This window comes from Protomyctophum bolini (assembly GCF_963924005.1).
Source record: "Protomyctophum bolini genome assembly, chromosome: 2".
NCBI classification, from domain to species: Eukaryota; Metazoa; Chordata; class Actinopteri; order Myctophiformes; family Myctophidae; genus Protomyctophum; species Protomyctophum bolini.
This window is the reverse complement of record NC_137863.1, coordinates 18,312,344-18,456,522: the sequence shown is the minus strand read 5'-3', so window position 1 is coordinate 18,456,522 and position 144,179 is coordinate 18,312,344. Positions and strand designations below refer to the sequence as shown.

General features: G+C 43.9%; 1 protein-coding gene across 2 annotated transcripts; it reads right to left on the bottom strand.

Annotated features, from left to right (window-relative positions):
- Positions 1-40,187: 40,187 nt before the first annotated feature.
- adamts9 (ADAM metallopeptidase with thrombospondin type 1 motif, 9) lies at positions 40,188-121,670 on the bottom strand. 2 transcript variants are annotated; one of them, XM_080782404.1, is made up of 39 exons: positions 121,154-121,670; positions 120,336-120,790; positions 117,391-117,559; positions 112,760-113,115; positions 111,419-111,502; positions 110,904-111,028; positions 110,284-110,324; positions 109,838-109,943; positions 107,479-107,625; positions 105,814-105,955; positions 104,373-104,477; positions 101,492-101,637; positions 100,611-100,792; positions 99,314-99,450; positions 97,830-97,947; positions 97,133-97,228; positions 93,655-93,821; positions 92,828-92,957; positions 91,203-91,329; positions 89,925-90,138; positions 88,846-89,001; positions 86,574-86,735; positions 82,412-82,531; positions 77,826-77,933; positions 77,250-77,417; positions 74,272-74,547; positions 72,399-72,560; positions 71,787-71,963; positions 60,173-60,346; positions 55,657-55,857; positions 49,735-49,905; positions 48,966-49,160; positions 48,145-48,283; positions 46,911-47,005; positions 46,013-46,107; positions 45,588-45,721; positions 43,857-43,948; positions 42,452-42,556; positions 40,188-40,292 (listed from the first exon to the last, which is right to left on the bottom strand). In XM_080782404.1, exons 1-39 carry the CDS (start codon positions 121,251-121,253, stop codon positions 40,194-40,196), a joined length of 5,976 nt encoding a protein of 1,991 aa, XP_080638530.1. In that variant the 5' UTR covers positions 121,254-121,670; the 3' UTR covers positions 40,188-40,193. The 2 variants fall into 2 exon arrangements, with proteins under 2 accessions (XP_080638530.1, XP_080638531.1); XM_080782405.1 differs by lacking the exons at positions 40,188-40,292; positions 42,452-42,556; positions 43,857-43,948; ... (6 more) ...; positions 55,657-55,857; positions 60,173-60,346 and having other exon boundaries at positions 69,424-71,963.
- Positions 121,671-144,179: the final 22,509 nt, after the last annotated feature.

The window sequence follows — 144,179 nt, the reverse complement described above, 5'->3', positions numbered from 1 at the left end:
ACCGTTTTTGACATAATTTATGAGGTTTCCGCACGACAGAGATGGCATGTCATTGCGCCACTACTCCGCAAACATGTTGAAGGAGTTTGCAACGAGAAAGGGGGGGGGGGGGGGGGGGGGAGAGAAATAGTGATAAATAAATAAAAGGGCAGATGGGGAATGCTCTAGTCAAGAATCAAACGAGAAACAAATTACACCCCAAGACCACTGATAAATCTAGGGGCCTTTCATCTCTGCGATAAATGAGAGTGAGTCTTGGTCTGCAGGGAAAAGGATGCGTGTGTGCGTGTATGTGCGAGTGTGTGTGTGTGTGCGTGCGTGCATGCGTGTATCTCTGCGTGCGTGCGTGTATCTCTGCATGTGTCCGTAATGTGAAGTGCATATGCCACAGGCCCATGTTTTTAATGGTGAGGGTTGAACTGAGGCGAAGCTAAGCTCTCTCCCTCTCTCTCACCATTAAAGAATGCACGGTGCAGAAACACTGGCCTCCTCCTGAATAAGCACACCAGTGCAAGCTCCACCGGCTCGGAGCTCCTCCAAGCGCACAAAAACCTTTAATGGGGGCAGGTGTGGCGGGCAGGCCTTTTGGACAGACTCCGTCAACAATGCACAGCGTAAACACCATTACTGTAACTATACTCGCGTGCGTGCATCAACAAACAGAGTCAAAGCAGAGAGACGGACGATGTAACTATTCAATAATTCTACCGCATACTGCTTTCAAAATGGGATAAAAAAAAACAAAAAAAACTCATGAACAATGAACAGTTCTGTGTTTTTTATAATGTTGAAGCTCATAAGTCAGAGAGAGGGCCGGGCTGCGGAGGGGGATAATGGTGTGTCATCAAGTCTGTCTTTTAAGCATTGGTAGGTTTGGTAGGAGATGTGTCTTGTGGTGTGGGAAACCGCTGACAGAAGGATTAGGAAGGGAGGAAAGGGGGATTTGGCTGGTTAAAAGTTGACCTCCGACACAGATACAAACAGCCTTTTCGATTGGGCGGATGAGCTTTGTCGTGTCTTTCCTCTGGATTAAGAGCGTCTGCTAAATGCCTAAATTGTAAATTTCCTCAGCATTGGGCTCAGCTGTCACTTAAATGACGCAAATTTTCGCTGAAACGGATGAACGGGATGAACCTGGATTGCGAGACGAGAGGTTGGTCCGACGACAGGGAGAGGCCAAAAGCAGAACAGCTGTCGGTCCGGAGCGGGTGACTCTGCTGAAAGCACGCAACGCATGCAGTGAGTGAGTTTAGTGACATCACGTAGGGCAGAATGTGAATGGTGAATGAATGATCGCCCTCAATGATGTTCCAAATCAGGAAATGGTGGAAAATAACCTGTGATCCAATGGAATTATATTGTCACACAGTCTTGTTAATACTAATTGGCTAAATATTTATATAACGCACACACACAAAGGCGCACGCACGTCTTTATCTAACACGTTCCACACCCCCACAGAGAGTGCAGTGCCCGGTGTCGAGTCAGTCGGACACATGGTTGTCCAGAACCACCACAAAAGGCCTCTGCCCGGGCTCTGGACAATGCCCCTGGACAATGCTTAGTACGATACGATATGTAACGATACAACTTTATTGTCAGCTTTCACTGAAATTTGTTTTGCGTCCATGACGTCACCGTTCAAGATACAGACAAGACTTACACAATACATTACAAAAGATACACTACAGGACACAAATCACAGAAGCAGACAGGAACAAGAACAATAGAACATATCCTCTTGGTTTACCGATTTTGGTTTAAAAGCAGAACAGGCTGGTGTACAAAAGAGTTCTTTAGCCTGTTTAGTGTCCATATATGGAGCTGGCCTGTTCTGACATCATTCTGACGTCTGCATAGACTCCATATGTGGGCATGCCTGACAAAGAACTCTATATATGGGCATAAAAGGGACACACACATACTGTAATATCTGGGTGGGGCATGCATTTCCAACTTGCATCATTCGTAGTAGGCCAGTGCCCAACGGGCACCGCTGTAGAGGCTCCAACGGGCACCACTCTATGGTAAAAATAAAAATCACACCTGTGTGAACTGAGTGTTGCAATCCCCCCCCCCCCCCCCCCCCCTCTCTCTCTCTCTCTCTCTCTCTCATTAGCAGGCACAGCAATACCCCTCTCTATGTTTCTGGTGCCCCCTACTGGTATAAATAAGTCACATACTCGTGCTCACTTACACAGGTACACAGGTACCTACACAGGTACACAGGTAAACAGGTACATGGACATTGCTGCTTGTAGGAGTGGTTGCACCACTCAATAAAATAGTAGGACAGCTCCCTACAGTTTGATGAAGTCTAATGAAGTGTGTAACCCGAAATATCAAGGATGTTTCTGGAGTGCAATAAAAGCACTTTATCATTGGAGCACTAACAGTGTACGAGCGTTTTACTATTATTTTCATAACAATTCTTCCATTTTCCTGCACTGACCATCGATCAGCACCTGGCACAAATTCGGGGTTTGGGATGTGTGCATGTCTGTCTGTCCTCTAATCCCTACAGTTTGTCTGGGTAGCTCAGCTGGAAGAGCTCTCTCCATTGGACCACAAGGTCGTGGGTTCGATACCGCCAACTCTGCAGTGAATGAGGTGCTTGGGTGCGGCCATGCAGCGAGTCGTGCGGTAAGTACTGGGAGCTGATGGTAGGTGTGGCGCTCCACCTCAGCAGTAGATCTCCTAGGGTTCTAGCCCGCTGTAACAGGGTCTCAGGTTTACACAGACAATAAGCTTCTTGGGAGTGGACGTACTTCATTTTGTCACTGATGAAACACCCATTTCAATTTGGTGTGACTTTTTTAATTATCAAGAGCTCCCAGACTCTGCTACTGTGTCGCTTAGCTGTCATTACAAGGGTATCGTATTGATAAATAAATGACACAGTGGCTTTTAAAAGGAAAGAGAACCTTGCATGTTGAGTTTACTGTGCTATTTGGTTTCACAAGACGCAGGTTCTCAAGCCTTTACCAATCAAAGACATACACCTCTGCACTGCACCAGCACTCTGTCTGCACACTGCAGCTGAGGGGAGGATAGTGAAGCGAAGCAAGGGGAAGAAAGAATCTAGGTCATTTATTTACATAAAACCTCAAAGAATAAGACTCCCCAAATGTCTGGTTTTGATTCTGCGTATGTGTCTGTTTTATGTTTCATAGGAGGGTACGTTTCATGCCGTATTCTTCCACTGATTCAGCGTCAATCTGGGTTAAGACAAAAATAAATACATAACATTTCAAATTATGGTTAAAAAAAAGAAGGAAAAAAATGTGCAAACTATTCCAGATTTGGAATTTGTGCACTTTTTAGGGCCGTCTCCTTCTAGCATCCCATTCCCTTAACAAATGTGGATCACTGGCTTCTCTCAAACAGGCCTGAAAAACCATCTATCAGGACCACAAGGTGTTAGCATAGACGAGGGGTGTCATTTTCCTTTTATTCCTTTGTACATAGAGTTTTGTATTTGTTGATGATATGCAGAATAATTTGTAGATATTTTTTAAACAAGTTCACAGGACTGTTTTGAGTTATTCTTTTAGCCTTAATAATGTCTGACTGTATCACGTGCTGTTTACATTTAACTAATAATAAACTAATAACTAATAAAGTATTCAATCAATCAATCAAAATCAATTCTGGGACTAACATTGAGAGAAGATAGCAGATCTATAAGTTCACAATGCATCTCAACGTGAGACACGGCCAACTATAGTGTACTGTAGGGTATACCTAGCAACTGCCAAATGACGTTATGATGACGTCCTCCGGTGACATTCAGGACGTTCAGGACTAGGCCAGATCACAGCCCATATGGGGATGAATACAGGACTAGGCCAGATCACAGCCCATATGGGGATGAATACAGGACTAGGCCAGATCACAGCCCATATGGGGATGAATACAGGACTAGGCCAGATCACAGCCCATATGGGGATGAATACAGGACTAGGCCAGATCACAGCCCATATGGGGATGAATACAGGACTAGGCCAGATCACAGCCCATATGGGGATGAATACAGGACTAGGCCAGATCACAGCCCATATGGGGATGAATACAGGACTAGGCCAGATCACAGCCCATATGGGGATGAATACAGGACTAGGCCAGATCACAGCCCATATGGTGATGATCAGAACTGACTAGTAAAGATATGACTTAAGTTGATCTGGCCTCGATCAGTCAGTCTCTGGATGTCCGTTTTATTGGGCAGAATTTATGTTGGTTGAAATCAGGTGATTCTGGGCCAGATCTGAGTAGTGTTGGTTTGACTTGATCTGGCCCCAATTGAGATTGGTCCAGGTCCTGACCGTGCTTGCTGGGTAGGGTCAGATCAGTGTTTCAGTATTTAAATATGGCAAAATGACTAAATTAGGGAGAAAAGGGGAATATCTCAACCTCACCAACACAGAAAAGGCTGGTCTCTGCATGACTGCATGCAGCAAAAACTATTTACACATCTGTTGATTGAATCAAATTCCTATTACTAGTAATAAACTAAATAATAATGTCTTTATTTTGAGATGGCGATTGGCGGCCAAATACGGTCCTTGACATGATAAGGTTATGATATATATTCTGATATAGAAACATACGTTTTTCTGAAGAAAAAAACCGTATTAGAATTTGTAGCTGGACCGTCAATGTAACATAACACTCCATGTTGTCAAAAGACAAAGTCAACCAGCCCCCCCTCATCCCCCCCCCCCCCCCCCCCCCCGGCCTGTCCCGTGTTGTCTCGCTGTTCTGTTGATCCGTCCCAATTGTTCCCAAGTCTATTGTCACCCTGGTAATAGTTGTGTCAACCTGGCCCGTTGTCACGGCAGCGGCACACACCAACAAGCATTACCCATCGCTCTGGCAACCGCTCAAAACAACTGCTCAAGTACACACACTTGGGAGGATGGGAGGGAGAGAGAGAGAGAGAGGTGGAAGGAGGGGGGGGAGGGGAGGAGAGGGGAGAGGAGGGAAAAAGAGACATATAGAGAGAGTTAGAGAGAGAGGGGGGGAGGGAGAGTCAGAGGAGGGGGAGGGAGGGAAGGAGAGAGAGAGAGAGAGTGACACCATGAGAATGGGTGCTGTATTAAAATATGCAGACCTCTAAGTAGTTAAGCCAGAGAAATATTGCCACAGAAAGAAATCCTCAATTAATTTAACGCAAAGAAGAGAGCACACAAATGGAACCAAATGAGACGCCCATAAGGGTCCATATATGCTCACTCGCTTGAGTTGAAATAACACTGAGGATTTTTACAGTGCACTATTCTGTGCAATAAGTCTTCTGGCAGACCGGAGGAAGAGGGGTGGGGGGGGGCTTTATGGTGGGATGAGAGCTTGAACGTGACACCGGTTGGTTGGCCTGCATGTATGAAGACAGGCCTCGTCTGTTGTCTGTCTGTCTGTCTGTCTGTCTGTCTGTCTGTCTGGACTGCAATGTGTGACCGTCTGTCTGTTGTCTGTCTGTCTGGACTGCAATGTGTGACCGTCTGTCTGTTGTCTGTCTGTCTGGACTGCAATGTGTGACCGTCTGTCTGTTGTCTGTCTGTCTGTCTGTCTGGACTGCAATGTGTGATCGTCTGTCTGTTGTTTGTCTGTCTGGACTGCAATGTATGTCTGTCTGTCTGGACTGCAATGTATGTCTGTCTGTCTGTCTGGACTGCAATGTATGTCTGTCTGACTGCAAGGTCTGTCTGTCTGTCTGTCTGTCTGTCTGTTTGGACTGCAGTGTGTGACTGTCTCCAACACCCAAAACTCTCACTCAGTGATGGAACAAGTACTGTGTTTTACTTAAGTAAAAGTATCAATGCTGCAATTGTAGATTTACGCAAGTAAATGTCCTGTATCACAAATGCACTTGAGCCACAACAAGTACAAAAGTGTTTGACATTGAGTACTCACTCAGAAATGTCCCATTTCAAGTTTTAGGCTAAAGTGGTTAATGTATGTTTTGAAATATTAATATATAAATAACTAGTAACTAAAGTTGTCGTTTAATTGTAGTGGAGTAAAAGGTACTCTGAGGTGTAGTGGAGTAGAACTATTGAACATTGAAAATTCTCAAGTAAAGTACACCAAATACCTCAACATTTTACTTAAGTACAGTACTTCAGTACTATAGTAAATGTACTTTATACAAATACACCACTGCTCTCGCACTCACTCAGATTGTCTTTGGCAGCCGCGCAACGCCGGTGGAAAAGTAAAACTTTGAAACTTGAATTTAAAGAGCATACAATGAAACCATAGCCAGGGTGTTAGACCCCACATTTGTGTAAAAAAATAAAATAAACCCTTTATGGTCTTTTAGATGAGAGCATTTTAACAGTCCTCGGCGCTACCATATAAGCATTAGGCTTGTGTTTTTATGTTTCCTCTGGGTGTGTGTGTGCGTGCCTGCCTGCCGTGTGTGTTGCTGGGCTCAGCTCAGCTGCCATGCAGAGGGATGCTAGGGTTCACACACACACACACACACACACACACACACACACACACACACACACACATCTCTGGTCACAGGAAGCATGGCCGTGCCTCGGCACCTTTATTAGCTCTCCCACTTCCTGTACCCAACCCATCCCCCCCAACCACCACCATTCTCTATGCGTCCAGATTAGATGATAGATGCAGTGTGTGTGTGTGTGTGTGTGTGTGTGTGTGTGTGTGTGTGTGAGGGGGGGGGGGGGTTTGGGGATGAGCCCGCCTACTCCCTCATCTGTGAAATACGGTAACTCTCTCTTAAGAGTCGTCCGGCTACAGTATGTTTATCACATGCATTAGATGGACGCCAGTGGACCGATCTGAATTTTAAACTAAGCATTATCCTTATCCAGAACCATAAGACGGAAGCCAGCCAAAAAGAAAAAAACAAGAAAAAAAAAAACAAGATAGCGTCTCTCTCTCTCTCTCTCTCTCTCTCTCTCGCCCACTCCTCCTCAGATGACGATAAAACACAGCAGGGGGAGGGGGGGGATGCAGTCTGCTTACATCAGCAAGCCCGCTGAACAAAGGCCTGGAGCTGAGTCACATAAACACATTTGTGTTGTTTTTTTCTGCAGTGTATTTCTATCAACAGGTCTGTATTGCTTCATTTATGCCAGCTGTTTCACAGCCGGTATCGTTCAAGGCCTTCCAATCAAGTGAAGTCATCGGATTGTCCAAATCAATACAGTAATTGAAGCCTGGTGATTTAACCGATTTTGGGCGGGAACCCCTTTTGGTGTTATTGAAAAACAGCAGATCTACAAGCTCATAGCGCGCCACCGAGTGGCGCGCTACGAGCTTGTAGGTCTGCTATTTTTGAAAAATCGAAGAACGACTGACATAGAAACATAGCTTTTTCAGAAAACTGTCAGGATGTAGAAGACATTTTTAGAATCTGATCTCAGGTCAAAATGTGTTATACTAGAGATCTACCGACCGATACCATTTCTGTCCTTCCCAGTACACGCAATAACTTGTTTATCAGAGGGGTGGTGTCCACCAGGGACCCTCAGGGTTCCTTCAGGGGGTTCTAAATGGACCCTTACAGGTCTATAACTCTTAGAGTGTACAAATGGAACCAAATAGACACGTAAGGATCCATTTGGTTGGCATTTGTATACACTCTTATTAGTCCTTGAAATTAAAATGTTTGAGAATCACTGCTCTAGGAATAAAAATAAATTTCCTCATTCCAAATTAATAATTATACAGTAAGAGTATCAAGCAGAACAGTAGTGCTGCATCAACTGAAGCATTCAAATCATGTGACAAATGACGTGGTAGCACAATGGCATGGACTGGCACGGTCGCCGATACCAATACCAATATTCTAATCAGTTATCGGCAGCTTTTCCCGATACCGGCATCCGTATGGGAACAACGGAGGTCATCTGATCAACGTACAGCGACCTGCTCAATATGTTACAAAAGCAAACCAACAATCGGTCGACTAGCTGGAATCAATAAGCCAATTCAAAACCCTTTAACACAATACGGAAAGCTTCCCGTTTTGCAGCTCGGACAAAAATGGGGCCATTTCTCTGCTGGGAGTTCAGTTCGGGTCCATAAAAAGGACAAAAAAGAAAAGAAAAAAGCGCTGTCAGTGTAATGGAAGAGTCAAAGAGACACTGTCAACAGTTTTCTATAGGGGATACATTACCGGCGAGGCTGCTTTAATAAAGAATGATGAATGCTTGCTGACCACGGTCCAAGTTCATTTTACGAGCGCGGCCACTGCAAGTTTCATTTGATTATGAACTTTATTAAGACGGCATCTGTTCATTCTTCTGCCCCACAGCTACAGCTGCCTGCACAGTGCACAGTACACAACACACAAGGACTGGGTGAGTGGCATTGACAAGCTGATTGTAGTTTGGACAATAATGAATCATGAATTGCAAGTAGTGTGCCCTCTTCTTTGTCTTTCAGACATCCGCGTTTTGAATATATGCACTTTGTCCTGGGTACCGGTCACCAGCCTTTTGTCCTGGGTACCGGTCACCAGCCTTTTGAGGTGTGCATCCTGGGTACCGGTCACCAGCCTTTTGAGGTGTGCATCCTGGGTACCGGTCACCAGCCTTTTGTCCTGGGTACCGGTCACCAGCCTTTTGAGGTGTGCATCCTGGGTACCGGTCACCAGCCTTTTGAGGTGTGCATCGTCGGCCTTTTCGAAAAAAGGCAATCATAGAAAATAATAATCTATTTCTAAAGAGACACACAGCTAAAAGCACTGAGGCTGTGTAACAAGACAGGGCTGTGCAATACTGACCTCTACTGGCTACTTTCAATAGTAGCATGAAATATGATCAAAGTGTGTGTGTGTGTGTGTACTGTGTGTGTGTGTGTGTGTGTGTGTGTGTGTGTGTGTGTGTGTGTGTGTGTGTGTGTGTGTGTGTGTGTGTGTGTGTGTGTGTGTGTGTGTGTGTGTGTGTGTCTGTGTGTGTGTGTCTGTGTGTGTGTTCCTACGAAACTTCATAGCAGGACACAATGTTTCATTTTCTTCACAATCAAACAACAACCAACCAAAGGCACTCTTCAGAACACACTGCATCCGTCTACGCAAGTTATTTTTTCTCTCTCTTGGATAGGAACAGGTGGCCGGACACTGAGAAGGCAGGGGATTAAAAAAAAAGGAGAAATTGAAAGAGTCCTTTGATGCTGTGCATCAAATCAGTCTTGGACGGATCATTAAATAGATTGGATGGATGAACAAATTCTATTTCATCTTTTAAAATAAACTAAATGTATTTGTCTAATTAACCACTTAAGCCCCATTTATACTTTTTGTATATGTGTAGACTTCTTCTGTAGCCTATTTTTCAAATAATTGATTAAATTGATTAGTTAACTACATTGAAGCCATGTACAGTACACAACTATGATATAATTCTCAAAAAGAATTGTACATTGTTGGTACGAATAATGTACAGATGAAGGAGATTCCTGGTGTTATTCCGGGTTAAACTGTGTTCGTTTATGAGGATTAGGTGGGCTTACTCTCTCACTTCAAGCAGAGCTCTATGTTAATATGATGTAAAGCCTCAATGTTGATCTAATCCAAGACTGCAATGTTTGCGTTGGCAAAGGAACCTCGTTTCGATCTAAAAAAGACTTGGTTGTAGGTCTCAGTTGCCACAGGTTTCATTTTACACTACTGAATAATACCATGTTGTCCTCTATGCATTCCCCCCCTACACGGCACTCAGTTTACACGCACACACACGCACGCGCACGCACACACACTCAGTGAGTGTCAGGCACCAGTTGTAGCCTATAGGGATCATTAGCAGTGTGATCAGCATATGGCTCTGATCTCTCTCTACCTTCTCAAACACTTGAGTGGATTAGATTTGTTTTGAAATCAATATAAAACCTAGCTCTTTGCCGTCAAGCTGTGGTTTCCTCCCGAGCAATAGACTGGTAAGACTGGTGTTTAGCCCTGACAATGGAGATGCTGATGTACGTACAGTACTTATTGCTCAGTGCAGTGCTTCTGGAACCACAGAATTAACATGTTATGTATTTGGCTGGACCGCCATCTGAAAATATTCTGTGCCAGGGACCCGCATACAAGATTTGCGTTGTTAAAACTTCCTACATTTCTTTTTGAAAATAGCAGATCTACAAGCTTGCTTGAGCTTGTAGGTTGGCCATTATTGAGTAGCCGAATCATAACATAGGGTTAAAGTGGTTAAAAGTTGATGAGTATAAGTTGTCAAGTTGGAGCCAAGCCTTCATCAGGTTTGTGATGTTTGCGCTACTCTATGCCGAATTGAAGTGGACTCAGACCCAGACTTTTTTTTCCTCCCTGGAAATAAAAACGTCTGGGTTTCCGAGGCTAGGTTTGTGATGACGCTTCATCAGTGGCTTGACGCCAACTTGACGATTTATACTTATAAATAAAAGTTCCCTAAAGCAGGGGTTCTCAAATGCCCCCCTCCCCACCACCAATACAAATTGACCGCTACAATAACCCTTTTTTTTCTTTAATAATTTGGGGAGCCCCCAGAGGGGTCGCGACCCCCAGGTTGAGAACCCCTGCCCTAAAGGACCACTCTGTGAGTGCTGGTATTGTCTCTGATACAGAGATTTATTGTAATGTGATAATAAGTGCCTATGTACTGTACATTGTACAATCTGAACATACTATGAAGAACATCATGGGTAGTGAAAATGGAACCTGTTGCAAATTGCAATGGAACTGAGAGTCCTTTTTAGATTGAAACGAGGTTCCTTTGCCAACGCAAACATTGCAGTCTTGGATTAGATCAACATTGAGGCTTTACATCATACATAGAGCTCTGCTTGAAGTGAGAGAGTAAGCCCACCAAATCCTCATAAACAAACACAATTTAACCCAGAATAACACCAGGAATCTGCACATCATTCAGACCAACCGTATCCAAACGTTTTTGAGAATTATAACATAGTCGTGTATAGATGGTCAATAGTCTCGGTACGTAAGCTTCAATGTAGTTAAATGAACTAATAAATATAATCGATTATTTAAAAAATAATCACATTTAAAAAATACATTTGAAATATACGAATGTAATCATTCATATGTATGTATAATTAAAATATATATATATTTTCCAAAAATGCTCGTTCTCAACTATTTGATTCATCGAAAAAGAGAACAGATTCTTCCGTCGCTAAGAATATAATCAACAGCTGCAGCCCTACTACTGCAGTGTTCGATTCACTTGAACAGCTGCGCTGCTGACTACCGCTTTAAGCAGAGCTAAGAGAGTTCATGTCATCTGTCAGGGTGTGTATTAAATCCAGCTTTAATCTGAGCCACACATCTATTTAACCTGCTCCTCTTATCAAGGTCATCATCCTCGTCCATAATAACAGGTGCCCACGCAGACGCAGACTGACTGACTGACTGGCTGGCTGCAGGACTGTGGCAGATAGGCATCAGAAAAGACCTCTTTGTCCTTAAGAGAGAGACAGAGAGAGCAAAGTTCTGTAGATTTAGTCGACTAAAACTGTGACTAAAACTAAATCGAATCAGACAGAATATCCTCGCTGTCGGGTGGAAACCTCATCGTGTCCAAAACTGTTACTTTCCAGGATTCAAATTAAAAAATAGCAGATCTACAAGGTCAAGCTCGGATCTGCTACCTCCGATGCTTTTGCGTGATGGTGGACAAGGTGGTCAGCTGAAGGTTTCCCCTCTGCTTAGATTTTAAACTGTGGAGTGGCTAAAGATGGACGAATGAGCTTTAACCTGATGGGGGACAAAGTTCAGCTGGAGTTGAAAGTAAAGGAGGAAGCGAATAAGCGATGCAATGTAACAGAGAGTGATCCCTCCGGAGGGGAAAGTGAATCCCATTGTGGGTAGAAATAAGCCTCCCATGCAGGCTCTCCACTGGGAAAAAGCTAAACATTAACCCCATTTTACTTTTAGCATAACCTCTGACCGCACTACCTGTACTGCTAATAAGCTTGTGAATTAAAGGAGTAGTTCACCCAAAATAATAATAATACAAAAATTACAAAAAATGATCCATCAATTACACACCCCATAAAGCTTTGAATTCATGGAGAGATTCCTGAGCCAATAACTTGATGACCGGGAAATCGGTCAGTAGTACGACAATCTTTGAGACTCTGACAAGGCGGTCATCATAATTATTGGCTTAGAAATGCGACAAAAACAATTAAATATCCCTGAATTCAAGGCTGAATTCAAGGCTTCAAGATCAAAATGTGATGCAAAGCGGCAATTTTTTTCTTCCCTCATAAACTGCCATTAATTCAAAAGAAAGGTTACAACACACTTATGTAAACTGGAGCAACAACCTGGTTTAGAGGCTGGTTTTTTCACACTTGGCAAGGCGAGCAAAGCGATGATAATTCAGGCTGAGTTGTAACGCCAGCGATGCTAATTCACCCCGATTTCTGTCCTGGTGTTGATCCACGGCCATAATGAAGGCTTAGCGGGCTAAGCTGCCTTTGAACTGTCATCGGGAATAAAAGGAGGGCAGGCTCACTGCCGTCACCCCGCACAATAAGTTAACGTTTACTTTGTCCCACGTAAGGCCTTCAATTCCCACCCACCCACACAACACGGTATAATCCCGTCTCCCTGGGCTTTCATGTTGGTTTATGATGTGTGACGGAATTTGAGGGAAACAATAACTTACTGCTTTGTGTAAATTAACACCAGAATCAAAGTAGGATTGCATTTTGTGACTTTTTTTTGTGTGACTTGAGCTATTTCAAACATAACCTAATATCCCTAATTGTAGTCACTCCTAAGCTGTCAACTATATGAACTCGGTAGTCTGACATCATTCTTTTAAATAACACAGTCAAATTAGACCTCTCTCATGCTGCAGCCTGCATGCAACACCTTGAAGTCCTCCATTGACTAATAGTGTACTGTAAACCCATGGTTATAAGCTAGCTTTTGGTTCACACTTCGCAACATATTTTTGGTTAAAATTGTGGATGAATCTTGACGCTAATCGCTAGTGGCAACCACGTTATAATGACAAAATGTACTTTTCAGTTGAATTCAAGGGGGCTATGAAACTATGATGGACGATAAGTGGAAAAAAGCCTCACTTATAGCATAGCCAGCAGGGTGACGGTAGAGCGACATATGGGTCAGCAGAGTAAACCATGGCATCTCCATCGGCCCACTTCTCGCCCCTAGCGACTCCTCTGTGACCTTTGCTGTGGAAGTATTAGGCAAATTAAATTACATTACAGATACATCCATCTCAGTGAGGTGTAGCGTATGCCTCCTGGTGGTAAACGTGGAGCTCTGCACCACCAGGACAAAAGCAGCACACAGAAATGTCAGTATTACCTCCAGTCTCATAGGGTTTTTTTATTCCACTATGACTTTGTTTAAGCTCAAAGTACCTTATCAAAACGATTGTGCTATATCTTGCGCCACCCCTTACCTCTTTCTATTTTTAAAAACATTTTATGATGTAGAAGCCTAGTTGAACAATTTTTTTATGTTTTTCAACAATATGGCAAAGAAGTTTAGGGATAAAGGGTAAGGTCCACCCCAGGATAGGGCCGTAATTATGTCTCTTAACAACTTGTTAGTATCTAGTATCACCTATTCTGGGGGGGAAAGTATGAGAAGCACTGGTCTAAATGAGCAGAGTAATAATGTCACCCTCCCGGAGTGACCTACAGTATCTAGGGTTCTTGGTTCAGCATATGATGATGCAGTGAAAAGCGCTGAGGGTGCAGCAGGCAACATGTTAGCTCATGGAGGAACATGAAAGGCTCGTCATGTTGGCAGGTGAGCTGACCTCATGACCTCGTCTCTCTCTCTCTCCATCCACACAGCTGTGTTGTGTTTATCAACCAGACAGAACATGGCCCATGGGGGGCATGTTGTATCTGCTGTACGTACACCTGTTTCTCAGATAAATACAAAAACACACCCGTGTGAAAGTGAGGGGCACTTTACCAACCCTTATCATCTTACATCATCGCATATGCCTCTTTGCTCAGTTACAGACAAAACAAACATCAAACTCTGTTCATTGTTAATGGCAATTAATGTTTGTGTTAGTGACAAAACTCTGTCCATTGTCAATGGCGTTTTTAATGTTTGTCTAGACAAGACAAACATTAAACCCACGATGATGTCACTGGAAGACAGGTTTCTGAACTGCCCACAGCCCTCTTATGAGAACACAGACCGAGTAGGAAAATAATTGTGGTATTTTATCATGAACATTAGTGAGGACCAATTATAGAAAAGTGGTCCTTGAAGACATTTAGACCAGCATGGTGTTGGGGTAGGAGGACACCTACTGATTGACCAAAGGTACTGCCTCAAGCTCACAAGCACAAGATCCCAGGGGGTCCTAGGGGTCCCCGGACCACACTTTGAGATCCACTGGTTCATTACCAGGGGGTCCTAGGGGTCCCCGGACCAAACTTTGAGAACCACTGGTTCATTACCAGGGGGTCTTAGGGGTCCCCGGACCACACTTTGAGAACCACTGGTTCATTACCAGCTAAAGAGATAACACTCGAGATTTCGTCGACTAAAACTCTGACGAAAAATGTTTGTCGACTACCTTTTTTCACTGACGAAAACTAAATGAAAAGAGTAAATATATTGACAATTTCCTCAACAAAATGACTAAAATGTTAAACAGGGACTAGTGGACAAGAGATCCAGTATAAGTCATTTTACACTTCGTTGCATGCTGAAAATAGCAGATCTACAAGCTCACAACGCGTCGCAGCGCGACGCGTTGTGAGCTGTCATTACGATTGTGAAATCAGTCATTACGAAAGCATCAAGCCCCGCCAAAACACATTTTAGTCGACTAAATCAACCGTAGATTTAGTCGACTAAAATCTTATGATGTTTAGTCGACTAAAACTAGACTAACACTAAGACATTCCAGGTGACTAAAATGTGACTAAAACCAAATGAAAACTATTCAAAAGACTTCTATGACTAAAACTAAAAACAACACTGACTGCAGCACTAAATGTGAAAGCTACTGTACAACACAGCACAACAACAAAGTTCTACTAAGCAATTACAAGCACACAATGGAGCAACGTGACACCTGGCCTGGGTGTCCTGTAACGTTGCACACATGGACTCCATCCCAGCTGACAGACACATGAGATGGCACAGCCTGCATGAGGCTATTGTGTCTCAGTCATAGTTTACTGTGCACAATCCTAAGTCTGTCTGTCTGTCTCTGTCCCAGAAGATGCACCACAGCTTGTTTGGTAAATGTGCATCTATATAAATGACAATGTCAGGCATGTGCTCGCACACCACAGCCAACACACACAGGCTGTGTCTGTGGCTATTTTCTTTTTTTATATTTTTGTTTATTTCCGTTCTGTTTTTTCTTTTTGATCAAATACTTTGTGTAGCTTCTGTGTGGGAAGTGAACGGGTCTTAACGACAAGACACGAAAATAAAGATTCATTCATTCACAGCCACATTATTATTTTATTTTTGTCATAATCCTCATAGTCGTTTCTATGTTGAAAAATGTTCAAACATAAAAAAGCTGAAAGCTTGCGCGTTGGAAAATGTATTTGTAACATGGTACAATGCACAATTAAATTGATAATCGCAATTATTAGTGTGATAATTATTCAGCTACTTTTGAAAAAAAAAAAAAAAAGTTAAACATTTAACTTGTGACCCATAAAAATGGTTCCGTGACCCAATGACATGGGTCCCGACTCCCGACCCAAACACTTGGCGTAGACTACCAGTAACTATAGAGTATCTGCTCTGAAGGTTGATGCACCAACATAACTACAACCTGCATCTAATCCAGGTGAGAGGGATCGTTTCCTGCCTGCTGATAGGCCCTTACACGGTGCACTACCAGCCAATGAAACATCTTACATTACAACAAACACAAGGCGGCCGTATCAAAACCACATCCAATGGAAGAGGCTTTCCACAGCGAATATGCAATAAAAGACAACCCCTTATCAAGGCTGTCGTAAAAATCGTATTACATTCCAATATATCCAATTCAAAACAATACCCACGAGTGATCATGACATATAAGGCTATACATTTCTGAACAGACTATTCTTTTAGTTTTCTTCTTTTTTTTTAACTGGGTTTATTCAAAAACGTAGAGATGTGCTTGCTTACATTTCCCCACTCTAGGAAAATGAAGAATGCCATTGGTATTCAACCCCATGCAATGCATGCATGGTCCGCTCTGTATCTCTCTTTGTGTGCATGCGTGCGTGCGCGTGTGTGCGCGCGCAGTGCGCACGTGTGTGTGCGCACGTGTGTGTGCGTGTGTGGTCCAGGCTCTTGACTTTTAATGCGGTTCTTTCATTGGAATTCACCGGCGGTCCGCTCGGCCCCTTGGAGGCAGCCTGGCCTGGTGTATTTGCATGCATGTATGAGTCTCACCGCTCCGTTTCCGTGACCACCATGACTAATCTCCCCTCTTCACCTCATCAGCCAATCAGAGAGGCCATCTAAGGCCTTCAGCATCAATGTCAACACACGGCACTATGCATGCATCGAAACCACCTTCAACCGGTCATCCCTGCTTTGGGCATTTTACCCGTGTGAAGTGAGGGGCACTCTTATCATCATACATCATCTGTCAATATTTTTAAGAGTTTGTTGAAAACGTTTTTATTTCGGAAACATTTTCCTGATGTTACTTGACCTTGATTATGTTGTTCTTATTTGCTTGTTGTACTGTCCTGTTTTAGTTTTTGATTGTTTTTAGTATGTTCATTGTACAGCACTTGTTAAGAAAGGTGCTTTATAAATAAAATTTACTTACTACTTACTTACATCATCTCATGAACAACTGAATATATGTAATTGGTTGGTTAAATTTACGTCATATTTGGCGGACATTTGACCTAATTTCTCCTTTCATTGTCATATTGAGACGTGTGGGGACAAAAGCTATAGGAGGGGCCCCTCAAAAATACACTTCAAAGCATTTTTCGTGAAAAGTAAAAAGAAATAATTTAATCGTGTTTACTGTTGAAATATTGTTTTGGTAGGGGGGTGTTTTAGGGGAACTGTATTTAGGTGAAAACACATAAATACAGCAACAGGGCTGCAGTGTGTTTCTGCAGGTAAACTAAACACCACCACACGAATACTCCACTGGCTGATAAGTATAACTGCTGGTATAGAGGGAAATGATGGGGAACAACTATGATTTCTGTGAAAGTTATGCCTTTGAGAGAAGGGAGGGGAAAGGAAGGAGTGTGAGAGACAGAGACAGAGTGATCAAGGCAGAATAATTATGCTGGGAGATGGGGACAGGGACAGGTCCAGCGAAGAGCTGTCACGCCAAGTCCAAAAGGTCACAATATGATTTATATCAGCACTATACCAGAGCTCTGTGGGCCTGCATCATCGCTCAGCATGGGCCATCGATCACACCACCCCGAAGTCCTGTCCAAACGTCACTTTTTTTAACAGGCAAAAAAAATCCATATCCCTTGAAATGACCGACACAACAACATGCGTCCCGTTTACACGATAAAGATGGAGCCGGCCTCCTAACAGCACATTTGCCTCCTGAGCCATAAGCGCTACCATGGAGGGGGATTTGTAGATCAGTGGTTCCCAACATTGTCTGGATCATGCAGGGTCTGCACTTGAAATTATCTAAAACATTCACAGCCTAACCATCTGTCCACTTTACACACTTTATTTTTGTATATACTAGTCCTTACCCGTTCTAAATATATGAACAGCAAATGATGTTCAGTGTGGGTAATCTATCTAATAATTTAGCGATTGCTCGCCCGCTGTCTATTGCGAGCAAAATAGGAATCAACTCAAGTTACGCAGAAAAGTGTAGTATTAATCTGTGCCCGTCCCAACCATAGACTGTCCCAACATGCATTTCACTGGTGACCCGGAAGCCGTCCCAACATGCATTCTAAGGAAGTACTCGGACAGACTGACTGACTGACTGACTGACTGACTGACTGACTGACTGTCAGAAGATGACTGACTGAAAGTCAGAAGATGCCAGTCATCTATATCGATGGAGTTCTACATTGGCATGATGTCAGCACGAAATGTCCCTGTGTCTACTCTCCATATATGGAGCGCTAGGTTTGTGATGTCAAACTTCTTGGATAATATGTTAGTAAGATATATCTCCATATTACCAATATTCAGTGGGGTAACTCTGGTGGCCTATCGAATACCAATATGACATGAAGGTGAGTGAAAACCTTCATTACAGACACCCCCAGATTTCCTGTGGAAATCTGTACAATATCAAGAAGGCTTATTTTTTGCCAGCCTAGTCTATGGACTATGATTGTTTTGACGTAAATGACAAAGAGAGAGAGAGACACAGACAGACAGAACACTTTGGTGTTTACTGGCAAATCTCTACTATCTCTAGCGAACACTAGTGTTCCAGTGAAGGCTCTCATCTCCATGCCAATACACAGATCTCTCACACACACGCACACACACTTCTTTTATCGGGCTATTCATATTCCCAGGCGCCCAGGGACAGTTTTATTTGCCTGGTGATCTTGTTAACACAGTGAATAGCAGCACAGCCCTCTCTGTGTTATGCAGATCAGAATCAGGTTACCGAGGGGACAGACGTCAGTGTGTGTGTGTGTGTGTGTGTGTGTGTGTGTGTGTGTGTGTGTGTGTGTGTGTGTGTGTGTGTGTGTGTGTGTGTGTGTGTGTGTGTGTGTGTGGAACTTCTTCCATCTGGCTAGAAATAAACAAGGAACTTACCACAACCGAAAAAAATGTCTACCTGTGTGCCACCTACATCCCCCCAATTGAATCCCCTTACTTTACGGAGGACTTTTTCCCCACATTAGAAGAGGATATCAGCCGTTTCCAGGCACAAGGTCACATTGTAGTTTGTGGAGACCTAAATGCGGAAAAGAGGACATGGGCCTGACACCCTCAATACACAGGGAAACAAACACTGGAGGGGGAAACAGCTCCCCAACATGTCCCCTGAGATTCAACCACGACAAAACAACAAACAAATATGAGTCACAACTGCTACAGCTCTGCCGCTCACTGGGTCTGTACATCGTTAACTATTAGACAAATCCATTAGGAAAATCCATTCTCCGTACCCAGCGAAAAACACCAAACAATGCATGCAGGGCAGAATTAGGACGATACGCACTCATAATCAAAATAAAAAAGAGAGCACTTAAGTTCCACAACCACCTAAAAGAAAGTGACCTAGATGCACTCCATAACAAGGCACTCACACACAGTGAAACTCTAGAGAGATGCCCCCTCAGCCATCTGGCCCTGGAACTCCGGGCACAAACACAAACAGAGCCACGAGATAGAAAACCCATTGGACTAAACCAAATTATAAAACAGCAAAAGGAAAACTATCTGACACATTGGAAAGAAGCAACACAAAAGCAGAGTAAACTAGAATGCTATCTGGCCCTAAACAGAGAATACACAGTGGCAGAATAAATGAGCACCGTGACCGACCCAAAACAAAGAAAAATCTTAACTAGGTACAGACTCAGTGAGCACAGTCTCGCGATCGAGAAAGGCCGTCATAGGCAGACCTGTATCCCGAGAGAAGACAGACTATGCACCCACTGCACACAAAATTAAGTGGAAACCGAGCTACACTTCCTGTAGTACACTTCTGTCCATTGTACCAAGACATCAGACACATACTTCCCACAGATTACAACCACACACGGAGATTTTGAAAACATGACCAATGACAAAAAACTCCCATATCTGCTGGGCGAAGTACAACAATGTGCAAACACAGCAGCAAGATTTGTGAGCTGATGTGATAGGAGAAGGATATCAAATGGAACACAACCACCCTAAAGACTAATCATTGTGTATATTCCTGCACTATACCTGCATCGAGTGACCTTGGTACATAGAATCTATTGAAGATTCTGACCTTCAAATGTACATAATTTTTGTTTTGATTGAATTGCTGTATTGTTCTTTCTGCTTTGGCAATGTAAACGTATGTTTTCTCATGCCAATAAAGCCCTTTGAATTGAATTGAATTGTGTGTGTCTGGGGGGGGGGATTTGGGGCGGGGTCCCAGGTGACAGTGAAGTGACAATTTAAGGCTTTTAAAACCTTTTCCATACCCAATAGATACCTAATAGAAATGAGATGAATGAAAAAGTATCAGCAAGATAGGCGATCTACTGTACTCACAAGATACACACGATACTCACAACGCCTCGCATTGCAATATACTGTATTTATCTGTGGTGCCAATTAAGTCCAACGAAATGTATTACCTCAACTCAAATGGTTGGCAAGGGGGGGGGGGGAGTTGCAGCCGCAAAAAGGTTGAGAATCACAGCTCTAACTCATAGACCTCCATAGACGTCCAGTCGTCCTAAACTATGGCCCCCCCTTCTCTCTGCCACTGTTGCCAGATTTTGTGGGGGAAACAAGTAGACGTGTTCTATGAAGACAAGCCCAAAACAATCCATGAAAGGTTGCATGATGACATACACAGTGGGGGGTCCCCAGCAAAATTGAAAAAAATTAAATAAAGGAAGCATCACTTATTTTGTCGCCATAGTATGATCAAGTAGGGGCATTAATTTATGAAAAATATAAACACGAAATGTTAGAATATGGAGATAAGAGGTTTATGCCCAACAATGCTATAATAAGCAGACATGGCAACACTGTTCTCTGCTGCTCTTAGCCAGCTAGGGTTTCAATAGAAAGCCAGACAAGGCCAGGCTTTGTCCATCACCACACACACACACACACACACACACACACACACACACACACACAAACACACACACACACACACACACACACACACACACACACACACACACAAAGACACAGACACAGACAGACAGACAGACAGACACACACACACTTTATAATTGTGCTACAACGTACAGTATGAGGAGTAAATCAAGGAATTGCAAAAAAGGTATAAATCAGCTATTTAACAGCGGTGGAAGATGGACTTTGAGTAAAAGAAAAAAAGTCTTGGAATCAAAAATACCAAAGTACCTCAGTACCTTCGTACACAGATTTAATACAATCTTTTATTTCAAATAAGGCTGAAGTGGTTAATGCATGTTTTTTTGATTGCAAGGTAGTAGGCCTACTTCGAAAATAATGTAACAGTTACAGACCTAATGTAACTTGTAAATATACTTCAAGTTACGAGTAAATGTACTTAAGCTCCACCATCATTGTTAACAATCCAATTCATCATCTCCAGTCCAGACGGACCTGAGGCTGCTAAAGAGTTGAGTATAATGTGTGACCTTTTTAAAGGGCCTACATTAGCATTGACAACACACAGCGGTGCTGCCAACGTAGCCTCGACAGCAACCCGCCGTAGCCACGGCAGCTCCAGCGAGGCGGCGGCGTGAGAAGAAGTGGGTCATGCGATCGGGCTGATCAGATAGCAGCAGCGTTCAGTTGAACACGAGCGCTCCATGTTAATAAGCCTGGTAATGAGTCTCATTAGCACAGGGGAGAATCAATCAAGCCAAGGGCAAGCATTAATAATTCAGCGATGGGAGGCGTGTTGTGGAAGTCGAAGTGACTCGAACCTGCCGCGAGCTGCCAACTCAGCTTATTGCTGCCGAGCTAACGCAGTGCTGTCACACTGACTCGCATCGCTCGGCTCTGTCGGGTGGAAACCTTGTATGTCACAAAAATGTTTAAAAACATCTTAAAACACATTGTGAGCTTGTAGACCTCTTTTATGATGAAGTAGAGCGGAAAAATGAATATGGAGATACGAGGTTTCTGCCCAACGACGACGACTCATGCAGGGAGGAGGTAACAGGAGCCATGGCTGCGGTTTTACAACGTAAAGGTGAATTTTCACTATACTTCTAAGAGGAAGGGAAAGTGTTTTATTTATTGATTGATTCTCCTTGTGCTAAAGGTATACAGGAGAAGATGCAGTATGTGGAGGGGGATGAGAAGTAACAACAAAAATCAATTTCCAATTTAAGAGTCTGAAAATAGACTAATTGCTCGGAAATAACAGTTGAGCGCTTCCCAACAGCACAATATGGACACATGCTTACTGTGCATTCTCATATCGTCTCTGTCGGGTGGAAAACCTCATATGTCCAAAACTGTTACTTTTCAGAATTAAAATTAACAGGTTTCTGAAAAATGTATTTGCTCAAATTCATTCCATTTTCAATTCAACAGAGGCTAAAATACTTTGAAAATAGAATCTGAGGTTAATTCTAGTGGGTGAAGGTTTTTCATAGATTTGGGGGCTTTTAGAACACGCTCGACCTGGTCTGTTGTCTGCTGAATAATAATCTGCCTCCACACAAACATACAGTCAAAGCCCCCAAGGGGGACGCCAGCATAGCGTTGCTGTTTGGGTGCGAAGTCCGAAAACATTCGTTTTTTAAATATTATTTAGAAAAACAAATTGTGCCGCACTAGTGTAGCGGTTAGAGCCAACGCTTTTCTTGCGGATGGTCATGGGTTCGAACCTTGCCTGGGGTCGATGCAGCAATGGCTTCAGATCTGACCCCTGTCCTGAACGGGAGTCTCCAGACGTAAAATGATGATGATTTAGAAATAATATTTAAAATAGCCGATGTACAAGCTTGTAGATTGACTACTTTCACGCACTTTTGGTGCAACACTTTGTATGATGAAGTATGGTGTTAATTTACGAAAAGAAATAAATGTGGAGATACATGGTCTCTGCCCGACAGCGACAGTAGCTTTGTAGAAAGATCTTTTAGCGGCTGCATGGAAGAGGAGAGCGGAAGAAAAAGACAAAAGCCCCGGCAGTGCCTTCCTTGTACCATATAGCGTATACCTATTCTCCATCTCCTGAATATTCACAAAGTCATCAATATTTCAGTGGTTTCCAAGACAGTCAACACACGTTAAGTGTGTAGAACGGTAGGAGGCATTCTTTCATTCATTCCCTCCTACTCGTTTTCAATGGTGTGACCCTTGTACTTTAACTCAAGTAAAATCTTGAATGAATAGGGTTCACGTTTTCAGATTGCTATGCTATATTTCCTCATTTTACTGGGGATCCCTTGGAGGAACCCCCTCAAGGACCCCTGGGGGATCCCCGGACCCCACTTTGGGAACCACTGCTGTAGTGTAACTTCTGCTGTAGAAAAGAAACATCAAACGGAATTTCAGACATGAGAAAATAATGCTCATCAATTATCTTATACTCTAATGTGTAATGTTAATGCCAAGTGTTGGACAAAATCAGTGCCCCCTGTTTTGACTTTTCAAGACTTGTTTTGTCACAGCAGGTTAGTGGTCTAAACAACAGCCATCTGGTACTGTATGGTATGTGGCCAAAAGGAGATACAGTCAGCGAGTACAGCCATACCACAGCAAAACCCACCTCGTTAATTCAACTGAGGCGAGAGCTTAAAGAAAAAGCTTTCATACTCTTAGGGTTAAGCGTGGTGAGAGCTTAAAAAAGGAGCGGTTTTCAATTTTCATCATACTGTACTGTATGAACTGAAATGAACATTTACATAATATAGGCTACCTGGCTGCCCTTCCTACCCCCCATCCCACTATCTGTTAACACTGAGGTCAGCTAAAGTCCATCACATTCCACATTAAACACACCATTACAGGCTCACAGGAGTCACAGCCCTATCGGTGTCACTGACCGTGAACACCTTGTTTGTGCTCCAGGCAGAGTCAAACACGGCAAGTCGGCAACACAGCGCCTCTCGTAAACTGGTCCACAGCTTTGCTCTGAAGAACACAAAGACGTTTGCCACCTATAAAGCAAAGGGGTTTTCCGCCTGCAGTGCTCAAAGTTGGACTACTACAGCTTCCCAAGACCTAGGGTGTTAGAAAACAACCCCCCCCCCCCCCCCCCCCCTTGATGGGAAAGGAACAGTTTACGTTTTACTGTGGCATTGGAAGAGAGAGAGAGAGAGAGAGAGAGAGAGAGAGAGAGAGGGGCAATTAAGGCCACATTCCTGTCCTGCATTGTTGCCCTGGTTTACTGGTTGGTGGTTTAAACCAATGGTTTACTTTATAGCAAAAGAACGTAGGTTGGATGATTCTTAACATTTCATGCTGGATGACAAATTGAAAAAAAAAAAGAATTTTCTAGGCTTCTACAGCAGTGGTTATCAAACTTTTACATTTAAAGGACCCCCAGAGTGTAACAAATGGACCCCATTTGTTCCACTCTCAGAGTTAAAGACACATTGAGACTGCTCTGCAGTATGTTAACTTTTAATACTGGCCAGCTCAGACAGCTCTAGTCTGCACCATTAGATGTTTCATGAGTTACGTTTTTCTTTTTTTAGACGATAGCACGTGAAGAGTGCTTCAATGGTGCAAAGCAGTGGTTGTCAACTGACAGCAATCATCTTCTTGATAGTGAGAGATAAATGGAAGTCACTGTTATGATTCATGCCATGTACAGCTAAGTAAGTCTGTGTACTGAACTTGAGATACAGTGTACTTCATATGTGACAGTGCAGCTTGCATTACGATATGTTTCTCTGTCTGCATTGTACTTTCTAGATATGTGAGGCATCCTGTTAGGTGGCACCCATAAGGTCCCCCTGGCATGCGAGACAGTAAGGCTAGCCTTGTACATCGTGAGGTCAACCTTGCACATCATCATGCCACGTTCCTATGACGCGCACCTTCATATCTTGCTGTCTCGTTTCTATGATCCAGCACTATAAATATTCCCTGTCTGTCTAATAAACTTTGTGAACCAATAGTGTGATACTGCCTACTCCCGGGCCCGTCGCCGTACCAACAGAAGTACTTCAACTGGATCGTCACACACCACCCAGCCTACACACACTGCCAGCCTGTCAGAGCCAGACCGAGGGTCCATTTAGAGATCACAACAGTCACTTTCAAACAAAACTAGCGCTTACGATGTGTAATACATTCAGCCATTCACACACCCAACGGCAGACGACACCATGCAAGGAACCAACAACCTGCTCGTCGGGAGCGTTTAGGGGTTCAGCGTCTTGCTCAAGGACACTTTGACACCGACACACAGGGAGGTTCGATTCCCGAACAGCCGCTCTACCTCCTGAGCCACTGCCCCCCTATGGAGCAATCTATGACGCTGGTACAGTATGACCAGGATGCTCTGTTTGAAATCCGGCGGCCTCGGAACGATCACCACCAGGTATTCCTAAACGTAACCTCAGTAAAATTAATAAACTATGCCTAGTAAAGATAACCTTATTCCACTACTTAACTTCAGTAAAACTATGCCTAACTCTAAACTTAATCCTAACCTTGTAATCTCAGTAAATCGAATACAAAAACTAGAACCACTGGGGGGTGAGCGCTCCGTGAAAAATAAATGGGGCCAGTGTGTTTTCGGGGCGAGCATTCCGGTTACCCTCTGTTCACACCCAAGTTTGTCTCAAGGAAGCGAGCCACCATCTGTCCAACAACACCACCACCACTATGCTACTGTAGAAATGACAGAAACTCAGGCCTAAATTGTAATGGAGACTCAGACAGTTGTTGCTGGACAAAAATGATGGCTTTTCAATGTCTCAATTGAACAGGCGTGGTTTGTGAAGAAGTGACAGTAGTGTGACGTACCTCCATTTATGCAGGTTGAAGCCAGGACACTGGTCTCCACACACGTTGCAGGGCTGTCCTCTATCAGGCTCGTCCAGTGCTCTCAGCTGGGCACAAACATCAACAAGAACCAGAGGTTACAACTTACTTACTGAAGCTATACAGTTTACCACTGCTTCTCAAACCATTTCATTTCAACGAACCCCAAATTGATACTGTATGTATTTGGCGGCTGCGGACCCACACACCAGAACCAGACGAGGGGCCAATACTTAGAACAGAGTTTCATAACACCAGGGACCCGCAGAACAGAAGATGTGTGTCAGTAGTTCTCACACTTTGAAGATTTTTAGAAAATATTCAAAAATAGCAGATGTGCACGCTCGCTGTGAGCGTGTATCATTTTGCTGGAGGGTCACCAGACCCCACTTTGAGAACCATTGGTGTGCAGCATACAGAAGGGTGAAATTAGTCCGACTCCTCAACGCCTTCTGTCAGAAATATGAGGAGGGGATCACTTCATATAGTCACTGACCTTGGCCATGATAGGATAGATGAGAGACTGATAACATAATGGTGCAGGTCTTTAGTTTTAAGGATATACCACCACACACGTGGAAAAGTGGTAAATAGTAGTAAAGTGCTGTTTTAACAAGATAAATTAAGTTTATCTATTCTACATCTACACTATGCTTTGGTGTGCAATTAAGAGGTTTTTTCTTTTCTTTTTACATTCAATAATCACTCTAATTCCGCAAGGCATATTTCTGATACAGCAAAAATAAAAAATATAAAATGTATGTAGCCTATATGTTCGGCCTCTGAGATCAATAAAGCTAGCCTAATTATATTAATTAGAGCAATAGTAGCCTACTGACACACGCACGTTGCACAAATAAAAACAAACCCAGCTGGAAGTTCAGCAAAAGGCCACTGGGTGAAAAAACAGAGATAGAATAGTTAAGTTCAATATCTTTTGTCTTTCATCACCTGCAGCCAAGTGAGCTCTAATGAGGCTTGTGCAATGTGCCCTTATCTTCACTTTACACATGTTCACTTTCTGCAAAAACGTCAGGGACACTTATAAAGACAGATGCACAATAGCCGGCTATACGTATCATTCAGTAGTAGGCTTATTAGTACGGAATACATACAAAAAACGAATATTTTGCACCATGGCTAGTATGATGTCACAGTGGTTGTCAACGTCCAGGGAGTCGGGAGACTCGAGTCTGGACCCTCTGGATTCTTTGAGGCGGTTCCAAATGGAAGGACTTTAGCAGGTCTGTAACTCTGAGAATGTATCGTACACAGATGTAACCAAATGGACCCTTACTGGGTCTGTAACTCTGAGAGTGTACAAATGTAACCAAATGGACCCTGTACACTCTCAGAGTCATGGGGTCCCTTGAAATTAAAACGTTTTCGAACCGTGCGCTATGAAAACATGCCCAACATAATAAAAACTTGTCTTCTTTTAAGTTGTACAACATACCGATGCCAATCTGCTGGAATCTCTCTTCTTGGAGCTGCTGCGGCTGAACATGACAGACTGCGTTCCCACCGGGACAGTAAACTTACTATTAAACCGAGACCAACTGCGCAAAGAAGAAAGCGGTCACTTAATGGAGAGCTCCTCCGGCGGACATTGGTAAATTATCCCGACAACCAACGTCTCCACTTCCCAAACAAACCAAACAAAACAGACCTGCCCCTGCAGACCTATCCCATTACCCGCTGCATTAGGATGAATGAAAGCTGCATGCGTGCTCTACCGCACGGCACAACTCCACCTACTCTGTCACACACAGCCAATGGAATCACAGACACAGTGACATAAGAATATAGACAGAGTAATACAATAGAATACAGTAGTTCAACCCAATCCTAGCATGAAGTCATAATTCAAATAAATAAATATGAGATATAGCCTGCTATTTCTTTTTTATTTATTTATTTATAATTCTTTCTACTTATGATCATTTGAATTGTGTTGATATTTTCATACCATGATTATGAATTGAGTACACAGGACCTGAATGGTAAATGGTGCATTTATATAGCGCCTTTATCAATAATGCTTTACATAGAGCATTACATTCGCCCATTCACACACACATTCATACACAGATGGCAGAAGAAACCATGCAAGGCACCAACCAGAACAGGAGCAATTCGGGGTTCAATGTCTTGCTCAAGGACACTTCGACACTAACTCTGGGGGAGCCCGGGTTCGAACTGGCCACCATCCGGCCACTGAGCCACTGCCGCGTCCTGCCACTGCTGCCCCCCATGAATGGAAACATGCAAGACCGCAAGTACTTTTTTTGGTGATCCCTTTGGACGTCATGTGTTTGACCGTACTCTGTAGGCCTACTGTTTACATTTCTGCCAATAGAAGTATTCAATCAATCAATCAATCCATGAATTGCACCCCTAAATCCTTTTCTAAATGTTCTATTCTATTGAAAGTGGATAGGGGTTATCTTTCCCATCAAAATGATGTCATCTGATCTGGGTAGTTGCTGCAGATCTGTAGATCTGTGTAATTTCCCCCTCCAGAAAAGTGATTGCTGTCTTTGATGCACAAACAAGCACAGAACGCATTTGACACAGTCACACACCCACTTTGACGTGATGTGGCGCGACAGCTTGGCTAACAACACTGCAGATGTTAGATAGGAAATTGTGGAGGGAAGCGATCCAGGAATCCCTAGTTGGTGTTGGCTAGACCTCACTCTCGCAATAGCCTCGGAAACCCAGACGTTTTTACTCTCGCAGTAACTAACTAACTAACTAACGAAGAGCTCCTGGGAAGTGCAAGAACTAAAGACCTGCAGTGATGGTAGTGACCAGCAGGGAAATTACCCAGTAAGGCTTAAAAAAAACATATCTTTTTTCCACAGGGAACCACGGATGGATCCACAGGGAACCACTGATCTAACCCTATTCATCTCTGAAAATGCCTGATCTCTCTCTCTCTCTCTCTCTCTCGGCATTATGTTATTACACTGTCTGTTGACTCTCTCTAGCAAGTGGCCACTATGTATTTGTCCCTGGAGAAAAGGCTCTTTGAGCCATTACAGGGACAGTCTCCATGTGTGGCTTATAGTGCTCTCCATCCAAGTAACGGTGTCGTTACTTTCACTCAAAAGGACTGTCTGCCATGTTCCATTGAGTCGTGTTTAGCTTGCTGCTACTTCAGGACACACGCTTTGCTCAAGGCTCTATTCATCATTCATTTTCACACAGCATTGTACATTGAGTGTCCTGTTAAAGCTTGTATAATGTTGCTGTTGGGCATAAACCTCTTATCTACATATTCTATTCGCCCTACTTGATCATACTAGAGTATCACACAAAAGCATAAACATTAGCACATGTAGGCCTACAAGCTTTTGTGACCACAATGTTTTGTGCTTGTAGTTCTGTTACTTTAGCTTTTTTTTATTTGAATCCTGAAACCCAACACCGACGATGAAACATATTGTCCCGATAAACTTATTTTCCATACACCACGGTTAAAAATCTATAAGGTGCCAAGGTGTTACTATTTTTCCTTCTAACCTTATCTATGCATGCAGAGTTTGAGACCTTGATCTTGACCTTCTTCTGTCTGTAGTTATTTGCTGTTGGCCAAAAAGACCATTTTACCTCAAAAAGGCCTCAACAAGTTAATATTCCATTCTGTTAACCTCGCTCAATGATTTCCTCATGCGATCTCAATCCAACATAATTCCCAAATGTGGGGAAATTGAGGTCTGTCACTGGGAGCATATAGTGCAGTGCTTCCCAAACATTTTCATGTCAAGCACCCATATCTACTTGGCTGCGGATAAGTCGATCTCCTGTTTCTGTAGCGTGAGGCAGCTTGATGTACAAGTACGCCCCCTGGACATGACGCTAGTATGTCGCAAGGACTTACCCCCTATCCAACCCTTGATGCTGAGTGTCAAGCAGGGAGGCACTGGGTCCCATTTTGGTCCCATAGTCTTTGGTATGACCCGGCCGGGGATCGAACCCCGACCTCCCAGTCTCAAAGCGGACACTAACCACAAGCCCACTGAGCTGGTAAAAAACTGATCTAGTGCCACAGTCAAAACAACCAGGGAAACTGTTGTCAGGCAGAAACCCCTTATCTACATATTTTAACTCTTTGTGTTTCTTTCGTAAATTAACGCCCTTCTTGTTCACACTACACAGCATCACACCAAAAGCATAAAAAATAGCAGACCTGTGAGCTTGTAGAGCTACCTTTGATGCTTTTAATCCCGAAAAGTAGTCTTGGACATGAGGTTTCCTGTTTCCACCCGGCAGAGAAGATAGACAAGTGAACTCCTCTGGGATACAATGCCAACAGGAGGGTATAGGCTAGCTATAAGAGTGTGCTTGAGATAAGTGTAGTGCAGTGTAGCTAGCGTGCATGTGTACGTGCGTGCGTGTATGTATGTTTACAGTATTCATCACATACACACAAAGAAACACACTTGCACCCACACACAAACACAACATGCACTTTTAAGCAAAGTACTTTGACATTGTGCCAGTTCTACATTAAAGGTGCTGTGATGAACATGGTCTGCTGCAGTATGCTGCTGTGCTACAGTATATAGGTGTATAGCATCCTTTCTCATGCTGCATAATTCAAACGCACCAAATCCAGAAAGAGGAGGAATATCAATATTTAATTTATACCTCTTATCAATAGGATTCTTTTGCAGCTATACTGTACAAGTGGTTTTGAATTCAAGTGAACATAGTCAATAGCCAGAGGCTGTGGTCCATGTTGTTGTACCAGCTTGATGACCTGAATTCCTAATATCTCCGCCTGGTCAATAGGGGAACTCCCCCTTAGGCTAGTGGTTAAGATGTTGGTATACTGGGCGCCCGCTGGCCAAGTGGTCTGGGCACATGCCACGTATATGTAGGCTCTGGTCTGACAGCGTGTCGCGTGTTCAAGTCCCGTTGCTGCATGTCTCTTTCCTATCCATCCTCACTTGATACTATCAATAAAGGCAGAAAAGCCAAAAAGAAAAATCTTTAAAAAAAAAGATGTTGGTTTACCGTACGGGACACCCAGGTTAGAATCCTGGAAAGTAACTTTGGTTATAGAACTGTTTCTGTTGGATTCTTGGAACCTTGGTGCTTTCACAGAGCCGGCCACGAACACAAAATATTAGGCAGGTAAAAAAGAACAGAACCGTTTCAGCCCGGCGGAAGAAGTGATACTCAGCACTGTCTCAGCCTGCATCGTTCCTGGCTGTGAAACAGCTTTATGAATTCTTTATAACGTTGCACTGACCTGATACCAGAATGCATTTATGGACTATGGTGAAGAACAAAATGCACAATAAAATGCAAACCAGTTGATTCCAAATGCATCATCACAATCTGTTCAACACCCACATCAAAAACAACACAGAGCACATAACACCAAGACAATACAAAAAACAAAAACAAAACATGAGGTCCCCACTGTGTACAGAACCATCCTAACGGCGGGGCAGTTCGTTTAATGCCGCGATGGCTGAGGGGACAAAACTCCTACTAAAACGGACCTTTTTCCATGGCAAGGTTCTGTATCTTTGTCCAGATGGCATGAGGTTAAAGAAGCGATACAGAGGATGGTCAGTGTCAGTGATATCGAGAGTGCTAGTCGTGTGATGGCCTTATTGTTCATATCAGAAAGTGTGGGTGTAGGAAGTCCGATGATTTTGGAAGCAATACGGGTGATACTGAAAAGTTTGTTCCTATTAGGCATGGACAGTATGGTGTAGAAACATTTAGACCTGGAATAGATACGTTGTTACAGCTTTCAAGCCGGGAACATCTTTCTGTGTAGTTGTTAATTTACAGTATAACAGTTGACATTATCCCTGACCCCGGCACATCCCCCAAAGTCTACATCACTATCTCCATTATAAATTAGATTGGTCAGATTAGTTGTGAGAGACTTCTACCATAGTATATCAACATTGTTGACACCTTTACTTAAATACTTTTTCCACAACTGGTGTCATCCCATCTAAGATAGAGTTCAGCGGGATTAGCATGCAAGGTGGATGCGGGCATCAGGATGGATGACATTGTGACGTCTATCTGGGGTGATACACTCTGATACACTTTCCCCTAACATCTGGGCTTCGGGAGCACAGATGTTAACCAGTGGTTCCCTTCCAGGCAGATGAGACGTGCTGTCAGCACTAGGTATGGTTTGACCTTGTGACACTAGAGACCTACCAGCATCCAGCACAGCTTGGAGGAATTCATCATAACCATTGACCATGACCGATGTAATGACACTCGCCAAAAATGGTCATGTGTGCGACAGTGCGTGCACGTGTGTCTGTGTGTTCCCGGAGCTAATGTTGCAAACTGCTAGACCTATCAGTGCCCAGGCAACATCATATGCGCATAGGCCAAAGACGTAAAAGTAGCAGTTTTTTCCTGTGTTATACTTTTTGAAACATCAAACATTGATGATTATATATTGGAATTTGATATTGGAATACAACTGTGAATTCATGTTGCCCAAGTTTGGAGTCACTCATTACCGTACGCCATAGACATGATATGGCATAGATGAATCTGATTGATTGTAATCACAGTTTACGTGAAGTCTGAGATCTGCAAAGATCTGAGAGAGAGAGAGAGAGAGAGAGAGAGAGAGAGAGCAAGAGAGAGAGAGATGCCAGTGGGCCAGTGGGATGTTTGCATCACACTCTTGAGTCTCTAGACAAACCTCCTGGAGCTGTTGAAACCACACCCTTGCTTCCTCGCCTTCCCCGTCTCTCCTCAGCACTGCACCTCAAGGTTGAAAAGAAGCTCGTTGACAGGCACACTTGAGTCAGTCCCGAAATGACATGCATGTTCTCCATGCTACAACTCACCTGCTGAGAGATTGCCAAAACAACATGAAATATAGATCACAAGAACTTGTAGAACTCTGTGGCAAACCCCAGACAGCCCTGTGTACCCTGCTCACGATGCGTGAATGCATATTCATGGCATCCCGCAGTCATAACATTGGTGTTGACTACCTCTTTCCCTTTAACAGAACGACTAAATTGGGAACTGGCAGACACATATTATAGACTAACACGGCTCTAAACTATTTAACAGTCCATACATCCAAACAGGAAAGTCCTATCTGATTGCATTAAATGACGTTAAACTTACTTTGCCACTCGATTTGCCACTCACTTTATGTGATATGTGCATACTGTAGGGCAGGCTATACCCTCTATAGCCTCCGGAGAAGATTAAACAAAGTACCGGCAACTCATATATACAGATACAATATCTGATTCAAGTTTGCTTTTTTCTGTGGGCAACTTTTACTTGAGTATTTCAGTCTATATACTGTACTGTACTATACTGTCCTACTCCACGACAATGATTTGAAAACTTTAGTTACTACTAGTGACTTTGTACATTAATTATTAAAAAACATACATTAACCACTTCAGCCCTATTTAAACTTTGGCCATTCTAAAATACCAGATCTACTTTGTGTTGTGTGCTACGGTGCTTGTAGATCTGGTATTTTCAAAAAGAAATCCTTTTAGACATAATAATAACTTGTGAAACGGGACATTCTGCGTAATGAGTAGCTACAATTAATTTAAGTATATTCCCATGCCAATACTTTTTCACTTTTAATTTTGAGTATTACAGGACTTGTTCTTGTAACAGTGTGCGCTTCTACATTGCAGTATTGATACGTTTGCTTAACCTATTCTGTACGGGAATCCCTTTTGGTGTAACTTTTAAGCATTATGTTATACTTTATTTATTGAAAAATAGCAGATCTACAAGCTCATAGCGCGGCACCGAGTGCCACGCCACGAGCTTGTAGATCTGCCATTTTTGTAAAATCGTGAAAAGGTGGCGCAAATCTTTGAATATATATCTTTATATAAAACTTTGCTCCTGGGGGGGGTCCCTGGTACAAAATATTTCCAGATGGGGGTCCGCGGCCAAATACACATAATTCTGGGGGTCCTTGACAGGAAAACGGTTACTGACACAGAAACATATAGGCTTTTCAGAAAACTTTTAGGATTTAGAACTTTTTTTTTTAGAATCGGCCAGAAGTATAAAGTTTGAGTATACTTTTTCCACACTGCTGTGAATAAAGGGTTCATTCACTGACTGGTAGGCTACTGTACTGTCACGGTGGCTCAGGGAGCGCCATGGTGATTTCATGTGCCAAAAATAGCTGATCTACAGAGGCCGTGCTGTGAGATGCACAAGCTCACAACATGTCGCGACGCAATGTGACACGGCCGTGTGACAAATAATGAATCAGGTTATGTTATATAGCCTCCACCACCTGGCAGACAAGCAGGTGATCTGCCATTAGTAAACATACGGGACAGCACGTGCACGCCATAAACAGCACAGAGCCAGTGTTGCCATGTCTACTTATTATAAGGAACTTTGGGCTTGTTTTTCTGTAAAGTCGCTTGTGACTGTTGGTATAGTTGCGGGTTGTTTCTAAAGTGTCGTTGCTTTTTGGGTTTGTTTCAAACGTCTCAAACATTTTCATGTTAAGGACCCCCAAATGAATATGTATTTTTCACGGAACCCAATCATCTGCAAATATTTTGTGCCAGGGACCCACCGTACCACATTATTATTATTTTTTAAATATGCAATATATGTACATTTTTCTCTCACCATCACAATCTGGCAACATTGCACACAGAGCACAAACAATCTGCCATATCTGCCATACATCATGTCATAGCTTTGCTGCCGGTCAGAAACCTCTTATCTATTTTACCGGCGAGACATGGCCAAAGCATTTCCGGGGGTCCCCAACCAAAAAACTTTGGGATCCCCTGCCCTACTTGATCATACTACATCGTAACACATACGGCATCAAAAGTAGCAGATCTCGAAAGCGGGTGCAGATCTGTTACTTTTGAATTTTAAAACTGAAAAATAAGTTGTAACAATAAGACATACAGTATGAGGTTTCCACCCGACAGAGGCGATATTATTATGACCATCTTCGCGTAGCGAAATGTGAAAACGCGCATTTGCACGCATATCGCATTCATCCAACACATCTGCCACAGGTATGTAGGTAGCAGCACCTTGCCTTTTATGGGCGGATGAAAACGGTGTAATAATAATTAAATGGAAGTGATAAAACAGTTTATGACCGACACACAAATCATCATAGGAGGATATTGTCCGTTTAGTATAAGGCTTGAGTCGTTAGTGTCAAGGGCCAGCTGAAGCATGCCATGTGATTTATTAGTATTGGAAAAGAGCCCACAGGCATGGATGGCAAGCGTTTATTTTATTTCTCTCTCATTATTCCCTTATCTCAACTCATACATTAAACATAGCCTACATGCTGTTGTATTAGAGCATGAAATAGCATTTTGGCTAATCAATGCAGGAATGACAGTGTATGAATAAACCAATGGGAAAAAGGTGTTGCTGTCGTAGGCGGGAAACCTTGTATAGTGGTGGAAAGTATAACTAAAGTAACAATGTAGGCTACTCAAGTAGGCTACTGTACTTTAAGTACACATTTCAGTGCTTTTACTTCTACTCTCTAATGTACTTTTTACTCCACTGCAATTATATGAACATTTTAGATACTAGTTACAATGTAGGTTCTGATTATTATTACAAAACATTATCCTATACCCACTACAGCAGAAAATAGGTGATCTACAATTTCACACTGTTAGTACTTTAAGTACATTTTGATATCAATAGTTTTGTACTTTTACTCAAGTACATTTTGAATTCTGACCTTTTACTGCAGTATTGATACTTTTACTTAAAACAAAACTAAATAAAAAAATAGTACTTTTTCCACCACTGCCAAAATTATGGTTACTTTTCAGGAAATGTAGAAAAACAATAGTTTCAAAAATAGCAGATCTACAAGCTCACAATGCACCGTGATGCGACTCATTGTGGTCTTGTAGATCGTCAATGTTTTTGCCACTTTTGGTATGACAAAGTAGGAAATTAAATTAAAGTTGAAATATGGAGATAAGGCTTCTGCACGACAGCAACGAACGTTAGACCTGGGTTGGTTTTATATGCCACGCATATGTACATTAGAAAATACAGCAAAAATAAATACTTGCATTATAAAACAAAGCATTATATTGTGATTAATTCACGTCATTAACCTTAATACTCATAATACTCCATGATTTAAATGTGCGATAGATATTACACTAAAAGCTAAATAAATATTAATATTAAATATACTAATGATCCCTTCATTTATGACACCTGAGAAATTCTTTGAACTAAATTTTGACGTTCACATCGATTAGATTATTGTTCAGCTGTGATTATCAGGGCGACTTAATTTTATTTCATAAACAAATCACAAATTTTCCTATTTCTATATATACTGGCATCGTCATCATCACTGTTGCATTCCCTTTGGCTGTCGAATAAAGACAGATGCACTGGACATCATCTCATAAGGCACTGGACGAAAATAGCACCACTTACAGGCTTACAGTGGTAAACACAGAGCTCCATCAACATTAAGTAAAACATACATAGTTAAACATAGGCATCCTATTTTACACATAATCATGGCTTTGAAAGCATAGCGATTACGCTCTTGTTTCAATTTCTGAATTATAATCACTCATTATTATAAAACTTCTTATCTCACAAAAGGTACATCACTGGCTAAGAGAAAAATGTGTAGTACGCACGCAAACCAAAAAACAGTACCCTGATATTGTCACAAAGGTCATAATAACACTATAAACATAAACATATCTGTACACGGTTTTGACAAGTTCACTAAGACAAAAATAAAAATGTGAGGTACAGAAAATGAAAAACAAAATGCTGTGAGGTACAGAAAGCAACGTTGTACAGGTATTAGCGGCATGTATTTCTCCTGTATATCCACTGCACTGAGGTGAAGTCATAGACTGTAAAATATATGAACAAATCGAGCCCTATTGTTTTGTAGTGAAAATCCTCCCTACTATAGAGTGTGCTGACCATATAAGTTCCTCCCTGTCCCCAGTTAACCCCTGGGGGTCAAAAAACCATAGGTTTCGTTTTTGTCTAGGTGGCCCAGCCTTCATCCAATCACGATAAAGAGGGGCCTTCCACCAATCATGATCGAGCGGGGTTGGGCCTTGGTGTGTGTGCTGTTGGCCTGTCGCGTGTTCACCAACTGTAGTGTGTTCATGTGCACTTCAAAATAGCGATTGAAATCATAAAGTGTTGAAAATGTTTACTAATATAATAAAATCAAGTGCAAAGTCCGTCCAAAACCTTGTTCACTTGTATTTAGAGTAATTTGTTCTGCAGACTGTACTGGCCTGCAGGATGTGAAATAGAGACATCTGATATCTCTCTCTATCTCTCTCGCTCTGTGTGTGTGTGTGTGTGTGTGTGTGTGTGTGTGTGTGTGTGTGTGTGTGTGTGTGTGTGTGTGTGTGTGTGTGTGTGTGTGTGTGTGTAGTCTGACAATTTAGTTAGGCCTGACTACTAATAGCCTAGAGTTTATTTATTTATTCATCACGTTCTTGAGCTGGAGATGCAAGGTTTCTGCCCGACAATAACGATATCAGCATTCAGAGAGTGTTCAACTCTCACTTAATCACAGCACCACTATGGGATTTATTTTCCCCCCCTCTCTCTCTGATTTGACGTAATAAAGGAAACATCTGGCCACTTGTGTCAACAGCTGCCTGTGTCATGGTCTTTCCCCATCCTCTCCATTCAGATGTCTACCTGGCCGCTGCTCCCCAGATGACGTTGTGCTGCAGAAGAATGGACTACACTTCACTACCCTGGCCTGTGATCTGATTCTGGACCATCTGGCTGGTGGATGGGCCTGCACATGGCCCTGTTACAGAGCACAGTGGCTGGGAATGGGTCAGCGCATGGCCCTGTTACACTGCACAGTGGCTGGGAATGGGCCTGCAGCTGGCCCTGTTACATTGCACAGTGGCTAGGAATGGGAGTGAACCTGGCCCCACACACAAATCATGATGACAAAAACTATGATGAATATACCGATAATTTTGTCAACTAATAAAAACTGGACTAAAATGTTAGTGGAGAAGAGATCCGGTAGAACTAAGAATAGTTATTTTATGCTCAGTTGTGCACGGGTGTACAGTATAGTGCTCCAAATCGGCATGCTGTTTTAAGCGGCCCTTAACTAAAACAACTGTACCGTAGATTTAGTTGACTAAAATTGAATTTTATTCAAGAGATTGTAGAAGAATTTGCTGTCAAAATGAACACTGGTCGCAATGTGAGACTGTAGATTGGCTATTTTAGACATTGGTGTAGACTAGAAGGGGGAAAAGAGTGGGACTGCGGTCATATAAGTAGTTTAAAGGGTTTGAACGGTTCAATAAGAGTGTAATATTATGATACCAAGCCAATGGAAGAACAAAGTTCACAACATTGAAAGAAATGGACACACTAACTATGCCTGGACATTCCTGGGAGTGGCTGCTGGACAAGTGCTCATTGTAAGTGAAGTAAGTGCATTTGAGCAAGGCACAATGAGGCTGCTCAAGGGTTGAAGGTTGCAGACCATAATTATGGCACGAACTGGAAGAAGAATTTGTCAGTTATGATCGTGTGCAACTGTGAATGCGATATGAGTTCATTCCTGAAAAAGGGCAATATGTACTTTTGAGTAAAAGAAACACCTCCCTGCATTTAAAAAATAAAACCTGATTATGGCTTCCCAGCCCATCATCCCACCAATGCATTATTTCAGTCATTCTTAACCTTTTCAAGCCAGCCCACTACCCCCCAAAATTACATCCGACGACCTCCCACCGTGCAAGCACTTTGAATTGTAGGAGTTGAGGCGTTACATGTACTTAGTTCCACAGATAAATATTGTGAAAATAGACTATCTACAAGCTCAGGAGAGCTTGTAGATCAGTTATTTTCTAAATGTTTGCTTCTTTCTTAGATTATTTGACAATTTGGCCAATGTTTGACTAGTTTTGATTACTTTTGATGCAGAAATGCATCAAAAGTAATACCTATGTATTACTAAAAGGTCACTTTACTGTCATCTCCCCCCAAAATCATGTGGGGTCCCGACCAAAAGGTTGAGAACCACTGCATTATTGGACTAAGCACAGCCAACTGGGCAGTTGTAAAAAATAAAAAATCACACCCGTGTGAACTGAGTGGTGCAACTCCCCTCTCCCCCTGCCTCTCTCTCTCTCTGTGTAATTAGTAGGCAACGGTGCAACACTATCTCTCTCTGTTTCTAGCACAACAGCGCCACTTTTGCCCCTACTGCTACTCATAGTCACATAGGTGAGGAGTGAGGACATTATACTCTGAGTCTAAGGGACGGACGGACATTGCTGTGGTTGCACCACTAAAAAAAAAAAAAAAAACATAATGTGATAATCTCAACAAGTGCATTATGGATTCACGACAGTACTACAGTACCTACCAACTTGTGACAATTGTCCAAAAATGAAGGCACATTTTGGCAGGTAATGCATACATTACAACAAAAAGTCACTGTGTGTGGTATTTGCTTTTGAAAACAGAAACCTTAAATTATCTTACAATAAAAAAATAAATGTGGAGTATAATAAATAATTCATTATTATTAGTTTTTGTTACCACAAATATGTACAGTACTTACAAAAAAAAGATGAATTTACATTTTATACACGTTGGAGGGAGAGTCAGGTGTAGTAGGCGGAGCCCCATCAGCTGTAGCACCAATGACAAGGAGGCAAGGGGAAGGGGGCGGGACATCCTGACATGACGAGCACCTGAAGAGAACTTCCAAAGAGATGGACACAGATTACTATGGACAAAATGCAGACCGTGGCCATCTTACCATACAGTAAGTTAATGGAAAGGTGCTAACAAGGTACAACTTCCCATAGACAGCCCATTCATCCAAACAGAAAAGTCCTATCTGATTGTATTACACAACATCAAACTCACCAACATTGCAGCTGTACGAAAACCTTGAATTATTCTCTTTCTATCCTCAAAGTGTTTGTTTCATAAAAATCCACTGTAGACATGTTATGAGTTACTTTCTATTTGAAAATAGCCAAGCTCACAATTATTTTGATTTAATACCAGACTTTTACTTTTACTATTTCTACATTGCAATATTGATACTTTCACTTAAGTAAAATAAATAAACAAATAAACAAAACGTTTTTCCACCAAGAGTAAGAGATACGTTGGAATGAATAAGACCGCTCAGCACCTTCTTAAAATAATGGCCTAGTACTTTGAGGAAAACTATATTTTTTCCTGAATCAGCTCTTCGAGACACTGGCCACCTGTGGTAAAATCATCTGTATCCTAATTGAAAAGATCATGTTTTTCCCCATAGTTATTTCAAGAGTTATATAATATGTTACTTTTCATTTTCTTTTTCGCCTACAGTAAGTCACGTTAATTGTCAAGTTGTGAAAAAGTTTTAAAAAAAATAGCCTGTCTGGAGAAAGTCAGTTATTCCACAAACATTCAGGTTTATAATTGCCCAAGTCAAAACACAAATTGGCCTATTAAAGTAATGTAATCCTCTTGCATTACTGTCATATATTGTTATAAACCTTTTAAGAAGGTGACGCGCACTACAACACGTCACATAGTCACGTACCTGTGAGATGGCTTAAATTTGGTCTGCTACTTTCACTGGCAAGCTGGAGCCAGAGGACGGAGTGCATTTGCCACAATAGCCTCCACACATTCCTGTTACTCTGCTGCCATCCTGTGGGCACAAGAAGAATCGCATAGTAATTAACAATTTGATTCTATTGCAGGAAAGGGTGAAAATAATAATTTAAAAAACCTATATATTTGATCACTTCCAGACTCAGACAAATTAAAAAATAAAAATATGGAGGAAATTAGAATGATATAGATGCTGAGACAATCTTTTTTCTTCTTCTAATTCCAAGTGTCATCAATGTATAACGGACAAATGTATTCATGGCAAAGACTTGGTCTTGTCCGTGGACATTTTTAGATTTTCTTTTTTAAACAGCATTATAATGTAATTATTTGGATCCCAATTATATAACTGAATGCCAAGTCTCCAGGTTCGGGTTCAGAACACAGTGTCAGTATGGAACTTATTTACTACGACACTATGGCATATTATGAGTCCATCTGGTACTAGTGGTTCTCAAATGTTTAATTTGCAAGGACCCCCTTAAATCTGAGTGGACCCTTAAGGCTCATACATAGTCTGGATTTTCGGTGGTGAGGTGACCACCGAACTACAACATGACGTCACGAGCCGCGGTGAAGAGCAAACCACCGCCACCGCCCCAGCTCTGTTTTTACTCACCACCGCTCAATGTTATTTCAGCTCCGGTGGACAGCTCACCACCGGAGCGCTGGTCACCTCACCACCGAAAATCCAGACTATGAATGAGCCTTTACGGGTCCTTTTGTTTCCATGTGTACACTAGCAGAGTTACAGACTCTTTCAGGGCTAGCTCTTTTGTTTCTGGTAATATCATTGTCCACTCATTTTGTATGTCCATGGCAAAAATGGAATTTTAATAAAAAATGTCCACCACAAGCCAGCTGGTTTTTGGGGGCTTTTTATGCCTTTATTGATAGGGAACAGTAGTCCGGCTGGTTTGGCAGCCTAGGTGCCAGACGGTTGAACTAACTGTCCGGGGCTCCGGGCCTGGTGTTGACATTTTTAACAAAATACAAATGTCATGGCACCACCCCTGGCTAATTCCCCTCGGGGGTCGCCACTCACCACAGCGGATCATCTGTTTCCATATGATTTTATTGTTCTGTGATTTTCCTCTGGCACTCCATGCAGCCACCTGTCCTGCATGTCCTCTCTCTCTCTCTCTCTCTCTCTCTCCTGTTCTTTTCATGTCATAAAATGTTCAGATTAATTGAATATGTAGTGCTTTCTTGGGTTGTAAATCCTCTTAGCAGACTTTTGCCTTTTTCTGTAAACTGTCAATGAAGTATTCAATCAATCAATCAATCAATCGCATCCATAAACCTCTTCCTGGCATCTCCATCTTCTCCCAGCGTACCTCTCATCCCTCCTTTGCACGTCAAATCATTTCTGATCTTGTCGCTCCTTGTCAGACCATAGAGCTTATGTATTTATCACAGTTTGGCCGGAGGAAAATCCTCTCATTGCAATGTTTTTGTCCTGCCTTTGTTATCTCAACAACTGTTCTCTTTGCATTGCATAAAATTCAAATAGGCTTCCGCCAGCCAGGTATAGGGAACGCAACTCTCTGAATACCAACAAGGGAGATGTCTAATCTCTTACACTATTCACACACGCATTCAAATGAAGTTGAAGAAACAAAAGAAAAGCACTATCCAATCCCACAACATGAAGAGCAACCTAGCACTCAAAGCAGTTAGTCTCCTCTCATATGGAGGGCTCTCCCTGTTCCACTGACTTTGACCTGCAGGTCTTTTAAGCACGGCTCTCTGACTATGAATTTCAAGACTGTGGACACTTTCTGCTAACCCCCCACCCTCCCTCCCTCCACCCACTCTTTTATTTGCCATGCCAAAAAAGCACTCGCTCAGTTTGATCTCCATTTCAAAAGCAGGAGGGAGCGCTTGAGAGAGCAGCTGTCCAATAAGGACTCCTCTCTCAGCAGGTACTTGAGGAGCCAGAGGGACTTTGGGTCCGTGCCCAGACAGCCCACTGGAACCAAGAGGACAGGCCAGTGTGTGTGTGTGTGTGTGTGTGTGTGTGTGTGTGTGTATGTATGTGTGAGTGCATGCATGCGTGCGCTAGAACAGTGACTCCCAGCCAGTGGGCCAGGGCTGGTGGGTCACGAAGACGTCAACCCATTAAGACCTTGAGGGACGATTCTACACATGCCTTAGAAATCAGTTTTTGCTATTATTAGGGTACCGTTGCAGTACCTGTGACGTGAGGACGTCAGCCACCGCATAGTTTCCGTGGGAGATCCACTGGGTCTCCTCAGCCACCTGGAAGCCCGTTCCTGAGAGGTTGATCCTAAAACGCCCCTGAGAGAGACACACAGACACAGAGAAAGAGAGATAGAGATAGAGAGAGAGAGAGAAAACTTCAGTTACTATACCTGAGTCTAGACTATATATATACTATACTCATTTTGATTATTATTATTACGGATTAACCACTTCAGCCATTACACAGTGGTGTACTGGTATACTTTGACCATTTGAAACTTTCAAAAGATACTGTATACATTTTAATAACATGGGACATTCTGCATAATGATTACTTTTACTTTTGGTATTTTAACCCATTCTGAACGGGAACCCATTTTGGTGTTAGCATCATGTTATGCTTCAGCTATTGAAAAATAGCAGATCTACAAGCTCATAGCGCGCCACCGAGTGGCGCGCTACGAGCTTGTAGGTCTGCTATTTTTGAAAAATCGAAGAACGACTGACATTTTTTAGAATCTGATCTCAGGTCAGAATGGGTTAATCAGACCAGTGTGCGTCCAGTGGAAACCTCGTATGAATCTGATCTCAGGTCAGAATGGGTTAAGTATATTTTGATGCCAATACTTTTGTGCGTTTACTTACTTAAGTAATTGTCACGACCAGACGTTTACTTACTACTAATAGTATTTCTGCGTTGAAATATCGATTATTTTTACTTAACAAATGTGAGTACTTCTTCCATCACTGAGGCTAATGAATTGAAGGCACATTTTGATGGTAAGCAGCGTCGTTGGGTTTCAGCCAGCTCTCCTCCTCGAGTGCTTTGGAAGCAACGCGGTGAGACAGTGTGTGACAAAAAAAGTGAGGGTAAAAAAAAAGTAGGCGAAAGGATGTCTGGAGACCTCCTTCTCATTCCCTCACGGTTTACTGACTTTCCCTGCCTGCATGTCAACACTTAGGAGACGCAGGTCATCTGCGCCACAGATTGGGAACGTTCAGGGAATGGAAACGAGGAGGAGTGGTGTGTGGGAGGAGTGTGGGAACCGCTGGCTCAAATAAGGAGGCACATGAGGACAGCCAGGCATGCATGCATGCAGCACGACCACAGTGCACTTGACCTAGAATTCATTCCAGACCAGTAGGTTCTCATCAAACCTTTTCATGTCAAGGAAACCCCCCACATGAATATGGATTTGACCGCAGACTCTCCATCTGAAAATGTTTTGTGCCGCAGGGACCCAATACGACTTGTATTGTGTTGATAGAATGTTTTGAAATTACATTCTCAAATGTTCACATTTTGTTATAAATGTAAATAACGGATCTACAGAGTTTGTAGTAGATTCCGCAGGCTCTGTGAGAATGAGTATGAGAAGGTTCCTGCAGTCCTCACCTGTGGACAGCGGGCGGCGCTGTAGCAGTCTCCAGCCGTGGCATAGGGGACCCTGTGGCCTTCTCGTGTAAATGCAAACTGCCAGTCTGTAGCTAAAACGTGGAGGGAGACAAGATCAAAAGTGACATACTGTACAGTGCATGACAACCGCTCTAATGCTGCGTCGGTCACACTGGCCGCTACAAAACACACAAAGATATAAAACATTGATGTTTGGAATTGTGTTTTTTGTGCTCCAGAAGAGAAGATGTGTGTTGAAAAAATCAAAATGATTTAAACACTGTCAAGATTGTTCAAATAGCAGATGTACAAACTCGCAATGAAGCAAGAAGTGACACTGACTGTGACATTGTATATCTGCTATTATTGAAATATCTTGTGTTTGAAAGATTTTGCTGGGGGGACCCCCTGAACCCCCTCAGGAACCCCACTTTGAGAACCACTGACACAAAGAGATGCCGTGCATCTGTTGATCAACACGCTCGCTGAGCATCAAGCGTGCATCTGCCGAGTAAGAAAAATATAGAGGAAAATAATATAAAGCCTGATATGAAAAAGCCCTCATTACAAGCAGGAACTGTGTGAAGAGGGAAGAAGAGTGTAAATGGTGAAACAACACTTGTTTGATACTTTGGACACGTGTTGGATTTAGTATGTCGCGTCTCTGCCAGACTGCCAGTGTGAACACTGGTGTGAACGCAGCGTAAGAAGAAACATGGCGCTTGCGAGGTCAAGAATGGACAAATAAACGTGTGTAATAACCATAGAGCTGTAGGTAATGACAGCTTGCGTCGTCCGTAATGATGACAGCAGTGCCGCACTGTGGTTTTAAACCTAAATCCGGTCTTATTTTTAGGGTCAACCCGAAAAGGCAGTGTCAGTAGAGAGAATACCGTCTACTTAGCGCAAATTCTGTCTAAAATCCCCTGGAGCCTTTTAATCGTGTGTTGCCTAAATGATCCTTGGAGACATGTTGAACCCATTAACCCTTGTGAGCGCGGACATAATTAAATGGTGATGAGAGACTCTTAGGAACGGTCTTTAGCGATTCAAATGTGATTTAGTGAGAGTGATGATGTAGATCTGGTGTAATTAATACCTGCATGGAGTGCTACCGAGCCTGTGTGTGTGGCTCTGTGTTTGTTTGTGTGTGTATGTGTGTGTGTGTGTGTGTGTGTGTGTGTGTGTGTGTGCGTGTGTGTGTGTGTGTGCGTGTGTGTGTGTGTGTGTGTGTGTGTGTGTGTGTGTGTGTGTGTGTGTGTGTACCGAATGTGAGCCGCACCTTAATTATGAGCCGTGACTTAATTTACCTCAATTCCAACTTAAGTGAGTGGGCACGCCCATGTACGCACGCACACGCACACGCACACACACACACACACACACACACACACACACACACACACACACACACACACACACACACACACGTGCACTTTGTATTGCTATACTTGTGAGGACATCAACATTGTAGGATGCAAACAAAAAAAAAACAGCAGATTGACAACGTGTTGTGAGCTTATAGACTAGTTATCTTTTTGGTAAAAATCATGTTTAACTCGAATTTTGGTGTCTAACCCTCGGTCTTAGGGCTCAAGGAATGCGACGATGTGATAGTGCATCAGTTAATTAGTTATTGTCAAATTCAAGATTTTTGACGTATATTCCCTCCCAGCTACCATGTTAGACTCATTGAAAACACGTTGTGAGTGTGAGTACCATGCAACTCACTGATGACGTGCATCTTGCTGAGGTCCAGGCGGACCTTGGAGAAGGTGGACAGTCCGGCGGCGGTGTAGTCCCTGCGACACTCACAGTCCTCCTGCCTGGAGCCGTTGGCCGGACACTGGGTCGGGTCCGTCAGTCTGCATGGGGAAGAGGAACAGTTAAAGCACTGCTTCTCAAAACCCTTTCCTGTTGTTTGGCCGTGGTGGAACCCACATCTGAAAAGTATTTGTGCCAGGGACCTCCAGAAGAGAGGATTTATGTTAAACGTATGCAAGATTATTCAAACATGTCCAAACATTTTAGGTATTTAAGAAACTTTCAAAAACAGCAGATGTACAATAGTAATATGGCCATACCATACCCTATGCTACAAACAAATGCTGAAGGTTCATTGACAGAGCAGAACCAGGGACTTATGTGCAGTTTACCTGAAGCCATAGACCTCAGAGAAGTTCTCTCTCTCCCCAGTGGTCAAGGTGATGTACTCCAGTGGCCTCTCTGTCTGCATTCCTGCACAGTACACCTGTGGATGACCAACAGGGGGGGGGGGTGGCAGGTGCAAAAAGAGACTAAGTAGAGGAATCTTTGCCATCTTTTGCAATTGCAGATAAATATAACCTGTTTAATGCTTTATGGAACTCTGCCCAGAGCCTTTCATAGCCGTGAAAATGACCCTTTCCCTCCACCCGCTTCGAATGTTATCTTGAATGTTAATCAAGAAAATGTCCGTGATCAGAAGTTTGGAATAGAGCCAATGATAATCAGACATAAAGAAAACGTGGAAGTGAAACTACTGACACTTTAGGGAGCACTTGCTTTTTGTGACCGTGACCTACTTTCCATGCTCCCGAGTCCCGACTTGTCTGCACCGTCCTTGCGTGCACTCCAAGTGAACACAGCCGAGCGCCATAGTTGAAAACAACGAAAGTATGGCCAACATGGTCATATTGGCCATATTCCAATGTCTTGATAACGGTTGATAACGTGTATTTAATGCAGTGATAACATATGAATCTGTTGTCCCCTCAAGGGTTCCGGAAAAATGTCTCCATAAGTCACGTTTTGTACATTTACTTGAGTTTGTATGTGTTGTTGCAAGCTTTCACTATACTACATTTCAAATAGAAGTTCTATACATATAACTCCTCTACGTTTCTAGTAAGAGACTCTTGAAGGTGCAGGTGAATACTTGAGTATTTAAGTAGCCTATATCATGTCCAGTCAACACTGATACCCTTACCTTGAGTGCTTTTAGTGAAAACAGCAGGTGAATACTTTAGTATTTAAGTAGCCTATATCACGTCCAGTCAACACTGATACCCTTACCTTGAGTGCTTTTCCGTGAACGCTGAGGAAGTAGTGTCCGTCTGGTACTTGAGTGTTCATACGTTGGACGTCTTCACAGCTGCTGGGCAAATGACCTGCCAAACAAATATAGTGGAACTAAACAGGAATGTCATGAAAGGTTCCGCATAGATAAAAAGATAAATGGTTACACCAGCACCAACACAGCACGCACACAGAGCGGAAATCGCTCTGGATGTTTAGAGCAGGGAATCAGAAAGGTTCCCGGTCAAAGTCTCACAAAGATGCTAAACTGCCTCCGATGAGCAGGTTGTTGTATTGCATGGTTTCCTCCACCTAAACAGGAATTAGCTTCTGTTGAGCTCCAAATTCAGTACCACTCTCTACACTTGATAAAACTGACCTGTAAAGAGCGCATTTGGTACACTTTTATTTCACTCTACAATACTCGATTTGCCAAACAGATTTGAGCTTGTAGATTGGCTATTTTTGGCGAATGTTCAACTTCAAAGAACTTTATTTTTCCTTTCGGAAACTTCTTTTGTGCAGTGGTAAAGACAACAACAGAGATCACAATACACACAAACACAGATACTATATAAAAGATCATAAAAACGACTTTTTAAGAGGAACTACTTAAAAGCATATCCAGAATAGGGATGCTGGAGGGTTCAAGTGGTTAACAAAAGTTGCATTTTATGTTTTATGCATAATCTATATCAATCACAATAATATTTGCCACAATAATTATTATTATTATTATTTTTGGATATTCTACTGTTTAGAGTTAGACTGATGTTTTTTTTATCTAAAATCCTTAATTGCCTAATTATCTTAACAGACTATTAGTTCCTAAAGTTGGCCATCATCATACCCTTTCTCAAGACTACTTTGTTCTAAATCCCCCATGCTAATTCTGAACTGGGTAAGACAGATTTTCATTACTACGCCCCTCACTGAAGAACTTGATCGATTTAAAAGATTTGTAAGGAATACTTTGAGATCTAGCTGTACTTGGTCATTCTGAAATGACTATTATCTTGTAATGGATTTGTGTTTAAATTGCACGCTATGTTAATGTAATCACCTTGTTGTAATGTCTCAAATCACAAATACTACCTGGTCTTCAGATCATGGGAAACCAGAAGAACTACGGTATTTAGCTCAGGTTATTGCACTGGCGGGCAGGATACTGCGGCTGCAGTTCTGGACAGGTCTGTGTTTGGGAGCAGCCGTCCATGATGTGTGTACTCACAGCTGGGGTTACTGCAGGCTTTCGTGGCCTCTGGCCTGACCTCCGCAGCGCACAGACTGCTGCTGCCGCCCTGAGTGGCGTCGGCCGTGACACACTGCACTGTCCTCTCCATTACTCCCTCTCCACAGCTCACTGAGCACTGCACGGAGGCACCACAACAATGGGAGAGTCAGGAGAAATGTGCTGCGTGGCAATGTGGAAGAATTGACCCAAAGAACCCAGATTTTTACTCTTGACGTGTGAAGGCATTTCAGTAAAGTGTGACTGACTGAAAGAACTATAGGAACAAAAACAACTAAAATGTTGGTTTAAGTTATGTCTGTATGTATCTGTATAATGTCTTTGAAGTCTGAGTCTGAATATAATGCGTTAAAACATAATGTAACATACATTCCACATAATATGGGTGGAAACCATATTATGTCCAAAATGGTTACTTTTCAGGATTCAAATTCAAAAGCAGCAAAAGAGTTCAAAAAGTGTTTCTTCAAGCCACGTTTTGAGCTGGCAGATATGCTACTTTTGTTACTTTTTGTGCGACGCTGTAGTATGATCAAGTAGGGCATTAACTTATGAAAAAACCCCACAAAAACTTGAGAATATGCCGATGAGAGGTTTCTGCCCGACAGCAACGATATGATGTTTTCTCATGACACACATTCCTGACACACCTGTCAAACACACCCATTGTTATGGAAACAAAACATGGATGTGCCGCCCGACAGAATACTGACACATAATGACAAGGACCACATTTCAATGATGCCTCCACCATATGAAATGAGATTTCATAATATGGAGGAGCCCCTCCACTCACTCACCGGCCCCCAGATTCCAACCCTCCACTCCTGCGAGGGCTGGCACGGCTCCAGGCTGCACGGCATGTAGCTCTCAGGGGGGGTTCCGGGGCAGTCGGACGAAGACTGATGGCCGTACTCATAGTTGTCATTCCCGGCGTGCACCTCGCTGCAGGAGACCAGGCGCCGGCGGTAGCCAGGACCACAGGTGACCGAGCACTGGAGACCAGAACAAACACATGACAGGGATTTAGTTTCACGTGACTTGGTCTTTGTTTTTTTATTCCAATGTGGTTTTGTAACTCTTTTTTCACCCGGGTCCAATTGCCTAAGCTGGAAACCTGGGCACTACTGTCCCTCTGCCAACCTGGGGAGAGCCCCGAACTGAGCTCATGCTTCCTTAATGCAACAGGAGTGAGCAGGCCGCTTCTTGTCACCTGACAGGGGGGGGAGTTTCCCCAGTAGGAACGTATCGTGTGGAAGCCGGAACACGTTATTCCAACCAGTTCCTTTCTCCTCGATGAGGTAGCTGGTTTTCCATTTTAGAGACATTTCTGTTAAAGTCCTCTATGAGGTGCCCCGTTTGATTTGTGGAAGGCAGTATAGGGACCAGGATTACTGCATTATTTTGTGAGGGTATACACTACCCTATGACACGGGGAGAACGGTGAATCTGTCCTGAGAGATTAAAATAATTGACTACCTCCAAACAGAGGTAGGTGACTGGACTGCACAGACTGTTCGCTTTCAACCATGTCTCCTTCAGTCACCTCGTTAATAAAATGTATCTGACCTCGGTCCAGTCCCCGGTGATCCAGATGAAGTCGCAGGCGTGGGAGTTGCAGCTCTCGGAGTCTGCAGGTCTGAGCTGGTTCATGCAGTACAACTCATGCACCTCGTCCTGATCTTGGTCCACACACTGCGGCTCTCGCTGTCGCTGGCCCGTCCCGCACGACTTACTGCACTGGAGGTGGCATAGGTAGGGAGAGAGAGGATAAAAACACACTGCACTGGAGGTGGCATACGTAGGGAGAGAGAGGATAAACACACACTGCACTGGAGGTGGCATAGGTAGGGAGAGAGAGGATGAACACACACTGCACTGGAGGTGGCATAGGTAGGGAGAGAGAGGATGAACACACACTGCACTGGAGGTGGCATAGGTAGGGAGAGAGAGGATAAACACACACTGCACTGGAGGTGGCATAGGTAGGGAGGGAGAGGATAAACACACACTGCACTGGAGGTGGCATAGGTAGGGAGGGAGAGGATGAACACACACTGCACTGGAGGTGGCATAGGTAGGGAGAGAGAGGATAAACACACACTGCACTGGAGGTGGCATAGGTAGGGAGAGAGAGGATGAACACACACTGCACTGGAGGTGGCATAGGTAGGGAGAGAGAGGATACACATCAACGTTTTTCAGCTTTACACACAGTTATAACTAATAATGTTCCTATCCGGGCCTACAAAATTGCAGGCCCGGACTGACCAATGGGCTTTAGGTGCTGCAGCACAGGGCACCAACCTTGGGGGGGGAATCAAATGGCGGGGAGAAAGTGAAAGAAGACTGAACTACCACCGACAAAACGGTCCCGGGAGGCACCGAAACGGGTTGTAGCACCGGGAACCAAAAAGGGTTAATCCGCCACTGCCAAAATGTCTATAGGGCTGAAGTGGTTGTAGTGGAGTAAAAGCATAATATTTGTCTGAGATTGGATTGAAATTGGAAATACCTCATCAAAGTATAGCACTTGAGTAAATGTACTTCATTACTTTACATCACTGCCTACAGCTTGTCCATTCTCTTTGTTTCAAATAGTAATCTCAGCAAGGCAGACGGATTCTCCGTTAAAGTGGGTGACAACATTATAACACGAAAAGATGAAATTACCTACCTAGGTTCCATCCTGGAGGCAAATCTTTCCGGTGATAAAATGACCACAAACGTAATCAGATTCCTGTACAGGATCTCCTCACTGGTCAAAAAAAAACCTTGATGACCCTAACAGGAGCCATTGTACAAGGTTTCTTCGAATATGCATGCAGTGCACCTCTTGGTACCACAGCACCCTTAAAACAAGGCTCCAGACTTTCCAAAAGAAACTGGGTCAGGCTACTACTTGGCCTCACTCCCAGAACCCACCTCACCCCTGCCCATTTTGATAGGCTGGAATGTCTTAGGGTTGACAACAGAGTACAGCATTCTGCAATGCGTCTGGTCCAGAAGATTCGCTACACCCCCAGATACCCATGTACGGCAGCCGACAGGCTTCTTTTGTTAACAACTGGAAATTTGGTAAAAAAAAAAAAGACTATATTTTTTATTGGCCTAAAATATTGTCTATATACATACATTCATGAATCCACTTGATGACCGGCTGAACGTATTGGGCAATCTTTTTTATAGGGGTTTCTTATGACCCTATCATTAACATCCTATGGCTGGCAAAAATGTCAAATTTTCCTTTTGCTTTAAGTAGCATGTGACATGTCAAACTAGGGGTTTTTCATGATTTTAAATCCATTCCAAGCATTAGTTTTGCACAAAATACACTCCTTGGGCTAAAAGCAGCCATAGCCACTTGCCCAAATGTGCCAAACATGTGCAGACCTCATCACATTTGTCATGATGTATATGGCCGTTTTTATTTTGTGCAAAACTAATGCTTGGAATGGATTCAGAATCATGAAAACCCCCTAGTTTGACATGTCACATGCTACTTTTAAAGCAAAAGGAAAGTTTGACATTTTTGCCTGACAAAGAATGTTAATGGTAGGGTCATAAGAAACCCCAATAAAAAGATTGCCCAATACGTTCACCCGGTCAGCAAGTGGATTCATGAATGTACGTATATAGACAATATTTTAGGCCAATAAAAAAGACTATATACCAAATTTCCCACCCGTCCACCTCGGCTGCTGGACTAATGTATGTACCTACCTAGATCCTTAATCACTGATAAAAAAAAAAGAAAAGTTGAAGCGTATGTCACGGAACCCATGACTTACACTGGGTGTATAGGCCACTCCTGGTGGAGATATGAACTCCGTGGAGCGTCCCTTTCTAGTTGTGCTGCACTGTTTATTTTGACAGTGTCTCACTGTCTTTCATGTCTGTGAGTTTGACAAAATCTCTGCAAAATGATCAGCACCAAATGTCTTAGGTAGGTCTTAGGTCAGTAGGCCAAAGAAGTAACTCCTTTTCTTTCATGTTTTCTATTTTTGAAAATCTTAACTTTTCAAAACTTTTTATACTGGGAGTCAGTGGTTGTCAGATTTGGGCAAAAACCATAAATATGCACATTAGACACCGTGCTTCACATGGAAGCCATGCCCATATTATACCCTGTCTTGTTTTTGCGTCTTCATTCTTATTAGCGATCTGAAAACCATCAACACGTGAGAACGTGGACGAGCCATGTCAAAACAGGAGATAAGAACAGCTAGGAGAGGGAAGGCCGGGAACAAATGACCTGACCAAGTAAAGACAGGCGTTTATGAAGCTTCGGGAACGCTCCTCCGTCACGTGTCACTGTTGACCTTTTGTAGTTTGGAGTCAGATTTGGAACAAAGATTTCTTGATGTCAGTGAAGACGGCTGAAGTGCACGGTTGTGTTTATGCTGTGTGTGATGTAGCCCTCGCCTCTACCACATCCAGGCCCGTGCATTAACTCAAGTGTGTTGACGATTGAGTACAGCACAGTTGGTACGGTAAAGTTCAGAACACAGCGTGGAGAGCCTTTCGCCTGCGTCATAAACACTTGGCTCTATTACGAATGTGGCTCACGACCAGCTGGTCTTCATCACTCTTTATAAGTTGAAACACTGTCAAACAACTGAAATACCTGGAAGTGTTATTGTGAACTGAGCAGTCCTGTGCTCATGAAGAATGTACGCCAGAGCATTGAGGCACTAAGGCGGCATGAGGATTAGAAAATGTTCGCACACCGAAGTGTATCAATTAAAGTTAGGCTACCTAAAACGTATGAATTAAACAAACTCTGAACAGTGAACCGTTTGGGTAGAGGAATGCTTTTGATTAAGTGATTTTTGCCTCACTAAGGAGGCAAAAATCTAAGGATGGTGATGTTTGTCGGTCAGTCAGTCTGTCCCCGATTTGGGACAGACTTGGTCTTTTTGGTACCATGCAATGTATCCGGAATCTAGGTGGCATTTTGATTTATTGATTGCACAATGAGATCTTTGTGTGAATGTAGAATCCACAGAATTTACTAAAATATTATGGATATGTTGTTTTGGGACCAACACTTTGCTCGACTGCCACAGAATTTGCAGGGCATCTTCATGCACAGCATCTTAATGCTCCCACAAAGATATCTAGAAATGTAATGGGCAGATTCCCATGACACTTGCTGAGTGCATTCACTCAGTGCATTCAAACTCATTCACCCACCGTTTCCCAAACAGTGGGGTTGGGACCCAGTTGTGGGTCACGGACACATTTTGATGGGTCCCTTTATTTTTGTTATATTTAGTCCTGGGCATAACGTTAAACTGCTCCGTTCGAGAGTAACGGCCCGGGACCCTCGACTGTAAACAGCCACAAAAGAAAGACAATTTATTGACCAGAAGTAGCTCATAACATGTCTACGGTGGATTTTTATGAAACAAACACTTTGCAGATAGAAAGAGGACAATTCAAGCTTTTCGTACAGCTGCAATGTTGGTGAGTATGACGTTGTTTAATGCAATCAGATAGGACTTTTCTGTTTGGATGAATGGGCTGTCAATGGGATATTGCACCTAGTTACCACCTTGCTGGCAAGATGGACGCGGTCTGCATATGGTCAATGGCCTTTGGCCCTTTTGGCCAAACGTTCCCAGTTGGGTGTAGGGAGCAGTACGGCCTCTAGGGGCTGCTAGACAGCTTTTTTACTCTTTGACCCTGTTTGAAAAAAATCCACTGTGATTTTGTCTGCCTCATTGTGGTGGTCAAATATAGAAATAGATTTTATGGTACAAAAATACTCGAGATGGAGGAGATATTGATTCTCACGCATGCACAAAATATTCTCACTCTGTACCAGTAGCGTGAGCCTTATTTCTTGGGCACATTTCCTCTAAATGCACTATAATGAATGCAATGAGAGCACAATTAGATTTTCTTCTCAAAAAGTCTAAAAATAAGCACTGAGTGGTCTGTTTGCTGGCCTAGCTGTTTCCCCTTGTGCTTCTTGAAAACATCAATAACGTGGCTATTGTCAGATTAACTCCCAAAACGTTGTGAGCGCCTGCAGGTGAACTGTCTTAATTAACCTCCAGCTGTGCTTGGCAGAGTGCCCAGAGGGCACTTGGTGCTACTAATTAAACTTTCCAAGTTCATTCACGCTGCTCGCTGACCTAGATTGAGAATCATTTGAACATGCCACTTCAGTCGGTTTATTCCTAGAAACCACAACTTCACAAAAATATTTGCCGATAAGGTCGAAGGAGAAGGCGTGGAAGGCCAATACTTCTAGGTAGTCTCTACAGGCTCATTATTTTTGGTAACAAATATCATTCCATTTATATATGGCTGTGTAGGTCTAGAATCTATATAGATCGATCATTCTCAACCTTTTTAAATTCAAGGACGCACAGTTTGATATGCATTACACTGCATCCGCACTGCCATTAGAATACTCATTCGATCCCCCACAGTTAGTGTCGAAGTGTCCTTGAGCAGGACTCTGAATCCCTAATTGCTCCCGATGTGCATGTTAGTGCCTTGCATGGTTTCCTCCGCCATCGGGGTGGGACCCCCGTAATCATGTTTATTTTTATTTTTTATCTCTGGGCCTATAATGCTCAGTATTAATTTAACGGGTGCCCCATCTTGAAAAGTAGATCATTGGTTCTCGAAGAAGGGTCCTGGGACCTCCAGGGGTCCTTGGGGGGTTCCAGGGGCAGGGGGTCCCCAGCAAAAGTAGTTAATACAGCATCACAATCATTTTAACCACATCCACTACTATGCATGTACATGTTGGCTATTCAAAAAATAGCAGATCTACAAGCTCACAACGCGCCACAATGTCCCTGGCAAGGCACGACAAGGCAACAATGAAAGGGTTTGAGAGCTGCTGATCTCGATTTAAGTTCACCTTGGAAAAAAGATATCTGATTTTCATCACGGGCAAAGCAACAGGCATGTTTTTCAGCATGCAGCTCTGTTCAGTGTTCCACCCCCCTCTCCCTATCCCCCTTTTTTTCAAGAGTTGTTTGAAAATAGCAGATCTTGTAGATCTGCTATTTTCAAACAACTTGCAAATATATGATGCATAGTAGGTTTAAAGTGTTCATATAGCCTAATAGTATTCTTTCTGGCTTATTTTCATAGACCTGGTTGCTTATTTCTCTCACAAAATCTGGCAGCACTGCCCCCTGGCCTCCCCACAGACAGACAGCCAGACGTACAGCCAGTCAGACATACAGCCAGACATACAGCCAGCCAGCCAGAGAGACAGACAGACAGACAGCAACCAGCACTGCATCTGTCCTGCTGACATTGCTCACACTCCAGTGGAACACCACAAAGCTAATACTCCTCGCATGACTTCAACAGACATGTACAACTTTTTTTTCCCCCTCTCCTTTCTTTTCTTTCTGTCTTTTTCTTTTTTCTTTCTTTCTTTCTTTCTTTCTTTTTTGACTACCGCCAGGCACACAATAATTATGTGGTCCAATGCTGCTGCTGCTGTTGCTTGCTTACCGGCTGCCACTCTCCCCCTCTCCAGCGGTAGCGCGAGGGACAGTCGGTGGCGTCGCCACCACACTTCTGGCTGGATGCCGGGCGGGACACCCGGGGGCAGTCGGTGGTGCTGCCGTCGTCCACCCCCTGCGGGCTGCGGCGCCCTGCGACCTGGCAGAAAACGTCTCGCCGCTGTATGCCGTGGGCGCACGATGTCGAACACTGAAAGAAATGGCAATTAACAGGCAAGATGAAAATTACCTTTTATTCACTCAACTTTGTTCCATTTGTTCTTAAAGATAAAAGTAATTTTTAACCCATTCTGGGCGGGAACCCCTTTTAGTGTTTCAAGCATTATGTTATACTTTAGCTATTGAAAAATAGCAGATCTACAAGCTCATAGCGCGCCACTGAGTGGCACGCTATGAGCTTGTAGGTCTGCTATTTTTTTTAAATCGTGAAAATGTGGTGGAAATCTTTGAATATATATTCTTTCAGAGCGAATGTTTTTAACTCAAATCTTTGCTTCTGGGGGGTCCCTGGAACAACATATTTTCAGATGGGGGTCGGCGGCCAAATACATATATTTTTGGGAGTCCTTGACATGAAAATGTTTGAGAACCACTGACATAGAAACATAGGTTTTTCAGAAAACTGTCTTGAATTGATTTAGAAGATATTTGTAGAATCGATGGTAGGTCTAAATGGGTTAATGGTAATATTTGTGGTAAGTTTAATGTAAATGTGATTAAAATGTGCCTATAAAATATATATGTCCTGATAATGAAGCAGAGTTGAACAAAATGGTGACAATTGCCTGACATGTTAGTATCCAAGCTTTGGGCTATTCATTGCTACAGTATAATGACTGTACTGTATTTTGTACAGTATCGCAAAATTCTATTTAATCAACCAATCTGGTTAACAGTAATAGCCCTGAAACATTAAGTGAAAGGCTGTCAGAGAGGAATGCTCTCTGTCTGAACATGCGGTTCTTCCACAGAACACTTTTAATGAGACAGAGGAGGAAGGGAGAGAACCAGATAGTTGTTCATTTAACTCGGAGTACATATTCTAACTTTTTGTGTTCATTTTTGTCTGTAAATGAACGCCCTACTTGATCACACTACAGCATCGCACAAAAGCATCAAAAGTAGCAGATCCACAAGCTCATTTGTTGTTTTTTAATTTGACTCCTGAAAAGTAAAAGCTTGGGAGATATGACATGAGGTTTTCACCCAACCAAGGCAAAATGTAACATTTTGTTCACTCTCTGAGTTACAAATGGGATAAATTATCACATTTTACTGTGCATAGTGGATGTGTGAGACATTTTAGATAACAATGAATCTGAATTATTATAATATAAAAAGTTTTGTGAATGTAGAATCCACAGAATTTACTAATATGTCTTGCTTTTCTGTCAATTTATAGCCTTAAAGCCATTAAGGATAAGGAGGAGTGAACAAATGGCATGATGTGAGTGCCAAACTGCTTTGCATTTACGCTAATGGACTATAATTTTGCATTTCTTCTCAGCACATTAATTCTGGGCAAACGGTGAAATGCTGTGGATAATTCTGAACGTTTATCGCGTTTTAATAGCTTGGACAATTACTGCAGTGCATTTACAGTGTGTGAGTGTGTGTGTGTGTGTGTGTGTGTGTGTGTGTGTGTTTGTGTGTGTGTGTGTGTGTGTGTGTGTGTGTGTGTGTGTGTGTGTGTGTGTGTGTGCAGGCATGCATGGGTGGCCTAATTAATAGGCTACTGTCTGTTCTTGTGTTTTTTCGGGTGGAAACCTCATTAATATGTCCAAAACTGTTACTTTTCAGGATTCAAATAAAAAAATAGAGATCTGCTACTTTTGATGCTTTTGTGTGCCGCTGTAGTATGATCAGGTAGGGCGTTAATTTATGGAAAAAACACAAAAGTTTATAAGAGATAAGAGGTTTCTGCCCGACAGCGACATCATAATGTTTCATTGGAACGTACAGGGAGGTTGTAAACCATGTAACAAGCTGCCTTGTTATAAATGAATGAGAGTGAGAGAGAGAGAGAGAGAGAGAGAGAGAGAGAGAGAGAGAGAGAGAGAGAGAGAGAGAGAGAGAGAGAGAGAGAGAGAGATCCGATAAGGGGGCAATTGTAACAAAGATTGAGGTGGACACCTTGTTATAAATTAGGTTTTAGGTGATATGGTGACCACCGTCCACACTGAAAACTACAACATGACGTCACACTGCAGTGGTAAGCGACTCACCGCTCACCCAAACACATCTCTCTGTTTTTACTAACCACTGTTACGGTGGTCACCTTATCACCTACGAGGCTACGACTGGAGTATGAATAGGCCCTTAGTTACTTCCCACTACTGGTGAGTGTGTTTCTATAATGGTGTTTATATTAAGGTGAGTGTTTTTCTATTATGCTGTTCACCCACTGCCTAGATCGTCTTTTGGTGTCTTTTTATTTATTGATTGCAAAAGGTTTCATAACGCTGTTCTGCACGCGTCTTATAACTCAGGTTGCCGTGCAAAAAGTGAAAAGTCAGCGTGCTTATGATGTCTATGGGAACAGATGGTTTAGAATCCATTTAACTAGAAATATTCTTCCAGGCTGCGTTTTTGACCAAAACAAGCTTGATTTGCGGCTCATAACTACAGCGCTTTTGATCGCCGATTGGCGATTGCAAAATGTAGCCTATGTTTTGGGTGAATTCATTAAATAATATTCGTGGGATGTGTTACATTAAAGCAATAAGCTACAAGAGGTGTGAGGTTACCGTGTATTTTATAATGGCTGAGAGGCGTAAACAAAGAGGTGTGATGTTACCGTGTATTTTATAATGGCTGAGAGGCGTAAACAAAGCTACATGTGGGAAATCAGAGGCACGTCTCCATTCAAATGGAGAGAAAACAAATCAACTGCGACCATTGGTTCATGAGTTTAGGAGCCGTGGAAAAGAGCTTGTTTTAACCAAAAACACAGAATAAAGTTTTCTGAATCAGATAACACTAGGGCCAGCAGAGATTTTCTTTCCACTTCCAGTTCCTTCCGGTTGTGTGCGTCTCCTAGCAACCAAGGATCATTCAATCTGCTATATTGGGGGAATTTTTGAAGAAACACAAACTCTGTGAAATGGGCCAATCATAATGACTATGGATACGGTATATATTTTGACTCCAATACTTTTGTATTTTACGCGCAATTTAGAATAGCCCATACATAGGCCTCTTTTACTTATACAACAGATTATGTCTACATTGTGGTATTGCTACTTTCACGGTCACCTAATAAGTAAGTGCTCCTTCCACCCAGTAAGTGCTCCTTCCACCCAGTGCACAGATGTGTTCCTTCTCCCGCTACCAAGCTGTGAAGAATTAAAACTGACAAGAGGAAAAAAGCCTGCCGGTCTGGCAGCACGAAGAACAGCCGACTGGATACTGAGAGGTTTTCTTGCAGGGTCAAAGAGTTCGGCTGTAAGGGTTCCAAAACTTCTCAGGCTGCGACTCCCCAGAATAATCAGATTCGAACTGGGGACCACCGCGACCTGACAAGCACTTGGAATTGAAGGCATCACATTTTAGTTTGACTCGGGTCCACAGTTGAATATCGCCAAAATAGCCAATCTACAAACTCACAGCGCCTCACATATCGGCTATTTTCACAATGTTTGGCTCTTACTTATGTAATATTTGCCAATTTGGTATTAAAAAGGTTTTAACGGTTATTCAATTGTATCCTTTATTAGAAATGTTCAGATACCCTGTATACACTTATACTGTATGCTGTTTTTCTTTTACTATTGACTGAGAAAACAACGTTGAACATTATCACCCATTAAAACCGGGAAAGCGTCTGTGTCATTTTAGACTATAGCTATAGCAGCATGCACTACATTGTTCAGAAAACTCTTAGGATTTAGAACAGTGGAGAGTCCACGTTTGTGCCGTGCTGCGAGCTTATACGTACATTTTTTTTTAACACAAATCTTTTCTTCTGGGGGCCTCTGGCACAAAGAATTTTCAGATGGGAGGTATGCAGCAAAGTAGGCTACATATCATTTTTAGGGGGGTCCTTGGCACAAAACAGTTTGAGAACCACTGATTTAGAAGGTATTTGTAGAATCGGCCACCGCCTCAGGTCTTAATGGGCAAATCGTGGCTGTGAACCCCCCATAAAACAATCATATTTGAACGGGGGACAGAGGGGTCCCCCGTTCACCCCACTCTTGGGATGAGGCATTACAGTTGCAGTTGGCATTGCAGTGGAGGCATTACATTTTTGTTTAACTTCGTTCCACAGATATATTGTGAAGGCTTTGTGAGCTTGTAGATTGGCTATTTTCCAAACGTTTGCCTCTTTTCTTACATTAATTGACAATTTGGCCAATGTTTGACCAGTTTTCATAGTATAGTTTGCTGATAACTTTTGATGCAGTACTGCAGTCTTTTTTGTTTGTTTTAAAAGTCCTTAGATTGTCACTTCACTGTCATCTGGGGACCCACCTGGGGGTCCCTACTGCTCTACTGTACTGTACCTCTTCCCAGTTGCCGGTCTTCCACTTGGGACAGCGACCCCCCCGGCATCGTCTCTGCCTGCTGGGCTTGGAGGACGACAGGCGCTGGCAGTGGTCCTCCGGGACGGGACGACCCGACCGGGTCACGCAGCTCACTTTGCGGGTCCTGAACCCACGGCCACAGGACGCCGAGCACTGCATGAGACAGATAGGGCCAGAGAGGTATAAAGCAAAGGGTTAAACAAGAATGACTCGGTCATAATTGCCAGCTGCAGCAATCTCTCGTTTATGAACATCTATAATCAGTTTGTGTGCCTCAGCCTCTGCCTCAGCTCACAGCTTCACATTTGCGGTGTTCAGAGTATGCAGCCAATACGGCTTCACGTTGCAGTGTTCAGAGTATGCCGCCAATAGAGCGTCGCAGTCCCGCAACGCTCGAGAGACCCGGAAAAGAGATCGTCGTTCATTTTCCTCATAGACTTTTCAAAAAGTATTTATTTAAAGACGTTTACGCCGCAGACAAAGCCAACTCTTGACGTGACAAATCATGACACAATGTTTTGGGCCAAACAAAGAAAAAAAAGTATTTGTTTGGTCCAAAATATTGTGTTTGTTGGCTTTGTACGACGCTTATAAGGTCTTTAAATAAATACGTTTCGAAATGTCTATGGGAAAAATGCATTGGGAATTATTTTCTGAGCCTGGCGTTGTCAAGAAAGGGGGCGGGACTGCGACGCTCTATACGACTTCACGTTGCGGCGTTCAGAATAGAGGCAGCCCATCATGAAAAAGTCTCCACTATGGTTGCTAGTAAAGGTAGATCAACATGTTGTCCAACATGTTTTCAAGTAGCTGGCAAAGAAAATGAGAAAAGAAAAGAGTGACCCGATAATAACATAAAATATAGCTTTGGTGAAATGTCTTCATGAAGGATTATGCAAATGAGTGCCACATGGTCAGAAGTTTGGAATTAAAGGGACAAATTTTTGCAAAAACAAAATATGTTAATGACGTTTAGAAGATTTAGAACACTGTCCTGGGGTCTTTATGTGTGTAATATGTGGTTTTAGATATAATATATCTATCTTTATATATTAAAAAAAACGAAACCCCAGCTCCTTAAAGCCCCGGAAGCGACATCTGGGCTGGTCTTTTGCTCGCGCATGTGGTGGCACCCAGACAGACAGACAGACAGACAGACAGACAGACAGACAGACAGACAGACAGACAGGCGGGCGGGCGTTGAGCGATCCAGAGTGTAGAGTAGGAGAGTAGCGACACGCTTTGATCTCGCCGCAATGCGGGAGCCTAGGCTATAATTCCAAACATTGCTCCTATGGCTGGAACTATCCCATTGAGATAGAACGATCACGTCCGCATTCCATTGTTACAATGGGAGTCAACGCTAGTGTCGCCACTCTCTTACTATATTACTCTGGACCGATCCACGTGGCGGACCAATGGGAAAGCAGTGCCGGCGTGGCAACCCGGCAGTACTTTGTTTCACCTCCGGGTTCACTGAGCCAGCCAAAATGTAACCTGCTGTGACAGGCAGCAGACGCCCCAGAGCAGCGTGCACACGCACACACACGCACGCACACACACACAGTGCTGCAGGGCGAATCAAAGGGGGTGTTACGTGTGGGGATGGATGGGAAGTGACAGGCTCTGAGTTGAACGGGTACGCGACCCAGCGTGGCGCAGTGCTCTGACCAGCATGGCACCCTGGCACACAGGAACACGCTATGACCCCTCACCTCATTCAGGGTGGGGACGGATCTTACGCAGTAAAATCCTCAGTGTTCATTTAAGAGTTTACAAACTGAAAATGTGAGATTATTAACCGTGTGGGTCCTTTGCATGCCTGTGTCATTATTTGATGCAGTGAACTCGAAATGGGTTTATCTGTGTTGTCAGTGATGTCAATGAACTGAGCATTTGTACAGTTCAATCCCCCACCCTCCCCCCAAGCATCACATGATCAGGGCAGGCCCTCAAAGTGGTATAAAATGATTCACTTGATTCCAGTGGTATTTGAGGGAACGGTTTATTTTCAGCATTAGTGTGACAACAATACAAGAGTCCAGCGAAACGATGCAGCAGCGTTCTACGATTTTGGTTTGTATCTTCAATTAAAGGCAAAATAAAACATTAACGTTGTGCGATTCCTTTATTATGGCTAATATTATGTTTGTCGTTGAGTGAGGAACGTTTCACTTTAATCATATGACGTTTGTCGATGTCTGTATGTTGGTTGGTTGTTGTGATATACTACTCATCCATATGAACTCGTGTTTTTGCTGTAACTCGGGTGAGCAGAGCACACGTGTTCAGGGGCGGCCTTAGGAATCTGGAGGCCCGTTTCATGACCAAATGAGGCCCCCATATATACCTATGACATAGTTATTCTGTTGTTACAGGCGTATTGACACATGTTTTGACTGTTCAATATCACTTGCAGCCATTACTCTCGACAATTACGCAGCAACAATACCTCTCCTCATCCTGTCGTACCCTTCACAATAAAGTGTCTCCCATTTACCTCCCAATGCTGCACATTTTACCCAGGTTATTAACAGGAAATAGGTGTAACTTCAACAACGTGGGAGAGAGCAAGGCAGCGAGAGAGAGGGCCAAGGGTGGTTTGGGGTTAATGACGTGGGGGTCTGGCGGTCAGTCGTAGCTCGGAGGCCCCCCTGAGGGCGGAGGCCCGTTTCAATTGAAACTGGTGAAACATAGCGAAGGCCCCTATGCACGTGTTGCATGGTGCTATAAGGTAGGCACATTTCTTATATGAGAACTTTGCCGTAAAGGTTTAAATCATTAAGTGTGGGAATTTTACAACTCCAAGAAGGCATCCTGCACGCCAGGCCACAGCTCTGTTCAGATGTCAGGTCATTCCTCAAGGTTTATATACTCTTAAAATGGCTTTTCCAGCCATTGTATAGTATACTGCCCTCAAATAAAACGCCATTATCTTGGGGATCATTACAAACGGGTCAAAGTAAATCACATTCATTTTCTAGGCCTGTGTACTCCCATAAGTATTAAGCTGTATTAACTTAGTGTAAGAATGCTCCAGTGTGCTGCAAATAGCTATCAGCTTATATCAACGTCATCTCACACTTCAGCCTGTCATTACCCACTTAATCATATAAAGAGAAAGAGAAACACAAGTCTACAGACAACTGTGACAGCATCCGTCACCCACCAGCTAATCCACCTGCCATGAGCGTTTATGGCACGTTGACATTTTGAGCACCTTTTTTGGGAGCTAGAATCTACATTCTACACATTACAATTACAATTCCACACACAACATTTTATTTTGAGAGTGCAAAGGAACAGAGCTGATGTGGTACGTCTACATACAGTACATACAGTACAGTACATCACATTCCAGCAGCATGTGCCTCTGTCTGGGAATCCTGAGGAAGAGGCCTCTCTTCCGGCTCTCACTACACCCGTCATTCCCAGCCTGTGGGCCAGGGCCCACTGGTGGTGCCGTCAGCATATTGCCCATTTGAAGATGTTATTGGTAAGAACGTTAATTCCCTCGGCGCCATTGCCTTAGATTAGTGTCAATTAATTAATAAAACGCTTGCCGCCATTGCCTCCGATCGGCGTCAATCGCGCTTTTATAGTGCATTTGATCGATCGAGCCATAATGCTACTTACGTTAGCCGGTTAGCTAGCTGTGTTGTTAGCACAGCACTGGATCGTTCATATTAGATCGTCGTCGCCATAACAATCCATTCTATCCGTTTCTTTCAATCGCCTGTATCTCCTATTCCTTGTCCCAGATGGCATTTTTGGTCAAAACAGCGTTTCTTTGACGGCACGAGCCGACGTTGTGGAGGGCAATAGTGTATACCGGTAGGCATGGATGTGATCATGTAAACAAAGGTTGTCTTGGCAACGTAAAGCTGGCAGGGTTGAGCTCACTTCCGGTTGAGGCAAAATGTGGCTTTTCAAAATAAGAGCTCAAATTAAAAAAAGGCTGGCGTGAATTAGGTCCTAATTTCTCAATAAATGGTGGCAGTCTAAGTGTAGTTGTACATTAGATTTGTGTTGCAATCAGTTGCCGTTTATACCATACTCATACAGACAGATAGTACATACATATGTATACAGTCTTACATAATGTATACAGTACATACATACCAGTAAGACGCGCAAACGCGGGAAGTGAACGCAGCTCGTACATATTTGGGTTTTTTTAAGATTTATATAAGGAGTCCCCAAAGCAGCTCCATATATGGGCACAAGTTGGACCACGCCATCAGAGTCATGTCACCATGACTCAGCCATAACCATATAAGGAGTCCCCAAAGCAGCTCCATATATGGGCACAAAAGTGTGACACACAGACAGACAGACAGACAGACATGATCTGCTAGGTCTCATAGTAAGTGCTCACTGCGTTCGCAATGAACAAACAAACACACAAAGTCACTTGTAGAAGCGGCTAGCATCTTTTATAAAATAAAATGCCATGGTATTTTGTTTCCTTTAAAACCTTGAAAATTTACTTTTCATTCCGATACCGATAAATAGGAACTTAAAAGTATATTACGCTAGTTGCATTGATCCAAGCCAGAACACAATCGATTGGTTGATCATTCTAATGAACATTTTCTACGTGGCCAACCCATAATTTGACCTCTTCCGGCTGCCGTGTTAAGTGGACAGAAGGGTGGGCCCCAAAGTGGTCTCTGATCCGGAAGAGGTTGGGAAACAATTTGCACTGACTAGACAGGTTTCCCCGACTTTGTTTTTGCCATTCTTTCTTTTTCCTGGAATCGCCCCGCGATTTCTGTTCTGATGAGATAACCCAGGAAGGGCCCCTTCCCAGATCAAACGTGACCCTTGACCCCCACCATTGTTCCGTTCCGGACGGCCCGCCATATGAGTCACCGTCAGCCTCCCCCCATGCACCGACCGACCGACTGACCGTCAGCCTCCCCCCATGCACCGACCGACCGACTGATCGTATCATCATATGAGTCACCGTCAGCCTCCCCCCATGCACCGACCGACCGACTGATCGTATCATCATATGAGTCACCGTCAGCCTCCCCCCATGCACCGACCGACCGACTGACCGTCAGCCTCCCCCCATGCACCGACCGACCGACTGATCGTATCATCATATGAGTCACCGTCAGCCTCCCCCCATGCACCGACCGACCGACTGATCGTATCATCATATGAGTCACCGTCAGCCTCCCCCCATGCACCGACCGACCGACTGATCGTCGGAACAATGTCATCAATCCGCCTTAACCCGGAGGGGTGGGGCTGAGGGAGGGGCTTCACTGAGCTGGCGAATTTACAGAATAGCACGTGTTGCCCTGTTATAACCCTGAGCGTGCCGTTTATTTAACTCTGAGTGTGTACAAAATGGAATGTACTCAAAGTATGCATAGGGGTTAATGCATGTTTTGTAATAATAAAAATCTACAAAGTAACTAATAACAAAGTATATTTTACTCTGATATGTAGTGGAGTAGATGTAAAAGTATTGCAAAATGGAAAACACGGTAAAGTAACAATTCCCACAGTACAGTACTTGAGTGAATGTACTGCTGGTTATAGTTACCATTACAGCCATAGTGCTTGGAGAGTGAATGTCCCTTTACAAATCCGTTAAGAGTCCGTTTATGCACTCTTGGAAGTTATAGACCCATAAAAGGGTCCATTTGTATACTCTCAGAGTCAAATGAGAGTATATCTCCCACCCCTCAAAAAGGGTGGAAAAAAGGCGGTAGTGGGCATTAGGAGTGAGTGAACACAGCAAATGAGATGGGGAGGCTCCGCGGGGGAGGCGTTGTCACACAGAATAAAGATTTACCTTGATACAAAAACGCTTTGAACAGACAGAAAACAACACATAATTGCCCCAGAGAGGTTAGTATAGGCCCCGACCTCATAAAACAACAAAAGATATTGCTCAGTGAAATGTGCATTTTTCATCCAGCCATTCCCCAACAACCCCCCCAGCCCCCCCCACCACCACCTTTGAAAACGCTGGCTAAGCGGGGGGAGGGGGTTGGGGTGCTTTAAAACCCATTTGTCGGAACTCTCTCATACAACCATTCCCCGAAATGAGAGTTTCCCTGCCCATCTAATCCAAAGGTAAAGCGCTATATAATATAGGACACAGCCACTTCCATGTTCACGCTGTAATTACAACAAAGCTCAAGTTGGTAATCTGCATAAAGTGACATGTTGCTGAACTTGTTTCTTTTTACAAGGATGAAGGATACTATGTTCAAGGAGCAAGCTTGGCAGTAATGAATGTTTTCACATGTCTGTTTGTGGGTTCTCATCATAGCAATTACCTCATTTATTTACACTATTTTTGGATCTACTGTTCCGGGGTGTGAGTTAGCATCAACCTTCCCCGAGAACTGCTAGTATTCAAAGCATATTATGCTTGCCAGGAATAGAGGAAGTTGCATTATAGTCTCTGTCGGGGTGCCGGGGTGGAAACCTCACATGACCAAAACGGTTACTTTTTAGGAATTTCCAAAGATTTTTGAAAAAAATAAAATAGAAATGGCATAATGTACAAGCTCTACAAAGCGCTGCAATGCAGTGTTTTGAGGGCTTGTAGATTGGCTATTGTCGCCATGTGGTGTGAAGTACAGTAACCCTGTCATACAACAAATAGAATAGGGTGTTCATGCATTAAGTGTTGATGCAATAAATCAAAGAGCATCATGATGAGAAATGATCGGTGAGACTTCGTTCAAATGATAAGAATGATAGAAACCTTTAATAGTACCTCTACTTCACTTTAATTGTAACCTTGGAGATGAATTCAAAATAAATCCATAAAGAAAATTAAATATTGACATTGACATGATAATGAAGTAGCAAATAAATACAAGTAATAATTACACAAATATACACAATGAGACAGACTAATACTGCCATTGGAAGTGAGAGGCATGGAATTGACTTTATTTCAAGAGCCTGTTGGTCAACTTAATTTGGTACACAGCCAAATCCTGAGTGTTAAGTATTAAAAAAATGTTTTACTCTTAAGTGGGTCCAATTTAACACTCTGGATTTCAGTGTGTGTGCGTGTGTGTGTGACTATACTCCACCACCTTACTGGCCACTGGCACAGTACAGCGAGGAAAAAAGAGTCGGGAATGAAATGATAAATATTCTACATCGCATGAACCAATGTTTTGGTGGAATTGGAACGTACGCCACTGTGTTGTGTAAAACCAGTGGTTCTCAAACTATTTTATAATTAATATGCATGGTAGGCACAAGATTTTGTGCCTACCATACAAGACTTGTCTGCACCCTTCCTTACTCTGAAAATATAGCCTACCTAAATTTAAGATGCTACATAGTTTTATCCCAATATGTATTGATTGTTTTACTGATCGAGAACAATGGACCTTTGTGTTATAATCTTAGCATAACCTTTGACTGTTAACCTGCACTGTTAACAAACTTAATAAAGTTTTCAATCAATCAAAAACTACGCACTGCGTCGCACTGCATTGTGAGCTTGAGATCTGATAATTAGGGGTTGTATAGGTGACGGTGTTAAGAGTGGTTAAACATATTTTTATTTTATGCTATATTAACAAACCTCGCTTGGGGAACACATGCAACCAACTCAAGGACCACTGGTGGGGATCCCTGGAGCCCACATTGAGAACCACTGGTGTAAACACAATGTCGTACTTTCGCTGAATCGAAAGTAGCCAAGAATGATTTAGTTTTTTTTTATATACGTTAAGAGACATGTGAGAGTCATTAAGGTTTTTTTTGTTTTAGTGAGCGATGGTGTTGGGGAATAAATGTGCTTGCTGCTGGGTTAACAGGCCCTTAAAACAAGGTGTAATGTCAGGAGGAAATATTTATGACCATGAAGAGGCAGTCAACTGGGTGGGCTAACACAGGCATGATACACAGGGATATTTCACATTGAGAGCACTTCTGGGGTTCATTCCTATGTCTAATCAGGCTTTTTGGGTGCAACCCAGACTGTTTTTAACGTTGCTTGGTTCTGGGGGGGGGGGGGGGGGGGTTCTGATATGGATATCAAAACCCAAATACTGAATGAAAAAAACTCTGGGGTGTGGAGTTATCCTCACGAAAGAGGTTAGATGAGCCCAGAAGTGTGATTAAGTGAAAATAACCCTATACCCACAGATTCTGGATGGGTTTTCACTACCCCCACTGATAAACATGCTAAGCATTACGAGGTAGAAGATGACATATACCCTGGATCTGTACCTACGCTCCAAAATCCTCAGTGTTATTTTTAACGGTACACTCGTGAGGGTCCATTAATTTTGGTTCCATTTTTCTCTGAGTTAAACTTGTTTTTTGTTTGTTTGAGGGGAGCTAGCCCCTCCAACATCTGGCTTTTGAAATCACGTCGTATGGCAGCCAAGTCTATGGACTTTTAATGTGTGTCACTTTTAACAAACTAATGTTTGTTTAGGTCACTAAATATGATGTCATGTGGCAGCCAAGTCTATGGACTTTTAAGGTTTTTTTTTTTACAGCAGTTAAACATTATCCTTTTTGTTTTGTATTTCTTCAGAGATGGGAAAGTGACCAATCCCTTTATAAATGAAGCCTTATACTGTAGGCCTGATTCAGGGAAATATTAATAAGGACCCTTATGCAACAGAAGTGTAGAGTGGAGTGTGCCATCTAGTGATGGCTGAATGTTGTCCGTCGTAGTGCACTTTTAAATTAACACTCAGGATTTTACAGTGCAGGGCTATTATTGACTGCATTGGATATACTAGTTGACAAGGTGGTTTGGTTAATCTTGAAAAAAGAAAAAGAAAAAACAACATCCAGTGAAGGGGAGAGAGCGAGAGAGAGAGAGAGAGAGAGAGAGAGAGAGAGAGAGATGCGATAAGGGGGGGCAATCGTAACAAAGATTGAGGTAGACACATTAAGCCTAATTCATGCTCCATCGTGCAATGGTGTTGTGCGCCGAGAACGACCGAGAATAGCCAAACTACAAGCTAACAACGTTAGCTAGTGTTAGTCAGTGACTCTGGTGAGATAGCTTCGGCCATTCTTGCCGTGCGACACTGTCATGCAACAAAGATGAATCAGGCTTTTAGGTTGGCTCAGCGAAGGAGCTCCATATACAAAAGATACTACTGTATGAACTTCCCCTGTGGTTACAGGTATCAGGTGTTACAAAAAAATACAAATAATTACAGCAGGGGACATTCTCTTAAAGTGAAGCATGTTGATGATGATGGATATATGAACACACTTAAAATATTGTTTAATCAAATCTAGGACATAGATATCTTTGTAAGTTAAAATCAATCAAAAACTGCTCATAGAGAAAAAATAAAGCAGAATATACAAACAAATTGAGTATCAAAATGCAAGGTGCAACAAACACCCGACCTTATATTTTGATTTGGAAGTGTTTGATATTTATATATACTATATATATCTCGTGTCTCCCTTGTTTTGCCTAAAAGCACCATGGTTGTACAGGTTGTTGTGGTTAATGGCTAGTTGAGCTGAGTTCCAAGTGAGGTATTGTTGAGCATAGCATAATTAGCAACAGTATTTACAAAGCAAACATTATCTAACACAATATATAAATATAATTATATATATATATGTATATACTCACATCAAGCACCTTTGGAGCAAAGACCTTACATCAAATATCTTTTAAGTCCACGCTAATGAAATTTGGCTATTGTGTCTAATTAGCAATAAAACATTTCCGTGAAACACTTTATTTTACGGTCCTATTTTAAAGTCCTACTACAGTACGTATACTCTGAATTGAGTGCATGTTGTCGTTTTGTCTCTGTAGTAAATTAATGATCTTGAGGCCATTATTTTTCGCCTATTACAAGCTATGTAAAAAAAACTGCAAAATAAAGTGTTACATTGAGATTAGTAACTTCTCTCTAAACAAACCACATGTGCCTTGAGACAAATTGAATTATTGATACAATAGCCAGTTGAGCGTGTGTATACAGTACGTATATGTACTGCATAGATACTATATTGTCTTTGTTGGGTGTTAACCTCATGTGCCCAAAACTGTTACTTTTCAGGATTCTAATTCAAATTCAAAGTAGCAGAAATGTGGCGCGAAAAGACGCGTTTCGAGAGATCTGCTACTTTGGATGCCTTTGTGTGCCGCTGTAGTATGATCAAGTAGGGCATTCATTTACAAAAAAAAAAAAAGGTTAGAATACGGAGAAGTGGTTTCTGCCACGACACAATGGAATACTGTATATACAATACTTAAAAGTATTCCGCACAAATATAGTATATAGCATGTAGGCCGGTGCTTTCAATCAGCGTTCACCGCGGAATGCCTAAACGTCATGTGTAGCACCAAAAAATGTTGTGGTAATAATGGGTCAGTCTTTGGATTACAAAAACAATGCGTTGCATATTCCTGATATACAAAAGCATTCATCAGCATTTGGATTTGCTATGAACAATTGGCTAGGGGAGGGGCAAATACAAAGAGCTAAGACACACTCACTTTTTAAAGGTTAATGCTATTTACAAAAGATAAACAAAAAAAATCTCTTAAGTAATAAATTATCTTTTAAAAACAATATCTTACAAGCTAACTGTGATGTTTGACAAGGACCAACAGCGGCTTTGTGGTAACTAGAACAAGACCAAAATAAAACAAAAATCCTTGTAGTCACAGCTGTCAATGTAGCATTTTGGAAGTGTTTTTTTTTTAAACTTTGTACAGTTTGGCAGAGATTGTATCTTTGTCATTATCTTTGCTTGTTAAGTGCAACAGAAATACACATATTCCAATTACCACTAAACTGTTGGCGACCAATCACTGGTCCCAGAAGAAAGATATGGGAGGGGTTGGGTGGAATATTGGGGAGGGGTGGGGGTTTTGGTTAGATGTGAGGGAGCAGAAAGAGGAGTGGGATTGGTCCAACATGAAATAACTAAACTGTCATCCCGCCCTGTTAAGGACTTGTTGTTCATGCTTTAGCAGTTTAGCAGTCAAACTCCATTGTGAGGTGAAAGGATGAGATTAAAAAATAAAAGATTATTAGAACAGTGGTTCTCAAACATTGTTTTTCCAAGGACCTTCATAACTCTCTGAGCTGTAAAGCGAAATATAATCGTCTCTGTCGGGTGGAAACCTCATGTCCAAAACTGTTACTGACTCTTTCAACTAGTTCCGAAAAACAATAGTTTTTTTTCCCGACATCGGGGAAGGAGCATTTATTTACCTTTATTAGGGTCCATTTGGTTCCATTTGAAAATGCTCTCAGAGTTAAATGCCTGTTTAAGGGTCAATTGGAAACCCCAAGGAACCCAGGGGGACCTGTTGTGATAAGAGATAAGGCTGTCCCCTGGGGGGGACAGAGGTAGTTCTAAAATAAAGATGGCTGACTGTATAAACATACATCCCACTTCTGACACCATGTACTATTAAGATAATATTCAGAGAGACCGGTATGTAAGTTTATCAGTCAGACATCTTTATTTTTGGAACTACCCCTGTCTCCCCACGGGGCAGCCATATGCATCACTTACCACAACTTCTCCCCGGGCGGGAAGCCCTACTTTTTTGAGAACCACTGGTTATAGAATATGGTTATGATGAGCGTACCGAGCTCCAGGGGTCTGTGCTCCAGTGGGGGCTAGACGGGCATGACTGAGTATTGCACTGCTCGCGATCCGGTGGCTTGTCCAGGATCTCACAGCTCACGTCGTTGAAGCGCTCGCCGTTGGGCCGCTGGCACACCACCAGCCTCGTCTTTATCCCTCCCCCGCACGGCTTAGTGCACTGCAGGGCGACAGGAGGAGTGTGTAGATAGAATGAAGAGGGTGTGTTGTGTAGCGGTGTTCATTTCGTCGACTAAAAGTAAGGCGAAAAATGTTCGTCGACCACCTTTTTGACGTCCAATGCGTGGCCTTTTTGAGAATTACATGTGGCATTCATATGGCAGCCAAGTCTATAGACCTTTTAACGTTTGTTTAGAGCACTTATGACATAAATCAAATGGCAGCCAAGCCTATGGACTTTTAATGGTTGTTTAGGGTTAGCAGTTAAACAAACATTGACGACGTGAGACGGCAACTGGCCGATAGAAATACAGTAAGCACCTCACTTCACACAAATGTGGGGTTTTTTTTTTACATAGTGCTGCTTTAACATTGTATACAAAAAAACCAGCAGCTAAACCATAAAAAAAAATAAAAAAAATGCATTGCCTCCTACCTCTCCCCAGTTGCCGTAGACCCACTGCGGACAGGGTCCCGACTCACAGCTCTGCTGTTCGATGGGCCTGGTGCGCTCCTCACAGTTGTTGGCCGAGTAGCCGTTCTCGTCCTGGCACACCACCACGCGCCTCTGGAAGCCCCCTGCACATGTGCTGGAGCACTGGGACGTCACAGAAACACACACAGAAAGTAAGCGCAAAGTTACCATGTTTACCCAGGGTAACTGGACTAAGCTCAATAACTTGTCTACAGCCAGGCCCTGCACATAGAACATTTAATGGTAGGGGTTCAATGCCTTGCTCAAGGGCACTTCAGCGATGGTAATTTTAACGTGCCAGTCCGGGGATACGAACTAGCGACCTTCCTATATCAAGACCGCTCCGAAAACGGTTTGGCCACCGCTGCCTCAACAGAACACCGTCTGTCACACCTCTCACTCCCCAACACAGCGCAATGCAACTCTCTTCTGGGGATCCCGGGCACAAAAAAAAATCAGATGGGGGTCCGCGACGCACACGGGCGAATGTTATATCAATTTGGGGGTGCTTGGCCCCGAAAAGGTTTGAACAATTTACAATTCAGGCATTTAGCAGAAGCTCTTGATCCAGAGCGAAAAGGTTTGAGTACTACTTCATTTAACTACTTTACTGAGTCCAGTGGTGGAAGATGTATGATTTGCTACCTAAAGACTGTACTCAAGTAAATGTACTTAGTTACTTTCAAACAGTGTCTGAGTTCAATTAAAACTCAGGACTGTGCAGTGTCCTGCAATGGCATGAAATAGACGGTATTTCTGAGTATTTTCTTTGTCGAAGTACCGTTTAACGCAGAACAATTACTTCACGACAAGGTGCTATGTAAACACACAAATATGAAAATGGCAGCTGCCAAGCACGTTGCTTGCATACAGTCAATTACATCCAGGCAGACTTTAGACAATAACGAATAGGCGACACTGCTGCTTAGGATATAAACACATTAAAAAGATTGATGACTGACAACTATGTGCGCGCACACACACACACACACACACACAGTCACACACCCAAGACACGAGCAGAGTCCCCACTCCGGTGGAAAGGCGCCAGTTCACAGTTGACAATACGACGAGACAGCTCAGTAAAGCAGAGCGACTCCTAAGCGTTGTCTTATGGCGACATTAAGAAAGACAATATCCTCTGGACTGAGGAAGGAAGAATCACCCTGAAATAGATCTCATCATTTCCCAGAATTCTTTTAAAAAAAAGAAGAAAGCCCAGGGTTATTTTTGGGGATGGTAGGAGTTGATCGCTAACCCAGTTTTACAAATACCGGTAGCTGAAAACAATGCAGCGAGAGAGAGAGAGAGAGAGAGAGAGAGAGAGAGAGAGAGAGAGAGAGAGAGAGAGAGAGAGAGAGAGAGAGAGAGAGAGAGAGAGAGAGAGAGAGAGATTTTGCTGCATTTAAAACATGCTGAAAGTGAAAGTGAATTAAGTGTGTCTGCAGGTTTAATATATTATATATAAATCTGTGCTATTGAACACCCTTATAAATATTGACCCAATGAAAAGCACTTCTGACTAAACCTCCATCTAACCACCTAACTCCAACTCAGGGTTATTTATCCTTCTGACTTCGTCATTCCAATCAATGATGGACAAAACAGCCATCTCCACATTAATGGTACAAAAACTCCACTGAGGCAACAATGTGTTGTTTTAAAAAACATTTCCTGAAAATGCAATATTTTGGACATAGTTGGTTTCTGCCCCGACAGCAGATATATTATTTACTAAAACACTTGCCTGCCATATAAAACTAGCACTGCAACTATAGCTCTGCTGATCTTTGTGATGATAACAAGTGGAGAAGACATCAGGGGTTTCCCTTACCGCTCCCCAGGGGCCTTTTCTCCACTGGTGGGCTCCTCCGCCGTGCCCGTCGGTGGCCGCGGGCAGGTTGTTCCTGTGTCCTCCTCCTCCGCCTGGCGAGGGCGGGTAGGAGCGCGGGTCGCTGGAGCGCGCCGCCGGGCACTGCGACATGGCGCAGTCCTGCTCGGTGGCGGGGCGGTCGTCCATGTCGCACTCGCTCTCGCTCACTTCCTGGTCGCTGAAGTTGACACACTGCACCTGTCTGGTGGTCTTCCCCTGGCCGCAGCTCACCGAGCACTGATGACGCACAAACGCACGCACACACACACACACACACACACACACACACACGCATACACGCATACACGCACGCACACGCACAGACCAAATGATCAGAGATACATTAGAGTTTCAGGGTCAGAGCTTCAGATCAGAGATACAGGTTTTCATGCCAACGGACCCCTCAAATGAATACTGCATAGTATTTGGCCACGGATGAAGCCTGTTATCTGCAAAAGCATTTAAGTGGAAATACACAGAAAGAAATGTGCAATGGTGCACATTATACACATACAAAATGGCACGCTTGCACATAGTTTAAATAAGAATTCACCTCCTACACGTCTGCTCTCCCAGACTCCCACAGTCAGACTCTACGTCTTTGACGTGGAAAAGGTCTGAGAACCAATGCTGTATGTACTGTACTGTACAGTAACAGCAGAGCAACACAAAGAGCTGGATAGAATCAGAATCAGTACAGTACAGTAAGTTCTGTATCTCTGCACAGAACCTTGACCCAACAGACAACTATTTCTCTTCAGAAACCAAACAGCTTCCGCCACCAAGCACTCCCTGCTGCAACAATTATCTGCTCCCCCATCCTCCCCCTCTGTATTGCAACATTGAGATCCTATCGTCTCTGCCGGGTTACTTTTCAGGATTCAAATAATTTTTTTTGCAAAAGTAGAAGATCGACAAGCTAAAAAGGGCCAAAACGTGACGCGTTTCGAGCTTGTAGATCTGCTACTTTTGATGCCTTTATGTGACGCTGTGTAGTATGATCAATACAGTGTTAATTTACAAAAGAAGAAAGTTTGATTATGGAGATAGACAAATTCTGTGTTAGACTTGATTGATTGACTTGATTGATTGATCAAAAATGGCCTGTTAACCAGTTTTCAAGATTGTTGAGCACAGACGTCAGTATAGCATTACAAAGTTAGTACAGTACATGTACATTGTACATGAACAGCAAACACACGATCTTCACGGCAACACAACCTGCCCAGCACGGAAAAAAACGATCAGTGGCCAAAGACACATCGCTGTCTGCCTCTGTTCAAAACGTACGATTTGTGTTTGTGTGTGTCTCTCTCTCAGATCGTGTGGCATTAAGAAGCGAGAAAGGCACAGGCGGGTCGGGCTTCTACACTATTGCATCTCCAGTTAGAAGCTAGCATGGGGCTCTATGCTGTCTAGACGTCCAGTGAGAGGCTAGCATGGGGCTCTATGCTGTCTAGACGTCCAGTGAGAGGCTAGCATGGGGCTCTATGCTGTCTAGACGCCCAGTACGAGGCTAGCATGGGGCTCTATGCTTTCTAGACGTCCAGTAAGAGGCTAGCATGGGGCTCTATGCTGTCTAGACGTCCAGTGAGAGGCTAGCATGGGGCTCTATGCTGTCTAGACGTCCAGTGAAAGGCTAGCATGGGGCTCTATGCTGTCTAGACGTCCAGTGAAAGGCTAGCATGGGGCTCTATGCTGTCTAGACGTCCAGTGAAAGGCTAGCATGGGGCTCTATGCTGTCTAGACGTCCAGTGAGAGGCTAGCATGGGGCTCTATGCTGTCTAGACGTCCAGTGAGAGGCTAGCATGGGGCTCTATGCTGTCCAGTCGCCGGCAGTGTTTACACACTGTGCTCAGACGGAGAAGGTTTCAGAGCCGCAGTGATATTCTATCACACTGCTGTTTACGTTGCACTGCGCAGGTCACGCAGGCCATGAGAACGATAACAACGTTTTTTCGTCATGCTATATATTACCGTGTCATATTTTGGAGTGCGTTCAATATGTGCAATAAATCACCAGCGAGATAACTTTCTACACTTTGTTGTTGCTGCAAGTTCTCTGTTCCAAAATGTGCGTGTGTGTCTACTTGATTTGTTGTGGGTGTTTGTGTGTGCGTGTGCGTGTGTGTTTGCTGGTTTAGCCTCTACCAGTCTACACAGAAATAAATGTGTATATGTGTGTGCACGTGTGCACGCGAGAGGCTACGGCAAGTCTCTTTGGATCATATGTGGTCATGGGATGAACTCCTTCTTATTTCCTGCTTGGGGTCGATGAGTGTTTTTGGCATGAAGAGGTGTGTGCACGGCTGCGCGCACGTGCGTGTGTGTGTGTGTGTGTCTGCGTGTCCGTGCATGAGTGTGTGTGTAGTGACCAGTTCTGTAGTCTGGCAGAGCAGTATCACCATCACTATGTTTGATGAGAACCATCTGTAAACAAGACTGCAGACCCTCACTGGAGCCCCTCCCCTAGCATCTCTCAGCCCCTGACCTCTCTCTCGCTCTCAAACACATGCGCGTACATGTACATGTGCAGTCGCACACACAGATACAGACACACATTCACGCATGTGCGCACACATGCACGCATGCGTGCAGACATGTACACACGCACGCACACACCGATTTGTGTTGCGACACATGCAGACTTTCAGCTGATTTCCATTGACTATTACTGTATGTTCATTCTCTAACCCAAACCTACTACAGTGATCCTAAACTTAAACCTAAACCTTAACCTAAACCCAGTTGACCTTAAAACTGAGTAACAAATGACAACTTTTTACATTTTCAGGGTGATGAGCTTTTTTGAATTTTTTGAATAATCTTGAAAATGTGTGCAAATCCTTTATATATATATTATGCATAAAAATGTCGCTAAAAAACCCTGTGAATAAGTAGGTAGTAGGGGCTGCTGCTGGCCCATAAGACATTCTTACCGAGGTCCATTCCAGAACTTTCCACTGTCCACAGGCCACCACGGAGCACACCTCCCTGGCGGGGGGCTTCTGGAGGTGGGCACACGCCGACTCTTCAGCCACGCCGCCCTGGGTGTCACGGCAGCTGACGTAGCGCATCCTGGTCCCTTTACCGCAGCTGGCACTGCACTGTTGGGAGCACCATGAGACACCAGGTGAGAAGGAGCAGTGGAACATAATCTCTGTCTCTGTCGGCTGGGAACCTCATATGTCCAAAACTATTACTAAAAAACACTTCTAAAATAATAGAAGATCAGCTATTTCCACTATTGATGTTTATTAAGTATGAAGTATATATATATTAGCCTTCCCACGTCCAAAACGGTCGAGAGTTATCATGTGTACGCCTACAGGGACACGTATACACATACATACATAGGGACACACATAGCTCCGTAATGGAGCTGAGGCACCGCTCAAAAAGACGTTAAAGATATTTTTAGCGCTGTGGGCCTTAAAAGAAATCATCATGTAAAGTTTTATAATGGGGACAGCCCTACACATAGGGCGGGAGAAGGGGGGTGGGGTGTCACCTACCTGTGTCCAGGACCCGAACCTCCACTGTGTTTTGTGGACCTGGTGGGAGGGGACCTTGGCATCCGGAGAGACCGGGTGGCTGCTGGGACACTGGGTCAGCTCACAGTCCTGGTGGAAGGAAGGAGTCACAAACAACTTGTATATCAGTGGCTCTCAACCTTTTTCAGGCTGTGATGCCCCAAAAGAATCCTATTTGAACTGGGGACTCCTCACCCTGACAAGCACTCAATTACATTTAGTTTGAAAATAGCGGAAATATTGTGAAAATAGCGGATCTACAAGCTCACAACGCCATCACAGGAGGGTGATAAATCTGTGAATGATTGTTATTAATTTATTATATAATATTATATAATCATTTTATTTATTATAAGAATTTCTTATATTATTTGACAATTTGGCCAAAGTTTGGAGTATAGTTTATTGATTATTCTTTTGATGCTGTGAGTTTTTTTTACTTACTACCAACCCAAAATCATGTGGGGATTGTGATACCGACCGAACTCAAAGTAATATGCTATGTTACATCAAACAAAACAAAAAGAAGAATATAAAATACTAGCCTTCAATCATCTTGGGCCAGTTATTTATGGCCCAGTCTTTTTTCGTGTGTGTGTGTGTCTCGTGGGAGATGTTTTATGTTTCCCGTCAGCTCCCCCCCCCCCCCCCGTTCCCCCTCCCCTCACCTTACCAAAAACAATGTAGTGCGAGGGTCCTGCTCCTAGCCCGTTCAAACTATGGATTGTGGCGTTAAGCCGCTGAGCGTAAATCGCTGATCCCTGTCATAACAGGTCATAGTGGACAGCTATCCAGCGCACCAATGCCAGCGCTGGCGCGGTTCACAAACTCCTCCCCCGTCGCCCGCCCACCCCCTCTTCCTCACCTTCTGTCCACCACCGCCCCCCTCCCCTTAACCCAAGCCCTCTGGTGACCTTTGACCCCTAGCCTGGTCTCAGGGCGGCAGGCGAGGGAGGGGGCCGCGGGGCTACGTTTGTGGGCTCCACATTCCACACTTGGCCGCCGCGCCCCCCACCCTGGCGGAAACAAGCCTCCCTCTCTAGCACGCGGGTGCTTCACACACACACGCTGCCACCTCGCTTTCCGTCAAGTGCGTTCTAAACAGTCAACAAACCAACATACAGTATAAGTGTATACAGGGTATCTATTTCTAAAGTTACAATCCGATGACTTTTAAAGACCTCTTTCATACCAAACTCGCCAAATGTTATGGAAGATAGACGCAAACATCGATCTACAGTACGAGCTTATAGTTCGGCTATTTCTACACAGCATTCATCTGTGGCACTGAGTCAAACTAAAAGTAACGCCTCAACTACAACTCCTAAAAGTTCCCATCAGGGTGGGGAGTCTGTGTCGGTTCAAATATGGTTCTTTTTGGGGGGTCGTGGCCTGAAAAGTTTGGGAACCCTTTCTCTTTGTGTACCCCCCACCACCCGCACGGAGGTGGTGGGCCGAAAGAGGGCCGGGCGGCCTGGTGGCCCACTTCATGGATGGTTGGCTAGAATCACAGTGAGGTGAGGTGACTGGCTTCTGGGTCACTGCCTCTGCCGGTCCCCAGGCACCGGAATTAGAGCTGCTAAGGGGGCTACGGGGGGCCTCATTCCCTCCCAGTTTGCATGCTCAGCCCCTCTGAACATGGCTTTTAACGCCCCACCATGCGCACATCAAACATGTGTGTGTGTGTGTGTGTGTGTGTGTGTGTATGTATGTGTGTGTGTGTGTGTGTGTGTGTGTGTGTGTGTGTGTGTGTGTGTGACTGTGTGTTAAGTAACCCATCACATAGCTGTCTCACTCTCACTCTCTCTCTAACAGTGATTTTCACTGTGACTTTTTCATGTCAAGGACCCCGTACACTGATATGTGTACGGGGTTGATTCAAGCCCCCTTGACTGAGGGATGGGTAAGAAGAATGCAGCATGAAATTTAGGCAACTATCGTCTACCACAGTGGTAATGACATTTGAACTGGGGGGACCCCCACCACCCCCCCACCCTGAGAGGCACTTGGAATTGTAAGAGTTGAGGTATTACATTTTGTTTGACTCAGTCAGTTCCCACAGATAGATATTAGAAAAATAGCCGATCTACAAGCTCACAACACCAACGATGGATCTGTGAACGATTGTTAATAGTTAATTTAGGCCATGGAGTCAAGATTCAGGAGTGGGTAAATGCCTGGTGATGTCTATCAAATATCTCAAAAAAGGTGTTCGTGAAAGGTTCACCTTAAAGGGAAACTTTACCCGTTTTGCAACCACATCTTATTTTAATGATTTTTGGGAGACAATAAACACTTTCCTGGGGGTTTTATGTCGGCATTATGTGTTTTTAGATATTTTAGTATTTCCATGTGTCCATGATGAAACATTATGGGAATTGTAGTCCAGGAAGGAAGTGAGGCCAGTGTCCATGACATCATGGACACTTTGAAATACTAAAATATCTAAAAACACATATTACCCACATAAAAACCCCCAGGAAAGTGTTTGTTGTCTCCCACACATCATTAAAATAAGATCTGGTTGCAAGCGGGGTGAAGTATCCCTTTAAGTTTTAGGTGAAGATCATACCTAGCATTCCCACCTCAGGAGGGAAACGAAGCCTCCATCACGGCCTGATGGTCCTAACTGTTACAAGATGTTCTGTTTGGGTAAAACCTCACGTCACCGCAGAGGAAAGCCTGGTATTCCTTCTAAAACCGAGCCATGTGATCCGCTTTGGAAAATAAGGGAAAATAATAATAATCGAGTTCCGGTGGTGTGTTCCGGAAGGCTTTCTTTCCCACATAATGCGAATCAATTTGCTAGTCTGACCACGAGTTATAATAAAAGATGGACATGCCAAACGAGTATTATACCAAAAGAAATGCAACGATCAGACCAATCACCTTTTACACTAAACGATCAGACCACACCAATCACCTTTTACACTAAACGATCAGACCACACCAATCACCTTTTACACTAAACGATCAGACCACACCAATCACCTTTTACACTAAACGATCAGACCACACCAATCACCTTTTACACTAAACGATCAGACCACACCAATCACCTTTTACACTAAACGATCAGACCACACCAATCACCTTTTACACTAAACGATCAGACCACACCAATTACCTTTTACACTAAACGATCAGACCACACCAATCACCTTTTACACTAAACGATCAGACCACACCAATCACCTTTTACACTAAACGATCAGACCACACCAATCACCTTTTACACTAAACGATCAGATCACACCAATCACCTTTTACACTAAACGATCAGACCACACCAATCACCTTTTACACTAAACGATCAGACCACACCAATCACCTTTTACACTAAACGATCAGACCACACCAATCACCTTTACACTAAACGATCAGACCACACCAATCACCTTTTACACTAAACGATCAGACCACACCAATCACCTTTTACACTAAACGATCAGACCACACCAATCACCTTTTACACTAAACGATCAGACCACACCAATCACCTTTTACACTAGGGGAATCATTTGGGAGGTGCACGCCCGGCGCCGTTGGTTCCGCAACCCTCAACCGCCTGAGGACAGGTGTCGGACGTTTTGGTGCAGCCATGCAGAAATGGGGTCTCACAGACAGTGCCCACTGCGAATGTGGGGATCCATTACAGGCTGTGGAACACGTGCTGACCAGCTGCCCCATATACCCGCCACCGAATGGTGATCGTGGGTTAATTCATTGACCTGGACAATGACACACTGGACTGGCTTGCTTGCAACGGAGCTGAAGGTCTAAGGACATACGACAGAAGAGATGAAGCACTTCCGCATTCCATTGTTCCAATGGGAGTCAACGCTAGTGTCGCCACTCTCTTACTATTACTCTGGTTCCGGCCACCCGATGGTGTAGTTATTTTCCCGCTCCGAGCGGATCGGAAACCCGAAAATGGTATTGATCCCAGGCTACTATTTGGGCGCTATATAGCACCAGATCCCTAAAACCTCATCCTCCATCAGGAGAGAGGGAGGCAGGCTGTCAGAGGGAGAGAGACAATCCCAGCTATGTGCCTCCATGTGGGGATAGAGGAGCCCGGAGCACCCCCTACCCCCCCGCCCCGGCTCTCTCTCCAGACTAAGACTAGATCAGACAACAAGGCCTTATTGAGACCAGGTTTGTTGAAAGTGCGCATGTGTGTGTGTGTGTGTGTGTGTGTGTGTGTGTGTGTGTGCGTGCGTGCGCGTATGTCTGTTACCGTACTTGTGAGGACCTCACAAGAATAAATGGTACTTTGGTTTTATGAATGAAATGGGTTACGTTTTGTAATTGGATTTCTTTTCAGGTGGACGAAGCAGGATTAGGATTAGAATTTGGAGGATAGGTTTATTAAATACGTGCCAGTGTCATGCATAGAAAAAACTGCTGATCTTGTGAGCTTGTAGATCAGCTATTTTTTGTTACAAATATAAAAAAATGTTTAAGATTCATTTTCGTAAAAACGTCGCCCTAAAATGCTCACAAGTATAGTAATACTGTGTGTGTGTGTGTGTGTGTGTGTGTGATGGGGACGGGGGTCTTCTTACCTGCGTGTCGGTGGGCCGCGTGGCTGCGTTGCACTCTGTGTCGTCCATGACCGTGCCATAAGAGCCCACCACACACTTCACTGCACGCATCTGGTACCCTGGACCGCACGATGTAGTGCACTGGGTTCAGAGAGAGAGAGAGAGAGAGAGAGAGAGAGAGAGAGAGAGAGAGAGAGAGAGAGAGAGACAGAGAGAGAGAGAGAGAGACAGAGAGAGAGAGAGAGAGAGAAAGAGACAGAGAGTGTGTTGTGATGGTGGGATAAAAAAATAAGGAAAATGGTGTTAATTTACAGGAAAAAAATAACCCTCTAAATAAACTAAAGGTTAAAATAGTTAATAAATAATTTCTGCCCGACAGCGACAAAATGATCGTTTTGGAACTACCGTGATACTGATTTGAAGTCAGATGGCCCAGGCCTAATGAGTAAAGGGCCAAATGAGTAAACATACCATTGTAGATGTTTTACAGAACTCTGCCATCCACTTGACTTGGAGCAAATGTTATGAACTACATTTTCATAGTTATAGTGCTCAGTGTGAACGGCCTTCAACTCATGTCTTAACTCTTAAACTTTGTCATACGACCCTCCCCCCCCCGCTCTCACCACACACACACACACACACACACACACACACACACCCCCCACCCCACCCCACCCCACCCCACCGCCACCCCATCCCCACCACTAGTCTTCTGCCTCGCTGGCTTCAATGAAACGAGGTCAAACCTCGCGCGGCGGCAGCTTCAGCCTCCATTTGCCCACGCTTCATTAAAGCACTTCAAATATACATTAACGTGAGCCCGGCCCCTCTGATGGTATGTTGGGGGAGGGAGGGAGGGGGGGGGGGGGGGGGGAGGGTCTCACATTTTTGTGTCGAGGTAGGGTGTGTCTGGCACGCACGCACTCACAAATATGTGCAATTGCATTCTCAAATGTGCACGCATACAACTGTTGCCTTTATATCGCCGCTGATGGCCGATAATTATCGGCGGAATGTCGCAGTTAACTATGGAATCGTGCGTTTTTTGTCCGTCCAGTATATCACTCAAAATCCCCATACAAAAGCCCCCATATATTGTGCCCAGGTCCTGTGAAATCACTATGACATCATCAGGGATGATAGTAAATCAGTGATCAATGATCATGGTACACCCAAGACACTGCCCCCCCCAGATCTCCATATACGGAGCTGACCTGTTCTGACATTCCATATGTTGATCTAACCTCATCAAACCCTGTACACTCAAGACACACTCCATATATTGCCAGTGCACATGACCTCGGGCGAGGTCGCTTCTCGTCCTCAGGCGTCTTACTGGTAGTATAATTATATGCTGTACGCATTATGGTTGTCGGGCAGAAACCTTGTATCTCCATATAGATTTTTAAAATGTTTTCTTCGTAAGTTCGCGCTCGGTCGTGCAAGTGTGTCACGCAAAGGTAGCAAAAATAGCCAATCTTGTAACCAATGAAAAGTATTGAAGCAGCACCGTGTAAATTTCCTCTTCTACCCCGGAGTGCTGAGGTTATGCAGCTATCCAGACGGGGGAGGAGTTTGTGAACCGCGCCAGCGCTGGCATTGGTGCGCTGGATAGCTGTTTATCCCCTGCTTGCTCAGGGGATAAACTGAATGTTGACCATCAGGTCAGATCCTGTGTCTAGGTGAGACAATGTCTCAACGGAAGAGCAGGAAGACACAATACTAGATTGGACAAAATTACATTTCCTTCATGATAAAAGTTCATGAACTTTTATCGCTGTATAATTAAAAGTGTCTTAACTGGCTGTATCACAGTGTGGTACGGTAACACGACCGCTCAGGACTGCAACAGGTTGCAGAGGACCGTTAAAACAGCAGCTAAAATCATCGGCAGCACAGAATTACCCAGTCTCCATAACATCTACACCACTCGCTGTATGAAAAAAGCCCACAACATCATGGAAGACACCAGCCACCCCGCAAATACCCTGTTCAAACTACTCCCTTCCAAAAAACGCTACCAGAGCATCAAATCTCGTACCACCCGTCTCAGTAACAGTTTCTACCCCCAGGCAGTCTGGCTGCTGAACAGCTGACCTTGAACTGTATTGCACTGTTTTATCACTTCACTTGCACTTTTCTTTTCCTGTTTTTTTGTCTTTTTCTTGCACTATAGATGTTGTTTATGTCCTGTGTATGTAAGACTGAGAGTGCTCTGAGCAACAAAAAAAATCATTGTATTTATACTCTGTATCTATACACATGACAAATAAACCTGAACCTGAACCTGAACCTAAACAAAACCACATCCATTGGAACACAGTTTTATGTCAGGTGAAACCTGACATACAACAGACCCGTTTTTATCAGCGACCTAGTCATGATTGGCGGCACCTAAGCCAATGGGAGTCTGACCCCATACTCTGAAACGCCGCCTAAGCCAATGGGAGTCCGACCCCATACTCTGAAACACTGCCTAAGCCAAATTAGCCAATGGGAGTCTGACTCTGACCACTAGTGCTTCTAGTAGCGACCTAGTCATAGTGACGACCTAGTCCTGATTGGCTGCCCACAAGCAACAACCGTGAGGCTACTATAGTGCTTCCAGTAGCGACCTAGTCATGCTGCGCGGAGCGAGTGAAAAAGGGGGTGGGGGGAGATGTACAACAGAGACAGCGCTTGTTTCACCTGACAGTTATGACTCGTTATGATTATTATTATTATTATTTTGAAACGTTTACATTTTAGACATGGGCCTACACGGCTTTAACCAGACCTGCGACGCAGACGACACACATGCTACCGTATGTTGGACTACACAGGTTGCAGCATGCTTGTTTTGTTTGGCAGGACCGGCTATCTGTCTAAACAGGCAAGTTGAATATGGAGGACAATGCCAAATGTCGAGCTCAGCTTAATCTGTGTGTCCTCCTAGCATTGGTCTACAATGTGGGGAGAGTTTGGTGGAAGAAGTAACTGAACATTTCGTTGCTGTCGGGCAGAAACCTCTGAAGTCCTTATTATAACTTTTTTTTGTGTGTTTTTTCCGGCATCAAAAGTAGCAGATCCACAAGCTTGAAATGTGGCGCGAAGCCACTTTTTCCGTTTTTGGGTTTGAATCCTGAAGCGTAACAGTTTTGGACAAGGTTTCCACCCGACAGAGGCGATTTATAAACGTATCAACTCTGTCCTATCCAACCTGACCTAACCTGCCATCCCAATGGCTATCATCAATCACAGATGAGTAGAAGAGTCATACAATCAGGAATGCAAGCACAAATTTAACGTACAGTACAATACAGTACGTCCTGATTGTACTGACTTGTATTGGGCATGTCATGATACAAATGACGCAATGCCTACGTGGTACTAGCCTCGCGTGGCAATACTAATATCACTGCGCGGATATTAGTCTCGTCCCTATCAGTATTCTTTTTCCCCTGCAATGTCCTCCCGCCCCATTTTAGTATACTGGGCCCTGGTTGGTTATAGCCTGGTTCCAGACGAATATGTTTGGCTCGAGTTGTCACCACTTCGGCCTTGAAGTCCTCCCACAATTGAAAGGGGCCAGACTTGATCTGCCTGGGGCAATATGCATGGAAAAGGCAGATGAAGCCTGGCTACGTGAGGCTAACGTGGTACACAGCCCAAACATAGGGACTGTATACAGTAGGCCTATAATTTTAATATCAAGGACTACATAAGCTGTTACAGTTTTTACTGTTGTTGCTGCTATTATTGCTTTTGCTTAATATATCTCCCTCTCTGTCTCTCCTCTCTTGGTCTCTCTTCTTCCCCCTACACGGTCGAGGCAGATGGCCACCCACCCTAGAGCCTGGGTCTGCCAGGAGTGATTTAATTCCACTATAATTCATTTCACTTTAAATTCTTACGTACAAGTGACTACCGGTATTCTAATAACTAACTACGTAATTTCTAATGTACGATTTAGACAATTCAATTCAACATATACAATGATTATGAAAAGGGGGCGTCCGATGCCCAGTGAAAGTCAATTTTGTAGACTATGACTGTTCCAAATGGAATAGCCATTTTCTGCCGAATATTTTCTGCGGCCGAATATTCGGTGCATCACTAAAGATATAGTATTATTATTATTACTACTACTTTACCGATACTGGTGTTAGCATGGGAACAATGTAGTGATGATATGACTCACCTGTCCCCAGGGTCCGACCTGCCACGAGGCACACTCCTGCTGCAGGCACGTCTGCACCGACTCAGGCTTGGACGAGTCGCAGAAGCGGTCGTCCAGGCGGTCCTCTCCAAACTGACACCACGTCTGCCGGTGTTTGTAGCCCTTCCCACACGTCACCAGACACTGCGCAAAGAAGGCAAGAGGCACACACGCTTTTAACATGCATGGGAGCTTGAAAACTGTAGCAGTAAGTGGCAGCACTGGTTCCCAAACACTGGGTCGACGTGGGGCCCATTTATGGGTCGCGACTAAATATTCCTTTTTTTGTTCATTGTTCCATTTTTGAAAAATTCTACATTTTCATGAATTAAAAACTAATTCAAACTATTTTTTTCAAAAATAATTTAATTAATAATAATTTAATATACTTGTGGTATGTGCACATGTGGTACGTGCCTTAACCGCTCGGCTATTGCGTCACCCAATATAATAATATTACAAATTTTGCCGGTGGGAATTGTGCTGCCAATGAAAAAAAGGGGGGAAAAAGCAGAGCAATAGTGTTTGTTTATATTATGTGAGTACAGTGCATGTGCAAACTGCAAAATCCGGGACTGTACAAATGGACCAAATCTCTACACTCTCTGGAGTTTCAATTGACACTTGGGTTTTTTGCGAGCGTATACAGTACAGTGTGGGGTGTTTGTGTTTAGGAGCACTGCATGGGAGACGAGAAGTATTTCTGGAATGCAGCCCAAAGCCTAGCAAGCTGCTTGTGTCCAGGTCGTGTAAACCGTGCAGCAGTTAAGTCCTGTAAAACACTGGTTTCCCCCAGTAAGATGTTGCACTGGAGGGCACAAACTAACTAAAGCATACAGTATATATAATCAACACTCACATCTGACCCAGAATCACTGCACCGCCTGAAACCTGTTTACATTGTGGAAAAGGCATACAATGAGTGTATGCAGCTACGTAAACACCAGCAGCAGGTCTCCATCACAAGAAACCTCCTATCTCCATTATTTTTAACGTTTTGTCTTTTTTCCCGCCTAAATTAACGCCCTATATTTGATCATTCTACAGCGCCACACATGAAAGCATCAGAAGTACTTTATAGATTTTTTTTGTACAAATTAGTTCACATACTAAAGGATGACTATAATATACACAATTGTATAGACTCTGCTGTCAAGCTTCACTCGGGTGCAGTACTTAGTTTAGACAGTTTTTGGTTTAGACTAGTCATTGGTTAGACCAGTCATTAGTCCTACAACTACAACCTATCTCAAACCCTCACCATAAAGGCTTAAACCTAACCTCCCACGGGGCAGCACACTTAAACCTAACCTTAACCCATGTCTAACCAATGACTAGTCTAAACTAAGTATGCACCCCGATCCATCATCTAGCCTCCCAGAGGGACAGAGAAAACAACTGCTGGAATGTCTTCCCTTATGTCGGTCTAGTCATCCTATGCAGGACTACCTTCCCTCATGCTACATAACATTCAAACTTCCTTATCGTCTCGGGTGGAAACCTCATACAGTATGTCCAAAACTGTTGTAGGATTCAAATTTAAAAAAAGCAAAAGTTGCAGATTGACAAGCTTTTTGCGAATCTGCTACTTTTTTATGTGACGCTACTGTAGTATATGTACAGGGGAAACAGAAAAAGTTTGAATATGGAGATTATTTTTACCTTTCCTTGTTGCATGACATGGCCTATTGATTTTGAACAGCACCTTAACTGATTGACTGCCATTAATGTATTTTGACGCAATCCAACGCACAGACCACCATGTATTTTCACATATATTGGCGTTTTCAGTGTTTACAATAGAGGGCGCTCTTCCGCAACATGTGAGGCAACACAGAACCTCTGAAGATTACACCCGGAAATAATGCATCTATGTAGGTAGTGCGCTTCTTGCCTTTCCTGGCTTTGCCCTGGGTTGGCTCCCATTCTGTCAGTTTGCTTGGCTCTAGTTACGGGTGCCTGACACGGTGCCCTGCCAGCCTCATCCTTCTCTCTCTGTGACTTGGTCTGCGACCCGTGGTAGGTCCCCATAGAGAAGACCATATTTCTGATGTGGTCCGGTCCATGTGACACCATGTGTAATGCCATTCATAGCATTCTTGTGTAGACTCCATCCAGGGCCCTTTCCTGTTGTGCTGCGAGGGTTGTGCCCCTCTCGTCTCAGGCACCATTACAACAAAAATGTGGACCCCACTGCTTTACTCAAACTGTGATGTGACATTAAAAGATGATTCTGATTGTGAACTGAACTGACCTCAGACCAGTCCCCGGTCTTCCATTGTGGACAGACGAACTCGTTGCAGGGTTGGACGGTCAGCTTGTCCCTTTGGCTGCACTTGCTCTCGTCTCCCTCGCCAGCCCCGCACACTGCCCCTCGACGGCGGGTACCCCCGCCGCAACTCTTTGAGCACTGCAACGCAAATATGTATATGTTGAGACACACATACGTTACATGATATTGTCACTGTCAGGCAAAAACATTGTGTCTCCATTTCAACGTTTTTATATACATATTTTAATATAAATGAATGCCCTGCTTTTAGGGCTGTGTTGATCATGTCAGTATCAGCCGGTCACGTGCGGGAGTCCGTCCCCGTTACAATGCGCCACACCTACCATCAGCTCCCAGTACTTACCGCACGACTTGCCGCAACAAAGTCATGCTACTCATACGCTGAGTTGGCAGTGCCCAGGATCGTACCCATGACCTTATGGTCTACCGACTGATCTACTCAGATTATGCGCTATACTCCTGACCTGGGAGGCAGCAAAGTGCACTACTGAGAAAATATGGCCCCAACAGCGATAATACAAGTTTTAAGTCCAGCCCAAGACGAAAATAGCAAGACTGTGTGACGTGGGCACACACCATTTTAGGAGACGGGAAGCAGGTTGGAGTCTATTCGTTCTAATGGGAGAATGAACATGAACACAACTTCTGAACCATTCTTTAGCCTAAATATTGGACCCAATCATCACAAGCCACACAATATTTCCAAGATTTTCGTAGTTCGTACTAAAATGGCTTTCTTTAGCGAGACAAATCAGGAGTAAATCTACTTTGTCTCCTACAGTATATCAGTGCGCACTGTGCGAACGTTCACATTCACAATCATTCACAACACTTTCACAAAATAAATGCCTTTCTATATAAAGAAGTTTGATTGACTGTCACAATGCCAAAACGTTTTGCAGCAGCAGGCTGTAATAATAAAGAATCTGTCGGGAGAGAAGCAAACCACGGCTACTTAGGAGACCATTTGTAAGGTTTGTGTACCATTTAGCCTCTAGTAGCTCTATCTTAATATATTAAAAATCTTTGGTCCAGCTCACCTCTGTCCAGGAGGAGTACTCCCATCCCTCGGGCCGGTTGCAGTCTCCATGGCACGCCTCCTTGTCGTCGGGTTTGTGCAGGTTGGCACAGTAGCGTTCGTCCACCTTCTGGGTCTTGCCTTCCGTGCGGCTGATCTTGGCACAGTATATCTCCAGTGTGCGGTAACCCTCACCACACTGGGTCGAGCATTCACTCTTCCGGGCCACATGCCACCTGGGGGGGGGGGGGTCAAAGGTCAGGTAGGAGTCAGGATAAGGCTAAAAAGCGGTAGTTATCAAACAAACTTATTTTCTTTTGGCTTGAGACCCAAAAGAAACAAAATATTGAACAGATTCTGGACCCAAAAATGGGTCCCGACCCACGGTTTGGGAAACACCTCATTAGGCCATGGATGGACTCCTATAACTGAAGAGTGAAACCTCTGAGTTCAAGGGTCCATTTGGTTCCTTAACCCAATCCGTGCTATCCTCGAGATCTCTCATGGAAAGGTATTAATGAATTTAACGTCACCTGGGCCAATGTGGGCCATCCACGAGAAACACGAGATTTGATTAACCCGGGAACCCCTTTTGGTGATTTAAGCATTATGTTATACTTTAGCTGTTGAAAAATAGCAGATCTACAAACTCACAGCACGTAGATCTGCTATTTTTGAAAAATCGTGAAAATGTGGCACAAATCTTTGAATATATATTCTTTCAGAGCAAACGTTTTCTTTTGCTTCTGGTGGGAGGTCGCTGGAACAACATATTTTCAGATGGGGGTCGGCGGCCGATTACATATAATTCTGGGGGTCCCTGACATGAAATAGTTCGAGAACGTTTGGGACTTAGAAGAAATGTTTACTCTTTTTTTTTGCCTCGGTTAGCTTCCACGGCTAGCATCCATAGGCCTCTCATTGTGGAAACAGAATACATGATAATCCGTGGTACGGGGCTATTAGTCTTATTTATGCTCAGAATGGCATAAAATGCCATGTCTATAGCCAATTAAAACATTAATCCAAGCCGTGATGGAAATAACATGGAAGGATCATAAAGAAAGACCTGGAAGGAGGATAGTGTGGCAGGACACGCAGACAGAGAGACTGACTGATAGATACTGTCACTGGGAGACATCAAATTGCTCTTTTGAGTCACAGGCTAAAACTGTTTGGGGAACCACTGCGGCAGATGTCCAACCCACCTGAGTCTATAAAGTTCGAAACATTGTCGTTTAACTCAATGAAGTAATTCTTTACCAAAAGAATGGCCCTACCTCCTTCCATAACAACCCACCTGAGTTCACATTCCGTGTTGCACGGTTCGTTGATGGAAGGCGGCCTGGCCGCGCCGTGACACCGCTGATCTGACACCACCACCCGGTCCCACTCCCTGCTGCACAGGATCTTACGCTTGCGCTCCCCTGTGAAGGACACAAGAAAAACAGGGTGAGGCAAGGCAACAAACACACTCTCACTCCCCAAAATGCATATCGGGACTTCCGCACTCCAGGAATGCGGAAGTACTGCATTCCTGGAGTCTGCAAAAAGACAAAGTTAAAAACGACGGAGGTACGCCATCAAAAGCGGATTTGAGCCACGAGAGGCACCGACGATCTGCTTCAGCCAACTCCGTTTGAGTTAAGGCGATGTAGAGCTTGTAGGTCTGCTATTTTTGTCCAAAGTTCCTCTGCTCTTATAGGGATGGTTAATGTTAAAAAATAGATCCTATCACACAAAGATTTGGGATTTGGAAGCCCCCCTGTAATAACTCTGAGGAACACCCCTACTGGTCCCGGAGCCCCTGTTGAAGACCCCTCCTGCCCTGCAGTTAAGGCGAGAGAGTACAGTAAGTTCCTAGAAACGGATTCTTGTCTCTAGTCTGTACCGCACGTTCTCCAGTTTTACAGCCCCAGCGCCAGGAGAGCATAGCAGGGCTTCGGCGCTTGGCAAGAGAGCCGTCATAAATCAGGCCAGTGCGGAGGTGTTGAGGCCCTTTAACAGCTTAGTTGTTTAACCCGATCTGCCGCAAACCTATGAGAAAACCTTTGGGTCCCTTTTAAGTGTCCTGGTGCTGAATGAAGAAAAAAAACTTTTTCGGTTTCTTTAACACATGAGAGGTTTTCGAGTGTACCTGTAACACACGCACGAGCGCACGCCGCGCACACACACACACACACACACACACACACAGACACACACACACACACACACACACACACACACACACACGCGAGAGTGACGAGAAGAACGTCCTCAGTGACACTGAAAAGGGGCACAAGCGGGTGGCACAGCTGTATACACAGTTTTGTGGACGGTTCCAAAACCGATGGTGGTCTGACCTGACGTAGACCTGTCAGGTCAATCTGCAGATTTTGTTCCCATGTCTCCTCTGTGAAAACTCTCTCCCTTCTCATCTTCTTCGCCCCTCATTGGTCATTCCTCATTCGCCACCTCCATGCTATAGGGTTCTCAACCGTCCCTTGAAATACTATTATTGTCCCTTATTTGGAAACTTATTGAACTGATAAGGAACAAACTTTATTCCTTGTTTTTTGTGGGGGAACCACAAGTTAAAACAGCTTATGCATAAACTATAATACAGCTTGTCATATAACATACAAAACAACTGTACATATCGTCTCTGTCGGGCGGAAACCTCTTTATGTCCAAAAGTGTTACTTTTTTTTCAAAAGTAGCTAAAGTAGCAGATCTACAAGGTCAAACAAATGTTGATGCTTTTGTGTGACGCTGTGTTATGATCAAGTAGGTAGTAATTTACCCCCAAAAAATACACAAAAAGTTAAGATATGGAGATGAGGTTTCTACCCGACAGCAATGACATACAGTGAGATATGATCTTTTTCTCTGCGTCCCTTATTTGAAATTCAGGTAGTGTTTCTGTTTCTGTGCCCCTCTCACCTTGGCAGAGGCGGCTGCACTCCTGCCATGGTCCATACACGTCCCAGATGAACTGCTGGGGCTTGTCCTCTATGGGGACGTTGAAGGAATATCTGACATCTGGGTTGTAGAGGTTCCCCACTGACAGCACCTGCAGCGTACAGAGGATGAAAAAGGGAACATTTGCATTATATATTACTGCATATTACCGTTTAAGATCATGAGCTGTCGTTTTTCCAGGGCAAAGATTCTGTTATGTTATGGCATGTGAAGTAAATTCAATCTGATTAGAGTAGAGTGGAACCTTTGCAGTCCATTCAACATTCTTTTGGTGATAATGTGATAATACACCACTTGTAACGTGACCTTGACCTGTGTTGTAATAGCTTTTCCGTTCCTGAAAAGATACAGCATACTGAGCAATCTTCATTCCTGTGCACCTACAGTATGGTAATAAAGTGTGAGTCATGACCGAAATAATATGATTGTGGCCGAAATGAGTTTTCTCCGACGGGTGGCTGGCTTATTATATATAGAACAGCTGATCCATCACTTGGAAAGAAGCCAGCCTAGGTGGTTCGGGCATCTATTAGTACGTATACCTACTGTATACTAGGGAGGCGTTCCACTGGGAGGAGACCCCTTGGCAGACCAAGGACCAGATGGGGGATTACGTCTCCACACTGGCCTGGGAACGCCTCCTGGGATCCCCCAGGAGGAAGTTGCTTATGTTGTTCTGGAAAGGGAAGACTAGAGCTGTTTGCTGGAACTATTACCCCTGCGACCTTGAACATGGACAGATGGTTGGTTGGTTTATAAAGATTATGAAAAATGAAGGAAGCATTTACCTGGACAATGATTTCCTCCTCAATGCGTTCGGTGCAGTTAATCCTCTCGACGACGTGGTCAGATCCGCTGTACTCAATGACAGCGTTGCCCACTTTGATTTCCCTTTTGAACATGCTGACCACAAACTCTCCATTGAGCAGGAACTCTCCACGACTTTTTGCAACAGCTAGCGCGGAAGGGAGGAAGAGAAAGAATATCAATCTTTCTGAAATAAAAGTCCATGGTGAAGCATGCATGTATTGAGATTCTCAGTCAACTGTTTGCAGTCATTTGGATTCCATAGAAGTCAGCAGTGTTGCGCATTGAAAATAGAATATCTACAACAGTGGCTATATATTGTAAATCAACACCCTACTTGATCATACACACAAAGCATCACACAACAGTAGCAGATCCACAAGATCATAATGTGGCACAAAGCAACACTTTTTGAGCCTGTAGATCTGCTACTTTTGCTAATTTTGATTGAATCCAAGAAGTAACAGTTTATGAGGTTTCCATCTGACAGAGACGATAAGGAGCCACATCGCTTAGGACTTTCTTTTCAAGATCACTCTTTCTACCTGACTGCACTCAAATATAACTTTGGTTTAAAAGACTGGGGAGCTGTTCTCACTCAAATATAACTCTGGTTTAAAGGACTGGGAGCTGTTCTCTCTCAAATATAGCTGGTTTAAAGGACTGGGGAGCTGTTCTCACTCAAATATAACTGGTTTAAAGGACTGGGGAGCTGTTCTCACTCAAAAATAACTGGTTTAAAGGACTGGGGAGCTGTTCTCACTCAAATATAGCTGGTTTAAAGGACTGGGGAGCTGTTCTCACTCAAATATAACTGGTTTAAAGGACTGGGGAGCTGTTCTCACTCAAATATAACTGGTTTAAAGGACTGGGGAGCTGTTCTCACATTATTGGTTTTATAGCGCCAATATATCGTCAATCTGCCATTTTGGGGCAGATTAATGGCCCATAGGAAGATTTTGGCATATTGCCCAACCTCAGATACCATATTCACAATCTCAACTCTCAATTCCAATACCAATCGATCAACTCCAAAGCAAAGCTAGGTAAAAATGGTATGTGGGTTTTGTTTTGGTGCGAGTAAAACAAGCGACCAGTCCATGAAAACAAGACCAAAAGAAGCGACCACTGTCACCACTTGACTTGAGCCCTATTACAAGGAGGAAAACAAGGCCAAAGTCGCTTATAATAAGCAGACCTGGCAACAATGGCAACGCAGTTGCAGACCACGCTGGGAAAGACCTAGCCGGCTGAGTGGTTTAACGGAAGTACCGGAAATCGCCCAAGGACGTTGCTGCTATACAAATCAGTTTACATTCCCTGTGAATGAAACAAGTGTTGTGATTGGTCGAAAAATAACGTATCTCGGGGAAATACATCTGACACTTCCGGCGCCTCAGACTACTAGCATGTGAAAAAACAATGTTCCATCTGCCGACTAGTTTGTACTGAACTAAATGCTAGTCCGTTGCATGTCTGTTGGGAGTTGGAAAGAGTCTCTTGTAAATATGGAAGCTCGTTCCACAGTTTGAGGCTCCCGCCCGGGTCTTCTAGCTTTGTTGGTGAGACCTCAAGAAGTGACTGGTGTTCAGTAGACTTGATCACACTACAACGTCCCACAAAAAGCATCAAAAAGTAGCAGATCTACAAGCTCAAAATCCGGGGTGAAGCTTGTAGATCTGCTATTTTTGAATTTGAATCCTGAGGCATACAATAAGCAAAGCTAAATCAGCCTAATTGGGACAAAAAAATAATAATAATCCTCCATTTCTGGAGCAGTCAGTCCCACACAGGAGCCCTCCTGCAGTGTCTGGCAGCCAGCCTGCCTGCTCATTCATAATGCGATTATGGAGCTAATTTCCTGCCTTTCCTTGTCATTTCACACATCACGCTAATGTGACCACAGGGACCAGTCGTCGTCCCCCCTCCCTCCCCCCCAAATAAATAAATAAATAGACGCCCCCCCCCCCCCACGTTTGGTCAGTCCCCACCCTCTGACACACACTCACGTCACGCAACACACATTTCCAAAACACCCCAGACACGGTGAACCGTGAGCTTGTATATCTGTTATTGTTGAATAGACAACGCAAAATCTCCCGCTTAAGGTTAACACAGAAGCATGACAAAATGACACACAAAAAACAAGTTGCAGTCACGCTGTGAACTCCTGGGTCTCAATTTAGAATCTGAGAGTGTAAATATCTACGCATAAGGGGACCATTTCTTAACACTCTCTCAATGTTAAATTAGCACTCTGACTTTGCAGTGTCAGTTTCTTTTGCAGAGCACGGGCACGGCACACACACCCCAAAAACACACCCACCCAGCTACCCCATTCATTTGCACTCGCACACGCACATGCATGCACGCGCGCACGCGCACACACACACACACACACACACACACACACACACACACACACACACACACACACACACACACACACACACCTATTGACCTCCTTGGAATGATACCCCAAGGGAAATCAAGCTCATTACCGTATTAAGATCATCATGGCTACTCCCATCGTAGCCTCGCATGACATTTAACACTAATAGCTGACACAGCAAAACAAAGCCCTGCGCACACACACACACGCAGACACACGTGCGCACACACACCGAGCCAAAAAGTCATGCATTGTAAGCATGACACACCCAACACCCATACAAACAGAAAACCCTTTGACCTGACTGGAATGGTTGTACCTAGAGGCCTCTCTCATTAGAGTGTGTTAGCGTGTATGTCAACTCCCTCGCTTTTCATCCTGCTTGGCATCCTCCTGGTAGCTGCCAGCTGTCTGTCTGTCTGTCTGCTAGAGCAGTGGTTCCCAAAGTGGGGTCCGGGAGGGAGTTCCAGGGGGTCCCCAGCTAAATGATAGTTTGGAACCAAATGGACCCTTATGGGTCTGTAACTATAACCATAACTATAACCATAACGGATCCATTTGGTTCCATTTGTACACTCTCAGAGTTAAATTAACATTTATTTTACAATATAAATTGGGGGTCCCGGAGATAGAAATGCCATTAAATGGGGGTCCGTAGATAAGAGGTTTCTGCCCCACAACTACGAAATGTGTTCAGATGGCAGAGTCTACCTGGCAGAGACAACATTGTTATTGTCGCTGTCGGGCAGAAATCTCTTATCTTAAAAGTATAAAAAATTTATCTGCAAGCGTCAAGTTTCTGCAAGTTGTTTTGAGCTTGCAGATCTGCCATTTTTTTACTTGAATCCTGAAAAGCAACAGGTTTGGACATATGAGGTTTCCACCCGACAGGGTCGTTTGTTTTGGCTGGACCACTTGAACCCCAGCAAAAAAAAATTAAGGTTTCATGGAAATAAAAACAATACATAAAAAAGTGACCGTTTGCAACAACACCTTTTAAAGTCCATCCAAAAAGGTGAAGTTATAAGGTGAAACGGTTTGCTTGGCCGGGCCACGGAGTCTCTTACCGAGGTAGTTGTCATCCTCCGGTTTCCCTGAGTAGCTGTGCTGACGCACATCTATGTTAGTAGCACCACTGGGTATTCGCACCACTTCATTATAGCCTGCAAAACGACATACATTCATGGATTGTTGTTAAGTTGCTTTTGTTATTTTGATTGAGTGATATTTTTCCCCATGCAGTTCTCCAAGGAACAGCAATGTCCGTGTTCACCTATCTGTGTGCCTATGTATGTGTTGGTTAATGAGCACCAGTATATGACTATGAGTACCAGTAGGGGCGCTGTTGTGCCAGAAACAGAGAGAGGGATAGTGCTGCACTGTTGCCTGCTAATGAGAGAGAGAGAGAGAGAGAGAGAGAGAGAGAGAGAGAGGTGTGGGGGGGGGGGGGGAGTTGCACCACTCAGTTCACACAGGTGTGATTTCTTTTTTTTTTAAATGAGTGGTAATTGCTATGCTATGGAGCAGTGCTTCTTCAACTGGTCCACAGATGATTATAGCTTAATGTGCAACATTGTTTTCTCACTCAACAGTAAACAAACCAACATGCAGTATAAGTGTATACAGGCTATCTGCACATTTCTAAAGTGACAATTTAATTTAAGGACTTTTAAGGCCTTTTTAATATCAAATTGACCAAATAGTCGCATCACAAAGGAATCACGATAACGCACACACACACCCTCTGCTGTAACAGAAGCTCACCATAGTGCACGGTGTTGAAGGTGCCCTGCACCGTCTTACAGGAAGAGTTGTCGCCTCCACACACGCCACACTTGTCCCTCCTGGCTTTAGAGTTTAGCACATGGTCACAGCCCGCTTGCTGTGGGGTGGGGGTTGGGGGGTAGTGGATGAACAAGGAAAGGAATAAATGACAAGTGGAAGAAGTAGGGAGAACCCCTAATTGCTCCCAATGTGCAGGTTGGTGCCTTGCATGGTTTCCTCTGCCATCGGTGTATGAATGCGTGTGTGAATGGGTGAATGTAATGCAGCTAAAAGCACCATTTACCATTTAAATGTGCCAGGGTATCTGCACATTTCTAAAGTGACAATTAAATACCTATAAAATTAAGGAAATAAATGTACTAATAAGAACATTACTATGTCAAAAGTAACAGTACATGTTAATATTATTTTACCGCTCTGGTTAGGGGGAAAAAAAGGGTGTCCACACGTCTATTCTTATAGAAATACAGATTTATACAGGTTTTACAGAATTGATTTGCAATAAGTGCAACAGCAACGATTGTTTATTGACAAACCCCTGCTGCAGCTGGCACTAAGCCAGCCTATGTGTTTATTAATTTCCTATGAAATGTTGTTCTTGGAAAAGAGGGTGGAAAAAAAAGAAAGAGAAAAAGAAAACTCATCAAACCCAATGACCCTCGGAAATAGTTACACAAGAGATTATTGAGTTATACCCATATCTCTGACACACATCTGAAATGAATTCAGACCTCACAAAACCACCCTTGAAATGCCATCCAAGCTGTTCCATGTGTAATTGGCTGTAGTGCAGAACATTGAGGATGAAGAGATGTGGATCTTTATGAGGAGGTGTTTATGAAGTAACTAGGCCAGCTGTACGTATGCATGTACGTACGTACATACAACGTACGCTGCCATGAATCAGTTTTGGGTTTTATTTAGATAAACACACATATCTGTCAGGTGGAAACATCCAGTGGTGGAAAAAGTAAAAGTATCAATACTGCAACTACAAGTAAAAGTCCGGTAATCAAAATTTACTTGAGTAAAAGTATTGGCATCAAAATCTACTTAAAAGTACCAAAAGTAAAAGTAGTCTCATCATGTAGAATGTCCCATTTCACAGGTTAACATTATGTGCAAAACTTAGCAGATCTACAAGCTCACAACACGACCGTCTATTAACAAATGGCCAAGGTATCGACAAGCTTGCAGTTCTGCTACCATTGATGCTTTTGTGTGACGCAGTATTGTGATCAAGTAGGCGTGTTCATTTACGAAGAAAGAAAAAACCCTAGAAGATAAGAGATTTCTGTCCGACAGCAACAATATGATACATATACAGTTATGGCAGCATGCCGTTCTGGCCATGGGCATACTGTACTGTTGCTCGTGTTACTTGTGTGGCTGGCTAATATTATTATTTGATAATAATGCGGTAGGTATCTCTGGGGTTGATAGTGCGGCTGCGTCATGCTCACCCTACACAGGCCTTGGACACAGATGTCGTTGGTGTCAGGTCCGCACGGCGTGCCATCGATGACCCTGTCCCTGAGCTGATAGTAGGCCGTGCTGCCGGCCACCCTGCAGAATAGCTTGCACCTGTCTTTCATCAGGACTGACGAGACAGACAGACAGACAGACGGACACACAGACAGAATTCATTGATAGCCATCGATGCCACCACACCAGCTCAGTGGCCTTGTGGTTAGCGTGTCTGCGGAGGTTGGGGTTCGATCCCCATATGTCATACCAAAAGACAATGCAAAATGGGACCCAATGCCTCCCTGCTTGGCACTCAGCATCAAGGGGTAAGTCCCTGTGACATACTAGCGTCAGGTCCAGTGGGTGTACTTGTACCATCAAGCCGCTTCACACTACAGAAACAGGAGATGGCTCGGCAAGGCTTATACTTATTATCAATGCCACAGTTCAATGCCAGGATTATTGACTCCCAGCTCAACTTGAAGTCCTAAAGAAATTGTCCAAATGAGACTTGACATTGTGTTCGCCGTTCATTCTCAAAGATTAACCACTTAAGAACTATGACACGGCCCGGAGGAGGGGCGCTAGGGCAGTGGTTCTATAACTATGACACGGCCCGGAGGAGGGGCGCTAGGGCAGTGGTTCTATAACTATGACACGGCCCGGAGGAGGGGCGCTAGGGCAGTGGTTCTATAACTATGACACGGCCCGGAGGAGGGGCGCTAGGGCAGTGGTTCTATAACTGTGACACGGCCCGAAGGAGGGGCGCTAGGGCAGTGGTTCTATAACTATGACACGGCCCGGAGGAGGGGCGCTAGGGCAGTGGTTCTATAACTGTGACACGGCCCGGAGGAGGGGCGCTAGGGCAGTGGTTCTATAACTATGACACAGCCCGGAGGAGGGGCGCTAGGGCAGTGGTTCTATAACTATGACACGGCCCGGAGGAGGGGCGCTAGGGCAGTGGTTCTATAACTATGACACGGCCCGGAGGAGGGGCGCTAGGGCAGTGGTTCTATAACTATGACACGGCCCGGAGGAGGGGCGCTAGGGCAGTGGTTCTATAACTGTGACACGGCCCGGAGGAGGGGCGCTAGGGCAGTGGTTCTATAACTATGACACGGCCCGAAGGAGGGGCGCTAGGGCAGTGGTTCTAGAACTATGACACGGGGAGAACATGCAAACTCCACACAGAAAGGCCCTTTCGACTATAGTGGTTATTAATACCACGCTGTAGGGGTCTGAGACGAGGGACAGGAAGGGGAAGAAGAGGGGGGGGGGGGGGTTGGTCCTCACTTCCGCTATACTTGGGCACCCAGCGCACGTCCGGAGGTAGACCGTTGATGTTGAACTGCTTGCCGTCGAAGCCGGTGCACTGCTCCTCCCGGAAGTCCTTCTTCATCCTGGAGCACGGCTCCGAGTTGCAGGAGCGGAACTTCATCCTTCGCCCCACACAGTACTTCCCTCCGTTCTTGGGCCTGGGGGGGGGGGGGGGGGGTCGATCAATGCACTGATCTGATCATGTGTTGATTGACTCAATCAATCAATCAATCAATCATACACACTAAGTGTGTTAACAGTACAGTTAGAGCAGTCAAAAGTTATGCTAAAAATCTATCTATCTATCTAAATCGGAATATATTGAAACTATATTGAAACTATAGAACTACAGGATGCCAAGTAAACAAATTAACCTGGCATCTGACTAAATAGCATGCATAATATAAGCCAGTGGTTCTCAAAGAGTTCCTTTTCAGATGGGGGCGGTCCTTGGCCAAATACAAATCAATTTGGGGGTGCTTGGCACTCAAAAGGTTGGAGAACCACTGACTAAGCATCATCCATCCCACGATCCATCCATTCATTCATCTGGCCATCCCAGTACTTCTGCCTGGCTCTTTATCCCACAGATCTACACGCTTCCTCCCCCCACTGACCGTCCTAGCCAGGATATCAAAGGCATCATGACCCAATGTTTACCCACAAATCACCCCTGTTAGATCTTTTTTTTTCCGTCGTCAGAAAGCTTTGCTAAACGCTAGCTATGGAAGGAATGCTACCTTGATCTATGGTACATTGACTAAAAGGCAGGCAGGGCAGAGAGACAAACGGAGACAAGGTCCAGGAGATATGCGCAACTACAAAGGGAGAAAAGAGAAGGCTCCACGCATGCTTACACGGGTCGGTTGCACTCGCGCGCCGCCATCTTGATGCCGCCGCCGCACGTCCGCGAGCAGGTGCCAAACGGACTCCACACACCCCACGCCCCCTCCACGGGCAGGGCGTCATGTTCCCTGGCGATGCACGCGCCGTGCTTGCAGTGCTGCAGTGGACAGGAGCAGAGAGAGACAGAGAAACGTTAATCTGTGCTGCAGTGGACAGGAGCAGAGAGAGACAGAGAAACGTTCATCAGTGCTGCAGTGGACAGGAGCAGAGAGAGACAGAGAAACGTTCATCAGTGCTGCAGTGGACAGGAGCAGAGACAGAGAAACGTTCATCAGCAGTGACGAGGGGAGCAGGTGATTGGCAGAAAAAGAGTTGAAAGTAACAAAGGGAGAGGGAAAGACAAAGCACACGCTTTCGAGGTATTGAGGGTGTAAGTGGATAATTGTCTAGTATGAAGCTTTCTATGAAATAAAAATACATCCTCTCCAACCGCTGCAATAAAGAAGGAGATGGAGAAAGAAAGAAGAGGAAGGAAGTGGATGAAGACCCAAGCGAGCAACATGAAAAGCTTCTGGCGGCTACATCTATCTGTTCACATGTCTCACACTCTGCTTTGATGTTAATCTGGGAGAAATTATACAGGCCAAGCAAATGGAAAGAGAGAGAGAGAGAAAAGAAAAGGGAACAAAATCTGTCTGGCCAGAGGAGAAGGAACGGAGAAGAATGTATGCACATGGTCAATAAATACATTCTTGGGTCTGTTTGTCAGAGTGGGTAATAAGAGGATCCAACTGTTACAACCCAACACTACTCTGAGGGTGGTACAGTATCCTCGTAGAATGAATAGAATGGGATCAGACACTGGCGTAAACCGCCCTTAGTTTGAGGCGTGTGAGTGTGCACATGCGTGCGTGCGTGTGTCTGAGGACCCCTAGAGCTTGAGATTCTACAGAGGTTTAAAGTCACATCAGGCTTGCGATATAAGACCTAATTAAAAGGCTAGACTATAAGCCCAGTCACCAAGCAGCAAATCCCCACCATTCAAAAGCTTGTCTCCCCACCTCCCTCCCCAAGTCCATTACGGCCCTATAATAACCTAGTTTGTATACATACGAGGCCTCCAAAGCAAAACAAATTCCTTCCCCAAGCGTTGACACGGATGTGGACACAATCGTCATGCCACTTCATGTTTAATTAGTGTAGCTTACGTTAGTGTCATTATGATGGATTTTTTGGAGGCCAGAGACAGGAAGGTTTTTCCTGAACACTTTTTTAAGAAAATGCCGGCTGTGAGTGATCCTTTTGTGATTACGAGTAACAAAAAAAAAACTGTCTGTGAGATCACACAAATCAGACAGACAGAAGCATCTAGGATCTTGAAGACCAGACACATTGAGAGATGAGATACTCTCTCCTCCACTCTGAGCCTTCCCATGCTACTGAAGTGGGCGGAGGTAAGATGGGGCTTCCATTTTTAGAATTAACCTCACAAGATCCAAAACTCTTTAAAACTGAGCTCCTTGCCATCCTTCGGTCAGTTCAAAGGAATGCTCCAGAACATTTTTCACTGTGATTGCTCCTGCTTCAATTGATTTATTTTACTGATGGTTGTTCTGTATAAAGTTCCTTTGTAATTTATCCTGATTTATAATGTTGTGTTGTATTGTTTTTTGACTGTATTTTGTGTATTGTAACCTCGGCTACGTTGAAAATGAGGGCTTGCCGAGTATAAATAAAGGTGATGATGATGATGAAGATTATTTTTTTAGGAGGTCTGCAGCTTTGTCTTCAGTGACTTGGCGATGCCCTTGTACCATGAGGTACCGAGCCCCAACCAAGAAGGGTTTTGGGGAGGTTGATGTCAAGCCAAACAGCTTCAATGTCCTTGTTGTCCATATCGGACCGAACGTTGAAGCCAATACCTGCTCTCTGACTGACACAGACAGACTGCACCTCCACTGCCATCTCTATCCTATCTGATGATTTATGGTGTAGTTCTCCATTTCTATCTCGGTGTCCTTGATGGCATCATCGAGCCTAGTTTCAGAAAAGGATTATGATGCCCACCCTGCTGTTGTCAAACATGTCCCTACTAATTTGGTCGATGCCTTTAATATGACAGGACTACTACATAAATATTAAAAATAAAATGCCACTAGACGCCGACCGGTTTTGACAGACAATGTCTTTCTCAGGGTGCGGCTATACCCACTCCCTGCAGGAAGACATTGTTTGTCGGAACCGGTCGGCGAACGGTTTCAGACACAGGACCAGGATTGTTTTTCTATTGTATGTTTATACAGGGACCTTGTTTGAGATGACACCAGCTTTTTGTTGTGGAAAAAGTCCAGGAGAATCATAGTAGCTGGTAGGTGTGCATGGCCAACAAGAGTATAACTCTATGTAGCTAAATACAACAGAGACCAGAGTATAACTCTATGTAGCTAAATACAACAGAGACCAGAGTATAACTCTTTGTAGCTAAATACAACAGAGAGCAGACGAAAGCTCAAGTGAACGTGAGTGTGGTGATGTTCCTTTTACAGGTAGCACTCACCCCTGATGACAGTTCCAGTTTGTGCGGGCGCCCGCTGCATTTTTAAGATTTTGTGTTTACCAAACTCCATAGCAGAGCGGTTTTAATCGCCGGTAGCGACCTTTTTTCAGAACGTAATCCTGTAACGTAACGGAACACCTTTTTAAAGTAATGTTACTCAACCCCTTCAAGGACCACTCTCACTTTGAGAGCCACTGTTCTAAAAAGCTTTAACATAACAACTGTGTTCCAATCCATTTGCTGTCTCTGCCGTCTCCTGTGTGTCTGTCGTGTTCCTACACAACAGCCTGTCATTTGTCTCCTGCGTGGCGTCGGAGGTTTGAAGGTATACTTGCCTTTCCAGGGGAGCAGTCAGTGCCGTCCGCCCAGGGCATGTGCTGGGTCCTGCAGCCCCTCTGGGCGCCCTCCGGACTGGTGCACCACAGTCTGCGACACTGGGTCTGGAGAGCGCACACGCACACGCGCGCACACACACACACACGCGCACACGCACACACACACACACACACACAGGTTTGCATTACTATACTTGTATATGACACCGACATTTTAGGACAACAATTTTATCAATGCATTCTTAGAACTGTAAACCCAAACAATAGCAGATCTACAAGCTCACGTGTAGATTTGCTATTTCTCGGTGCATGACACTGGCACCGTACGCAACAATGTAAATAATCATGTGCCACGACTCACTCAAAATTCCAACCCCTAATAAACCTAACCTCTAAATGTCTAATCCCAGAATCTTTACCTAATTGTAAATCTAATCCTTTTAAATCTATCTAAAAAATAAATAAATCCATAAATAAAAATAAAAGAACCATAAAAGAACCGTTCGTCTTTTGTGAGGACCCCCCCCCCCCTCTCCCTCCAAAGAGACCACACAAAAACAAAACAAAGACAGAGTTCTGTCACTAGTACTAGCAACCATATCCACCGTTTCCACTGGGATGCAGGTTGAGTAGAGAAAAGGCCAGGGATACTAATTCCACAGCAGACGTGCTCTCAACTATATAATGATTTTTGACAGATGTAACTTCCAACTACAGTCATCATCAAACATTGTTGCCCTGAAGGTGACTCCATAGGTATGTATTATGTTACTGGCCTTTACGTCATCATGTCTCTCGGCTAGTCGGTCACAAGGTCATGATTCACTGTTTTTTGGGACCGCTAGCCCCTCTTCAGACATGACGTAATTTGTCAGCCAAGTCTATGGACGTTTAATGTTTGTCTTATTCATGCGCCCCAAACATCTGTCAAGTCTATGGGTAAAAAAACAGGCCAACTACACCTCCTGAATGCTATATAGAGTCTGGTACAACACCTCTCGAAATATGAGGCAGGGAGCTGTCATCTGTTCGTCATTTTCGTTTACAAAAAATATATTTTAAAATATCTTTACCTTTTATTTTATTTAATTTTTTCATTTCCATTTCTGCTCAGCAGCAAGCTATTTATGCTTTGATGATTTTGATTTATATTATGATACATTTGCGTGACTGTAAAGACGCTTTATCGCCTAAAGCATCCATTGCTACAGATTGGAAGCATTTGATAATATTGTGGGAGGCAACAGCGACACTAGTGTGTGGGTGACTCCACGCTTGTGCACACCCACTTGAGAAACAGCAGTAGCAATACAAGAAGAGCATTAACACAAACACACAGAGAGAGAGAGAGAGAGAGAGAGAGAGAGAGAGAGAGAGAGAGAGAGAGAGAGAGAGAGAGAGAGAGAGCGCGCGCATGGGACAGCTTAAGATATTCACTCACCATATAAGGGCACACCTGTGTCCCTGTCCCGAATATCAATTCACACTGTTTATTGACATTGTATATCCGCCCGGGCAGCTGCTCTGGGAGACTGTACGGCCTAGAAAGGGGCTCGTCGAGTAAGCACTCGCCATATCCTGTGCTATTAAGAAATAAAAATAAAATGACTTCAAAGAAAAAAGAGGGGAGAAAACAAGAAACACAAAACAGACAGAAAACACACTCAGTACAGCTGGAGAGGTTTATTCTCTGCACATACACAGAACAGAACCCCTACTGCAGCAGTGGTTCTCACACTTTTTCATGTCAAGGACCCCCCTCCCCCCAAATTGATATGTATTTAGCCACGGACCCCCCACAATCTGAAATTGTTTTGTGCCAGGGGCATGAAGAGACGGTTTGTGTTCAAATAAATTCAAAGAAAGGAACTGGTTGGAATAATGTGTTTCTTCCACGCGCTACGTCCGGAAACTCCCCCAGTCAGGTGAAAACTAAGAAGCAGCTTGGACTCCTCATGCATAGAAGGAAGCATGAGGTCAGTCCGCTGCCCTCCCCAGGTTGGCAGAGGAAGTGCAGCACTCAGGATTACATTAGATAATTGACACTGGGTGAAAAAATGGGTTGCAAAATCGTGGGATACATTTTTGAGTATTTTAAAAAAAAATTGATATCCTTCTAATATAAAAAAAATAATAGCAGATGCGATGCGCTGCGAGCTTGTAGATCTGCTGTTGTTGAAAACCAATGTGTAAATGGATAAAGTGGTTAAAATGATTGTGATGCCATATTAGCACATTTTGATGGGGACTCCTTGGCATGACTCGAGCAATTAAATCAATCAATCATCAAAACAACTTTGGCACTTTTAATTGAACACCAATAAATCTCTCAGACACTGATGCAATAGCTACAGTGTTATCTAAGATCAGTGGTTCTCAACATAGGGGTTGTTGTTTCAGGGGGTCCCCCACTGAGGTGGCCTTGTAGTTAGAGTGTCTGCCCTGAGACTGGAAGGTCGGAGTTCGATTCTCGGCCAGGTCATACCAAAGACTCTGCTTGGCACTCCGCATCAAGGGTCGGATTGGGGTAAGGGTGTACTTGTACATCATGCCCAGGGGGTGTACTTGTACATCAAGCGTTCTCACGTTACAGAAACAGGAGATAAGCTCCTGCCCTGTGGGCCTCATGGCTCGGCAAGACTTACTTAGCGACCAAATGGGCCCTTTGAGTCTATAAAGTTGGGAGACTGTTGTTCATTTGGTTTAGTTTGTACACTCTCAGAGTAAAATTTACAGTGAGGTATGTTACAGTGAAGATTGGAGTCAACCCAAGCTAAATATTCTATAATCTATATCGCAAAAATAGCTTGTAGATCTGCTACTTTGGATGCTTTTGTGTGATGCTGTAGTATGATACAGACTCAGAGTAGGCAGTAGGGCCTGATTGATTTACGAAAAGAACACAAAAGGCCAGAATGTGGAGATAAGAGGTTATTGCCCAATATCAAACCAGGGGTCCTTGTAAACAGCATGTGGTACAGTAAGACAAAAAGGCAGTGGGGGCGTGCCTGTCAGGGTGGAGGGTCCCCAGTTCAAAAGGGGGTCTGAAAACCACTGGTCTAGACTCTAATAATCCTCTATGCTTGTTGAAAGGAGTTTGACCTACTCGAGGAACTCTGTGATGTACTTGCGGCTGCATTTGGACCACATCCAGGGGTTGGTGTTGTAGTTGAGCGTGGGCGCCATCACGTGCTGCTGGATCTTAACCCCGTCCTCTTTGCACTTGTTGCTGTCATCGTGGGGCATGTTGAACCTGTGGGGCAGAACAAAACAACCTGTCAGATGTGTGTCAACATCATCATCATCACCGGTGGTGACGCAAAACTGCTGTACTGTAGATTTCAGTGGTTCTCAAACTTTTTCATGTCAAGCAGGATCCCCAAATTACACATTTTGCTGCAGGACTCCCCCCCCCCCCCCCCCCCCCCCATCCATATGGGGAAGGGCCCCTGGCGATGTTGTGTATGTCGCGACTACATATATGCCCATATATGTAGATCCCTGATGATGTCATGAGGCATGATCATACCAGAGTAATATAGTAAGAGAGTGGCGACACTAGTGTTGACTCCCATTGAGATAGCATGAGCACTTCCGCATTCCATTGTTACAATGGAATGCGGAAGTGCTCATGCTATCTCAATGGGATAGTTCCAGCCATAGGAGCAATGTTTGGAACGATAGCCCATAGGCCCCCGCTTTGCATGTCGCTACTCTCCTACTCTACACTATGGTTCATACATGGGGGCATGACGGACCAACGGGAAATGCGCATGGGGGCGTGATGGATCAATGGGAAATGCACGTTTGCATAGTAAATGCGACCTGTGGTCACAATAATGTCATGATGACACAGTGCAGCCAGCAGCCTTCTGCCCAGAAAGGACATTCCCTGGACCCCTCTGGCACTCATCACAAGCTTTTCGCTTTGAGTAGGGAGTAGGACACATCACTTTTGCTTTGAATAGTAACCGATTACATGCCATCACCATTGAGGGCGCTTGGGAACCAGTGCCAACAGAATATACGAAAAAGCATGCGAAGAAGACCCTGTGATTTGCCCATTTGAACCGGAAGTAGTAACCGGCCATTTTCGAGTCACCGTCGGGACCCTAATCTAGCAATAGAAACGCTAATAAGTGTGATGGGCGGCACGGACCTATCGGTAGCCAGAGAGATTGGTGGAAGCTTCAGTAGCCCAGGAATGCACGCTATCATCTCCACTTCCATGAAGAACAAAGTCCAATAAACAGATTCTTGAGGCCATTTAGGGGGAGATTAAATGCTATGCTATTTAATCTCCTTTTTTCCTGGTCACTAATTCTTACTTTGTCTTTCTTTCTTTTTATCTAATGGAGGTAATACTGAAAGAAAAAATGGTTGAATAAAAGAGAGAAAGGAAATTGCCAGTTGTCCAGGGTCGAAAATGTGTTGACTTTCCGAAAAAGTCTGCATTGTACAAAGCACCGAGGTAGCTTGGAGCACACAGGGCTCTCACTTTGCAAATAATTATTGGAGACTGTTACGGACCCTAACAGCCCTCATACTGTATCTCTAACAAACAAAATGCTCTTTCTAACCCAACACACAAAAGGTGGGATTGTTGAATTCCTTTTTTTTATCCGCATCAAGAGGTGACCACATTGCTGTAAGAATGTGTAGGCACTAGGCACATGGAGCTCAGTGCTATACGGTACCTGTCGGCTGGGGAGCAGAGTAGCACCGACCGTGTTTACCGGTAAACTCAGCTTCAGGTCCATTCAGTTTATTTATTAGGAGTCAGACGGCAGCTTTACATACACATAATCGTTGCTGTCGGGCAGAAACCTCTAATCTCCGCATTCTTAACTTTTCGCCTTCTTTTTTCCCCAGCCTACGTGATCATACTAACTACAATAAATAAATAGCATCAAAAGTAACAGATCCACAAGCTCATTGATCTTGTCAATCTGCTACGCATGAATATGAATCCTGAAAAGTAACAGTTTTGGACATATGAGGTTTCCACCGAGACGGTATGGATTCCAAGAGACAATAACAGACAAAAGGACCCATTTCTGCTTGCAAATGAAACAGTTAATTTAATCTTTAAAGGTCTTCGTGCCACAGTCCTATTTCCTCCTAGATGATGATCCTTGGGTATTATTATTTCCCGATTGTTTTTCTCCACTAAATAAACTGTACATTTAAACGTTAACGTTGGTGATATTTACATTGCCCCACATGTTTACAAACATTAAAAGTCCATAGACCTGGCTGCCATATGACGTAATTTCAAAAGCCAGACATTGGAGGGTCTGAAACCCCTCAAAAAACAATATTTCTGTGGGTAAATCCCAACAGCTCATTCAAAGTACCGGCTTTGATTTTGTCACCGCCTGCGCCAGCTACTCCTAGAATTAGTAGTGACCCCCAGCTCAGAGAAAACAGCCATTCAAACGGAGGAAGAGACCAGAGGCACTTACACATGACCGAGCTCGTGGGCAATGGTGAACGCAGTGCTGAGGCCGTTGTCCTCGCTGATACTACAGCTCCTGTATGGGTCACACACTGTCCCCAACTCCGCAAGACCTACAAGACAAACGTCATCATCGACATCATTGTTGTCATTACCATCACAATTGCCATGATTAAACGATTTCGATTTAGGAATTTAGCAGACGCTCTTAACCCAGAGCAACTTACAGTAAGCAAGGAATGTATACTGTATAGCCTAGGTAATATATCAAAATGCATAGAAATAGTCTGTACATTGAAACTATACACACTATAGGATTAAATCTAAATTACATTTTAGCTTAAGCCTGCAAGATCGTCAAGGCTAGATCAAGTGCTAGTACGAGCAATAAACACAACAATAAACATAACATTGATTTTCTTTTGCGATATGCATGTATAGAAACACATTTACCTAAAGTGTCACACTTATCCCTCGCTCTGCAAATGTCCTGCCTGGTGATGAAGACAGATAAAAAAATATCACACTTTAGCACACACTCAGGAGAGCATGTTTACTCAACCACACTTTAGCACACACTCAGGAGAGCATGTTTACTCAACCACGCTAATGCTTAAAGCCTTTTGTGCACCAGGTCCTAATTTTCCATCTTGATTCCACAAAATCCAATGATTACAAGTTCATGACACAAAAGAAAGAAAATAAAAAGTTCAGAATCGTTTCGACAGTCAAGTTTGTAAGGCAGATTGGTAGCTCAATATCCTCAGATAATATGGACAAAAGGAAAATATGTTTGTAAAAGTGTCTCAAAATATTGTCAATAATAAATGGCTGATGATAGTTCTTTCTATAGAAAGTGTATAAAAAAAAGCGTGTATGCGTGAAAGCTCCCCCCACACATCAGCTTCTGGGTAGGGAAACACTGATATGCTGTGTCATGATGTGTCAGTGTACCTGGTGAGGATGTGCTGTGTAATGATGTGTCAGTGTACCTGGTGATGAGGATGTGCTGTGTCATGATGTGTCAGTGTACCTGGTGATGAGGATTGCTGTGTCATGATGTGTCAGTGTACCTGGTGATGAGGATTGCTGTGTCGTGGTGTGAGTGGTGGCTGTCATCTAGCATGTTCTGGTCCTGCTGCCAGATGCAGAAGTTTTTTAAAGTGGTCTGTGCATTAAAGGAAATGGCTGGACCCTCCTGACAGAGAGAGAGAGAGAGAGAGAGAGAGACAGAGAGAGAAAGAGAGAGAGAGAGAGAGAGAGAGAGAGAGAGAGAGAGAGACAGACAGACAACATGCATGAGTTAAGGTTGAATGCTGCTGCGTTGTGTGCTCAAAGTTGTGATCAGTGGATATCGTCACTGTCGGGCAGAACCTCTTAGCTCCATATTGAAACTTTGTGTTTTTTCCGTAAATTAATATACTTTAGCGTCACATAAAAGTGACGCACAATAGCAGCTCTACAAGCTTGAAACGTGGCTTGAGCGTGTCGATCTGCAATCTTTTTATTTGAAACAGTTTGGACATAATTATGAGGTTTCCACCTGACAGAGACGATATGAAAACACTCAAGTCTCAAGTCATCTCACCAGCTCGTTGCTTATTATGACTAACTTCACAATCACAATGTTAATCAGATTGCCAATGCTGGGGTCCCTGTAGATGGAAGACACCTGGAAGGAAAAGCAAAGGGGGGGAAAGTTAACAAACATTTTTAACCACCATTTTTTGTCTACCTATACACAAAATATGGTTACACCTGTTTTTTTAAAGTGATTTAAAATTGTCAGTGTGTGAAACATTGAAGAGTCTCCAAGAGAGAGTAAGAGAATGGATGGACACTAATTAGGAGTAATTTCTTTTATACGCTTTTGAGAGTTACCTGAAACAGCTATTGCCGTGCAATTTCGATTATTATTATTTTTTTTGCAGGGAAACCGGGAACTCGGGCTGACTGAAGCGAGAAGCTGATAATGAGGCCTGAGTCCCTGTGGAGGAGGCAGCCTTTGCCAGGGCCAGAATATAGGTCAACCCCCCAACCCCCCACTAGACAAAGCCAGTATTTGAAGTGGCCAGTATATGTATGCTATCTAATACCTGGTCAGATTTGCTAACATTCATCACAGCTGTCAGACAGAAAAGCTCTGCGTCAAGCTGCAGACCCCCCCCCCCCCCCCCCCCCCCTCTCCATTCCCCAGCTGTTTGAAAGCGAGGTTTACCCCTGCCCTAGGCTACCCTTTCTCCCCCCATGGCCCTCCTCCTCAAAAGGCCGGCCGACTTGTGGCGAGCAGCCCCAAGCGGGACGAGCATTTACACGGATGTGCTGAGCAGGAACATTACAATACATACTGTACACAGTGCACTGGAAGGAATAAACAAAACATCAGAAGTGCATAATATCGTCTCTGTCGGGTGGAAACCTCATATGTCCAAAAGCATTACCTTAAAGGATTCAAATTCAAAAACAGGAAAAGTACCAGATCGACATTTTGATCTGCTATTTTGGATACTTTTGTGTGACGCTGCAGTTTGATCAAGTAGGAAAAAACACAAAAAGATAAAAAATATGGAGATAAGAGGTTTCTGCCCGACAGCAGCGATATAATGGATGAAATGCACACACGTCACGTGCAGCAAACCCTGTGTTTTATATCCCACCCCCTGGCACAAACCCTGTGTGTTTTATATCCCACCCCCTGGCACAAACCCTGTGTGTTTTATATCCCACCCCCTGGCACAAACCCTGTGTGTTTTATATCCCACCCCCTGGCACAAACCCTGTGTGTTTTATATCCCACCCCCTGGCACAAACGCCCATCATCACCCCCCCCACCCCCCGCGGCCGAAATACAAACGAAAAGCGTGCGAGGAGGGCGGCACCGTGCAACCACTCGAGCGGAGCTGGCGCGCGACGATGATTGATGACTCACGATGGACATTAAGGTGAGGATGTAGTGCTGGAGGTTGCTCCCGTGGTGCTGCACCATCTTGCTGTCGGCGACCACCATGACTTCCACGTAGCGCGGGTAGGACAGGAAGCGCTTTGATCTCCTGTGAGGTCCCGAGTCTCCTCCGCCGCCGCCGCTGCTGCTATCATTGGACGGTCTGCCCTCTGATCTGAGCGAGGCATCGCCGAGCAGCCCGGCACTCAGAGACTCCAAGTCATTAAGCATGGTGCTGCCAGGGGTGGCGGCGGTCGACCCCATTATGGCCCCCACCGCCACTGGCCTTTTCTTCTTCTTCTGCTTCAGCTTGTTGTGCCTCTTGTTGTGTCGGTGTTCGTGTCCTGGAGAGAGAGAGAGAGAGAGAGAGAGAAAGAGAGAGAGAGATAGATAGGGGAATGTCAAAAGAGTTTGACCAGATGAAGAGCCTTGGCTCGAAACGTCGTCAACAATAAACTTTTGGAGCAGATGACTGTGCAGGTTCTCTTCTCTTTTTTTGATGTCACTTTTGAACCCAGCACCTCCACTAAGTGAGGTGCGTATTTTACTAGTTTCTGAATGTCACCATTACAACATTTAAAACAGCAAAAACAGCTCATCTACAAGCTTAGAACAACAGCTATTTCTGCTATTGCTGCATTTCTGTTTCAGGTCTTGAGCTAAAAGGTTTGGGAACCACCGACATGGATGGACGGCTGATGGATGATGTGGTAAAGTGAAGGGGGTGATACATTTCAAGCATCCGATGTGTGTTTGTGATGCAAATGTATGCTGTCTGAGTGTGTGTTGTTTATGCCTCCAACGGTGGCCGTTCCGGGAGCGTATAGAATGTAAAAGTAATGCTTCCCCTGCCTCTCGCGTTTGTTTATCGTCGCTGAAAGAATGGCTTGACAAATGAATATTGCCTGAAGTGAAGTGTCTCTCTTTCGTTCTATGCTCGTCTCTCTCTCTCTCTCTGAAGTGTATGTATGTGTGTGTGTGTGTGTGTGTGTGGGGGGGGGGGGTAAACCTGGCACTCATCATCGGCCTGAATTAAATCATGAAATGGCAACAACCACAATGTTGTTGTCGAGGGCCATGCTTTTAGTTCTCTCAGCATGCTCCGATTCACCTGCAATGCCAACACCGTGTCCCAAAAGTGATGCTATAATGTACACTGCAGCACAAAATGTGGATCTGGTTGCAAACGTGCTGCTTATTAGGATTCATGACTGTAAATCAGAAACGAAAGCCTTTTTTTTTTTTCTGCAGCACAGAGGTACAAAGAAGGTTTGTATAAAGGCAGAATAGTGGTTCCTATTCATTCATTTTGGGATGAGAAAAAAAAGAAAGAAAGCGCTCACACACACACACCATGTGCACGCCACACACACACACACACACACACACACACACAAAACAAACCCAATTCCATTCATATCTACGACACACAACGTAACATACACACACAGAGACAGATGGACGGTGGACACAAACTGAAAACCAAGACAGATGCAGAAACATGCTTCAAATGTTTTACACACAATCCGGATTTGTTTCGATTGCGTAAATGTTTTGAGGTTGGTATCGTTTCAGCGTCTATACAATTGACACAGTGTCTTGACAGCGGCAGGTCTGTCCAAGTGGAGCTTATCAAAGGAGCAGAGGAAGTGCAAGAGTCAACAGGAAGTCCAGGCAGTAAACTGAGATGGGATGATACGCGAGTGAACCTCCAAAAACGGCTTTTCCTGTGTGAGAGAGCTTGGTTTTCAAAGTGCTCTCACTGTTGCAGCGTAGCTGCAGGCATAGCGGTGCTGACTGAACAGGCTTTAACCTGATTTATTTGCAGGTTCGGGCAGACGTATCGCCGGCTGACCTTTCAGAACGGAGATAATTTGCCACTCCACATTCTGCTGAATCAAGGGTATTATTTTTAGTACTGTAAGTGTACAATACGGGGGGGGGGGGGGGGGGGGGGGAGTGTTAGTACAAAGTGCCGAAAGTGCCCTGTAATGATCATAAGGCTTATAGGAACAAAAGGATTCAAGACATCTCAACATGCAAATGCAAAACAAAACAAAAATGCGAAGATGGCAGGTCTCAAGCTGAGACGGGTTGCAATGTGACACGCTGTGAGCTTGTAGATCTATTGTAGAGCTTGCAGAGCTATTTCAGTTATTCGTCATACGAATTAAGTTAAAGTCAAGTGGTTAACTTATTGAAATATATAAAAGATTAAATGTTTGCTTTTGGGGGGTCCCTGGAACAAAATATGTTGACATGGGGGTCCGCGGCCAAATACATATAGTTTTGGGCGTCCTTGACATGAACATCTTTGAGAACCACTGAGATAGCAAATAGGATTTAGAAGTCATTTGTAGAATCGGCCTTAGGTCTTAATGGGTTAAAAAGAGCTGTACGTTTGCCAAGCCACGTTCACACTTGTTTTTATCTTGGCTTTAACTCACACCTTTTAGGCCTGGTGAAGCTGTTCCACCGGCGCTTCCAATCAGATAATCATCAGCTGGCATATTACATTTTACTCTAAATCGCTCCGTTTACTGTTACATAATCGGTTCCTGCTGGGGGGATTCATAATATAGAAGACATTAGAGGTGATGCTGAGGAAACGATTACGCCTGCTGCTTACGTCTGTGGGAACCGGTTTATCTTTCATCATCCATCTTTGTCTTTATCACAAACGTACCGGCACCATGTGCGTGTTGTGCACTCACAGACCTTAATAATATAGACAGTACATACATATATACATGTGTAGCAGAGCGGCTCAGAGGCTCTGCCCAATGACCAAACAGCCTAATATCTCCTCTGGCCAAGGGGAGGATTTCCCCTTTAGGCTAGTGAAGTAGTTCTCAGACTTTTTCATGTCAAGGAGGACCCCCAAAATGTGTATTGTATTATGTATTTTGTCAGGGACACCACTCTGAAAATATGTTGTGTCGGTTAAGCTCCCGGCCCGCATCTATGTCGACATGTCCCTGAGCAAAGCACGTAACCCCTAACATCTCCCCCCTGAGTGGCGCGCTCATCATGACCATCTGAGTGGCCATCAGCTGGATGAAGAGTAACCGGGAGAGTGGGCACCTGAAGATTAAATTGCCAAATTTTTTACCCCAAAATGTACACAAAAAAGCTTGAATGTTTAACATTTAAGGGACAATATTTCATTTCATTATGGGCATAAACAAGAAGTTGAAGGGTAAAATGATGTACTGAGCTAGTTCAAATCATCTATAGGCGACTTTACAATACTTTGGTGTTTAGTTGAATAAAAGAATGCTTGCCCCAAAACTCTCTCGCAATACTATGCCTAAACCTAACCTTATACCTAAACTTCTTTATTTTGTTGTTTTCCATTTAGGAAATAAATGTAATTCTACAAATACCTTCTAGAACCAGTAGTTCTCAAACTACGCTAAATTGATATATGTGGCCACGGACGCCCCATCTGAAAATGGTTTGTGTGCCAGGGACGCCAAGAAGAGAAAATGCAGATGTCGAAATAGCAGATGTACAAGCTCACAGCGTGTCACTTCATGCCACGCTGTGATCTGCTTTTTTTGAGTACCACTGTTCGAAATCCTTTCCACATTGTATATGCCTCGTCATCATCGCACCTGCTCCAAATTACCTACCGGGTGTGCGGAAGTCATCTATCTATGAGTACCACTGTTCGAAATCCTAAGATATTTCTGAAAAACATATATAGTATAGCTCAAATAAAAAATGACACTTTCCACTGGTTTTAAAGGGTTAACAAGTCAAAGTAAAGTGCCCCTCTTCCTTCATGTATCCGGGCAAAAGCTGACCCCTATTTTCCCAGCAGGCATTGACAAAGCCCCCCCCCCACTCCTCCCCTTGGCAGAGGATTGGTCAGTAGTAGTGCTGTGAGGTTATGATGAGGTGCAAACAGGGCAGTCAGTCACATGGAGGACGCTACGCTAAGGTGAAGTCTAACTACAGCACACAAATTACAGTCAGCAGACTTCCCAGGCGGCTAATGCAAAATAGTAATGTCTGAATCAGCACAGCGTGTCTGTGCGTGCGTGTGTGTGTTTGTGCGTTCGTGTGCATATGCATGTGTCTATGTGTGTGTGTGTGTGTGTGTGTGTGTGTGTGTGTGTGTGTGTGTGTGTGTGTGTGTGTGTGTGTGTGTGTGTGTGTGTGTGTGTCTGCGTGCTCTGCACGCATGCCATCACCCATCACTATTTATCATCTCTGTCCGGTGGAAACCATTATGTCCAAAACATCGAAAAACCAAACAAAAACAAAAGTAGCAGATCTATAAATTCGAAACGTGTCACGAATCAGCTTCTTTGTGTGACGCTGTAGTATGAATGTATGATCAAGTAGGGTGTTAATTTACCAGGGGGTAACAAATACACACAAATATGGAGATTTCTACCATAGACATAGAAAGGTAGACGCCTCCTTCGGCTCTGGGGCGTCTGTATCTCAAGTGAGGGCAACCTCCGTGCTGGTGCCAGCCACGTGACTGGATGCCGGGCGCACTTCCACCCTCAGTGCGATACAGGTCGCAATGAATTGCAGCGGCGAATGAGGCATCTAGGTATTTAATGTATCTATGGTTTCTACCCCAACAACATGCAACACAGTACCTGAAGTATCACAGGCCGAGTCTTCGTTGTCGGACTCTGCTTGTTTCTTGGGCGCACTCTTCAAGTACACGATGTGAGGTTTGGTGTGTTCTTCTTGGTAGTGCTCTCCTTTGTAGCTGTGAAGGGGCTCCACGAAATACTCCCCTTCTGGAGACCTGAAAGTGCCAAGCTGCAGAGAGAGACGACATGCAGAAGGAATTATTAGTTCATTAGAAGCAGCAGTAGAACACTTGAAGCATGGTTTGTGGTTGGTTTCATTGCCATCTAGTAGATCACTGCAAATGAGCCGTTCACCAAGACCTCCCAACGTTGTTGTAATTCAAAGAACAATTATAATGGTGAAATACACGTGTTTACATGAGCGAGGAAAGAGTGAAGTACCTATGATGATGCCTATCAGAATAAACAATTGGGACTATTAATTTCAGCTGTTTTGCTTTCTTGGCAGAGCTCTGTTACATTTTGCTGTTACATTTTTACATGGCTTAGTCCTTTGGTTCTCAAAGCGGGGTCAGGGCACGCCCAGGGGTGCTTACTTTGTGCAAATCGGACTATCTTTTTTTTCTTTTTTGAAACTCAAATATTTGCTTCTGGAGGTCCCTGGCACAAAATATTTTTGAGATGGTTATCTGCTACCAAATATACATCATTTTGGGGGTCTTTCACATGAAAATAGTTTGATAATCACGGCCGTAGTTGGTTCTAGCCCAGCGCTTCTCAAACTTTTTCACTGATGTTTGGTCGAGGACCCCCCATGTGAAAATGTTTTGTGCCAGAAACAGAAACCTCCAGAAGAGAAGTTTTTTTCCTAAACAATACCAGATATACAAGCTTAAAGCATGTCACAAAGTGACACGCTGTGACCTTGTACATCTTCTCTTCACATCTTTTTGAATAGCCAACATATACTGTAAATGCTTTACATGTTGCTTTTGCTGTGGACCCACCGTGGACCCCCCTCCCTGTAGACCACCCCACTTTGAGAACCAATGTTCTAGCCTATACTTGCTAACGTGGAAACGGCATGAGAAGTGCCATATACCATAGCCAGTACTAAACTAGATGGAGCTCATTGCTAGATGTAGTTTAGCTATACATTTAGTGCCCATTATTTTCTCTCACGGTTCAACTGAACTGACTGTAAGCTGCTTGCTGACGCTCAGCTGGCTGCACGTGGAAGCCCATGGTGACGACATAGCCCTGTGCCAGGAGAAACACAGTGCTTTGATATGTTTGGCACCAAGTCCAATCTATACAGATAATAGCCTCCCCTGATAATACTAAGACAAAATGTATAATAATCAGGGAACCACTGATTATTCTGCCGTCTTGTGTTTAAAAAAGCACTGCATCAATAAATAATGGCGGTCAGATAAAGTTTGACAGGGTTTATTGTTATTGTATTATAAGCCGGCTGTGTGTGTGTCTGCTGAGCAAAGTGTGCTGCTGCATATTTATGAAAATGTCAGCTCATTCCCCCTGAAGCGCTCAGCGGAGCAGCATTATTCTATGTTGGTTCGATTTGTCATTTGAGGAATAAATTAACCTTTGATATGAAATACGTGAGTTGAATATAATATCATGATATATTTAACCCCGGTGTGCACTTTGTGCCCGGGAGTGCTTCTCTCATGTCAGTCACCACCATGCCTGCTGGGAGTCACTCTGGGACCGTGTCGAATCGCCCTTGATGACGTCAGCACTGCCTGCACTACTAGTAGTGCTGCTTGCATGGGAGTGGTAAGGACACGGTTTCTCAACGCCTGGTCCGGGGCCCGACAGTGGTCCCCATGGACCCTTGTATACAACAGGTCTCTGACAGTGTAGAAATCTTCCTAGTCCTTTATTTTGTTGTTTTCCATTTAGGAAAAACAATCTTTACGACCTGAGGCCCATTCTACAAATGCCTTCTAAACCAGTAGTTCAGTTTTTCATGCCAATTGGACCCCAAATTGATATGGCCACGGATGCCCCATCCATAACCCACTGCAAGTTATCCAGTCAGTTATGTACAAATTTAACTTTTCCCCCCTTCTCCCTCTCTCTCTTGGACGTCATAATGTGCCTCATTATGTCATATTGTCTCTTTATTGTTAATCTCTTTATTGTTAATCTCTTACATCGTTTAATGTTTGTGTTGGCACCGTTTGTTTCACATCACCATTACATCACCTAATCAACATGAGTTAGACTTTAATATATTAGCGCCCCTCACTTCACAGTGTGATTTTTTTTAACTTTATACGCCCCCAATTCCGAAAGTGTAGCTATAACTAGTACAAATGGAGAGTTAAATACAGACAGAACCATTATTGGACCGACTGGTGGTCCCCGAACCCGACGTTGAGAAGCAGTGCGTTAGCGCATACGTCACAGCACACAGACTAGTGTAGTGTGCCTTCAACTTGACTCTGTGAGTCTGGTTAGTGGACTCTTGGGAAAACTATACAAGAAGCGGCAGCGCTCGCTCTATCTAATCGAATATGTATAGCTGTTCTTTATTATCAATTTATCACTGTCCAGTCAGTTAGGGGCCTGGCTATAGCAGGCTATTAATGCGAAAATGGGACAAATGCTCTCGCACACACAAAGCTGTAGAGGCCTCTCCGCGTAAAAGGGTATCCGACCTATTAAAACCAATTAACTGTCAGGTGGGAATGAATGAATGACATGACAGTTTTAACCGACATTAGCGACATATAATAGGCCTACAGTCCAATTAGCAAAACCACCCGCACCATGCATGGCACTTTAACCACTTTAAACTCCTATATTCGTCTACTGCTCTTGTTTCTATGCGCAGTGTGAGCTTATAGATCTGCTATTGGCGAATGTCATTACTGACGAATGCCCCCCACCCCTCCCTCCCCAGCCCAGGACAAAAAACCAAACACAGGGGGCGTCGGGGTTCAAGTGGTTAACCAACCGTGCGTAAAACAACTCACCAGTCCAGAGCACAAACTGATGACCGCGGCGTGCTGCGTGTGAGCGTTCACATGGCCTTTATAGAAGCAGTGCTGGAGCTCCGTGTCCTCCTCCTCCTCCCCCGTGTCACCCTCCTCCTCTTCGGGCAAAAGATCCGTTACGTTCCCCCCTCCTCCTCTGGGTACTCCTACTCCGAGTATTGTCACAGTGTACAGCGGTGCGATAAATCCAGACTCCAGTGTGAGGTTGAGGTGGTAGCTCTGCCCGAAGGCGGAGATCCTGTAGTGGATGTTCGGCGAGGCCCATTGGTCCGTGATGGTGGTGCCGGTGGTGGTGTTGGGGCTGCTGCTCGTCTGATGATCGCCTCCTGTTAAACTTCGCTTTTTCCTCTTGAAGTGCACGCTCGTTGGGAACTTGTCGCCGGCTTCGTTCACCCGCACCGGTGTTACGATCTCATATGCGCCGATCTCTTTGACTGTATGGGAAACACACACAAATGTATTTTAGCTATAGAAATCACGCCATTTCTAATTGAGAGGTTTCGAAGTATGACATTAATTAGGTAATATGTATTCACTCATGTGCATGTGTGGCTAAACAATGAACACAATTAACTGTGTTGTTGCTGCAAGGTGGCCAAAAATCATCCAATATAAACTTCAGGTCTAAAGCAGTTCAACTGTTCAAGCAATGAAAGTCATGTGCTTGGCTCTGGCTGATCTTGGAAGAGAGAAAAAAGTCATTCATTCTGTGCCCCCGTGTGTAGAACTATTAGAATACAACAACGCATCCAATCATGGCAGCAGCCAGCCAGCCAGCGAGCGCAACAATACTTTACCTTTGCTTGAATTCAAACGCAACCTCCCCGTAGACACGACAACTTTCAAGAAGAAATCAGGGAACAGCAGAAACCCGAACCCCCAGAGGAGCACATGCATGATTGTCCACGTTCTGCGGAGAGCGGCGGCAGCCCCGAATCAATCCTGTAGTAGTCCTCCACCTCCTCCTCCTCCTCTCCACCACCTCCTCCTCTTCCTCCACCTCCTCCTCCTCCTGCACTGTCCGGCCCGGTGGCGGTGCTGCTGCTCCGGTACTGCTCCGCTGGCCACTCGGCCTTTCCGCCGGTAGTTATTCCGACTCTCAAGCACCACACGCGCGTCTCCCGGTCCCCCCTGCCACATCCAATGGGTTTGTATTATTATTATCCGCGACTCTCGAGTGGATGGTTCCTGCTGCTGCTGGCCGGTAAATGGGACGTGGTGGTGGTGGTGGTGGTGAGCGGCTCGCGGTGGATCCCCTGGCGAACATGCATAACTGCAAAGAGGGGTGGGTTTGCTCAGACAGGCGGACTTGTGGTGGGCTCTGTACTAGTGCAAGGCTTTGGACCAGAGCTCTCTCTCTCCCTCTATCTCTCTTTCTCTCTCTCTCTCTCTCTCTCTCTCTCTCTCTCCGAGGGGCGGCGCTCAGAGTCGAGGCAAAGGTACACTACACTGGTGGTGCTACAGCTACAGGGAGAGTGAGTGAGGCCACTCCCGTTAGTTCTGTAATGACAAGAGTAGAAAAGAAGGGGAGGGGAGAGGGGGTCAACTTGGACATTAATTACGAGTCGACTAAAGCAGGACTGAGTCTGTGCTTTGCTTGGTGTTGTTAATGTTTGTTACTGGTGTGCGGCAAACTGGTTGGCAGATCTTCACCATCTCAAACGTTTCCATGTCAAAGGATGGGCCCCTAAATTAATATGCATGCTATTATTTGGCCATGGACCCCTATCTGGAAAATAGTTTTTTTTTTTTATATTTGTATTAATTATCTCACTTTTTCTGGGTGGGAACACCTCCTGGTGACCACCACCATCATCCATCAAGGACTCCTGGGGTTCCACTACTTTGAGAGCCATTGCAATCCAAAATGCATGATGGAAACTTTGGAAAGCAGCCTTATAGTAAATATGAGGTCGTCAGTGGGTGCTGCCAAAGGCATTGTTTGGTGATAATGCTAATGGATTTATGAGTCTTAGCATCCTCCACAGCATGGCTTCTTCGTAGGATCCTTTGTTACGTTGAAGATCAAAGACTGCTGCTATATGTATCCAGTCAGCGGTCTGCCCGGTCTCGCATTAAGCAGGCAGAAAGGCTGACAGGAGAGATTGAAACTTTAAAGCAGCACAATGTAACTTGTTTTTAACCCTAGAACACTAAACACGACACGGGTGATTTTCACCCGGACATTTATTTTTTTGTAATTTTCATAGTGTTGCTGATGTCTGAAGTGGGTGGGTCTTTCAGTAGGCCTAGGCCTACCTTCATGATGCTCAGTGACATTATAGAAGGTAGGTGTTCTCACTGTTCTGGTGAATTTCACCCGTGTTTAGTGATAGAAAAAAATCTTTTTCTTCTTTCATTTTCTTCACTCGACCATTCTCACATGTCCCAGGAATGGCTGGACCAAAGGAGAAGTTCCCAACTCCATTTCTATTATTTTTAGGAATATGTTTTTAAATACTATGCACGTTTACCGATTTTGTGATATGGCCTTATGATATTATTATCTTACTATTTTTCGTTTTGTGAAAAGTCATGATGAAATATTAAAGAAGAGTAGCTCAAGTTGACATGTATTGTTCTACTAATATATTTATATATTTTGATGAGAAATATTTTTTTTTATGGAATATTCTTTATTGGGTAAAATATACCCCGTGTTTAGTGATTGTTTAACAAAAATATGTTTATTGTTCTAGGGTTGATGAATAGAATGCACATTTTGTCCAATCTGTATGGCAGAGAACATAAGGTTGTACAATTGGGGTGGTATTTTGTCTCCCTGCTCTTCTATTGAGACGTTTAGATTGTGTCAAAGGTCATGTCTCAACTATAGACACAGGATCTGACACAGATTTTGACCTGATGGTCAAGATTCAATTTATCCCCTGAGAAAGCAGGCAGGCTCTATTAGCTCAATGAAAAAAAAAGATAATGAAAAAAAAGATTTAAATCTTAGGAAAGTTACAGTGTGTCTTTAATAGTTTAAAAATATCTAAATCAAATGAAAGAGAAATTCAAATTAACTTACAATACACCAACTCACAGGACATGTCACAGCCATAATCAAAAAGCTCCACACAGCTGCAGTATGAAACAGTATACACCGGATCAATTAGTTTTGATTTAAAGTCTCACTTGTGTGTGACACTATACTAGAATGTTACAGTAAGCTTTATTATTATGAACATCATATGTTCTAGTATTGCTTACTAGGCCTAAACATAGTCGTACTCCAAGTAAATTAACTTCATGCACACCCCCCCTCCTCCCATTTGAAGCAAAAAGACATAAATAAATGTCACCAGCCATTTTGCTCATGCATCACTTCAGTTTGATTTCCCGGTGTCATCGCTCCGAGTGGCGAACCACATCACTGGAGGCCTCCGTGGACATTCCCCCGCCCCGCAGGACCGTATGTGGTGATAAACGCTAGCAGATGGCACACATGACTTTACAGCTCATTTGCAGAGCACGATTAACACACACAGACAGATGCATGCACATACGTACACACACACAAGAGCGAGCGAGCGAGCGTGCACACACATACACACACACGCATACACGTCACCATTAAGGACGGTTTAGTGTAACTTGGTTATGCATGCAGGTGCACACGTAAAACAATAGTCTCATAGGAAATGCCTGTGGTATCTTTTGGGGGGTGGGGGTAAGGGTAAACGCATGCCCAATGTGGGAACCTCTCTGATCAAAGACAGACCAAAAATAGTTGCCGTGAACTTTTGTCATGCCAGTCCTTACCTTTAGGGTTGCAACAATGTGCAAAACGGAACGACTGATCAAAGTGGCGGCATTATTCTAAACACAGATAACGTTTCTCACATAAATTACCATCAACTTTTATGATCGTAGCCTTTGATATGTACAGTATGATGAAACCCCAGAAACCAGCCTACTGTTAGACATCACCATATCTGCTCTGTCGGGTGGAAACCTACCTATGTCCAAAACTGTTACTTTTCAGGATTCAAATTCAAAAGTAGTGTTTTTGTCTCTAGTCAGTTAATGTGGAGTGTTAAAATACACCACAGCAGATCTGCAAGCTCAAAACCTGTCACTTTGGCACCACGTTTTGGTCTTGTGGATCTGATACTTTTGATGCTTTCGTGTGACGCTGTGGTATGATCAAGTAGGGGCGTTAATTTACGCAAATAAAACACACAAAAAGTTCAAATGTAGACATACTGTAGGAGGTTTTTGCCCTGACAGCGATGATATATCATCTTACTCTTGAAAAAGCAAGTCGCAGGCCACCCATCCTGACACCCCTGACAGTAGCTCTGAAGCCTGGAGGGCTCACTACACTGTTAGTGCTGGAGATTGTTGTTTACGTTGAACGGCATACACAAAAGGCGTGTGTGGAGGAGTACGAGGCCTTATAGTAGCTCTCACAGCTTTGCCTTCACATGTGGGCTATGAGTTAGTTGCTCTGCACTAGCCTCTCTCTCGCCGTTTGGGAATTCTTCCACAGAGAGGGGAGTCAGGGGACAGTAAAACGTCAATATGGTCCTTGCACAGTGCTGGTTCACAGATCCAGGGGGGACCCCCTTTAAACATGCAAGCCTTTCATTTACAATTAGTCCCTCTTTCCCAGAACTCTCCATAAAGCTTATTTTTACGGCACAGGGGTCACAGGTTAAAGTAAAAACAGCGAGAGAATTATTTCCTCAAGACATTGGCTTGAAATGTGCAGTGATTGCAGTTAAAAAAAAAACACATACACACTACAGGTTCCATGTTTGTACATGAACTTGTGTGGTCACAAGGTTAAAAGGTCAGGAGAGACACATGTAGCAAGGGATTTTTTTCCCCTCTCAGGCTATCAAGAGTCCTGCCAGGTCAAAGGTCATTTTTTAAATAAATCCTCTGCACATTGTACTGTATTATCGTTGTTGTCGAGGATTCTTTTTTTCCTTTTATTTTCTTGCTTATGGCTGCCTGGAGCACAGCTGTAGTGAAGTCTCCTGACAGGTTAGCATCCACCCTGGCTGCCCTACACAAGGAGGATACCTCATGTGATGTTCTGCGGGCAAAGTTTTTATCTGCATTCAGGAAACGGCCGTTCTTAAGGCGTTCATTTGCTGTTACTGGGCACCTGGGAGCTGATGGTGTTCTGCCTGTCAGCTGGTTGATTGTCCGCCATGCCTTGCGGCTAAAGTGAGTGAAATCGATTGACTCCACAACTTGGGTCCACCTTGATGGCGTCCAGCTTCTGCACGAGTGCCGTTGCAAACTCATCCACTTCTTCCCTGGAGCTTGCTTGCTGGTGGACATGCTGGAGGTGGCTGCGCTCTTCATCCCAGCCCTGGGTGTAGTTTGCGTAAAAGCCACAGGGAGTGGTTTTCCTTGCTGCCCCAAGGATACTTCGCAGTAAGCAGCATACCAGACATTTTCTTTGTCCTCAGTGAATGACTGCCAGTTTTGCCTTTCGAAAGTTCCATCTCTCTACGCGTTTCCCTGCTACTGGCTCCCTCTGGCCTCTTGCACCCCGGTCTGCCAGCTGGGTGATCATGACTGGCTGGCGACATTAGTTTTGCAAGCTGGTCTTGCACCATTTCTTGCTACTCACGGAGAAGGCTGCATGAAGGCGGTCGTCATCTCCTACACACTCTCTCTAATCTTTGATTACAGCGTGGCTCTGCAGGAGCCTAGCCATATACTGTAAGAGTATGTCTGTCTGTCTGTGGCTCTGCAGGAGTCTAGCCATATACTGTAAGAGTATGTCTGTCTGTCTAATCTTGCAAAACCGCTGGATCGATCAGCGAAAAATATCTTGTCCATAAATATTTGTGTCTGGCGATGTGGAATTGTTTTTCCCATGTGGATCCTGAGATCTACATGATTGTATTATACCCTCGTAATATTGTGTTATATACTGTTGCCTAGAAATAGTTAATTCACAGTCTGCGGAGTATGTCGCCCAAACATAACTGCATGAGCCAGTGACAAATATTTTAATCTTTAGTGTAACTAACCATTTCTCATTGACAGTCACTATACGTCAAGTTTCTCAAAGAGAACCTATACACAAGTCGTTGTAGTCAGAATCAACTTTATAGACACATCACAGGTTTATAGGTATGTAAAATAGCAGCAGCTGAAATGTGTTAATAAGAGAAAGAGTAGAAGAAGGAGGGTGCAAGGGAAAGAGAGGGAGAGAGATCAATAAAAAAACAATAATTTGTCTACATAGCCACTGCTAAAATGCAGCAAATATTCTCCGTCTCCCCAGGAATTCTCATTGAAAAACTCCTGGAGGTATTTGTAAGTGGTTAAATGGCCAGGCAGCCTCCATATCCAGTGCTTATCATCAATGAATGGTCCCTTCCCTCTGATGGAATCTCAATGGGAGCGACAGAGAGACAGCCACTGTGTGTGTGTGTGTGTGTGTGTGTGTGTGTGTGTGTGTGTGTGTGTGTGTGTGTGTGTGTGTGTGCGCGCGCATGTGTGTGTGTGTGTGTGTGTGTGTGTGTGTGTGTGTGTGTGTGCGCGCATGCGTGCGTCTGTGTGTGTGTGGTGTGTGCGCATGCGTGCGCATGCGTGCGTGCTTCTGTGTGTGTGTGCGTATGTGTACGTGTGCATTCTCAATGGAAGGGGGTCAGTGGGGTCAGCATTGCAGGCGGGCAGTGTCATTGAGAGCAGCTCTTGTGCAGAGACCCCTGACAGTGTAAACTTCGCTTCCTCCCTCAGTTAAGATGATAGGAGCGATAAGGTGCTGCGGCCGGAAAAGCTTGAATGAAGGGACAAACCCTGGCCTGGGATTTCAAAGAGAAGAAACTCTTAATTGCAGTTCTTTCATGATCTCCTTTTTTACCCCCTCCCCTCTCTTCCCCAGCAGTCAATCCCCCACTGGTCCCAGTGAAGCTTCTTCATTATGCCTAACGAACGCAGTGGTTCCCAAAGTGCGGTCCGGGAACGCTCAGTGGTCCTTGGAGGGGTTCCAAGGGGGTCCCCAGCTAAATGTATTACCGTGGCTACTTGAGAAATAGCAGATGTACAACAAGGTACTGTACCAGCACCTCACTTCATGCCACGCTATTTTTTAACATCTTTTTAAAAAAAGTTTGTTTTGAATCATTTTGAAATTTGTAACACAAATCTTCTCTCTTCTGGGGGTCCCTGGCACAAAACATTTTCAGATGTGGGTCTGCGGTCAACTATATATCAATTTGGGGGTCTGGCCTAGCACTGTAGGCTTGCAGAGTGGTTACCGGTATACAGAATTATTGATTGATTGCTTTTTAGTGGCCAACCCCCATGGGTTATATTTTACGCTTACATGTTTATATTCACAATAGTACATTCCATTACAACTGAGTGACTTCTCTCCCAATGTGCCACAACAAAAACTCCTTTCCCGAAACATATCTCAAGTTTTTCATGATCATCTAACTCAAGGAAACCACCACAAATAGAAGACATTTTACTATAACCTCATATATATCATATTTAGGGCAATAAAATAAAAAATAATAGTTCAAAAAACAAATAGTATCTCTCTTCCCCTGGAGTGGCATTTAACATACCAGACAATGAAGTATTGCAGTGATGACTGTGTGTTGGTAAGAGCTGAGACTCTTTCATGTCATGTAATAAGCATTGCATCAGGGTATTGTTGGCATAGACTAGCTAGAATGCGTGGCAAATGAAATGACGGCGGTCAGTCACTGAAAGAGGGAAATGACATCCTGTGAAGTGGAAAATGAAAGACATGCCTTGTTGAAAGTGCAAGTGGCCCGTTACCATCCACAAAGGACAACACTTTTTTTGGTCTCTGGTTTAGCCCACAGTTATTTTCTTCTTCCACACAATGTTACCTTTTATGCACCACATATCTAATGTACATTTCTCAGTTCTATTTGCACTTTTGACTTTCACATTTCTACTACAGACCGTAAAGACAACCTTAGTCACTTTTTCATGATTGGCTACCTCTAAGTCTATAAGCCAATAGGCAATGGGAGAGTTACCCATAAATCCCATACTCTGAACCCGAAATTGTGAAGCCGTGAGCTGCAGAGGCTGCGGCACACAAACTGATTATTATAGCCGTTTAAAAACGAGAGCTTGCTGCACCTGGCAGTAATGACCGAGTCGTTCTTGTTTTATAAGTAGCATTCTACATGTTGGTGGCATAGTAGTAGAGCGAATTTAACCCCTTGTTTGAGCCACATCTGGGTTGAATGTGATTTGTAGAGCTCCCTCTGGTGTTGTGTTTGTGGACGTCTTAAATCTGTTTTTTTAGGTAGTTTGACAGATACATTGTATCTTTGCAGTGTAGTGTATCAATGTAGACCAAGCCCATTGCAAGATACTGTACTCTGTCCCTGAGTCATTGCACCATAAAGCAAAAACATTAACAGGGGTTAGACCAGTTGTTGGTGTGAGGCCAAGTAGTAGCCTGACCAGTTTGTTTTGGTAAGTCTGGAGCCTTGTTTTTAATTTAAGGCATTTGTGGTGCTAAGCTACCATGAGGTGCCTGCATAGTCATGACATTGGATGAGTGCTATATAGTCCTCAATGTATTCTGACTGACCAGTGAGGAGATCCTGTACAAAAACCTTTTCTTTGGTTGACTTTTTTGATTACTATAGTTTTTTCACTGAAAAGACTAGCCTCTAAAATTGAGTATGGTAAAATGAATATCAAATATCCAAATACTGAATCAAGCAACTTAAAAACTGGGGTGAAACACAAAAGCCTGAGGCTCCAAACAGGTTTGAAAGTGAAATTTCATGTAAGCCCTATTTTATACTGAATTGTACTATGGTGTAATGGTGTTAGCTTGTAGATCAGTTGTTTTCACTATTTAAAACATGCCCAAAATGGCCCAGGGTTCACAAGGAGAATATTTGATGCAAAGGCTCCATTCTATTGAATAAAAATGCATCTCAAAGTTTTTTCCGGCATAAACAATTCTACTGTGCCTTTTCATGTAGATTATTCTTCAGTCGCTGCTGTGCCAACTGTTATCTGTGCTGAGTTTGCAATCTCCCTGGCCCCTGCAGGTGGTGGTCCCCTCACAGTGGGCACTCCATATCAGTAGGACATGGGCCTGTAATTGCCAGGCCGCAGCAGTCACAGAAAAGATTGCTTTACCTAGAACAATAAACTATTGTATATCAAATACGACAAAGAGGTGGAGCCGAGCCAGATAGGGGCCAAGAGAAACACATTTAGCAGCAATTTATAGGTGAAAAGGAGCTTGTAATTTCTCCCTGTAACAACATACATGAAGTTTACTTTGTCACATTAGCTACGTTGTGTTTTCTTCAAAAAGCAGTAATTCATTAAAAGAACACAGTATCGTGACTTGGGAGACATACTATCTACTATACATGGGAAAAGTGGTACCCATACTCATTCTTGGAACTCTATCTCCGACCGAACCACACTTTCACCACACATCTCTATATGCAAAATAAATTCGGCACGCTCCCCGAACTGACATAGGCTATTTTTTAGCCGTTCAAGTGTCTTATTTAATCTGCAAATATTACTTTTATGAAACATTCCTACACGGAACACGGAATCACTGCTGCCCCAACACGGTCAGAAACAAGCCCAACCAGCCCACAAACAAGCCCTTTAAACCACGCTACTTACATACACTACAACTCGCTTACAATTCGCAAACCTGGCAACACTGCCTGCCTCTTACGTCACCAGCTCTGTTCCTCCTGGGCTCCGTAGTCCGTCGCGCTCACAATCTGTCGCAGCCATCTTGCTTTTCATTTACAGTGGACATTTTATGCAAATAAATTAATTATAGGTCCAGCAAGCACATCATGATGGTCTGTTTGTGCTCAATAGGTCACAATAACATTCCGAATTTAGGTGTTGTGTTTTGTATGACCTTTTCCCCAGTAGTAGTTTCATATCTATCTCAGCTTTTGCCTGCTAGCACACATGCTAACGTTAGCAGCATTTGATGACAGGCTGCCACTTGCCAGAGCGCACACACACACACACACACACACACACACACACACACACACACACACCAACATGCGACTCATTAAATAACTCTATTTCTCCGCACGCGCGCACACAACATTATTCACGTGAAATGCGTCACGCCAATATTGAGATAGGCTACCAATATGTGGGTATAGCCTACAGGGAATTACCGACGGAGTGTATATATACACACACACACACACACACACACAGTCTACGTTCACTTAATGGGGCCAGTCTTTCACAGTGACACACATGTTACATGAACCACGCGCCCGGGATGGTTTCTACCCCTCAATGTCGTATTTGCTGCGCCCTTCTAATGCTGCGCCACGCCTACTCTACACTCACTGCTTGCAGCAGCAGCACTCGCTGGGAGCTGGGTCTGCAGGCGACCGTGTGTGTGCGTGCGTGCATGTGTGTGTGTGTGTGTGTGTGTGTGTGTGTGTGTGTGTGTGAATGAATAAGGCGCTTATATCGCTTTTGCTCAGTGGATGGCACATTTACATTAAAAGCTATCGGATGGACGCGTGGATAACGGCATGGTTGTGTGCACTCGGAGGGAAAGGTTCCATATAGCTTCCATGCTAGCTGCTTCAGACACAGGGGAGGGGAGGGACATTGCCCGCCTCACGGGACTCCTGTGCGAAATAGCGCTTATGCAACAATTACCCAAAAAACAACACCTCAACTCAATGTCATTGTGAATAACAATTTCGAGCGAAAATATAATTTTTGGAAGGACACTTTCACCCAGTATGAAGCGAAATGTGGAAGCCGTGTGTGTCACACCAAAAAGGGTGACCTATATCATCCTGTAACGCCGTGCATTATGTGCTTGCGTGCGCATTTCCCAAATCTCAGTCATTTATCCACACATCGCTCTGTGTGTGTGTGTGTGTGTGTGTGTATCACTACATTAGTTGCCTGTTCAAAACTAAACTACACTTTATGAAATCATTGTTGCAGCCTACACACATATATTCAGGCCCATTCAGAACACATTTCCCAAATCTCTGATTTATCCACACATCGCTCTCTCTGTGTGTGTGTGTGTGCGTGTGTGTGTGTGTGTGTGTGTGTGTGTGTGTGTGTGTGTGTCGCGTCGCCCTCCAGCTGCAATTGCGAGTGTGCGCTGTGTGCAGGGCACACTACTGAGTTTAAAAACACAGCTGAAACATGAAGTGGACTCTGTCAACTCCTGCAAATTCCTTCTTCCCATATTGCGCTGCAACGACACTGGGATGAGCCCGGCGAAGCCGGGCGAAATTCTAGTAGTACTTATACACCAGAAAGATATACTATAGTACTTATACACCAGTAAGACGCCCTTAGGGCGAGAAGCAACCTCCGCCTGGGTGATGGCAGACTGAAGGGCGAGTGCTGGCGCTTTGGCATGGGGGGGTCAGATCAACATACAGTATGGAATGAATTATGTACTGGCCATATATGGAGTGTGTCTTGAGTGTATAGGGTTTGAGGAGGTCAGATCAACATATGGAATGACAGAACAGGAAGGACGGGTGGGGAAGGATCAACATTATGGAATGTCAGAACAGGTCAGCTCCATATATGGAGATCTAAGGGTTTGAGGTTTGAGGTCAGACGTAGAGTTGCTGGCCGGCTCCATAAGAGCGGATGGATGGGAGATGCAGGTTTTCATAGTAAATTATTCTCATATTGTGCATAGATCTATACTACCAGAACCAGATATAGTGTATTGAATGCAAATGCAAACAATGCTGTGTTTTTGTCCAGTGTAATTTGGCACAGTGTTCTCATAGCATTCAGCAATCACAGTGAGGAATCATTTGAGAAACAGTAAAGAGATACGCTACATCTGTCATTCACAATCATTGTGTCACTCCAGATGTTTCGCATCCACATACACAAGAGCCGGGTTGTTAAAGGGTGTCAATCTTTGAGGGGTCGGGGAGAGAGTTTTCTCACCGCTGAGAGTGATTAGGTCATCATGTTGTTCTTTTGTGTGGAGACGACAAGTGGATCGGACTGTGGAGAGGTGGGGTGGCTGTTTTAAGACTCCTATAACAGATGACATGCTCTGTAAAGACTCTGAGAAATGATTCCCCCCCCCCCCCCCCCGATGATGGTTTATGTCTATTCAGCTCTTCAAGTGCCAAACAGAGGGGATGGTTGGGTGTTGTTAAGACTGTAGCCATACAGTATCCATTCTACGCCCATCGCCCCAGCATCGGTGCGCCATTCTCATTCCACACCCAACATCTCCACCCTAATCCTGAGTGTGTGTGTGCTCAGCAGCACAATGTTGTTATGAAAGAATACATGCCCGTCCTTGTGTGGGGTTGAGATGTCGTGACTCACTGGGTCTTCACGTGGCCCGCTGCTGCACTGTAAACACAGGAGTTCTTGGAAGTCACTGAAAGCTTTTTGGGAACACAGAGAGGCATAAAGTACCTCGAGAGGGTCCCCCCGGCCTTAAGTGCGTGGCACATTATGTCACACTGGTTTCCCGTTACCACACTATGTTGTCTATTAGGTATTCGTCCTCGCTGCAACGTGGGAGCTTAACCGAATGGCTATACTGTAGATTAATCTGGCCTTCTGGTATGTCCACTATTGTTGCCATTCCATGGAGAGTTGGGGGGGGGGGGGGGGGGGATCTGGGAAGCATTCCGATTTTGGGAGGGAGGCACCCCCCTGACAGCTGCTCTGCTACTTGGGCAGTGTCCAGGCCCCTATCTCACGGTCTGTGAAAGCTCACCAAAAGCCCTAATTGCACTTGTGAAGTCGAGTCTTGTTTTTTCGCTGAGCTTTTCACCCAACGTAAACTTGCCCAGGAACGTCCTAAAAGCCCATTTACAGATCACCGCACCACACCACCCCCAACCCCACCTTCGCAAAGCCCTCAGAGCTCACTGTGTGTGTGTGTGTGTCATGTGTGTGTGTGTGTGTGTCACCTTTTAAAAGAGCAGAGGCATGTGACACAGCTTGCATACAGTATGCCTGTTTGTGCCTATGTGTGTGTATACTGTATGCATGCATAAGTGCCCGTGCAGGCGGGTGTGCGCGAGTGCATGTGTGTGTGCATGTGTGTGTGCGCACGCATGTGTGTGCGCAGCTTTATGTGTATGCCCACAGGTCTCAAGGAGCCATGTGTCTCTGCATGTTTACCCAATTAGTGCAGGAAATGCTAGCAGTTCTGTCCTGGAGGAAGGAATACATGTTTGAATGTTCTTATGAGCCACCACAGCGTTCAGTCTGATAAGTATAGCGGTCATATGCATGCACACTGCACGCACGCACGCACGCACGCACGCACGCACGCACAGGTACGGTTAACTGTTTAACTGATACCAGCAAAATGTCCACACTTTCTTTTCTGCCTTTAATTGATCGTGAAGTGAAGGTTGACGGGAATCAGGGAAAGATCGGGGATGGACACAAAAAAGCAAATGTCCGTCAGTCTCAAGAATCGAGCCCAGGACTTGGCGCCAGCGGATGCAACAGTGGCTTTCTGTTGCCAGCGGCTGCAACAACATATGGTAGGCTACACACCTTAACCACTAGCCCAACATATGGTAGGCTACACACCTTAACCACTAGCCCAGCGGCTGCAACAACATATGGTAGGCTACACACCTTAACCACTAGCCCACATTTTCAAAGCTTCGTAGAGCCACCACAGCCATCATCATGTGTTAAAAAGAGTTCCCCTAGGCTCCATTCTGGCAACAATCTTAAAACATCTATTTGCACTCACTGCATGGCTCAGATGAAGAACAACTAAATTATGTTACCATTTAATTATGCAGATGACACACAACATTTACATAACCATATCGACAGGGGACCATGTTCTAATCCAAAACAAGCACTGGGTACATAAGTGAATCGAACAAATCAATCAATTAAATTAAACAAAGACAAAACTGAAGTCATTGTTTTGAAGCCAAGGAAACAGTTAGGGGCACTGCTCAGCTTCAGCGTGTAGTTAAAAACCACAACCAAAGCCAGAAATATTGGTGTTGTGACTGTGGTCACAGACGGACATCTTTACATCAAGGAAGCAAGTAGGCCTACGACTCCAACTAATCTCAATCTCTCTGAGCATTCTTACCGTGTGCATGCACGAAGTCACAGACGGACAGAACTTTATTGATCCTGTCATTCCTGAGAGAAATTCAGTTCTCTTCCCAGGCCTGTCGCCGATTCTACAAATGTCCGTTTTCTGAAAACCATATGTTGCTATATCTGTGGTTCTCTTTCATGTCAAGGACCTCAAAAATAGCAGATTCACAAGCTCATGGAGCGACACAAAGTGTTCCTTTAACAACATAAGTCCTGAACGGATTTAAGGACTTATGTTGCAGCAGTATTTGAAAAGAAGAAGAAGAAGAAAAAAGGAAACATGTCCAAGCTAGCATTTATCTTCGGTAGATGCACTCGACTACTGTAATGGTGTCTTTACAGGTATTCTAACACAGGGAGTCGATTGCAATGCAAATAGCAGCAAATACAAGCAAGGCAAGTTTATTTGTAGTTCAGTTCAAAGTGCTTTACACAAAACATTAAGAGCATTAAATGGATATTTCACTTTAAGACATGTTTGGGTCTTTTTTGTGAGCACCCCGGACAGTATTTAAGTTGCTTGGATCAGTAATTAGATATTTGATATTAATTTCTATCAGACACAACCCCTTCCTATAAAAGCTCATAACACTGATCGGCTATTTTCTAAGGATCTATGTACATTTTATACATTTGCAAACTTGTGAAATGGGCCATTCTGCGTAATTCTACTTTTACTTTGACTGTGCGTACGTCTTCCATCACTGCTTATTACCGTCTTAGCATGTTCATGGTGAGTGACACCGAGTAATTATGGATTTGTGTGACGGCATATGGACTGAACCGTGACAGCCCTGTTTACAGGCCTAACAGCTTGTATTGTATGGGGAGGGTTGGACCAGCCACCTGTCAAAATACTATTAGTGCCGTGGTTTCCAATGTAGCACGATTACGATAAGCTTGAAGCTTTACAATAATCCCTTTGAAGTTTAACGATGAGCCAGTGCACCGATAAAAGGCAATTTATCATGCTGAGTAACGTTTCTGCCACGACACAAGTGCATATTCTTTGCCCCAAAGCATACAGAAAAAGGGCAGTTTAGGTTAACACGTACAAGAAAAACACGCTTTAAACTGAAAAGAAACGTGTCAATGTGCTCATTCATGACTCCGTCATAAGATGATGAAGTATGAAGTAGCCTTCCAGTTGTTTTTCATTCCACAGTGGGGCTGACACGACGCAGGGACCTTCCCCTAAAACTCTAACCAACACAATATGGCGTATGGTATACCCGGCCTAAGTGATGATCAGTCTTCTTAACCAAAGGCAGACAACACAGACATTTTGCCTATAGCTATAGCAGGCCAGCTACACATCCATTCCGTTGCATGACATTGTTTCCACTTACGGAGAACAGAAGAGATGACTATGTCGTTTTGTCTGGCTTTGTCTTATTGATTCCATATTGTCTCTGCAGATGGAGAGTGAGTCATCTCCATAATCACATACACATTTCTCTCTAAAAAAAAAAGGAACCACCACCATACTAGCATCTAGCAGCGCAAAATTAAAGCTGCAATCCAATGAATACAACTTTTTGTTTTGTTTTACCAATCTGGTCATTGTTGAGAAATAAACCCTGAAAGAGGATGATTAAATCCCTGCAGGTGAAGCCGAGGGGTTTATTGATCCTGGAGGGGGATTGGCGCACCATCAATTATCCCGCTTATTACACGGTTACTTAATAAATCAATTAATAAATTGACCCAAAAGTAACAACAAAACAAAGTATTTCCTTGCCCATGAAAGTATTGAGATTTTAAAGCGCACCTGGATGGGAACCAGTACGTGCGGCTGCTTTCATGTTCTTTCACCCCTGGTTAAAGGCAAAGGATGGTTTAATCCAGAGTGATTTTATATATTTCGTATAGCCACAGTGGGTCATAAAAAAACAAGATAGCGGGAGAGCCAGAGAAATGTTTCAGGACACAACAAAAAATAAACCCAAAACATTGTAATATGCCCCAGTAACCGATATAGTGACTGAAGTTATACTGACTGTTATGATTGAACGTACAGCTGTGAAAGAGGATCACCCCCCTGCCATTCCCTGGAGCATTGCCAATTGCCATTCCCATGAAGGCACAGCCCTTCACAAGGGCATTGCCCATTCCAGCTGTAGTTCTCTCTTTTTTTTTCTCTTCTTCTTTCTATTTTTTTTGTCTGCATTTGCAGGCCTCGGACGTATACAGGAAATAAACCATGTCTGATGGCCTGGATTCCTTCAGCTTACATCCCTGAAAAAACCCATCATTCTTCAGACATGACCGAAGGCCACTGGTATATGAATAGGGTTTTTTTATTTTATTAAACTCCTCTTCACTTGTGTTCAGATTTTACTTTTAATGAAGATTGATGCATTAGGCTGCAAACTATTTGCACAATGCACTTATATGGTGAAAGATTGCACTTTAATGTGTTTTGTTGTATGTTTGTATCTAGTTCTGCTCTCAATGTTGTCTAGTTATGTATGTGAATGTTAATAGTGAATAAAACCAGGATAAATATTGATTCACCAATCACTGTACTAGTGTACTACTGTATGTATGTGTTATTGTGTACTTACAGGGTCCCAGACGGTTGGTTAGTGGTTGAGGAGACACATGCCTCAGGGTGCACTAGATTTTGTTATCGTTTTGTTATTGTTATTATTTGCCATGGGGAATGTAGGGGGCTGGGTTTATGTGTTATTGTGCTTATTTTATTGACTCGTGTTAATTTAATAATTGATTTTGTATGCATGACTGTTATGGGTAGTGGCAGGGGGTACCCCTGCCCCCACACTAGTTGTGATTAGGTTTTCAATACTTTGTGCATTAACAAATAACACATTTCCTATTCCTTATTTAGCACCACTGCCCTCCAGCGTGTTGTTGGCCAGCATCTCAAGACAGAGAGAGAGAGAGAGAGAGAGAGAGAGAGAGAGCTATGGACAGACACCGGCATATAAACACTTGACTCGACAACTCCAACCCTAGAGAGAAAAAACCTTGTGTCCACAAAGAAGCAAAATAGCCAGTTTATGCGAGAGAAAAAGCAAACACGTCTATGAAAACAAGCCCAAAAGAAGCGACCAAGTAGGTCAACACACGGAGTCTGTCCCCGTTACAATGCGCTATAGACCCCTGGGAGATATACATTAGGTTCTGAGAGCGATAACACTGGTGCTTCACCGAGTTCACGTTAGTTTGACGACATTATAGTGGGAAGGGAATGCTAACTGTGGGGACTGAGTTTTGCTCACAGTTACGTTCCAATTTCCGGTGGTTGAGGTGTTTTTCCACACATTTCCTCCCTCACGGAGCCGGCCGGCCTGGAGGTTCAATTTGAGTCTAGTGGTGAAAAGAGTCAACAATGTCCTGTTGTCCAGGTCACACGGTCAGCGATCACAATGTGAGGTGCTCCACACGTCCCAATTCACCTGTTGGGCAAGCACTTTCCATCTGTTTCTTATTTTGGGCATGTTAGATGAGAAAAATATGAGTTACACTACTTAAGAAAATGTACTTAGTTACTTTGCACCACTGGTTATAGCACACACAGAGGCAGAGCAAAGTACAGATCAATGACTGATACATGTGGAAAAGAGACCACAATATGATCATAACTTTATTCCCTTTTGAGCAAGTCAGCCTACACCACACCTACTCAAGAACTTTTCGAGACTAATGGAAACTGAATAATGTCAGCCTAATAAAGTCTTGAAATATATGGTCGCTGTCGGATTGAAACCTTGCATGTCCAAAATTATATATTTTACAACATTGTAATAGCATTGGATAGTTTCATTTTGTACGGCGAAGTAGGGTGCCTGGTTTCTGGCTTTCTGCCTGGCAGCGACGATATGACAGTTTGGATTGTTTTATGTGAAAAATCACCAATGAATAAGAGCGAAGCGCGACGGTTGGTATTTTGTGTGGAGGAGTCTCATAACTCTGTACGCCAAAACGGTAGAAAATCCATCACAAAGCTCTCTCTCGTGGCACCTCATTGTTAATCACATCCTTTTGGAGGCCCGGGCCTGCAAACCAGGCTACGTCCGTACAAGAATGTTTTAATATTACAGGAATGCCCACTCTGACACAAAAACAACTATGCGAAACGTCGGGAGGCTGCACGTGATTCTAGTCAGTTCAGAGTATACTGAAATAACCTCTACTGTTGCCCATGTAGGAGGTGATATCCCTGGGTTTGTTTTTCGGGCTGTAGTGGTGACGATAACTCTTTTCCATACACACATACGTACCTCACTGAGAATATCACTGTAGTGACCCGGGCAATTATCCAAGGTTCGAGTTAGATCAGTGAATGAGACATACCACAATCAACTAATGGTGGTCAGACGGAGGGCTATATAGCTGGTAATCAGTGTGAAACGGCATGCATGTCGGCTCTCTGCACAGCTGGGGTCTCCCCATGCCAAGTTCTGAGAAAAGGAACAGCTAGGAACTGTCTAGGCTGCTGGCAAAACATGAGCAGTGAATTTGTCCTAATCACATGCATAGTGAAAAGTTGTTTTTTCTTCCAGGAGTGGCGTTATTACCAATTTACAGTAGAGTTTGGCTAATACAACCAGCTCAGTGGCCTTGTGGTTAGAGTGTGAGACTGAGTGTGAGACTGAGACTGGGAGGTCGGGGTTCAATTCCCGGCCGGGTTATACCAAAGACTATAAAAATGGGACCCAGTGCCTCCCTGCTTGACACTCAGCATCAAGGGTTGGATTGGGGATTGGATTGAAGTCCCTGCGACATACTAGCGTCATGTCCAGGGGGTGTACTTGGACACAAGCTGCCTCACGCTACAGAAACAGGAGATAGGCTCCTTCCCTATGGGCCCCATGGCTCGGCAAGGCTACTACTTTGGCTAATACAAGCCCCCTGGCGATGATGGTAGTGGAGGGTTGAAAATATTCAGCCCTGGCACTGAATATGCAGCAGGGACGTGCACACATAGACATCAAAGGGAGCTTCAGCACGTGCCCTTTTACCCGTCTAAACAACTGACCTTTCCAGACCACGAATGCAGCGTTTACTTTTTACTACATGGTGAAAGAAATGCAAATGCCACTCCTTTCCATGCCATACCGGAAGGCAGCATTCAGGAGAATTGCTTTCTTTTCTGAAATCTCCTGAACTTGCTATTTTGTGCAAAATAGATCTGCTTGTAGATTAGATTTTACAGGATTTCAGCCCCTGCTCCTCTAACACTCTCTGCACGTCCCTGATATACAGTATGGTTCGTATAAAAAAGGACCGTATTGTCAATGGTATATTTCTATTCACAGCTTAAGCTGTTCAGTACAGTATATACATATACAGTATATATATTTTTCCCATGAATGGCTTTTGTTTATTTTTAGAATTGATCAAACATAAACTGAATAATTGAGGCAATTGTTGTCTAAAAATGGCCTGGACAGATGTTGGTAGTATCTGTAATCTGGTGTGATAGCAACATTGGTATCATGCCAGACTGTAGATGAGTTAATACTGTAAGTCATGAATGTCTGGCATTACATTTTCTCCAGGGACTCGTATGTTGGGCCAGACTTTTCAAATCAATCCTTGCTTCAAAGTGTATAAAATGCAACGATAATGCAACTTTGACAGAAAATAAATGGACCTCAGTGGACCTCATTTCTCAAGACAGTCTAAAGTATTTCCAAGTTTATTTTTGTACCATTATGGTAAAATGAATAGTGTGTGTGTGTGTGTGTGTGTGTGTGTGTGTGTGTGTGTGTGTGTGTGTGTGCGTGAGATTGCAGACACCATGTTGGCGTATGTGTTGGTTGGTGTTTGTTTGTGTGCATGACATGTGGGGGGGGGTGTCATTAAAGCTGCACCAAATGCATTTTTAAATGCTTTTTCGATGCTTTTTAAAATGCTCTCTGTGGGCGGGGTGGGAGGTGAGGGTGGTCATCGCCAGAGTCGTATGGTCACTGCATACCTAAATCTTGCCCAAATATGGAGTTCCATATGACTGAAGTACCGATGTGATATTGATGACGTCGGTTTAGGCCATATATGGAGTTCCACAGCAATCATATACATTTTAAAAATCACACCCGTGTGAAATATATACATATTTTATGACGTAATTATCAGACAAAATAAACATGGACAACTGTTTAAGGAAAAATTAAGAGGGGCTAGCGTCCCTCAAACAAATGTATTTAGTTTTGACGATGTTTTCAGGGCCGCTAGCCTCTCCTATGCCCAGCTTTGAGTGTACCCCATGGCGATTATTTGATTGGCCGAGCACCACATAGCGATGATTTGATTGTTGTACGTATTGAGGATAAAGAGTGAGGAGGCCACACGTGATTAGCCGGATTGGATTTGAGGATATACAGTAAAATGAGGACAGAAAAGCGAGGACGCCAAAAGTGATTGGCCGGAATGTGATGATGTATGATGATAAGAGCGCCCCTCACTTCACACAGGTGTGATTTGTATTAGTAAAACCAATAAAGCCTTCATGTCACAACAACTTCCTTTGGAATTGCTGGTTGTTATGTCAAAGTCCTCCACCTCTAGCCACTTTAAAGGATAATTGAAGTGACCCGAGCTGACCCGATTTACACTGTATATCTTATACTGACTCACTACCTTCAACTGCAGGCACACAACACAACATAAAAACTGTACATTCACACCTGCATTCAATTCCAGAGCCAGAAGCCACCCAATGAGTGCCACCCAGTCATTGGGAGGACACCAATAGTACAACAGAATCACATTATAATATTATTGTATCTCTTATACACACAAAGCATATAAGCAGCAGCAGCAGCATAGAAAAACAAAAATAAAACAAGGTTCCTACCTTAATTGAACTGTCACATACTCAACTTCATCAGTTGTATAAGTGATGGCCACGGTCAAACTTTGGAAGCCAAGAGCCCCTTCTCTCTCAAGTTCATCCTCAGAAGAGCCCTCCAGCGGCGTCTCCAGTCATCGCCATCCTCGCCAGTACTTTCCTCCCCTGCTGAGAGCTCCCGATGTCAATGGCACCGACCGATCAGCCACGATCACTCTGCACCCTTGGTAGTCCCCCATACAGACGCTTGTCCTCATGTCATAGGGTATGCCTTGAAATAAATTGAGAGATAAAGGCTAAATAGAATTCTAGATGTACAATTCAGGTTGTAACAGATTTAAACCACAACTGATATATTATACACACATTTTATTAACATTTTTAACTCAAATCTTTGCTTCTCATGGAACAAAATATTTTGAGGTGGGGGGTCCCCGGCCAGATTTTAGGGGTCTTTTGACAAGTTTGAGCAGCACTGATATAGTAACATAGGTTTTTCAGAAAACTGTTTAGAAGACTTGTAGAAAATGTATGGATGAAAAAAAATCATAGAAAGTTAGATACAAGGTTTCTGCCTGCCAGTGACCATATTTCCATTAGTGCCATCCTGTATATTCTACAGTATCTGCATTATTGAGATGTGTCTGTGCTTCTTTTGCCATGCCGTTTCCATTTCCGTGCTCCCCTCTCCACTTTGGCCGTCCTACAGAGTTGACACTATTTGAGCCCCTTTTTCACGAGGGTGCACTGACTACACCACAGCCATGCCTTTGTAGTCTGTATACTGAACGAAACGCGTGGCCGAGCGAGGGATCCCTTTTGGGCCCGCGGTTTCCTGAAACGAGCCATCTGCAACTGCTCATTTCTCATCCTCAGCCTAAGGGGGGAAAAAGGCCAGATTAATTTCATATGCCCTCTCGTTGCTGTCTGGCAGAAACATTGTATCTCCTTATTATTTTATGCTTTTTTTATTTTCATAAATGAATGACCTACTTACACAAGAATAGCTGATCTAGAAGCTCACAACGAAACCTTGTGAGCTTGTAGATTGCCTATTTTCACTATATATAAATTATTTGTGTAAATCCGCTTTGGACATACATGGTTAACACCCGACAGCATAGCTATATCCCCCTTAACAATGCCTTCATTGAGGTTGCTTTCATGAATTCTGCAATACAAATAATCATTTGGGATGTCACTTTTCTTTTGGTTTTTGTTTTGACGTTCCCCCTTCACCGCAACATGCAAAACAGATGGAAGTCCACCTCATTCTGTCAGATTATCTATGATCGTATATTCTCCATGTTGCACATTGTGTCGGTCGGTCCTCCAGCCACTGAACCCAATAACCCTGCGGGGTTAACCACATGAACCCTAATAACGTCTCTGGGCATGTCATTTAGCCAAACATTTGGTCGAAAACACATTGCAGCGCAAATAGACCGGCTATTTTCGAGATTTGGTGCAGGGGAAAGAAGAAGGTTGTCCAAGTATAGATAGATCCATCGGGGGGGTAGGCCTCTTCTAGAAGGTGGTCCAAGTATAGATAGATCCATAGGGGGGAGTAGGCCTCTTCTAGAAGCGGTTAAGGGGGCAGATAGATAGTTGTGGCGGAGGGGATGCCGGAGAGGAAGTGCAAGGAGATGAGCCAGTGACCTCAGCGGAAGCTCCGGCAGCTGATAAAAGAATAAAATAAATACCCCGGCCTTTCCTCTTTTTAGGAAGCGCTGTCAAGGAGCTCAGTTGTTGCTCCCTGAGGACGACAATGCAGTGGACTAGGAGGTTCCTCTAAACTCCCCTTCAGATACACAGTGCACTGGTTCTCAGTCCAGGACCTTCAGATACACAGTGCACTATGGCACTGGTTCTCAGTCCAGGACCTCCAGATACACAGTGCACTATGGCACTGGTTCTCAGTCCAGGACCTCCATATACACAGTGCACTATGGCACTGGTTCTCAGTCCAGGACCTCCAGATACACAGTGCACTATGGCACTGGTTCTCAGTCCAGGACCTCCATATACACAGTGCACTATGGCACTGGTTCTCAGTGCAGGACCCCCAAATTGATATGTATTTGGCCGTGAAAATAAATCCAAAATAATTAAAGATCTTCAAAACATTTGAGATTCCCGCACCTCCCAGGTGCTTAAATAATATAATAATACACTTTATTTGTATAGCACCTTTCATACATAAATGCAACTCAAAGTGCTTCACAGGGCAGGACATAAAAATAACAATAAAACACAGGCAAGCAGTTAGAGCAGAGCAGTTAGAGCAGAAAGATAAAACAATGGTAAAGAGCATACAAAATAAAAGCATAAAACATAGATGGACGAAAAACAAAGCACACAGCAAATCAGTCAGAACAGAGATGTTAAAAACTCAACTAAAAGCGAGAGTAAAGAGGTGAGTCTTGAGTTGAGCTTTAAAAATGTCTACAGAGGTGATTGTGATGCCAACTCATTTTTGGCTGGGGACCCCCTTGAACCCCCTGGAGGTCCCCGGAGCCCACTTTGAGAACCCATGCACTAAGGGAGCGGTTCTCAAAGCGAGGTCCTTGAGGGGGTTCCTGGGGTTCCTCAGAACATTTGGATATACTCTACAGGGGTGTCAAACTCATTTGGGGCGAGGGCCTTGGTCAAAAGGTCACTTGATGGGGGCCACAACCAGTTGCAGACGCACGCTCGATGTCTCAAGCCCAACACACACCGGCTCCGTCCGACGCGGCGCGTCAGCGCACGTCGGACGCCGCCGGTGTGCGATAGGTTCATTGAAAATGATGGAGGCGGCTGTTTTGACGCGCGGCGTTCGCAGACGGTGTGGGAGGCCCTTCAGTCAGTCACTGCTATAATATCTATCTATCTATCTATCTATCTATCTATGCTCAGACCCAGCCAGC

Excerpts from the sequence above, each read along its gene's own strand:
- adamts9 (XM_080782404.1), bottom strand. The coding sequence starts at position 121,253 with ATGCATGTGCTCCTCTGGGGGTTCGGGTTTCTGCTGTTCCCTGATTTC. Across the intron at positions 100,793-101,491 it reads CGCGAGTGCAACCGACCCGT|GCCCAAGAACGGAGGGAAGT; the intron begins GTAAGCATGCGT and ends CCCCCCCCCCAG. Across the intron at positions 92,958-93,654 it reads AGGAGGAAATCATTGTCCAG|GTGCTGTCAGTGGGGAACCT; the intron begins GTAAATGCTTCC and ends TGTACGCTGCAG.